Source organism: Bos grunniens, chromosome 4 (assembly GCF_055505025.1).
Source record: "Bos grunniens cultivar Pamir isolate PY7600 chromosome 4, Bosgru_T2T1.0, whole genome shotgun sequence".
Taxonomy (NCBI): domain Eukaryota; kingdom Metazoa; phylum Chordata; class Mammalia; order Artiodactyla; family Bovidae; genus Bos; species Bos grunniens.
Window position 1 is genome coordinate 45,112,976 of NC_141168.1, and position 122,893 is coordinate 45,235,868.

The window sequence follows — 122,893 nt, forward strand, 5'->3', positions numbered from 1 at the left end:
GAGAGGGTACTGAGTATTCTAGACAACCAACCATTCTAGACTCAGAATCAACAAGTACCAGGGGCAGGAGGGGCATGGGCAGTTTCCATGACTTTGGATAGACACTCACATTCTTAAGTTAATACAATATCATTTCTTCCCCAGTCACTTAAGCTCACCATAATTATTTCCTTGCTAAGCCAGAGCAGTGGGCACAGAAGCCAGCCAGGCAACGCGGTGTGCCAGGAAACCTGTAAAACCCGAAAGGGACAGAAGCCACAACCCCAGAAGAAAAGTTATCAGTCCGGCCATTAAAATGGAAGCTATTGGCCAATTTTCAAACACAAAAATTACAGTGTCCTTACAGTGAAGATATTTGCTGAAAACATAACAAAGGAGTACCTTCTAGAAAAGTGGGATTCATCATGAAGTTAATGCAGTGGAGGCTTCAGCACCACTTACTCGTGTGGGTTCATCCCAAGGTCGGGCAAGGAGCTGGAAGTAAGCAGCTACATTCTTCTCTAATTTTATATTATTTTCCTTGCGGATGGTCCTCTAAACTTGATCAGCTTTAGGAACCACAAAACCTAAATCCATCCTAGATTTCCAGAGCAAAAATATCCTATAAACCAATAAGAAAAACAGAAGCATTACAATAGAAAAAGGGGCAAAGGATATGAACAAATAATTCATAGAAGAAATGCAAGGAGCAAATAACCATAAGACATGTGCTCCAAAGCACTTGTAATTAGAAATATGCAGATTAAAACAAAAATGAGGATTTTTCTCCTTCAGATATGCAAAAATTTAGATGGCTGATAATGTTCTTCCATGGTGAGGATGCATACAATCTGACACATGTTGGTTAAAGTAGAAAATATCCAGGTCTTTTAGAAGAGCAAATTGGAAGACCTATCAAAGCATGTGTGACCTTTAATTTTCAGATTCCGTTTCTAGGAGTCTGTCTGATGGACCCACACATTCCATGAGGAAGTGAACAAGAGAATGTCTGCTGCAATACCGCAAAAGTCAACTTAGAAGAAGCCTAAAAGTCCAGCAGCACAGTCAGATGTCCACACACCCTGCCTTAGAAGGAATGAGAAGATACATACACCCTGTTCAGAAAAATAAGCCCACAAAGAAACATTTTACATGTGAAATTCGGAAGTTAAAAAAAGACTAGTGTGTTCTGTATTGGTGTCTTCTGGGAGAAGCACTGAGCCAGACAAAATTACAAGATTTGTTCAAGATTAAAAATTGTCATCAACGAAGGCTAAGTGTCATTCTCTCCCCCAAGAACACCTGCAGTGGAATTTCAGTTTCTTGTGAGCCCTTATTCAAAGTTAGTTCTTTGAACACATTTTTATATTTCTTATCATTTCCTTTGCTTATGGCCCCATTTGCTAATATGATTTCTACTCTTCCAGTCTCCTGCAATTCCTCCCTATCCTGGCATTTAGTATGATCAATGACTTGTTACTCATCATACAACATGATTTCACTTTAAATGTATTTCTATGTGAGGGATCACTGGTTGTATGACTCATTCTCATTGAATGCAACATGGTCTTCATTCAGTGTCAGGTATACCACAAGTCCCTTTATTCTCACCTTGATCCCCTTCTCTGGGAGGAGGTTTTGTGTACAATGGTAGGCGAATCCATACATTCGTCTGAGCTACTATCATAAACGTGAATAATGCCCCAACCACCCTTTGAGACAGAGGCATCCTGATTTCAAACGTCACCTTGTGCCCTGCAGCCCCACCTACCTCTTGGGTTTATGGTAAATAAGTTGATGAACAGAAAGTCCTTAGCCCTGGGAAAAGTGGGAGTGCAAAAGCGGGTGTGCAAAAGCAATAGCTGTTTTAAATGACATTTTCGTTATAATTACCTGCTTTGTCAGATAACAAACACACAGTACATTTTCCAAGATTACTCACATAGTGAGGATGGCTCTGAACTTCAAAACCTCATTACCAGATCCTGTCACTCCCTGCTGGCCAGTGCCAGTCCATCAGGGGTCCCTGATGCCCAAGCCTCCCTGGGAATATGCCTGCCCTGTGAGGCACTGCTCAGGCTGTCACTCATTCAGCACAGGTTACAGTTATTTTACTAGGTCTGCTAAAGAATAGAACTCTGTGCCAAATGGAGCCTGAGATATTTCTTTATTTTTTAAAGATCGTGTGTGTCTGTCCTTTTGCATACAGCTGCCTCCGTAGATAGACGAGTGAGAAATGAATCCCTCCATAGGTCAATTACCACACGAGAAATGCACATTTGGGTATCTCCAGGATCCCCCAGTTCCTGCTCTTGAGAAAGGAACCAGAGGCTGTGCTGGGACTGTCACTTCAGGCCTGCCGGAACCCCCCAATCATCTATGGGCAAGACCTTCTGTGGCCCCCACTCAGAGAGTATGGCCTTCCATTCCTAGAACTCCACTGTCAAGCGCAAGTTGGCCAAAATGTGGGTGCTACTTCACATCACATCGGGTAGGGCTATAATCCAGGGCAAACTAAAACAAAGCAGAGAAAGAGCACACATCTGAGTGGTCTCAGCCCTCAGGTTCTGCAATTTTCATCTCATTACTATTCAGATAATTGATATAAGGTCAAATCAGAATATAAAAGCACCTTATACAGCCTCACAGCTGCCAACTGCCAACAAAGCACCCAAATCAGCACCTATCTATTCAATTTTCTGGTCAATGAATGATTTAAAAGATTTGAATTTCAAGTACAAATGAATACATTTTCTCTTTGAAATGACGTACAAAAGAAAAGGTTATTTGCCAGGTAGAGTATGAGACTCTTTATCAGAAGATATCCACAGAGGAAAGACAAGTAAAGGACACCCTTTACTATCAGATCTAAGCCTCCCAGCCCTAGTGGGCACTGAAGGAACTGGCCAGCCAGTGGACAGAACTTTCCTCTAACCTAACGACCTGACACTTAGAACCAAAGCAGCTACGTGGCTCAATGCCTTCCAAACCTGCAGCCAGATCCTGGAATTTAACCTTGTGGGGACCAAGACCAGTCTGGGAAGGTCACTCTGAACAGTGAATGTCCACATTCTGAGGGCACAGCCAGCTGAAGCTCCTGCCCCAGACCAGAGAGTGCAACCTCCCCTCCCCCTAAGGAGAAGCAACTCGGACCCTCCTGTCAAAGAAGGGGAGCGGGAGGTTAGCCAGAGGGTGCAGTTTCTGGGCTTCCTTGCTCAGAAGGAAACCCTCCATCCTCAGCTAACCACCATGCAGGGAAGTCAGCCTGGGAGGCAGAGGAAACACTGAGGAAGAAGGGGGAGGGGAGCAGTCCCCCAAGCAGGTGATTGCCTGGATGCCCTCCCTTCAAAGACTTTGCAGAGGTCTTGCCCTTTGCCCAAATCCTCCAGACAGAGGGTCATCCCTCCCTCAGCATGCCTCCCTCAAGCTGTAGGTGCTTCTCCTCCAACACACATTCCTGTGGGAATCTCTCTGCCTTTTCCTGTGACCAGACTGTTGGCTTCTGGAAGGCATGAATCAGCCCTTACTCACACAGGCACCACAAGGACGTGGTGCAGTGGTGGGAACTAGGAGGACTCACCGCTAGATAAGTAGCACAATGACCTCTGCAGACCTAGATGTCCTGAAATGCTCCCTTTCCAGGATTCCCTGAGTCAGAGGCAGGAACCTCCTTGGATCCAAAAGCACCAGGTCACTCAGCTGGGCTCCTGGGTCACAGAGCCTGATCACAGACTCCAAGGCTCTGCACATCTGGCCATAGAGCAAAAAGGCCAGAAGAATCCTACAACAGGGCTCTGTGTGCAGCCTAACTGGGAGGAAGGGCAGACAGACGGGCGTAGACTGGATGTGTCTGTGGTGGGCAGGTGACGCAGCAACAAACATTGAAAGCCCCAGCAAAAAAAAAAAAAAAAATGGAGTAGGGCAGCGAAGCCAGTCATGGCCGAGAAGGAGGGCTGGGTCCCCCCCAGGCACAGCGCAGCAGCCGCATCATCACATCCATGTCGGCTGCTCAGATGGACCATGCACACAACACACACGCTGCACGGTATGACTAGGAGACACTGCTGGTTTCCCAAGCACGGGTATAGAGACTGCAGCTAATCTGCGCTTCAGACATGGATACAAATTACCAGGAATTTTCACCTTCCTTGCTTTACTTTACGTGCAGGGAACTTTGCAGACCAATGAACCAGATCCTTCAGCCACCAACCCAGGGACCTTGCTGGAACTGGAGCCCACCGCCCAGGGTTCTGCTCGACGCTCAGACATCGCCATCTAGTGGTGAGGATGTGCAAACAGCACCCACTCTCCCATGCATAAAACATGCGAATTCTTGTAAGAAATAAATAATTTTTTAATAATGCATATTTTAAAATATTTTTCTTCCTTTGAAACAAAACATAATGAAAATGGAACTTTGCTTTGGCCTTTTAGCCTCCTAAATAAAAGCGGATAATGAGAGAAAAACCATGTCAAGGATTTAACCAACCAGAAGTCAAGGAGTTTGCTCAGTGCTTTGTTTCAGATACTTTTCCCCCCATAAATGGCATAATTCTTCTTTAATGAAGCACAAGACAAGTGATAAAGCAGTGAAATTTAAACTTCACATTAGTGTGCAGATTCCTTCTCTGTCATTTTCCAGGGAGAGGACACAAATTCTCTGAGGCTCATACTCTTAATTGCAAAATGGGAAGAGCATCACTCGTTTCACAAGATTGAATGATAAGAAAGTGGGAGTGATCATGTGTGCTCAACCTTGGCCAACGGACTCCACCCAGGAGAGCACTGACCAGCAAACCCCAGGAGCATGCAGCTAGCGTCTGTGCAGTGTCTAAAGTATTCCAAACAAATATCAAACATGGTAGAAAAACCCATCCATTTTCCATGTGCTCAAGTGTCTAGAACACACTTCTAGTCTTCATTCTGGGAGCTCGGGTTCTGTGGCTCCAAGGAGCTGATGAAGATTCACTGTATTATCCTCCTGGCTCCACAACCTTTCTCAGTAATAAGCCTTTGCTCCTAAGACCACCTCTTCAGGATCCCACAGTGATTCTGCTCGTAGACTCACTTCCTGCTCCTGACAGTCTCTCTTCTCTCTCCTCTGTGCGCAGACACCTCCCAAGCCCTCGTCTAAAGCCGATCTTTCAGTGGCCAGGCTGCCCCTCCGGCTGTGGATCTACTTCTGGTGGATCATAACAAGCATCTCTGCTTCCTCCCAGCCACCTCCTGAGAGCCGCCCCACTTCAGGTTGGGTGCAGGAGACAGGAGTATAAAGCTGAGCCACACTCAGGGGTAGTGGAACAGACCCAGGGAGATACCCTCCAGGGTAACACAGGCCAAGTGCTAGTTTTAGTATGAGGGTGAGGAATTGCTGGGTCCCAAGAAAAGGTACAATTCTGCTAGAATCTTCCTAGCAAAGCACACATAGTCTGCAGCAGGACAGGGTCACCGGAACTGCCGCAGGGTCATTGGAACCGCTTCTCTGGACTCTCCTGGCAGCCCTTCAGGCCTGAGCTCTGGCTGACCACCCCAGGGCCACATCTAAGAGGACCCTCTCTGTTCCCCTGATGACCCTCCACCACCACGTCCCTTGCCTGGGTGGACCTCTCTTCGTGCCCCACAGGGCGGCACACATCCCCCAATGCCATGCGCAATCACCTTCCCTGATCTCTTCTCTCCCAGTGCCCACCAACCCAACCCTCCATTCGGGTTCCCACAGCCAGCCACCGGCCGCTGCATTGTCCTGCTTTCCTCTGTTTCTGTCCCTGGCACAACTGCTTCCCGTGGCCCCCCGTCTGCTGGGCATGGTGCATGATGTATTGCATGGAGCCCATGAGTGATGACTTCTGTACAGGACCCTTGCAGGGAAGCCGCGGACCAGGAGAGCTATCCCCACCGCCCCCATCCCACTCCACCCCCAGCTGGTGCACTCCTTCCAGGCCTGGCTGAAGGGCAGTTTTAGCCCTTTACATCACTTTGATGTCCCCGAGGGGAGACACCAGCCTTTCTCAGCTCGAGTGTTGCTACTCACGTTTATGGGGAACAGAGTCATAAGCATGCAAAAGGCTCCCCACTCCCCCATCTGGGATGGCAGCCATGACCCTCTCCAGGGGCACCCAACACCTCCCTATGTCCTTCTGTGCTGTTGCGAGAGAGGGATGTTTGCCAAAGCTCCCCATCACCCCTCTGCTCTTAGAAGCCACTGAGGAGTGGAGCCAGAGTCCTGGCAGTTTCACCAGGAGCCCATCTGCTCAGGCCCCCTGAGTTTCATCACAGCTCCGAGCTCAGGCAGGTCTGCATCTGTGAGCACGTTAGGAGGCTCCATGGCAGTTGCAGCAGCAGCTGGGTAGTCACGAGCCCGCCACGCACCCATGCTCAAACCCAGGGTGTGTCTCCCCAGCTGTGAATGGGGACCCATCACAGTGACACCATCTCAGGGCATCGGCAGGTCAGTGAAGTGCCAGATATCCATTCACACCTAGGGCGCTCATCAAATACCCTCAGGACGAGGGCCGCTAAGGCATCACTGTGTGGAATCACCACTGAGGGTTTCCTGCTCTGTAACCGCCCTTTAGCACATGAAGGACACCTCTGTCTTTCAGAATCTGATTCCTGTCTCTTCCGTTAGTCCTTCAGGGGTGAGCCTGGCCACCTGGGCCGACTGTGATTTACCTGGTGCCTGCGCTCTGTCTCAGCACGATGTTATTCGAGCTGTGTGTTGTCTCTGGTGGATAAAAGGGTGTTCTCACAGTCTATCAGCTGAAAGTCGAGAGCAGGAGCTTTCTGGAAAGAATGCTTTCCATCCAGATCTCATGAATTTGTAGGGCTGGTGTGGAATGAGATAGTAAAATAAAGAGAGCAGGTCCACAATATGAGGGGACCCTTGCCAGAGGCTCAGAAGGAAGTCAGCGATTTGTTTTATTTGAAAACTTTTAGAAACATAAATCCATTAAATATTTGATGATAAGTTGAATGGTGAGACATTTTTAATGGGAAACGCTGAGATTCGCTCTTGAATAATTATCCCTGCTTAATGTCTTCTCCCTCCTCACAGCACTGTAGCATTTTGCTATGCATGAGGTCATTGTACATACACAGTACCTTCAACTCCCACAATATTCCTAAAAATGACTGTGGCGGGCCCCAGGAAACCATTATGACAAAGGAGTAACAGAGATTGGCACAGCTGAGGAACTTGTTCCCAGTTATTCCCCCGGAACTGGTCCTGTGATAAGACTTTCTATCTGGCCATCACTCAGTGACACGCAGGAGATCTTCCCTTTGCTTCATTTTGCATTGTTGTTATCCTTTCTCCCGAGGATCCACTGCCTGATTATTCCAGTCATGTTTCATTGTACACACACCAGGAAGCTCCTTGGAAAGATGAAAGGTTTGAATTGGAATATCTGAGAAAAACTGCCATTAAGGATTAGTTCTAAAAGTGCTGAGCTGATGGAAACCCCGAAGCACGAGCTGTTGCAAATTCATCAGGATGACCACAGGAAGCCTGGGGCCAGCCTGATTTTCAAGAGTGAGTGGGTGTGTGAATGTGTGTTTGAAGGTATGTATGAGTGTGTGCATGCATGAGTGTGTATGCTTGAATTTGCATAAGAATCTGTGAGTGTGAAGTGTGAGGGTGAAGTGTGAAAGTGTGAGTGTGAAGTGTGAAGTGTGAGTGTGAAGTGCATATATGAGTGTGTTCTGATATGTGTGTGAATGTGTCTCTGTGTGTGAGAGAATGTGAGTGTGTGAAAGAGTGTACCTATGGCTGTGAGTGCACACGTGAGTATATTGTGTAGGGATATCTTTAAGAGTGTGTATATATACATATATGTGTGAACATGTGTGTATCTGTGTATGTGTATAGTAGGGTATCTTTAGGGTGTGGGAGTATGTAGGAGCGTATGTGTGAGAGCATGAGTGTATATGAGGTACATGTGTGAGCATGAGCACCTAGGTATGTTGTTTGTGGGCGTATTTAAGTGTGACTGAGTGCCTGTGTTGTATGTGTGTGAATGTGTATGTGTGAAAGCATTTATGTTTATGTGAGCGCCTGAATGTTTCTGTCTCTGAGTTGTGTGTGAATATTTGTATACTTGAACTGTTCCCAACATGTGACAACCGAGATTTTCAATCAGGGATATTCCTGTTGTTTATCAGATGAGTCCATTTCAGAGACAACCAAGATTTCTTGATCACTTTTCTATAGATTGTGTCATGCACCCCAATGATCTAAAGCTACAAAATGAAATGTCATTCTGCCTGGTCACCCTGAGGCAGCAAACTGTATCAAACCCCAAAGAAAGACTAAAATATACTCAGTTCTATGTGAAAAGTACCTGGACAGCTCCATCTCAAAGTATCACTGATTAGCTAACAAACCCAGTCGGCAAGCGTTGTTTATCCTCAGGAGCTCCAGAGTTTTTCATTCATTTCATTCATTCACAAACTTCAGAGTTTTTCAACACATGCACATCAGATTGCTCAGGTTGCTCATCAGATCCTGTACCCTAAGCATCAGTAGGCACTTCCTAATTTGAACAATCTCAGCTCCCCCATCCTCTAGTGCCTGCCTCCTATTCATTCTTCGGTAACATAGTGAACTCCATTTCTCAAAGAGAAAACCACTTCTCCTTTTTAAACAGTCACAGATCTGCTCTTTTAACTCAAGAGACCCCAGAGGATAAGCATGGGTTCCCAGAAGCCTGACGAGGTCTGGGACAATGGTGAGTGGGTTTGTAAGGCACAGGCATTGACAAGGGAGTCCATCGATCTCTCACCTGCATGGGGTCACCCAGCCCTCACCCGCATCCTCACTGGCAGGAAAAATGGGAAATTATTGATTATCCTCGGGAAAGAATTCAGGACCAAATGTTGGGTTTAAGTGGAGCAAACTGCCTCATGAATATCAGAACATGGGTGGCATCTCATTTCTATGCCCTCAAATCCAGTCCAGGGCCAAATAGTACTGAGGAAAGCAGTTGACCAGGGTCAGAAAATCTGGAGGTAAAGATACCCTCACCTACTAAAAATGTGGTGACCTGGCCTGGGAAAGTCACAACTTCTCCAAGCCCTGATCTCTTCATCTTTGAGATAAAAGGATCAATAATACCTGAAGTTATGTGGACCCATAATATTTGGGATTACTCAAGTAAACGTGGACTCCACCGTTAGTTTCAGGGTATACTAAGTTAGAAAGAGGAAACATTCTGTAAATGAGGATTAATATAACTATGAACAGAGGTTGAAATTTTCACAACATTTTGCATTTATATCATTGGTCAGAGAAAAGAAAAAAAGAGACAGCTAAGCAATTATGAAGGGAAGGACTTCCCTGGTGGTCTAGCGGTTAAGAATCCTCCTGCTAATGCAGGGGACACAGATTCGATCCCTGGTCTGGGAAGATCCCACATGCTGTGGAGCAACAAAATCCGAGAGGTACAACTACTGAAGCCTGAGCACCTAGAGCCTGTGCTCAACAAGAGAAGCCACTGCAGTGAGAAGCCCATACACAGCAGCTAGAGAGTAGCCCCCACTTGCTGCAACTGGAGAAAGCCCACGCACGGCAACAAAGACCTAGTGTAGCCAAAAATAAAATTAATCAATTAATGTTTTAAAAATTGTGAAGGGGAGCCCAGAGCCCTGCAGGGTAATGGAGGCCACCTGGCAAGATGACGAAGATGAAGCCCGAACCTTCGGTTTCTAGGGGCACAGGACAAAGGGAGCCCTGTGCAGTGAGCTGCTCTGAGGCCCCTAAGCTAAAGAAGCAGACTTCTGGAAGAGTCTCTGGAGTCTGAGAATCACTTCTGGCACTCTGGCAAAATGCTGACTTTCACCAGAAAGTGCATAAGCACCCCAGGACTTTAAGAAAGCAGATGCTGGAGGGTTTAGTGATTGCAGAGCTGGATCTTGGCAAGAATATGGAATTTAACAGCTAAACAAAGATGCCAATTGTTTAAAATTGGCAAGACCCTCACCTTTGGATTCCCATATTACACACACACACACACACACACACGTACATGTACACATACACACGCATCCACCTCAAAAGGGACTCAAAAGGAGAGATTTCACAGTATGTCTAAATTTACCTCTTGTTACAGAAGCATTTCAGGATAGATAATTTGATCTATTTTTTTGCTTAAGACCAACAAGGCTTCATTCTTCCTCACCCAAGAGCTCTTATGATGAGTTGACACACACGCACAAAGCTGAATATATTACCTTAAAGTCGAAGACTTACATTTTGCACGCAGGTGACCAAATAGTCCCAGTCAGCGTCTAAAACACCTAGGGAAGTGACCTCTGCTCCCTTAGGGCAACCTTCAAACAATCCCAGCTCCTAAGTAGGGGATGAATGGGCTGAGAACAAGTCACACCCATTTCTTTTTTTAATCTTTATTTTTTATTGGAATATATAGTTGATCTATAATATTTCAGGAGTATAATAAGTGATTCAGATAGATATATACATATATATATATATTTGAAGCATATCCAATTCTGCCATTGGTTCAGACATTTTAGGATAGGAATATCCTAAATTGTTAAAACATTTTAAGTCTAAAACATTTTCAATTTGGGTTTTTTCTTCCCGGATGTCTGCTATCCACTTGTCTCCCTTCAAAATGGATACGATTTTCCCTTTCTCTGTGGTTATAAAAACCAAAAAACTTCAACAAAGAGAGTAAGCTAAGAAAAGAGAATAATCCAGGAAAACAGGGATGGTGTGACCCATCCATGTTCTCACAGGTCAAGAGCAACTCTAGTTTCTTGGGTTTCCAGACGCTGCACACAGGCACCTGAGTGGTAAGGGCATCTTCCGTGCCCCAGAAGCAGCCAACAAAGTGGCCTCCTTGTTTGTTTCCTCCCTTAAATGCTGAGTCATTCATCTGTTAATCTTCTACTTCAGAAAGAATGGAAGGAAGAGCTATGGAATCTGTGGAATAGGATTGCTGGTGTGAAATCAGTCTTCAAGTTAAGGTCAAGTGCCTCACACACCCTGCTGAGGTGTGGGGCATGCCCCCACCAGACCCTCAGCTGAAGTGGTGCAGGTGCCTCCAGCGTCACTGCCTCCTGGGGTGGGGACTGGGGGCACACTTATCCCTGAAGCCTGACAACCCCTGAATCCATGACTCCCAAACACTTCCCTCCAGTCCAAAGCTTTCCCCCAGAACTTGTCTCCTCTACCTCTGACTTAGCAAATATTTCCTCCTCAGGCTCTCTTCGGAGAAGGCAATGGCACCCCACTCCAGTACTCTTGCCTGGAGAATCCCATGGACTGAGGAGCCTGGTAGGCTGCAGTTCATGGGGTCCCAAAGAGTCGGACATGACTGAACGGCTTCGCTTTCACTTTTCACTTTCATGCATTGGAGAAGGAAATGGCAACCCACTCCAGTGTTCTTGCCTGGAGAATCCCAGGGATGGGGGAGCCTGGTGGGCTGCCGTCTATGGGGTCGCACAGAGTTGGACACGACTGAAGCGACTTAGCAGCAGGCTCTCTTAGGCACCCCTCTGTCTGCCTCACTTAACAACACTGTTCTTCATCCAGGGGCTCCAGCCTCCATTCCCCAACCCTCCTCTTCCTTCCCTCTTTACGGAATTCCTTGCCATACCTCCCAGTGGGCCCTTCTGAGCTTCTATCACTTGCAACCCTCCCCATCAGCCCCACTCACTGATTCCTGCAGGTACTACTCCTGCTTCTTGCCTGTCTTTGCTTTCCTTCCTCTGCAGCCTGATTGTTAGAAGGATCCTCCTAAGACGCACCCCAGAAATACTGCCCACAGGATCCAAATCTCTAATGGTTTCCTATGGTCAGGTACTGATCCTCCAGCTTGGCTCCAGGTTAGAATCACTTGGGAGAATTTTTTAAGTACTAATGCCTCTACCTGATGCTGGGCAAAAGGACAAGAGGGCAGCAGAGGATGAGATGGTTGGAAGGCATGAACTTGGGCAAACTCCAGGGGATAGTGAGGGACAGAGAGGCTTGCATACTGCAGTCCATGGGGTCACAAAGAGTCAGACACAACTTAGCAACTAAACAACAACAAATACTTCCACCCCTGGAGACTCTGATTGCATTAATACAAAGTGTGGTCTGAGAATCAGTGGTGTAAAAGCCACCCAAGGACATTCTAGTGTGCAGCAAGGTGTGAAGCCCCTTGGGCTCCATTACTCCAAGAGCTCCACAATCTATCTGCTGTTCAGTCTCTCATTCCAGACCACTAGCCTTCAGAGCAGTCAGAATATTCTCTTTTCCAGGCCTCTATCTTGCCCCTATTATTCCCTACTCAATATAGACATAGATATGGATACAGGTGTGGAGATAAACGTAGAGGGAGGTAAGTAGATGGAGATGTAGAAACAGATTTCAATATAGATATACACAATTTTATTTATGATATTGTTTAGAGTAACCAAAAAACTACACAGAAACTAAATCAAGAAGGAAATCCAGCCAGTTGTAGTTATTTGCATCTTGTTGGCAATTCTATCTGCTGGTCACAGTTCAGCTCAGGTGCAAATGCTTCAGGGATGGGGAATCTAAAACACTTGCGGCAGAATTGAATGTTTTTCTCCAACACTCCCAGACTGTATTTATGCATTTCCTATTGAACTTACTGAGTTCTGCCAAAATAATGTTGGCTTTTCCCCTTATGGGAACCATGAGATTTGGGAGACAGAAACCAAGTAAATTTACTAAATTATGTCCCACACTATCAGAATTCCTTCTACAAAGCAGAAGTTCAGTAATTACTTGTGAAAAAACATGAACGAATTAAACAGATCTATTTCTACACATTTCCATGCCAATCTACCAAAAAAAAAATTGTCAAGAAATACCAAGACCTCAGTAATTGCAACAGTAAAGTAATTATGGAAAGATAGAAGTGAAAGGGCATTAAATGTCATATGGTATAATCCCAACAATTTTCAAAGATAGAAACCCAGATAGTAAAGTTCTGAAAGGGGCAGTAAGTCACTTAACAGTGACTTAGAATCAACAAACAGCCAGATTGAAAGCATCATCTTCCGAGCCACGCACAGCCCCCTCCAGCTCTTCCAGCTTTCCTCCCATTCCCAGGGAGACAGGCACCACTCGGCAGTCAAGCTGAAGACACAGAGCAGCGTGCTTGCCATCCACACAGCTGGAATTCATGGGCCATGCAGGAAAGCGACTCCGCCAGAGTCACAGTGAAGGCTATCCCAAATCCTCGTGCTCATCCGAGAAGACCAGCTGTGTTCAGGAAGGTAGACTATATGAAAAGAAAACCCTTCCATAAGAAAGGACTGCTCCATTTTTAAAATGCACTGCTCATTCCCAGCAGTAGGTATAATGAGGCATTGTTCCTAAAACACAGCTGTGTTAAGTATAGCAAACCACTGTCAATTGCAATTGGGTCTGAGCAGTCCAGATTTCTCTCAAAAGAAGTTCTTCAAGAAAAAATAAATTTTGAAGCAAATGCGGTAATGTTTGGAGAACTTCTCCCAGAACACTATTTTTGCACCTTGCTTCTTTTGTTCTAGCTGTAGCATTTCTGATGTGGGTATTTATGTATGTGCTGGATGTAAGAACTAACCATTTCAAAGACCTCTTAAATCAGTTCCAGAAACCCCATACAGTTGTGTTTAAAATGAGATCAAGTTTTTGGTATTACTTCAAGCTGTTTGGGGGAAATTCATTGTTCCTCTCGCTTCTGTGTTCCATGTTTCCATTTATATTTTAGGCTAATGTTTTTTCCCCTAAAACCTCACAAGCAAATCACAATTTTTTAAAAATAGGTTTTGTGTAAAATATGTTGACAGCCACAGTATAATTTGATGTAATAATTAAAGACATGACATAAAAATAACATCTCTAGATTATTTATGGAGGTACGTATTGAGCCCCTTTGATAAGTGGCCAGTAACTGAATTTTAAAACTATTTTTTCATGCAAGCTACTTTTTAATTTCGCCATCAGCAATTTATACTTAGATCACTGACCAAATTAACAAAACATTCTAAAATGGAATACCCACTGCTGACAAGTTTGGTAGAAGAGGCATTTCATAAACTGCTGAGTGGATACAGAACAAAGTGACACAATAAATATTAAGGATGACACCATTTTAGCAGGCATTGCAATTCCTGGAACTCTATCCATAGGTGTGTGAAATGTGGGAAAGGCATATATATGTGTACAAAGATTTTGTGCCTAATATCATGGTTAATGAAGGGAAAACTACAAGCAATCTAAAGGGCCAATAAGTTGCTTACCAAGTGAAAACAAGTTAAGAACAAAATACAAAATTATTTTAAGGGATGATTCTAAAGATTATGTAACTGTAGTCGCATAGTTATTCAACATAAGCTTCAGCCTTATATATAACCAAGATCCTATAAAAAATAATTTTGCTTTTTCAGGAAAGGCTGCTGGGTCATGCTACAGTTCATTGTACTGTGTCTCTCAAGGTCCCTTGATTTCCGAGTACCCCTCGGTGGTACTGGGCAACGGGAAGAGGTGACTGCCTTCCTGCCTTCAAAGCCAGTGAGGGACTGGAGTGAGTGTTTCCTGCTGCCAGCTAACCTCCAGAGAAAGGAAGCGGGGAGCGGGACTGGGGGGCCCACGATATTCCTGGGCCACCACTGCAGAGAGCAGATGGGTCCTGCAGCCCAAGGCTCACTCGGTGTCCAACTCTACCACCCCAGGACTGCTTCCCCGCTATGCCACCCTGGGGATACCCCAGTGCAGGGCACCCCAGGCCGAGGGACAGAGAGAAATAGGAAGAAGCCACTGGCCCCTGCCCCCGCCACACCAGAGGCCCAAATCCAGGAGGAAAGGCAGGGACTGTCGAACTCCACCTTGCCTTTCCCACTCAGGCAAAACTAGTGGAGAAAATGCAGCCATTGAGCCCTGAGAGCCCACCACACCCCTAGGGGCTGCCTGCCCCTCTACCCACTGTATTTCCTCTGCCAGCATCCCTCACTTCAGTGCTGCTGCCTCTAGGGCTCCAAGTTAAAAATGCCAAGTAAACGTCAGAGTCAAACCTAGGTCTGTCTCGCTTCAGTGTCTTCGTTTCCTCCCACTTTCAGGAGTAATGAAGTCTTTTTTTTTTCCTGACTTTCATTATATTTATTGTTGAGCACTGAAGTTTCAATTTAATTCTCTTTTATTGAAGTATAGTTGATTTACAATGTTGTGTTAGTTTCAGGTGTACCTCAAAATGATTCAGATATATTCTATATATATACACATATACATATATACATATTCTTTTCATTCTAATAAATTCTTTTAGATATTCTGTATCTGTAAGCATGTCATCTCAGAATGAAAATTGCTTTGTTTCTCCCTTCTCAATCCATGCACTTATTTCTTTTACTCGCCTTTTTACAGTGTCTTGATACCTAGTAAAATGTTGAGCAGTTCAAGTAGTAGAAGGCAGCCACATCTCCTCCCCAATATTCTTTTCATCAGTAATGATGATGGTTGCTATAAAATTTTTATAAATATCTTCTCTTAAAAAGACAAATCTTTGTTCTTTACCTGGTTTCTAACTTTATCATAAACAGCTATGGAATTGTATCAAAACTTTTCTACATTGATTAAAACAATAATATAAAATGCCTCCTTTATTATGTAAATGTTGTTAATTATTTTCATTTTTAAACATGAAGTCATCTTCCATTCATATAATAAATCAAACTATAATGCATCAACCACATCCACAATCATCAATGTTTCCTTTATTAAAATATCCTTCAGATCACTAAATTTGAAACTATAATCTGTTGCCAGGTACCCAGCAGGAATACAGCTTTTCCCTCTTTTTATTTTCAATTTGAGGAGAAGGCAATGGCACCCCACACCAGTACTCTTGCCTGGAAAATCCCATGGACAGAGGAGCCTGGTAGGCTGCAGTCCATGGGGTCGCTCAGAGTTGGACACGACTGAGCAACTTCACTTTCACTTTTCACTTTCATGCATTGGAGAAGGAAATGGCAACCTTGCCTGGAGAATCCCAGGGATGGGGGAGCCTGGTGGGCTGCCGTCTATGGGGTCGCATAGAGTCGGACACCACTGAAGCGACTTAGCAGCAGCAGCAGCATTTTCAGTTTTACAAGAGAGAAAATAACATATCATTGTCTTTTATTTATTTAAGCTGTTGTTTTGAAGAATGTCACCTGTTTGCAATTAATTTATTTACTGATATGGTAGTTTTTAAACTTTCCATCTTGTTTGTTTTATACTACAATTTTCCACCTATTTTATCTTACTTTCAGTTACTTATCTTGCCTTATTTTGGACTGATTATTTTTTATTCCATTTTCTTCTCTATTATTAAAATAATCAAATATTATTTTGTATTGTTTTACTGGTTATCTTAGAGATTATGACATGAATTTTTAACTTAGTAAAGTCTAATGTTAATTTGTACCATAGCCACTTGCCTGGTAATGCAAGGACCTTTGCACAACTGAACGACATTTGTCCACTCCTGACTTGTATGCCATTGTCGAAGAGTGGTTTACTTATTTCTCTGAATTTTTAAATTTGGAAGTAATTTCAAACTTATTAAAAAGTTAAAGAACAATACAGAGAAAGCTTATACAGGTTCACCATTTTTGTAATATTTTTGCCATTTTAGAGTCTTTATTCTTTCTATCTTTGTAGATTAATATTATTTTTCTGAACCATTTAAGAGTATTTGTGTTCATTTTGCCCCTTAACTCAATACTTCAGCATGTATTTCCTAAAACAAGAATCTTACTTTTTATATGACTATAATACAGTTTATAAATTCAGGAAATTTTTCATGAATGTAATATGTATTCTTCATATTAATGTAATTTTCATAAATAGCCTACAGTCAATATTCCATTTTTTTTCAGTTGTTCTTTATAGTATATTTCTCCTCAGCCCAGGATTCACCCCAAAATGACACACCACATTGTCCATCATGGTTCCTTGGTCTTCTTTAATCTAGAGCACTTCCTATCACAACACTGGTAACAATAGATCAGATATTTCACATAACATTTCTTCATTTGGCTCATTGGATGCATCCTCATGAATTCTCTACCAGAAATAACATGATTTGGGGTCATCCTCAGGGGACAATGATCAACGGCACACATTACCCATCTGCCCTTTGCCAATCTTGACCCTGGGAAAGGTGTTGCCTGGTTTCCCCACTGCAACTAACTTTTCCCCTTTGTAACTGCTGGGAGATTACTTCTAACCAAAGTATTTCCAAGAACTAGAACCTGTTGATGACTTCCCTGCTCAAATCAATTACCTTGTGATGACTGCAAAATCATTATTGTAAAAAAAATTCCACACTCTCTCCACCTGTATCAGTCCATGTTCTACCTGATTACTGTTATAGCATAGTGATGCAGTATTTTTCCAGATAATATTCCATTAAAAGTTATAACAAGATAATGGTGTACAGCAGAAATTAACACTTTGGAAATCAACTAGACTTCAATTTTTTTTAAAAAGAAAAGAAACAAGATAACAGTTATAATTCTCTGCACAGTGTGGAGATTCCTTAAAAAACTGGAAATAGAACTGCCTTATGATCCAGCAATCCCACTGCTGGGCATACACACTGAGGAAACCAGAAGGGAAAGAGACACGTGTACCCCAATGTTCATCGCAGCACTGTTTATAATAGCCAGGACATGGAAGCAACCTAGATGTCCATCAGCAGATGAATGGATAAGAAAGCTATGGTACATATACACAATGGAGTATTACTCAGCCATTAAAAAGAATACATTTGAATCAGTTCTAATGAGGTGGATGAAAATGGAGCCAATTATACAGAGTGAAGTAAGCCAGAAAGAAAAACACCAATACAGTATACTAACACATATATATGGAATTTAGAAAGATGGTAACAATAACCCTGTATACGAGACAGCAAAAGAGACACTGATGTATAGAACAGTCTTTTGGACTCTGTGGGAGAGGCAGAGGGTGGGAAGATTTGGGAGAATGGCATTGAAACATGTATACTATCATGTATGAAACGAGTCGCCAGTCCAGGTTCGATGCATGATACTGGATGCTTGGGGCTGGTGCACTGGGATGACCCAGAGGGATGATATGGGGAGGGAGGAGGGAGGAGGGTTCAGGATGGGGAACACATGTATACCTGTGGCAGATTCATTTCAATATTGGCTAAACTAATACAATATTGTAAAGTTTAAAAATAGAATAAAATTTAAAACGAAAAAAAAATAAAAATTAAATTAAATTAAAAAAAAATTCTCTGTGCTTTGCAATATATATTTGTTGCTTACCTACTTTATGCATACTATTTGTATCCCTTAATCTCATACTCCTAAAAAGCCCCTCCATACTCTTTTCCACAGTGGCTGTACCAACTTAAATCCCCACAGACCTTTCCTTTTCTTCACATCCTCTCCAATATTTGCTATTTATAGACTTTTTGATAATAGTCATTCTGACAGGCGTCAGGTAATATCTTACTTTTTTTTGTTGTTGTTTAGCACTTCTCTAATTATTAACAATGTTGAGGATCTTTTCATGTGCCTGTTGGCCATCTGTATGTCTTCTTTGGAAAAATGTCTATTCAGGTCTTCTGCCCACTTTTTATTAGGCTTTCTTTTAAATACTGAGTTGTCATCTGACTTGTTTATGTATTTTAGATACTAACCCCTTGTAAGTCATATCATTTACAAATCATTTCTCTCACTCTGTAGGTTGGGAGAAATCCTGTCTTTTCACTTTGTTGATGGTTTCTTTTGCTGTGCAACAACAGCAAAAGTTGTTTAATTAAATTACAACTTAAATTAAAAGTTTAAGTTTAATCAGGTTTCATTTTTTTATTTTTGCTTTTATTTCTTTTGCCTTAGGAGACAAATCCAAGGGGTGTCAATGAGTATTCTGTGTTCTCTTCTAGTAGTTTTATGGTTTATATGGTATGAGGAAATGTTATAATCTCATTGTTTCACATTTAGCTGTCCAGTTTTCCCAGCACCACTTATTACAGAGATCCATCTTTTCTCATTTATACATTCTTGCCTCCCTTGTTAGCGCTTAATTGTGAGATTATTTCTGGGCTCTCTGTTCTCTTCCATAGACTGCTGTGTCTGTTTCTGTGTCAGTATTATGCCAAGCTGGAAATAAAACTCTCACTCTTTGCAGATGACATACTTTATATAGAAAACCCTAAAATCTCCACCCAAAAACTATTAGAACTAATAAATAAGTTTAGGATAGGAGATTAATATACACACATCTGTTGCTTTTCTATACACTATCAGAAAGAGAAAGCAAGAAAACAGTCCTGTTGAAAATTGCATCAAAGAGAATAAAATAACTGGAAATAAACTTAACCAGAGAGGCAAAAGAGAACTGTTTAACAGTGATGAAGGAAATTGAAGACGATATAAAGAAAGATATCCTGTGCTCTTGGATTAGAATAATTAATACTGTTAAAATGGCCATACTACCTGAAGGAACCTATAGATTTAATGCAGTCCGTATTAAAATACTCAAGGCATTTTTCATAGAACTAGAACAAATAACCCTAAAATTATATGGAACTACAAAATATCTCAAATTGCCAAAGAAATATTGAGAAAAAGAAAAGAACAAAGCTGAAGATATCATCCCCCCAGACTTCAAACCTATAATCAATCAAAATTGGATTTTTTTTTAATACCAAGATCTGGACTCTTTTGCTCCTGAGATATCTTTGGTTCTTGACATTTTCAGTAGACAAAATTAGTGTGTACATGTGTGTATACATGTGCATATGCATGTGTGTATGGGGTGGGGGGGTAAACAGGTATACATGCACACACATTCCAATACCTCCATTACTATGACTTCTTTCTTTGCCATCACCCTATTCAAATGAAAGCTCTGAATCCCATAATGGTTACCATTGTTTGCCTTCAGTTCAGTTCAGTTCAGTTCATTCGCTCAGTCATGTCTGACTCTTTGCAACCCCATGAATCGCAGCATGCCAGGCCTCCCTGTCCATCACCATCTCCCGGAGTTCACTCAGACTCACATCCATCGAGTCGGTGATGCCATCCAGCCACCTCGTCCTCTGTCGTCCCCTTCTCCTGCTGCCCCCAATCCCTCCCAGCATCAGAGTCTTTTCCAATGAGTCAACTCTTCGCGTGAGGTGGCCAAAGTACTAGAGTTTCAGTTTTAGCATCATTCCTTCCAAAGAAATCCCAGGGCTGATCTCCTTCAGAATGGACTGGTTGGATCTCCTTGCAGTCCAAGGGACTCTCAAGAGTCTTCGCCAACACCACAGTTCAAAAGCATCAATTCTTCCGCGCTCAGCCTTCTTCACAGTCCAAATCTCACATCCATACATGACCACTGGAAAAACCATAGCCTTGACTAGACAGACCTTTGTTGGCAAAGTAACGTCTCTGCTTTTCAATATGCTATCTAGGTTGGTCATAACTTTTCTTCCAAGGAGTGAGCGTCTTTTAATTTCATGGCTGCAGTCACCATCTGCAGTGATTTGGGAGCCCAAAAAAATAAAGTCTGACACTGTTTCCACTGTTTCCCCATCTATTTGTCATGAAGTGATGGGACCAGATGCCATGATCTTTGTTTTCTGAATGTTGACCTTTAAGCCAACTTTTTCACTCTCCTCTTTCACTTTCATCAAGAGGCTTTTGAGTTCTTCTTCACTTTCTGCCATAAGGGTGGTGTCATCTGCATATCTGAGGTTATTGATATTTCTCCTGGCAATCTTGATTCCAGCTGGTGCTTCATCCAGCCCAGCGTTTCTCATGATGCACTCTGCATAGAAGTTAAATAAGCAGGGTGACAATATACAGCCTTGACGAACTCCTTTTCCTATTTGGAACCAGTCTGTTGTTCCATGTCCAGTTCTAACTGTTGCTTCCTGACCTGTATACAGGTTTCTCAAGAGGCAGGTCAGGTGGTCTGGTATTCCCATCTCTTTTAGAATTTTCCATAGTTTATTGTGATCCACACAGTCAAAGGCTTTGGCATAGTCAATAAAGCAGAAATAGATGTTTTTTGGAACTCTCTTGCTTTTTTCATGATCCAGCGGATGTTGGCAATTTGATCTCTGGTTCCTCTGACTTTTCTAAAACCAGCTTGAACATCTGGAAGTTCACGGTTCACATATTGCTGAAGCCTGGCTTATCCTACATTAAGATAGCTTCAGAATTGCTATACACACAACACTACAAACCCAGACTTACTAATGAGAGTGCACAACTAATTGCAGTTAAGACTGCCATTTTACAATCAAATAACCATGTTCAAGCTACTTACATTTGATTTTTTTCCTTCACTGTGTGTATGAAGTAGACTTATATTCATCTGTTACTAATTGTATTCAGTATTAGATTTTCCCCCATAATTGTTTATTTAATGTATTTTTGAATATGTGGAATACCAATGTTTCCAAAAGTCAAAATCCTTTAAGACATAACCAGAAAATTAACTCTGTCCTCTGACCCTTCAACACCATTGGGCTCACCCAGTTTAGAATCAGTTTTCCTGTTTTCTGATTTATCCTTCCAGTGCTTTTCTGTTTTGTTTTTGCCAAAATTGTCAAATACCTGTATATTTTATTATTTCTCCTTCCTTCATCAGAATAGGCAGCATACTATACGTTCTCCTTGATCGTCTTTCCTGTTTTAGTAAACAGAGACTCAGAATTTACTGCAGACTCTTCATATAGATCTTTCTTATTCTTTCATACCGCTGCATATTTCTCATTTGTGTAAGTACCAAATTTTTAAACTCATTCTCCTATAGTTGGGCATTTTGGTAATTTCCAAAATTTTGCAATTACAAACAATGCTAACAAATAATTTTGTACTTGTGTATTTTTGTATTTTAGAGGTGTGTCTTTAGGGAAAATTTCTAGAAGTGAGATTGCTGAGTCAAAGGATAAATGCACATGTATTTTGGAAATTCATCTCCCTGGGACTGTGCCATTTAACTTTCCCAACACAGAAGTATAACAGTATCCATTTCACCAGAGACTCACCAACATATATATCATCAAGGTTTTGAAGTCCTTAAATCTCCTTTAGCCACGTTTATGGGCTTTCCTGTTAGCTCAGTGATAAAGAATACACTTGCTAATGCAGAAGACATGGGTTCAATTCCTGGGTCAGGAAGATCCCCTGGAGAAGGAAATGGAAACCCACTCCAGTATTATTGTCAGGAAAATCCAATGGCCAGAGGAGCCCGGTGGGCTACAGCCCATGGGGCTGCAAACAGTCAGACATGACTGAATGATTGAGCACACACGTGTAGCCACTTTTATAGGATTTTTAGACTTAGTTTAAAGATAATAATAACTTCAAATTATTCTGAATGTCTTGTCCAAACATATGTCCAAAAAGACAAAAGTAGATGAATTTGTGATTGAAAAGCTGTCTTTTGACCAAATTTTGAGCTGATGCATTTGAGAAAGAGCGTTCAAACCATTGTTAACTATTTAAATTCAAAGGCTTAAATTATGTCAATCTTTATACCTGCTTGTGGTCTGGTGGAAGCAGCTAGACAGGCAGGACTAAGCTCTAGCAAGTTCACAACATCTTTGACCTTCAGTAATTCCACCCTAAGGAATAATGTTTTGTATATAACTCATAAGACTCTCATCAAGGACAGGGCTAGTACAGTCATAAATCTGTGTTCTGGACCCTCTTTCAAGTAATAATTGCCAGATCATTAAGAAATATTTTAACATGATAAAAATAGTTCCTGCAAAAAAAAGTTCAGATTCTTTTAAAATGTTCTTTATAAATACGGAATATTAGTTCCCTTATCTGTGACATATGCAGAATATGACATTGCAAATATAGACTCAAGATTATTCTTGATGCTTTCTGCCATGAACACATTTTTCTTTTTAAGTTGTCAAATTAATCAATCCTTCATTACTGCCTCTAAGACACTGTAAGTCTTTCTTTACACTGAGGTTTTGAAGGTATTCACACATATTTTGTTGCATACTTTGTATATTACTATTTCTGAACCATTTGGGTTTTTTTTGTATGTTGGTAATTTTTTATTGGGAATATATATATATTCACCACCTGTATATGAAGGATGGTCTGGGGGCAGGAAAAGCCAGGGCAGTTCTTGTCCAGAGAAGTGCAAAGGAGACAACTGGCTGAACCCCTAGAACGTAGGATTTCAGGAGATAATTCAGGAAGCTCAAGTTAAGACCGTCTCCAAAAGAGGTCAGTTTAGGAAATGTTGAGTTTGGGTACATGGAAAATGCATAGTTAAGAGATCAGCTCCTATAATAGTCAACTGTGAAAATGGATTCTAAGATAGGAAAGAAAAGGCTTCTCACTATTCAAGTTCCTCTGTTAGAAGGTGGAGATAAAGCCAGGAATGTGACACTTTCTAACATGCTTCATTTTCATCTGACCCCAAATGGCAGCTATGACACTGGAGAAAGGGCTGGCAATTTAGAAAGGGCTGGTCACTGCTGGCTGTGACCTGGCAGTCCCCACACCTACCACAATGCTGGTGGGAATTGAGGGGTAGGGTGAAGAAATCACTGAAACTCATTTCAGTGCTGAAGAAGTTACCCAGCATTTCTTATGGGACAAAGTCTTAGCAATTCCCATTTGTGACTCAGCTATTTTCCATGAATAGTACAAGCAACCCTCTCAGGCTGCCTAGTTTTATAACAATAAGTACAGTAGCACAGCCATTCTTTTCCTGGAAATGACCTATTGGGGTTTAGAAAATATATATTCAATTTAAAGGAGTCCAATTGTATTATATTCCCAAGTCTGTTCCCTAAGTTTTCATTAAATGACTTTAAAGTATGATAAAGAAAGAGCAGATTGCCTGCTGTATGATTGACACTTACATGGTTTTAGCCTTGGAAAATCCCTAAAAGTCCCTAAGCAAAATAAATTGCATTTTTAACCCAAATCCAAAGGAACAAAACAACATTAGCAATTGTACACACTGCGACTCCCCCCTCAGGCCAATTAAAGCCTTAATCGCTAAGTAAATCTGTTCATTTCTCTTTTTGTATTTGAGTAGAATGTAAACTGTGAAATGTCTTTGCTTTTCCATCTGCATGTAAAAATGTGCTTTGAAGCTCCTGGTATCTGGTATCCAGTTGTTCACCCTCTGCCCATCCTCGCCCCACATGGCTATCCTAAGTATCCTCCATGATAAGTGCAGGCTGGAGATCACCTCCACAACTCCTACTGACATCCTAGGGGACCTCAGTATCTGTCAGGATGACACAGCCAGCACCCCAGGCCAAGTGTAAGGATCTTCTCACCTGTAATGATCTTCACTGCCCTCCTTTCAGACACTAACCCATCCCACACCTGAGGGCTAGAATCAGTTTCAAACGCCCCAGGCCCAGGCAGGTTGAGGAGCACCTCTTGTCTGGTGAGTTGGTGCCCTAGAGGTTGAGCAAAGGCCAGGAGAAGGGAACCGTGCCCTTGCAAAATGGCCACAAACATGTCAACCCACTGCAGTCCATGCCAAACATAGCCAATCTGATTTACAGAGAAAAGAGAAAAAAAAAAAAAAAATCCAGACTTCTATGTGTAATCTGTTGGTTATTCAATTGGCTCAATTAAAATGCAAAATAAAACAAAAACTACAGCAGAAGCATGATATGAGTCTAACTAAACTCATGGACCCTGATTCCTAATTTTCACCCTCTGCTTTAAACCTCTTCCCATTTCAGAGCTGTCCCATCCGTGAAAATCAGGGTCCTAATGACCCTCTTCAAAGGCTGCTGCTCCTCCTTCTTGCTCCACTGCCCTGTCCAGCCCATGCTTCATCATCCTGAACACAAGATTTAGACTCTCTCCTTCCCTCCCAGGCTCTCCAGCAAATGGGCTTCATCTGGCCACTCCAGAACTTAATCCTGGGCGCATCGCCTCACTGGCTCCCACACCCCTCCTCTTCCCTGGGTCTGCCTCCCTCTGCACCTGTACAGCCTGGGGCAGCATTCTTGGGCCCTATTGTGCTCTTCCAAGGAAGGACATGTTTGTCTTGGTGTGAACCAGACCCATGGCCATATCCTAAGGAATATATGAAGGAAGGAAGGAAGAGAGGGAAGGAGGGAAAGGGAGGAAGGAAGGCATTTTCCAATTATGTTAAAAGCATGGGCTTTAGTATCAGGTCAATCACTCACAAACTTTTTACATTATGGAAAATTACTTAATCCCCAAAGCCTAAGTTTCTCATATATAATACAGCGCTTGGCAATAGGGAAGAGCAAAGGGTTACTGGAGGCCACAGGCCCAGTACTAATGCCCAGAAGGTAGGCGGTCATTTCTTGCTATTGCTGTTGTTATCACTGTACATAAGCAGTCAAGACACCAAAACCCCCTACCTTAAGCACTGAGAACATCAGTTGTTACACTCTCTTCTCTTTGGGGGTGGGCCCTGGATCTGGGCAGCAGTGATACCAGCAGAGAGCAGCATTATTCAGGCTTGATCCTAGAGTTGGCACCAGGATGCAACCCAGATGGCACTCTGACTCCTGAGGGGATCAATAGTCGCACACCTGCTCAGAAAGATGCACGAGGGGCTTGCTGGCCTATCTTCCCCTGGCCCTGCAAATAAGGAGACTGGAGAAACGACCATAAGGAAATTGGAATTTGTTCTCCCTCCCCACATGATGGGATGGGAGGAAAGTCCTCAATGCCTGGGTGTCCATCCAAGTGCATGGAGGGAGATGTTTCTCGCAGCTGCATGGGTATCTGTGCCACTCACATTTGGGAAAGGTGGGGGAGTTCATCCAAAGATGAAGATGATCTGGGTCTTTATGAAAAAGGTCAGGGATAAGTCCCGAGCCAACCCTCAGAGAACTCAGCCTCCCGCAGAGCTGACAAATCAGTGGCCAGGCATTTCACCTCCAGGGCAGATGACTTGGGCTCGAATTTGGGCTCTAATCTTTCCTATATGGGACCTTGGGCAAGTCCACAACTAAGTGTCCATCCCTCCCCTGTGAAAGGATGATATGAGAAGAGCAGCCGCTGAAGGAATTGCTACAAGTAAGTAAAATGATACATGCAACATGCTTGGCGCTGTGGCTGGCACATAGCAGGGTCTGGATCAATGCTGTGTGCTGCGCCGCTGGGCTTAGTTACTCAGTCGTGTCTGACTTTTTGCAACCTTCTGGGCTGTAGTCCACCAGGCTCCTCTGTCCATGGGATTTCCAAGGCAAGAATACTGGAGTGGGTTGCCATTTCATTCTCCAGGGATCTTCTTGACCCAGGGATCAAACCCACATCTCTTGTATCTCCTGCATTGGCAGGTGAATTCTTTACCACCTAGATCAATGTTACCTTTTTTTTTAATTAGAAAAGATACATAAATGCAGAATTATTTAGAGAACCAAATAATGACCTTAGGGTTGTATTAAATGTTATAGGATACAAACTGGGGGACAACCAAGTTGGGGAACACTCTATAAGGATGGCAGAATGTGAGAGCAAGAATTTGCCCAGTGATAAACAAACATAACCTTCCAGTGAGAACAGATAAGAAATGCAAAGTTACAGAAATACAAAATGGGTGCACAATTCCACTTTGGTCTGTGGGTCCTAGCAGAGTAAACAAGAGTCCTGGCAGCTTGGGAGACAGAAAAGTCATGGGTGTCAGCCTTGGAAGTCAGGACTTAACTTTTAAGACGGCTGTGAAGACTTTGTAAGAAGGATCTAAGCCATGGCATTTCTCAAAAAAATCAAGTGTGCAGGAGTTACCTCACAATGCCTTATTGTGATGAGGTTGCTTGAGTTTTCCATCAGCTTAATGTTCTGCCCTGGGTCTCAGGCCCCGTTCTCACTCACCCTTCACTCAGTGACCCACATGCAGGGGCACCCGACTGGCTGAGGATACCGTTCCTGACGCACCAGCCTCTTTCCAAGTTGTAACACCTCAACTCCTCCCCAGTGGCCACTGACAGCCCATTTCACTTGCTGAAAATGCTAGGATGCTGGCCAACACTTTGAGAAAATAAATAACCTTTTAATGACCTTGTTTTCATTCTACCTGCATTCAGACCCCAGCATCCAAATCTGATTTATGAGTTTCTTCCTCACTGTTATGTTTCCATGACCCATACTTACTCACCCACCTTATCGATTCATCCGGCTGGACACATTTCCTTCCCCCAAAATTTTGCAATGAAATCCGGGAAGGGAAAACTCTTCGGGTGCCATGGAAGGTAGAGCACAGGTGACCTCAGCCATGGACCCGGTGGCCTGCCCTGGGGGACTCAGCACCTCTCTCCTGGGAGTCCTGGCCACAGGCAGGGGGAGAGTTCTCCCATCAAGTGGGACCACTGCATGGTTCACTCAGCCCATGCTCAGACAGGGGCCAAGGAGGGCAGGTTTAGGGGCCAGAAAAAATGTTTTCTTTGGCAGAGCCTCTGCATTCCAGATTCCTTCCAGAAGGCTTCCATCATCAAGGAAAGATTCATTATGGGCAATCAGGCAGGCCAGATGGGCTGCAGTCCCCTGGGGCTTTGCAGCTGCTGAGTTGCTTCAGTCGTGTCCGACTCTGTGCAACTCCATAGACGGCAGCCCACCAGGCTCCCCTGTCCCTGGGATTCTCCAGGCAAGAACACGGGAGTGGGGTGCCATTTCCTTCTCCAATGCATGAAAGTGAAAAAGTGAAAGTGAAGTCGCTCAGTCGTGTCCAACTCTTAGCGACTCCATGGACTGTAGCCCTCCATGGGATTTTCCAGGCAAGAGTACTGGACTGGGGTGCCATTGCCTTCTCCACCCCTGGGACTTTATCATCACCATTTATTGCCCAAACTGCCCCTCCAGGGTCACCCTGTCATCCTGTCAAGCCACCAGAAAGTGTAACTGACCTCGGATGAGAAAGTGGCAGGACCAGGCTTTATTCAGCACTAGACATGAATCCAGGATCAGCTAATTCCTGTCTATCTTAGTCTGTGTGGGCAGCTATATCAGAACATCACAGACCAGCTGGCTTATAAACAAGAAACCTATTTCTCACAGTTTCGAAGGCTGGAATTCAGGGATTAAGGAGCCAGCAGATCTAGTGTCTGGTGAGTGAGGCCTCCTTCCTGGTTTCATAGACAACAGCTTCTAACTGTGTCCTCATGTGGTAGAAAGGACAGGAGAGTTAAGAGACGTGGGTTTGATCCCTGAGTCAGAAAGATCCCCTTAAAGGAGAGCATGGCAACCCATTCCTGTATTCTTGCCTGGAGAATCCCATGGAAAGAGGAGCCTGGCGGGTTGCAGCCCATAGGGTCGCAAAGAGTCAGACATGACTGAAGTGACTTAGCACATTCAGACCATAGCAAACCCTGTGGAAAGCAGTTCATCTCTGAGGTTGAAGCCCATTCAACCATTCAGAACACCTTATGACTGTGAGTTTCCTCAGGGTGCTGACCTGACAAGCCCCTCATGAAGTGTAAACTGGGTTTCCAGTCTCTTCTGGGCCCAGAGATGGGCTGGAGGCACAGAGAGAGTGATTGTGGGGACTCCAGGGAGGAAGAGGGAGCAGTGTCCCAGGGGTGAAGGTAAGGGATGGCAGTGCTGACAGTTATCAGGCCCTCCCACAACCCAGGGTGGGGAAATCCTCTCAGAGAATCAAGCCATGGCTGGAGAGGCCCCATCAAAGGAAGGGGACAAAACTGGGCTCCCTGACACCAAAACACTGCTCTTCAAACCACCCCCAGCTACTCACCAGCTCTGCTGTTACATGTGCTGCTCATTCTTTATTTGGCTTATAAAACACCCTTCTGAGCTTTAGCAGGAAAATGAATCAGTCTCACACTTGATCTAATGGAAACAAATTATAAACGCATTTAATTTTTTAAATGTAATAAAACCCTCTGATTCTTGGAACTTTGGGAAATTGCTCCTGGGAATTACAATGTTTTCAGAATAGATGGTAACTCACCTCTTGTTTTGGAGAAGGCAATGGCACCCCACTCCAGTACTTTTGCCTGGAAAATCCCATGGACGGAGGAGCCTGGAAGGCTGCAGTCCATGGGGTCGCTGAGGGTCGGACACGACTGAACGACTTCACTTTCACTTTTCACTTTCATGCATTGGAGAAGGAAAGGGCAACCCACTCCAGTGTTCTTGCCTGGAGAATCCCAGGGACGGGGGAGCCTGGTGGGCTGCCGTCTATGGGGTCGCACAGAGTTGGACACGACTGAAGCGACTTAGCAGCAGCACCTCTTGTTTATTTCACCTGCCAACAACCACCACTTTGACTCACAGACCAGTGTGAGCCTCTGATTACGGAGTACGTGCTATTTTGCTGTTAGGTGACCCATGGACCTTTTTTTTATGGACCTGCTGGAGTCTGCTTCCTGAGCAGAACATTGCTAATGACTTGGAAGGATCACATGGAGAAATTGAATAGAAGCAGTTTTAACCTGTTAGCCTTCACTCCATTTAGTGCACACTGCTTGTTTTGTAGCAAGATTGCAGAGCTGACATTTATTTACTTCTTTCTTGAAGTATAGTTGACTTACGATATTATGTTAATTTCAGGTGTACAGCAAAGTAATTCCATTTTTTGGAGGATAATGGAGATTATTCTCCATCATAGATTATTTTATATGGAATGCAATTCCCTGTGCTATACAGTAAATCCTTATTGCTCATCTATTTTATGTACAGTAGTTTGTACCTGTTAATCCTGTACTTCTAATTTTTTCCTCCCTCCTTCCCTTTCTCCTTTGTTAACCATAAGTTTATTTTCTATGTCTGTGAGTCCATTTTTTACAGATTCACTTGTATTGTCTTTAGATTCTACATATAAGTGACATTATATAAAATTGTCTTTGACTTATTGCACTTAGCATGATATTCTCTAGGTCCACCCACGTTGGTGCAAATGGCAAAATTTCATTATTTTTTACATCTGAGTAATAGTCCATTGTATATATAATATACCATGCCTTCTCAATTGTCTGTTGATGGGCACTTGGATAGTTCCCATGTCTTGGCTATCATAAACAGTGAACATTGGGGTGTCTACATTTATTTATTTATATGAGAAACATGAGCATTTTTTCAAACAAGCCATCAAGTCACAGAAACTTATGCATTAATAGACACCTGCACACTGCTACAGTTGAAAGATTGTAAATAATACTGGAAAAAAACACCTTTTTGTAAATTATTTGGGGATATGCTTATGCTTGAGTAAGCCCCTAAAGAATGGAATAATTAAGTGTGGCTCTTCCTTGTGTTGTCTCTCATTCTGACTGTGGCTTGAGTCAACGTCAAAAATTATGGATGCGTTTACCTCGTGGCACTTAACAATGTAAGAACCATGGGGTATGATTGCAAACCACTGGTGTATGAGTCCTGGATTGTCTTACTAGCTCACCCTGTTTGGCTGACCAGATACACTTAGGGGGACAATGTTGCTGCTCGAGTCCCACTTACTCAATATACCAGGGACTCTGCACTTGATTAGACCACGTTCTAATTTACCAGTGCCTTCTATGCACTGGTGCCATGCTATTCTCTTTAAACCTGTCTTCTTGCTTCTTCTGATAAAGTTGACTCTCAGTGGAGTAGAGATGGACATAATAGCAGAGATATATCTCAGAGACAGAGATAGAGCAGTCAACGCTGTGTCCGGTGGAGACAAGGACTCAAATGTAATGCTCGACCATAAACTTTGCCTAGTAGCAATTTCACCTGGAGAGACAGATACCAGCTAGAAACAGCAGCTTGTTAGCTGAGGCTGGGTGAGCTGAAGCCACCCACCCTTGTACATGCACACACAGTCCTGCTGGGGAAGATGAAATATCTGTACTCTCTTCACACTGTTTTGTGTCCTGGCCACTCCTGCTCAGATAGTCTTTCTAAAAACCAGAGTGGATCAAACCACCTCCTAATTGTCATTATTCAGTTCAGTTCAGTTCAGTCACTCAGTTGTGTCCGACTCTTTGCGACCCCATGAACTGCAGCACGCCAGGCCTCCCTATCCATCACCAATTCCCAGAGTTCACCCAAACTCATGTCCATTGAGTCGATGATGCCATCCAACCATCTCATCTTCTGTCATCCCCTTCTCCTCCTGCCATCAATCTTTCCCAACATCAGGTTCTTTTCAAATGAGTCAGCTCTTCATATCAGGTGGCCAAAGTATTGGAGTTTCAGCTTCAGCTTCAGCTTGTCATTATTCAGTGACTCCTATATCTTTCAGGTTAAGCCTGAGATTCTTAAGTGCACAATCAAGGCCTATTTAAACCTACTCCTCCAACTTTATTGCCCCTCATTCAGGAAATTACTCTCCATCCCCAAGACTTCACTCCCTTTCACCTCTGCACCTTAGGCAGGAGGGTTTCTCCTCTTCTTGCAATCTATCAAACCCCATCTGAAATTTTGCCTCCCCTGATTGTTCCCTCTCTTGCATCCCAACCATTTCTGCTGCCCTTTATGGAGAAGATAGCATTGGTTTGTAGAGAGTGTTGTTGAAGTCTTGAGGTGAGACTGCCAATATCCATCTCTATGCCCTAGAACCAAGCAGATGCTGGACTCCTGGAAAGATATCATGGCCACAAGGCATTGAGTGAAATTCATTGAGGGTCATGCTTGTACTTCCCTTGCCCAGCAACAATTATAAGGTAAATGAAAGGCCCTGGGACAGCCTGTATGCCCAGGGGAAATCTGCTCCTTCTCATGGAGAAAATAAAATATCTGTTCCCTGAACTCCCATCTTCCTCTCTGCAAGATTTTAGAGGGAAGACAAAGGTATTAAGAACAGAGATGTTTTGATGGCTAACAAACACATGAAAAGATGCTCAACATCACTCATTATCAGAGAAATGCAAATCAAAACCACAATGAGGTACCATCTCATGCCAGACAGAATGGCTGCCATCAAAAAGTCTGCAAACAATAAATACTGAGAGGGTGCGGACAAAAGGGAACCCTCTTACACTGTTGGTGGGAATGCAAACTAGTACAGCCACTATGGAGAACAATGTGGAGATTCCTTAAAAAACTGGAAATAGAACTGCCATACGACCCAGCAATCCCACTGCTGGGCATACACACCAAGGAAACCAGAATTGAAAGAGACATGTGTACCCCAATGTTCATCTCAGCACTGTTTACAATAGCCAGGACATGGAAGCAACCTAGATGTCCATCAGCAGATGAATGGATAAGAAAGCATTGGTAAATATACACAATGGAATATTACTCAGCTATGAAAAAGAATGCATTTGAATCAGTTCTAATGAGGTGGATGAAACTGGAGCCTATTATACAGAGTGAAGTAAGTCAGAAAGAGAAACACCAATACAGTATATTAACACATATATATGGAATTTAGAAAGATAGTGACGATGACTCTATATGCGAGAGAGCAAAAGAGACACAGATGTAAAGAACAGACTTTTGGACTCTGTGGGAGAAGGTGAGGGTGGGATGATTCAAGAGAATAGCATTGAAACAGGTATATTATCATATATGAAATAGATCACCAGTCCAGGTTCAATGCATGAGACAGGGTGCTCAGGGCTCATGCACTGGTATGACCCTAAGGGATGGGATGGGGAGGGATGTAGGAGGGGGGTTCAGGATGGGGAACACATGTACACCCATGGCTGATTCATGTTAATGTATGGCAAAAACCACTACAATATTGTAAAGTAATTAGCCTCCAATTAAAATAAATAAATTAAAAAAAAATAAAAAATAAAAGAATGGAGATGTTTTTTAAAATCTGACTTTGAATAAGACACTGAAAAGATAAATCAAAAGCTTATAAAATATTGGCCAGAAATTCTCAGTACTGAGTTCTGGATTTTATTCATTCATTCACACAGCAAAGATTTCTTAAGCACAATCTAGGAAAAGTTTTATATCAGGCATTGGAGTGGATACCTGCCTCCCCACCAGCACACCTCTAAGAAGACAGAAAAATGAGACCAACGTGTAACAGAAGTGTGAGCATGCTCAGGGTATGAAAGGGGCTGTCAGTGCTGTTGAGCAGGACTGAAAAGTGGAAAATGGAAGATGAAGGCATATCTTACAGATTTTATCTGTGAACTATATGAACAGATTATCTATGCTGATATTACTAAGTCTACATAATATTATTATCTAATATTAAGCAAATTGTCAACAACTAAAGCAAAATAGAAAACACGGCCCTGTGACACCACCGGTCAGCATGGAACCATACTCAGCACTGCCCGTCAGAGGAAGATTTCTCCCCACACAGAGGCTTCATCTCTGAGTACCCTTGCGTCTAAAAGCCTCACTTGACCACCTCAGATGCAGATTCCCAGGCCACCTGACCCCTCTGAGCCTGCAGTGCGCCAGAACATCTGCCCTGGAAGACTTCTGCCTGCAGAGCCTATTGGTCCCCTTCTCTGGGGAACAAGCTCTGATGATGACACCCCCGTCCATCTGACCCACTGTCTTATGATGCCCACATCCAATAGAGAAACTACCTGAGGAGTCAGAGGTCTCAGGGTGATGCTGACAAACATCAGAGGGAAAGAGGGTGGTTAGAGCAGGTGGGGAAATACAGGTGTTGACCCAGTGCAGGTGGGCACCAGGCAGGTAAACAGATTGCTCACAACAGGACTAGAGTAAGCCAGAGAGGCAAAACCCATGGATGAGCACAAAACAGCGGGAGAAGCAGTGCTCACCCTGTAAGAACCCAAGGTGCTTCTGTGAGCAGCAGAGTTCATGTCAGGTTCAGGAAGGGGCCTGAATCCTAGAGGAGACCACTGTCACAGCAAGGCAAGTCTAGACTCAGAGGGTAAATGAGGAACCAAATCATGGTCTGAGGAGCAAGGACCGGACTGGACACGAAAGCAAGTCATGTTGGGTGGAGGAGGAAAGACTAGATTAACAAAGTTAGTCCTTTCTTCTCCTTCTCAGCAGGTGACACGGTCATCTTCTTTACAAAGAAAATAGGAACAATGAGAGAAAGAGGTCTTGCCTCCCTTCTCATCCTCTTATTATTCCTTGTGTATAATTTTTCTGTATAAATTTTAGAATCATCAATTTAAAATAAAAACACTAATATTGATAAACTTCTAATCTACATATAAATTTGAGAAGAGGTTAATATATTGGTAACCTTATACATCTTTCTCTAGATTTTTTCCTACATATTTGATATTTTATAAAGCAATTATAAATAATGACTTTTTACCTTTTCTAATTGTTTACCCCAAATATAAAAATACAACTGTTTGGGCTTGTCTTATATGCAGCTGTTTGCTGAACACTCTGTCTTGGAGGGATCCCTCCTTCTACCTGCTCCTCTCTGCCTCCTGCACTGATGTCCTCCGCTGCAGAGACGTCAACTAGCTCTACCTTTTCCACAATACCCATTTGGGAGTTTTCTCTCCCAAATCCTTCTTCAGAAACAGCTGCCTCTACAAGCCTCAAGGGAAATCTCATTGTCAAGTCCAGTTGCCCCATCTCAGCCTTCCCTTCCTCACTTTCTCTGATTGCTCTGATACTCCTGTCTGGTCCCCTTCCTTTGCCTTCTGGGAATCTGCCCTCTCACTTTCTGCCTCTTATCTCCTGATTGCTTCTCACCATCTTTATCCCACATTCCTTAAGCATGGTTCTTCCCAGGAGCTCCCTCTCCCTCCTACTTTCCTGCTCAATGTAGTATCCACCTTTCTAAATGATATGAAGAGAGTTTTCAATTACTTTCACTAGTGGTTCTTTTATAATAATATTTTTGCATTCAATCAAGCGTACACATTGTAGACTGTAAAACGTGAATTTCAAAATAAAACATTATGCTCAAGGCAAACTTGCACTTGGATTGGACATTTACACACAGTATACAAAAAGATTCTCCAGTTCTGCTTGGATATGCCTTGGTGGAAAGTTTTGAGAAGCACTTCCCTAGAGAATCAAATACCCACTTCTCCAGCTGTAACCGGATATACCGTTTTTCCTCCTTTCTATTGCCTCTATTCACCCTATACTCAATCAAACTGAACTTGGATGTATCCACATTGAGCCTGGCTATAATAACAAATCTTGAGGGGGAGCCATTGTTGATTGGTCACTAAGTCATGTCTGACTTTTTGCAACCCTATGGACTGCAGTATGCCAGGCTTTCCTGTCCTTCACTATCCCCTGGAGTTTGCTCAAACTCAAGTCCATTGAGTTGGTAGTGCTACCCAAACATCTCATCCTCTTCCTCCCCCTTCTCCTCCTGCCCTCAGTCTTTCGCAGCATCAGGGTCTTTTCCAATATGTCAGCTCTTTGAATCAGGTGGCCAAAGTATTGGAGCTTCAGCTTAAGCATCAGTCCTTTCAATGAATATTCAGGGTTGATTTCCTCCAGGATTGACTGGTTTGATCTCCTTGCTGTCCAAGTGACTCCTATTAAGAGTCTTCTTCTGCACTACAATTCAAAAGCACCAATCCTTTAGGGCTCAGCCTTCTTTACCGTTCAACTCTCACATCTGTACATGACTACTGGAAAATCCATAGCTTTGACTAGATGGACCTTTGTCAGCAAAGTGATGTCTCTGCTTTTTAATATGCTGTTTAGGTTTGTCCTGGCTTTTCTTCCAAAGAGCAAGTGTCTTTTAATTTCATGACTGCAGTCACCTTCCACAGTGACTTTGGAGAGGGTGCCATAACTCTGTCTAAACCAGGTTTCCTGAACCATAGCATCCATTTGCATGAATACATAGATCTGATTAACTTTTAGCCTATTTTTAAAGCCAAATGGCATGTCAAACAGCAGGGCCTTTCTATGAACTCCCACTGGGCTGGAATAAGAATGAAAGAACCAACCTGGAGCAGAATTGGAGAGACACATTTCAGGTAATTTTTAAACAATAGTTTCACTTGTCTGCTATGTTATAAATAACATATTTAAATTATGATGACAATGTGCCTTCTAATTAATAACTCCAATTTGAAGAGTATTTACCCTTGGAATTAAAATTTTCTCTCCTGGACTATTGCCAAACATAAGAAATTTCAGTCCAAGACATAATTTTTGCATAATGATTTCTTTCTAAAGAAATAAAATAATGCTCAGTATGTCTCCTCCACATGCAATATGGCAGCACCAGTACCATTAGTTCAGAGTGACACTGTCACAGTTCCACTCAAACAAAATAAAATTTTCATGTGGGTTGATCTTTTGGTTCAAATAACAAGCTTACTGACGAGTGCTTGTTTTATATATGCAACCTCTTCCCAGAAATCTGCAAAGGTAATATTATGTTTTAGTGCTTTTGATAAGTAGAGAAAACCCATCATTATTGGCTTTTTGTTTGTTTTGTTATAGTTGTTGTTATTGTTTGAAATGGCATGATTTACTGGACTACTCTTAGCATCCTGTACAATGCCTGGACCAGAAAGTTAATTTCAAAAAAAACAAATGTGATCAATTTCAACCATATGTCAAGCAATTGCTTTAAATGCTATATATAAAAGAGCAAAGAATTGTAAACAAATCCCATGTGGGATTTGTTTTAATCCAATTATGATTCATACAAATATATATAGGATTTGTTTTAATCCTATTACAATTCTTTGCTCATATATATATATATACACACATATATATATAGTTAAAGTAGATAGGCCAAAAATGAAATGATATGAAAACATAAACATAAAATATAGGAAAGACAGAGAAGAACAAAATAAAGATGACGGTAAGCATGATAATCATTGTGAAGTAAGCATAAGTCTAGGGCAAAATTGTTTAAGAATATGAAGAATAACATCTCTTTTGATGAAAATAATGATACAGATTTAAAAGCCATGAAGCTAATGCTCCAAACATTATGCTATCAAAAGCATAATGTGCACTTATATAAGAACTGGACAAAAACACAGCTGTTAGAAATATTAACCTACATTTACCATCCTAATCTATTACTTTCATCAAGTGATCAAAAAATGTCATAAGATATTTAATGCATGCATGCTTGGTAAGTCACTTAAGTCACGCCTGACTCTTTAGACCCTATGGACTGTAACTTACTAGGCTTCTCTGTCCATGGGGATTTTCCAGGCAAGAATACTGGAGTGGGTTGCCATACCCTCCTCCAGGGGATCTTCCTAACCCAGGGATCGAACACTTAGCTCCTGTGGCTCATACATTGCAGTCCAATTTTTTACCGCTGGGCCAACCAGGGTGAAATTACAGTTTCCCCTCACATCTCTAATTTATGGAGTCATCCACAAATGGACCACTCACACCAAACATAGTAACTGCACACACCTCCCCACAGACTCCCACAGACCCACTTGCATCTGGTTGGGCACCATCAGGTATTGCAACCATGGCCCCAGGGACACAATAACCCCACTATGCGCCACTTCCTCGGGATGCAGCCCTAAGTCCACCAGCCAGTCCATCAGTGTAGCTGCCGGAGGGCAGCATGTTTCACTGCAGTAATAGAAAATGCCAGTTACAAGAACTCAAATATTATTTTAAAAGGTGGGCAATACCTGGAGTTGGTCATCTGTTCAGTGATGGTAACAAAGACCCAAGCTCTTCTTATCGTCCCACTTAAAAGTCTTAATATCTTCTCTTCTCCTCACACTTGTCAAGATGGCTTCAACACCTCCAGGCATCATGATCACTTCAGTCTGAAAGAAAAAAGAGGGAACAGCAGCCAAGTCTGTCCTGGCATCAATTAAGATAGATGAGGAAATGCTGTGATAGAGCACAGCCCTAGGGCTTTAGTGTCTGAGAACCACAAAGATCCATATCTTCTTACTGTTATATATTCCTCTGAACTCAGCAGGACCTCAGTTCTATATCCTCCCCGCTCAGAGACCCAAGATGGAGAGTTGTCCACTTCCTGGAACCATATCAACTGCCACAGCAAAAGGAAAGAACTTAGACTCTCGCCTCAACCATTAGAAGCTTCCAGCCAGCATCGCACACATCGATTCTACTCATACTGTATTGACTGAAGCAAACTGCACACCACATATACATTTATGGTAAGGTAGACTTGCAGCTGAACCAGGTTCCAGAATGAGAAGAACCAGAAATACTGTGGAGCAGCACTAATGCCTGTCAGGAAAACTGTTAAATCAAGAATCTGGCCAACAGGAACACGACTGCCATAGCTGGTCATAATTAGTTTCAACCAATCATCATTCATTGCCTGGGAGTGAGCACAGGGGTAGGTGGTGACAAAGGGACCCTTGCCCTCTCTGAAACACCATCTGCATTAAAGATGTCATATAAGTGAGCTACTTGCTTCAAATGCATTACAAAAATTCTTAGTTAAATAGTTCTTATATGTGTTTCTTCATGTTGTACCCACCTTTCACTTCATAGAACTCAGATCTGAGTGTCATGTGGCAGATCCAGGAGGTAAGATCACTTGTTAGTCTTGAGCTCACAGCAATCCACTCCCTTAAAGACCAATGCTTTTCTGCAGCACTAGCTCATTTTGAAGGCTTTTTCTTCCTTTTTAAAGCCCCTTGTACAGTGACATCTAAGCCGGAAACTGGGTTTCAAGCTTGATGTACCAACTTTGGGTTTGGAAAACTGGGTTCTAACCTTCCCTACCTTTCAGCTAGTGAGTGAATGAGTGATAGTTGCTCATTCATGTCCGATTCTTTGCCACCCCATGAACTATAGCCTGCCAGGCTTCTCTGTAGATGGAATTCTCCAGGCAAGAATTCTCCAGGCAAGAATACTGGAGTGGCAGCTAGCGAGCTGATGCAAATAACCCAAACTGTCAGATCTTTGGTTTCCCCACTTATACTTGGAACATGATGTCTGCCCTTCATAACTGCCTGGTGCATAAGAGAAAACACATAAATAGTAGCCATGATTCTCAAAAAGGAAGAATGTGTGCCTGACTCCAGTGCCCAGATTCTGTCCACAGCAGAATGTGGTCTCTCATTGTGCTTCCTAATGCTTATGACTTGTTTCAGAACATATTGAAAGTAGATGCTTCTTTTCTGTATATGTACTTTGAGCCTAAATGGATAGGTGGGGAGGAGGTTTATAAAATTTGTAATGATATCAACAAAAATTTGTCAAGTAGCATTTCAAAATGGAATCTTAATATCTTCATGAAAATCCCAGTGTTCAAAAAAATTATGATAACAATTAGTGTTCAAAACCACCTAGCAATTATACATAGAAATAAATGCTTTCTGATAGAAACAATGCAAACTACATGAAATAAATGAGTGCAAGTTACCACAATCACTAGGGTTTTTTTAAATCCTCCTTTTTCCCCCAAATCTTGTTTGCTTCCTTAAGAATGAATCAAACACACAATGCTATGAGAAGTAAAAAGTATTTAGTATTTTCCCCAGCAATATTTGTTGAGTCATTACCAGTGATAAATAGTTTTTTGCATGAAATTTCTATATAATACCTGGGAAAATTAAGTTCAGATAAGGTTTCAATCAATAATTAAATCAAACAAACTCCTCCTATGCCATTTCTTTGGCTTCCCAGGTGGCACTAATGGTAAAGAACCTGCCTGTCAATGCAGACATAAGAGATGCAGAGTCAGTCCCTACATCTAGAAGATCCCCTGGAGAAGGTCATGACAACTCACTCCAGTATTCTTTCCTGGAGAATTCTACAGAGAGAGGAGCCTGGCAGGCTACAGTCCAGGGCCGCAAAGAGTCAGACACAACTGAAGTGACTTAGTATGCATACACGCATCATACCTGATTAATCTCAGTTTTATGCGACCAAGGTGAAAAATAAAGTTAGTCTATACTTTTGATGGGGAAGTTCAAAGTTATATTCTATACAAGCACACTATTAATATTCCTGGTCTTATCTCAGAAGTTGAACTTAAAACTCCTGTCTAATGTAGGATTGTTGCTCACATTTTGCAGATGTAAGTCTCCAATCTTGGCAGCACCACATAATACACAGCTGATGTGTGGTGTGATTATCTGTGTCGTGAAGATCTTTTTTGTACAGTTCTTCTGGGTATTCTTGCCACCTCTTCTTAATATCTTCTGCTTTTGTTAGGTCCATACTATTTCTGTCCTTTATTTTGGCCATCTTTGCATGAAATGTTCCCTTGGTATCTCTAATTTTCTTGAAGAGATCTCTAGTCTTTCCCATTCTATTGTTTTCCTCTATTTCTTTGCATTGGTCACTGAGGAAGGCTTTCTTATCTCCCCTTGCTATTCTTTGGAACTCTGTATTCAGATCCTTATCTTTCCTTTCCTCCTTTGCTTTTCACTTCTCTTCTTTTCAAAGCTCTTTGTAAGGCCTCCTCAGACAGCCATTTTGCCTCTTTGCATTTCTTTTTCTTGGGGATGGTCTTGATCTCTGTCTCCTGTACAGTGTCATGAACCTCTTCCATAGTTCATCAGGCACTCTGTCTATCAGATCTAGTCCCTTAAATCTATTTCTCACTTCTACTGTATAATCATAAGGGATTTGATTTAGGTCATACCTGAATGATCTAGTGGTTTTCCTCACTTTCTTCAATTTAAGTCTGAATTTGGCAATAAGGAGTTTATGATCTGAGCCACAGTCAGCTCCTGGTCTTGTTTTTGCTGACTGTATAAAAAAGATCTTCACAACCCAGATAATCACGATGGTGTGATCACTCACCTAGAGCCAGACATCCTGGAATGTGAAGTCAAGTGGACCTTAGAAAGCATCACTACAAACAAAGCTAGTGGAGGTGATGGAATTCCAGTGGAGCTATTTCAAATCCTGAAAGATAATGCTGTGAAAGTGCTGCACTCAATATGCCAGCAAATTTGTAAAACTCAGCAGTGGCCACAGGACTGGAAAATGTCAGTTTTCATTCCAATCCCAAAGAAAGGCAATGCTAAAGAATGCTCAAACTACTGCACAATTGCACTCATCTCACACGCTAGTAAAGTAATGCTCAAAATTCTCCAAGCCAGACTTCAGCAATATGTGAACTATGAACTTCCAGATGTTCAAGCTGGTTTTAGAAAAGGTAGAGGAACTAGAGATCAAATTGCCAACATCCACTGGATCATTGAAAAACAAAGAAAGTTCCAGAAAAACATCTATTTCTGCTTTATTGACTATGCCAAAGCCTTTGACTGTGTGGATCACAATAAACTGTGGAAAATTCTGAAAGAGATGGGAATACCAGACCACCTGACCTGCCTCTTGAGAAACCTGTATACAGGTCAGGAAGCAACAGTTAGAACTGGACATGGAACAACAGACTGGTTCCAAATAGGAGACGGAGTACGTCAAGGCTGTATATTGTCACCCTGCTTATTTAACTTCTATGCAGAGTACATCATGAGAAACCCTGGGCTGGATGAAGCACAAGCTGGAATCAAGATTGCCGGGAGAAATATCAATAACCTCAGATATGCAGATAACACCACCCTTATGGCAGAAAGTGAAGAGGAACTAAAAAGCCTCTTGATGAAAGTGAAAGTGGAGAGTGAAAAAGTTGGCGTAAAGCTCAACATTCAGAAAATTAAGATCATGGCATCTGGTCCCATCACTTCAAGGCAAATAGATGGAGAAACAGTGGAAACAGTGGCTGACTTTATTTTGGGAGGCTCCAAAATCACTGCAGATGGTGATTGCAGCCATGAAATTAAAAGATATTTACTCTTTGGAAGGAAAGTTATGACCAACCTAGACAGCACATTAAAAAGCAGAGACATTACTTTGTCACCAAAGGTCCATCTAGTCAAGGCTACAGTTTTTCCAGTAGTCACATATGAATGTGAGAGTTGGACTGTAAAGAAAGCTGAGTGCCGAAGAATTGATGCGTTTGAACTATGGTCTTAGAGAAGACTCTTGAGAGTCCCTTGGACTGTAAGGAGATTCAACCAGTCCATCCTAAAGGAGATCAGTCCTGGGTGTTCATTGGAAGAACTGATGTGAAGCTGAAACTCCAGTGCTTTGGCCACCTAATACAAAGAGCTGACTCACTTGAAAAGAACCTGATACTGGGAAAGATTGAGGTAAGGAGGAGAAGGGGACAACAGAGGATGAGATGGTTAGATGGCATCACCAACTCAATGGACGTGGGTTTGGATGAACTCTGGGAGTTGGTGATGGACAGGAAGGCCTGGCGTGCTGGGGTTCATGGGGTCGCAAAGAGTCAGACACGACTGAGCAACTGAACTGAACTGAACTGAATGTGTGCCAAGTTGCGACCTGTATCCAGGTGTGTTTAATTATTTCACCTCACTGTTCACTAGGAAGTGACTCCCTTTTTTATTGACTCCCTTTATTAGTTATTTCTTCTAATACTGGATTCTAGAGGTTGAATTGTGTCCCCCCAAAATCCATACATTGAATTCCTAACCCCTACGACCTAAGAAGGTGACCTCATTTGGAGACAGGGCCTTTAAGGAGATAATCAAGTTAAAATGCGGTCATATCAATGGGCTTTATCCAGTATGATTGGTGTCTTTCTAAGAAGAGGAGATTAGGTTTGGGACACTCACAGAAGGAGAGTCCTGTGAGGATACAGGGAGAAGATGGCTGTGTGCAAGTTGAGCAGAGAAGCCTCAGAAGGAAGCAGTCCTGCCAACACCTTGATTTCCAGCCTCCTGAACTGTAAGGAATAAATTTTTGTTGTTTAAGCCCTGCAGCATTTGGTACTTTGTTATAGCAGCCCTAGAAGACTAATACTCCGGGCAGTGTCTTTCATCATATTTACTGTTCCTTCAGCATCCAGCCAATGTTATATCTTTATTAAAGTCATTGATTTAAAAAACAAATTGCATGTAACATGTCCCAAGTGAGAGAGCCTGAGGTTCAACCACTAGACCCACAAGTAGATGTCGCCTGAGAATGGTTCCTTACTCACTCATGTTTGCATATGTTAGCTGACTCCTTTCCTGGTTGTGTGTCTGATATATAGCCAATGACAATCCACCTCTATTAGAGAATAGAACTTGTAAGTACCATTCTCCCTCACTAGAGTGTAATTGTCTGAAGGCAAATGACCATGAGTTATTTATGATTAAATCTCAAGCAGAAACTAGTACAGCAGTTAATAGAGACACAACTGCATTGAAATAAGTTAATACTCATGGTATACTAGATTTGCAAGAATACCTAAATATCATTTTTAGATAGCAAAATTGGGACCCAATGGGATCAAATGATGTATTTCTTTAGCTAGTAGAAGAAATCAGTCTTGCTCTCAGCTTACGAACTCTAGTTTCCTCCTGTTCTCCACACACATCTCTCTTCCACTTAGCATCTTACTTTGCAATTATGTTAACTTGTTCTTATGAATGTATTGGATTTGCACTTGTCTGGAGATGATAAACTTCTCCTTTATTCCCCATTGTCCGATTCTGTGAGTTATTTTTAAGCCTTGTGGAGTCATGGAAATTGCTTGAGAAATAACTCTTAGGAAAACTGGTTCTAATTATTTCCATTTAGAAATTTATTGACAGCAAAAATCTCCATGATGGTGCTTAAAAATGCACTGTATAACAAAAGCGATCCCATTTACACGATCATGGTAAGGAATATTGGCAGTGTGTAGAGTTCGGTCATTCCCTGTAATTTCTCTTCTCACATTATTCGGTGCTCTCTGCTCTCCCCCACAAGAGCAGCTGAAAACTGTCATGAGATAGTTTCACTTAGGAAAGTCATTTTGCAATTCTAGGAATCCCCAAATGTCCGTAAATCAGCATAGGAATGGATTCAGACCACTGTCCCCAGGTCCCAGTATTTCTGTGGTCATTAGTTGACTTCGTTAGGTCAAGAAGGGTGACTTGGATTAGGATAAGTAGAAACAGGAGAAGAAAGACATATTTCCAGTAGAGGGAGGATCATGGGCAGCAGGATGGAGAGGCAAAGCTGCCCATAAGTTAGCTGACACTGCAGAGGAGTGTTGCTGGGTCCTCTTGGGAGCAGCCTTGAAGAAGGGTACCATATAGTACAGACAGCAGGGAGCCAGCAAAGTGTTTGAGAAGAGGGATATGATCAAGGCTTGTTTGTGAAAGACATCAGGGCAGCTGAACCAGTCATCTGAAGAGGGAGTATCTAATAGGTTAAAAATGAGACCAAGGGCTTTAGGAGCACTCCAAATGAAGAGAAGGCAGTGGTAATGGGCAAAGAAGTAGGTGAAACAGGACATGTGTCAGAAGTAAAGTGAGCCAAAGTTGGTGAGAAGATGGGGGAGTGAAGGCTGTGTTGAGTTAAAGGGGACCCCTCAGGACAGGATGCTGCTGACGATGAGATCATGGGAAAACCAGCATTGTGGGGAGGTTTGTGGGGAAGGTGATGGGTCCACCTGGAGCTATTGTAAGATGTCCCTGTGGGAATGTCCTGCAGGCACATGAAAGTTTCCACCTGGTACTCACAAGAAACTCTGGAGGACAGAAGTCTGTCAGTCAGGAGATGAAGATGGATGTTGCAGTCAAGAGAAGCTAAGATAGCTTAGTCCGTTCAGCCTGGTACGCAGAAAGTCCACAGACTGGATGGACTAGAAACAACAGACATTGATTCCTCAGTTCCAGAGGCTGAGAGCCCAAGATAGGAGTGCCTGCAGATACGGGGTACAGGGAGAACCCTTTTGTTTATAGGTCCTCACCATGTGTCCTCACATGGTGAAAGAGGCCAGGGAGCTCCCTGGGTTCTCTCCATAAGGGCACTAATCCCACTCACGAAGCTCTGCCCTCATGCCCCAAAGACCCACTTCCTAATACTCTCACCTTGAGGGTTAGGAGTCCAGATGTGATCTGCGGGATCTGAATACACAAGCATTCAGTCCACAGAAATAATAGAGAGAACATACAGTGTGGGAATGCAGGAAGTCCAAAGCAGGAAGTCTGAGAACAGTGACATTTCAGTGGTAGATGGAAGAGGCAGAGAAGAACTGATATAAATAAGAACCAGAGTTTCATGTGCCAAAGCACAGGAGCTTCATGAATGAAGGTATGGTCAGAGCTGTAAAATGATTTAGGGAAGCTGAATGTGATAAGTATGACAAGAAAGGGAATGACCAGAAATTCTTCAACCACTTTCAAAGGAGCCTGTCCAGTCAGATAGCTGTGCAGCTGGGTGAAGAGATCAGACCCAGTTTAGCTGAGGACTCAGGAGGAAGTCAGTCAGTGGAGGCTGTGCTCGCAAGAAGTTTGATGTAAGTTGAGGTAGAAGCCAGTTGGAAAGAAGTGCAATCAGGATAGAGACTGAAGTCAATATGGCTTGTCCCCTCAGAGTTGCAAAAATATCATAAGAAGAGTTACTTTTTGCTTAATTGGAGCTCCTGATAGATTCCAGAGATTTCCCTACTAAAGTGGTTTTGTGTCTTAAGACCCTTTTGGCCATATCTGAATTTTCCTCACCCTGGCCCGAGTCTAAATAGGATCACCAAGCCCTGTGTGTGTAGAAGGGCCCAGCATAGTAAGTGAGGACCAGTCTGGCTCAAACTTAGTTTCTAGGGCAAGTTGCCCCACCAAATGATGAGGTGTTTTTGAGCTGCAGTCAAGTTTTTTATAAACTAGAGCTGGGACCACAATCTATTAAGTGCAACATGTCTGTTAATAATTACTTAATGTCCAGGGCCAAGAAAATATTTCTTACAAAGAGTGTCCTTGAAAAGAGAACCGTGATATTGGCAATGCTAAAAGCTAATGGGCTTTCTTAACTAAGCTATGTGCTGAGTATGTATGTATAGTTCAAACTAAACCAAGGTCATCTCAGTTTAAAATGAAGGCTTTGTCTTTCTTTACTTCTACTACATAGAACTAAAAGCTTTTCTTTTATTTAGCAAGTTGGGGGTGGTGGGGGTGAGGGGTGGGGGTGGAGAATAGATTAACACACTTTGGGAACTTTTCTTCTTTAACATCTGTTAAGAAAAATTATTTCCATATATTTAGTGGTCTTTCTATTTTTATATTACACAGATTTTTAAATTTTAAAATTACACAATACATTATCAGTAATATAATAAGTACATTAAAATTATTCCAAATCCCAACACCAGGAAAACACACTATTAACACTGTATATATTATTTTTCAGATATTGATACAAATGAAAAACAAGTGAAGATATAAAGCAAAGAGATTTCTATTAAAAATTATTTAATAGCTAATAATGTTTCATGGAGAAGGCAATGGCACCCCACTCCGGTACTCTTGCCTGGAAAATCCCATGGACGGAGGAGCCTGGTAGGCTGCAGTCCATGGGGTCGCTAAGAGTCAGACACGACTGAGTGACTTCACTTTCACTTTTCACTTCCATGCATTGGAGAAGGAAATGGCAACCCACTCCAGTGTTCTTGTTTGGAGAATCCCAGGGACGGAGGAGCCAGGTGGACTGCCATCTATGGGGTCGCACAGAGTCAGACATGACTGAAGCGATTTAGCAGCAGCAGCAATGTTTCATTATTTAGATGTGCCATATATTATTTTAACAATCTCTTATTGCTGGGTAATTAGGGTGAATCCAGTTTTTCACTAGTTTCAGCAATATTTAGAACAATTTTACACATAGTTAGTCATACTTTTGCATAATATTTCCTTGGCATACCTCTTATGAGATTGCTCAAAAAATAATAATTGGTGTTTGTGAGCACTTACAAGACATGACTCCTAAATTGTATTTTCAATTTCTAAATGGAGACATTTCCAGCTACCTTCCATCTACAAAACAAAACAGAAAATAGAGTAAGAAATTATTACTGTCAGCATTTGGAGTCTGCTGAGGAGACTGCTGATGTATATTCCTTTCTATTGGACTTATTGTTTCCCTTCCTCAATTGCAAGATGTTTGCAAATTCTGGTGATAGAGCCAAAAAAACTGTGACAGAAACCACTACTCACCCCCTGTAACTGATCTTGGGTCCATTCCCTAACATAAGGAAAGATTAGTTAGTAAAGATTTCTATCCATTACAAAGAATCTCATTTTCACATTAATCCACTCCAATGGAACTTGGAGGAGGAAAAGAAATAAAGGACACATTCACATCAGGATAAATCTGTGAAGTACATGAAATATGTGCATTTCCTTCTTTATTTGGAGGCAGCATCCAGGATTCAGTTACGATGGTGTCCTACAGAGTTCCTGGTACCCAATATTAACTCCATTTGAACTAATCGTTTCATTTGATCACTGGAATAACTTTGTAATATTGGGAAAGGCAGGTACTACTTTTCCCATTCATCAATGAAAATGAAAGTTAAGCAGGGTAGGAATGCAATGAGACTAATTTAACAAGAAACGGGACACATTCTTCTGTAAGGAAGGAATAGAGAATTCCATCAGGTTGGGAAAGAAAAGATATATATATGAGAATCAGCAAACAGTTGCTAATAAGAAGCCAGAAAGTCCAGGAAACTAAATCCAGGTCAAAGCTAAGGTCGCAGGTCAGACCACAAGGAAAAGCATTAATAGGGAAAAGACCATGAGGTCCTGCTCTCACCACTATGTCTTGTCCAGGCAAAGATGAATGTGAGTACATCCTGTTACATGGCTGTGGATGGACCTGGGTAGTCACTACTCATTGCACACTATGAATGTATAGTAAATGACTAAAGTGTTCCAGCGGTACCTGACAACAAGCATTTGATTTCCCTCACATCTATGGGTCAGCTGGGAAGTTCTGCTGGTCTGAGCCAAGTTTGTGAGCCTCACTCAAGTGTCAGCCATGGGCTGACTAAAGATGATCTGTGCGGTTTCCTGATCTTGCCTGGGTTTCCTGATCACACATGTCTGGAAGTCCAGCGAGGGCAGCTGGTAAAAGCAGAGAAGCAAGAGAGAATGCAGAAGTACAGCTGCTTGACTCAGAGGGCCCAGAGGCTGAACACTTCCAATTTCTTGAATTCTATTTTGTAGTCCATTTTTAAGAAGTGGGGAGAGTCACTTGACCTCTAGATGAAAAAGCTTCCACAACAATATGGATAAAAATCCTACTGATGAAACTGTGGGACAGGACATAGAGAACAGACTTATGGACACAGTGGGGAAAGGAGAGGGTAGGACAAATTGAGAGAATAGCACTGAAATATGTACATTACCATGTGTAAAACAGATAGCTGATGAGAAGCAGCTGTACAGTGCAGGGAGCTCAGCCTGGTACTCTGTGACAACCTAGAGCGGTGGAATGGGGTGGGAGGTTGCAGCAGGGAAGGGGGGAGATCAAGAGGGAGGAGGCATGTATACCTATGACTGATTCATGTTGATGTATGGCAGAAACCATCACTACAATGTAAAGCAATTATCCTCCAATTAAAAATAAATAATTAAAAAAAATAAAGTTAATAAAAACAATATGGATACAGGAGAGCATGGAAAACAGAAGCCATTTTTGCAATCAATCTACCACACTATGAAATGTACCTGGGCTGGTCTGCTGGAGGAAAAGCCAGTTGTCTACATTGGGGCCATATTAAATAAGTCCACACCCAACAATCACCAAGTATATGAGAGACCCATGCACCAAGTTTAAGAGATCCACAAAGCAGAACTTCCCTGTCAGCCCAGAGCAGCAGAACCAACAGACTTGTGAGTAACATGTAAGTCACTTGGCAAGTGATTAGATTGGTCCCATAAATCTGTCTTTTGCTTCCCAATCAAATTTTCTTACCCTGAACTATGCTATCCTTAGTAATATGTTTTGAATGAGTAACAAATGAAGAGACACAAATCAATATGAATAATTAAAGTCAAGTTATAATAGAGTAATTGATTATTCTAATTTGCCATAATATCCTCTGGGATGTAGATTTTCTGTCCTCAGTACCTAGGTCAGTGACAGATATACAATAAATATTTGTGTTTATATTACAAGTTTTCATGAGCAAAATTCTCTCAAAACACATTGCCTTTCATTCTTTTCATTCCAAATAGATTCACAATCAATTTCTCCCTTTAGGAGTGAATAAGCATGACGACATCTGTAAGTGACGCACTCACGAGGCCCTCCCAGCCTCGCAACCCGGTAGCGCTGCTGCCTCAAGCACAGTCTCCCCCAAGAAGCATGGAAGGATGCACAGAAACTGACAAAACCCAGGCTGAGCAGACAAAGCTCTCCACTTGGTTGTATGATTGCTCCCTAAAAAATTAGTGAGAATAGCTTGAATTTAGGGGCTCAACCATAAAAGCCAACTGTGATGATAAAAAGATGTGGCAGTCACTACCCCAATACAACAGATGATGAGCTTATTTATTTCAATTTTTATTTACTGAGAAGTGTTCCTTGAATCCATTTTTTTCAAATTGGGTGGGAGTAGGGGGTGCAATCCTGAAGAATGTTTGAGGTACTATTGCTTCTAAGAAAAGTGTTAGTAACTCAGTCACCCTCTGACTCTTTTCAATCCCATGAACTGTAGCCTGCCAGGCTCCTCTGCCATGGAATTCTCCAGGCAAGAATACTGGAGTGGATAGCCATTCACTTCTCCAGGGACTACTACTTCTATACTTGGTATTTATTCAAGGCTTGTAAGTCTTGGATAAAGGAGGACACTGTTAATGGTGTATGCATGATCACAGACATTGGCATCCTGTTATGTTATTCTTACTTATCCCCATGGAGCAGTAACTCTCCATCAGCTGTACTTATTGATAATGTAGAAAAATTTAATGATTTGCTTTTAAATACCAAGAGTTTTTCTAGCTTCTGGTTTTATATAGAGAAAAAAAAACTTGTCTTTGATCCACACCACAAAAATGTCCAAATTTATATTATTGCCAAACACAAACACACACTTGAGAAATGAAAACAGAGTAAAATTCATAAAATTATATAAACCCAGGAATGAACTATGAAAAGAAATGGCATTATTCCTGTATATGAGACTCACATGATTTATCTAGAATTTAAAATGAATTTTCAGAAATACAGCTTACAATAAAGTCCATACCTTTGACAAAGTGATGGAATGCCTGTAGTAGAATGAAGTATTTTGAAAGTTTACAGGGCACCTGGAGACCCCTGAGTCCCCACTCATTCTCTCCATTTTTTTTTTTTGTTGTTGTTGTTGTTAATAAACCTTTTGAGCCCCAGACTAGGATAAATGTGCAAAAAGACACACAGCTCCACGATAACAGACTAGTTCTCAAAATCCAGGATGCCTGTGTTTTCCACTTTCTCCCAATGGATCTTACTTCAGAAAAGTATAGACATTAAAATTAAGAGTTTAATTGGAGGTTATCTAGTTAAGCATTTTTATTTTTACCTGAAAAGAGAATTAACCTGTCCAAAATGAAGAGCACATGCTTAGAACCTGGAAGAGCTTGAATTCAGTGTCTCAATGTTAAACCTCTGTTTTCCCACTTTACTACACACACACACTCTCTTTCTCTCTTTTAATTTTATTAAATTCTGAGTATAATATTGCTTCACATGCTATGGTATGTTTTCATTAAAAGAAAACAGCTATATGGATGTCATGAGAATATGAAGGAGAGGGAAATACCTTTAGGTGTAATAATGAAGCTGTGAAAACACAAATTTGAAATAATAGTGTGACATCAATTTCTCTGCCCCTGGGTGCCATCTTTTATATGTGTACATCTAGTAACAAATGCACGTGGTATTTGGGTATAGGAAGTACATGGCAGCCATAAAAAGCACTTTGAAATCTTCATTAGAGTAGCAGTTAAATTCTAGGAGCCCTGTGATCTTGACCTATCATATAACACACCCTTTGTAAGCAGGAGGGAGATATAGTTGTTGGAAGACTGACATCCGGGACTTCTGGAGGTCCAGTGGTTAAGTCTCGACACTTCCAATGCAAGGGGCATGGGTTCAATCCTTGGTCAAAGAACTAAGATCCCACATCTTTTTTTTTTGGGTGGTGCTGCCCAAAAAATAATTTTAAAAATAAAAAAAAATGTTTAAAAAGACTGACAGCCATGGAAATTATGTCAAGGATGGAAAGAATTTTTCCTTCAGGAATTTAGAAGTCCTTACTCAGTCTTTGTAAAAGGTTAATTAAAAGTAAAATTCATACATGGGAAAAAGAAAAAAAAATCAAAAGAAATAAAAGAAAAAAAAATAATAAAATTCTTGAGGTCAAAGTGTAAATAGCAGTCTCATTTGCTCTCTGGCACAGGACAAATGTTTATGTTTTACCCAGTCCCTGTCTTGGCTAAACATGGTTCCACCTATCATCCCTGCTGTTTAAAATCCCAGACATGCTCTCTGAAGTGACGTGAAGAACCTCTCCCCACATCCAAGCACACAGACACTCCATGGGAGCTGGTGTCCTCCAGAGCCTGGTGCCACACAGGCGACCCATCTGCATCTGCCAATGACAACGAGCAATGCCGCTCGCTGGAGAGTGAGGAACGTGGGCCCACGAGTCAGGCAGACGTGCGCTGAAGTCAGCTCCTCCCTGCTCCGTGATGTTCGACTGTTTGTGTCACTTCTCTCAGGTTGTGAAGAATAAATAGATTAACCCCTGTGAAGAATTCAGCCATGTGCTGTCACACAGTAAAAATCCAATGTGTTTAGTTCTGTAGCTGTTAAGTGAAGGGTCTGGCAGAGCCCCTGGGGCCCCGTGGACCCAGGGGAATGGAATCCATTCTTAGGTGAACTGTGGTTCTGTCTGTAACTAGTTCCTTCTACTTCACAACCCGGAAGGCACCTTTCTCCTTGGTCCAAACTTTCACCACGTCTTTTTTGTGGATGTTTAAATACTTCTGGCCTTTCTGCTGCTCCCTACAAGTAACAGCTTTCCACACGCATCTCAACAACAGAAAAAAATGAATGATGAAAGGAAATTTAAAAACATCCTTGCAAGTTCGAGTCTGATGCATGAAGCAGGGCACTCAAAGCCGGTGCTCTGGGACAACTCAGAGGGATGGAGTGAGGAGGGAGGGGGGAGGGGGGTTCAGGACAGGGGGACGTGTGTGTGCCCATGGCTGGTCCATGTAATTGTGTGGCAGGGGCCACCACAGTGTTGTGAAGTGATTGTCCTCCATTTAAAATTAATTAATAAAAAAAAAATCCTTGTGACAGAAATTGTTTTGCCCATGGCTCCCTGCTCTGGACTTCCAGGCTTCTTATTTGCAGGAACTGAATGGCCACAGGGCATCTGGATGTTCTAATCATCTGTAGAACAGAACAGCAGCCCCTCTTTCGAGGTGTAGCAACCTGCACAACAAATATGCTGGGGTCCTGTTTTGCTATATTCACTGAAGCATATTTTATTCCTGATGTTTCCTTCTGCTCCCCTTTTGACATTTGAATTAGAGGATGATACATTTTTATGTCTAAGAAGTGCTTTTATAGAAGAGCACAAAACACAAAAGAGACAGTACACAAAAGTCAACAAATACGGGATGACTCTCCTTGCCCTCCAGAATGGGAAAAATATTCTCCATGTTGTAGGAGGAAGAAAGAGATGAGAAAGCACAGGAAGCTTGAATATTTTGGCATAATTGATGTGGGGGCTGAGTCTGATTCCACATCAAGGCAGGACAAGGAGGAGACAAGAACAAGCTGGAAAAGTCTGGGGAACCCGAGGGCAGAACCTTGACAATCCCACCCTCCCTGTCCCACTTCCAGCCTCTCAAGGGAGTAGCAGCCTAGAATAGTCTGGGACCACTTCTAGCCACCAATTGTCAGAGAAATGTAAACGGTTTCCTGTCTGCCCCCCAAATAACATAGAAATATAAGGAAGTTCAGCCAGATTCAGAAGTTCAGAACTAGAAACGGGAGAAGGGTCATGAACTTTAAAGAACAGTCATGACAATGTGTGTCCACAATCAAAGAAGAGGCAGAATTAAGAATTCTTCCGTGGCTACCAGCCCAGAAAACCACTACGAAAATCCTCAGTCCTTAAGCCCAGGACATCCTCTGGGAAACAAAGGCAAGGGTGAGGAGACCCTGTGTTGTCAAGCATTAAGTTTCATAAATTGAAGGACTCAAAAAAGAAATGGTGTTCAAGGATGAATAAATAATGTCACATTCATTACACACCAGAATTTGTGGACTGAAACTCTTAAATGCAACATAAGCAGACACATTTCTTTAAATATAGGGATATCAGGCAATTCTCTCCAAGCCCAGTTAAGTTATCCTGCGAGTTCATAAGCATATGCTTTTGAAAAACCAGGGACTAGAGGACAGAGCTCTGTTGGAGTTGGGCAAATTGTGGCTCTCCATTCTTCATCCTAACACTGGTGGGCTCCTTCCCTTTTCCATTTGATGGCATCAGGCAGAGCTAAAGTGATCTCTTTCTTATCCCCAGTTGCCAGGGTTTTGTCTGATATGACATGCCAGGGGCACACAACAGGTCTTCATTAACATCACAGTGGATTACAGCCTGCAGGGGCTCAGCCCCCACAACAATTATGCCAAAATACACAAGTTTCCTGTGTTTCCTCATCCTCCTACGACTTGTGAAAACTGTTTTGAGTAAGGAAAAACACATTCAGCTTTCTTTTTTCTTTTTTTTTTTAATCTTGCTGTCTTAAGAATGGTATCTCAGTTGAAATATTTAAGCCAAAACATACAGAAAGAATAGAATAGACTATAACTGCCTTGAAATTCCTAGTGAGATAGCTATGACAATAATAACCAGTGGCTGTTTACCCTTAGGTAAACAGCTGGTGGGTCATTTTATAAGGCGTAGATCAGGTGACCTCAGCTGTACCTCTGGCCACACTCAATGTTAGGGAGGCGATTCCGCTCCTCCCCATGGCGTTGGGGGAGAACACAGTGACACAGTCAGCAAGGATTCCTTCCAGCAGAGGAAACTGACCTGAACAGATCAGGTCAGGTGGAAACAGACAGGAAGCAGGAATACGGCCAACTTGAACACAAGGATGAAGGCAGTGATGTCCAATAATTGGGAAACCACGAGACAAATGTTCCAGTTTCTTCAACAAATAAATTGCAAGGAAAAAAAAAAAAAAAGATGAGAGGGAAGGTGAACAGGAAAATTAGAATGATGAGAGAAACATGAGTCAGCACAAAGTTTGGACCTTACAAGCCCACTAGATAGAACATTGATGAGACATCTGGGAAGATTTAAACCTTGGCAGACATATGTTAATGGTGGAAACTGCTAATAATCAGTGTAAGTATTAGTTAAAGATCATTTATTCTGTTTAAAAAGACTCTTATCTGTTAGATAAGATTGAAAATGGGGAGAATTCCCTGGCAGTCCAGGGAATTATGACTCTTCACTCTCACTCCTGAGGGCTGGGTTCAATCCCTGGTCAAGGAATTAAAATCTCACAAGCCAAAGTGAAGTGAAAGTCGCTCAGTCATGTCCAGATCTTTGCGACCCCATGGACTATATAGTCCATGGAATTCTCCAGGCCAGAATACTGGAGTGGGTAGCCATTCCCTTCTCCAGGGGATCTTCCCAACCCAGGGATTGAACCAGATCTCCCACATTGCAGGCGGATTCTTTACCAGCTGAGCCACGAGGGAAGCCCCACAAGCCAAGCATCACAGCAAAAAAAAAAAAAAAAAAATTGAAAATAGGTGAAATGAGATGAGGTCTGGGAATTCATTGTACAATAAATGCAGTGGGGGTGGGAGAAGTTGAGGCAGAGATGGGACAAGACTGGTTCTGCAGATAATTGCTAAGTTAGGTAAAGGAAACCAAATTTAATCTGTTAGAATTCTACAACAGTCTCAAAACTTGAAAAGTATCCTGACTATTTAAATGTATGTTAAAAATATTTTACTTAAATAATACATGCTGCAATAAAATGCAATAATCAAATGGATATATAGTGAATAATACACCCATTTCCCTCCGGTGCCTATGAACATTCTCTTGGTAACAGACAGGAGTGTATGCTTTCAGAAATATTTTGTACATACACAGGCAGGTATATCTGGAGAAGGCAATGGCAAGCCACTCCAGTACTCTTGCCTGGAAAATCCCATGGACGCAGGAGCCTGGTAGGCTGCAGTCCATGGGGTCGCTACGAGTTGGACACGACTGAGCGACTTCACTTTCACTTTTCACTTTCACGCATTGGAGAAGGAAATGGCAACCCACTCCAGTGTTCTTGCCTAGAGAATCCCAGGGACGGGGGAGCCTGGTCCGCTGCTGTCTATGGGGTCGCACAGAGTCGGACACGACTGAAGCGACTTAGCAGCAGCAGCAGGCAGGTATATGTACAGGTGGGCTTTCCTGGTGGGTCAGTGGTAAAGAATTCATCTGCCAATGCAGGAGACACAGGTTCTATCCCTGGGTGGGGAAGATCCCCTGAAGAAGGAAATGGCAACCCGCTTCAGTATTCTTGCCTGGGAAATCCCATGGACAGAGATGCCTGGTGGGCTACAGTCCATGGGGTTGCAAAGAGTTGGACACCACTTAGCAACTTAACAACATGTATAGGTAGCTCCATTTTACACAGATCTTTTTCTGTTATCCACTGTTCTGTACCTTGTGTTATTTTTAAATTAATATGTTTGGAGATTACACTATTTCTTTTTTTCCTTCTTTTCTTTTCTTTTCAATAGTTCATAGTATAGGGATGATCCATAAATAATTTACCTTCTCTGCTAGCTATGAAACTCTAAGTTTTCTCCACTCTTCTGCTATTTCCAAAATGTGGTCAACATTTTTGCGAATAAGTACTTGCACATATGATGGTCAGGGAGGCCTGGCGTGCTGCGATTCATGGGGTCACAAAGAGTCAGACACGACTGAGCGACCGAACTGAACTGATATCTGTAGGAAGATTTTAAATAAAGAAATAAAAAAATATATATTTAGATTGTTGTTGTTCAGTTGCTAAGTTGTTTCTGACTCTTTGCAACGCCATGGACTTGTAGCCCACCAGGCTCCTCTGTTCATGGGATTTCCCAGGCAAGAATACTGGAATGGGTTGTCATTTCCTTCTCCAGGGGATCTTCCCAGACCAGGGATCAAATCTACGTCTCCTGCATTGGCAGGTAGATTTTTTATCCCTGAGCCACCAAGGAAGCCCTTTAATTTAGAGTAATACTGTCTAATCACTCTTCAGTGATTCTGTACTAATTTATTATCTCACCAACACAAAGCTCAGATAGCTACGTGTGAGGAAAGTGAATGATGACATGGCCTAGAAAACAGTAGCCCATAGAACAGCTGACTCAATATTTGATATATATGCTAAAAGTCACATTCTAGTAATTAAATTTTATATGTTTTGTGTGTGTGAGAGAGAGAGTGCTTGCCTAATATTTCAGCCATTCTCATGACTTCTGGGAAAGAAGAAAGATCCATAAATCTTCCATGAAAATAACACAGGAAACATTTCAAAAAATACTGCAAAGATTATGATGTGAATAAAAGGACAATCCAAATTTTAAAGTTGGCAAAGGATCTGAATAGAATTTCTCCAAAGAAGATATGTATATGACCAATAAGTACATGATAAGATGTTAAACAATGTTAGCCATTGAGAAGATGAAAATTAAAAACACAAAAGATGCTACTTTGCATTCTCCAAGACGGCCAGCATCAAAAAGTCAGTGTCAGGTTGGCAAGAATGTAGAGCAAGTAGAACCCTCATACACTGCTGGTGGGAATGTAAACTGGTAGAGTCACTTTGGAGAACAGTGCAGAAGTTCGTCAAAAGGTTAAGCATAGAGATATCATGTGAACAAGCATTTCTGCTCCTTGGTATATAGATCCAAGAGAAATGAAAACGTGCCCACCCCAAAATTTGTATATGAATATTATAGCATCATTATTCACAACAGGCAAAAAGTGGGAACAACTCAAATGTTCGTTAAAGCATGAACAGAAGGACAAAAAGTGATATATCCATAAAATAGAATATTACTTGACCATAAAAAGAAACACATTTCTGACCTAGGCTATTACATGGTTGAACCTTGAAAACATACCAAGTGAAAGAAACCAGTCACAGACAACATATACAGTACAATTCCATTTACATAAAATATGCAGAGTTGGCAGTAAAGACAGAATATAAATGAGTGGCTGCCAAAGGCTGAGGACCAGTGAGTCAGAGGTGGAGGGTGGGGATGGGGTCGCTGGGGAGGTGCAATATTGGGATAAAAGTGGACGAACAGCTAAGGGGTACAGGTATCTTTTTGGAGTGACCAAAATGTTGGAAAATTGATCTCCATGGATGTACTACTTTGTGAATACACTAAAAACCTTCAAACTATATGCTTTAAATGGGTGAATGGTACGTATATTGTATCTGAAGATGTTGTCTATAAAAAAGATTAACATGTGACAAGTAAAAAGGTAGGGTTTTATTTTGCTCTTTTAATCATCCAGTCCCATCACTTCATGGGAAATAGATGGGGAAACAGTGGAAACAGTGTCAGACTTTATTTTTGGGGGCTCCAAAATCACTGCAGATGGTGACTGCAGCCATGAAATTAAAAGACGCTTACTCCTTGGAAGGAAAGTTATGACCAACCTAGACGGCATATTCAAAAGCAGAGATATTACTTTGCCAACAAAGGTTCGTCTAGTCAAGGCTATGGTTTTTCCAGTCGTCATGTATGGATGTGAGAGTTGGACTATGAAGAAGGCTGAGTGCCAAAGAATCGATGCTTTTGAACTGTGGTGTTGGAGAAGACTCTTGAGAGTCCCTTGGACTGCAAGGAGACCTAACCAGTCCATTCTGAAGGAGATCAGCCCTGGGATTTCTTTGGAAGGAATGATGCTAAAGCTGGAACTCCAATACTTTGGCCGCCTCATGTGAAGAGTTGACTCATTGGAAAAGACTCTGATGCTGGGAGGGATAGGGGGCAGGAGGAGAAGGGGACAACAGAGGATGAGATGGCTGGATGGCATCACTGACTCGATGGACATGAGTCTGAGTGAACTCCAGGAGTTGGTGATGGACAGGGAGGCCTGGAGTGCTGCGATTCATGGGGTCGCAAAGAGTCAGACAAGACTGAGCGACTGAACTGAACTGAATCTTGTGAAGGTAAATTGTCTAAAAGTTTTCCCCAACTTTAAACTTTATTATAAATAAGGAAAGGAATATTATTTTCTAGATGAACAATGTAAATATACATTCTATGCCAAGTCCCCAGGGTAGAGTCTGAAATGCAAGTGTTTGTCTCTGACAATCAGAAGTTGTAAGTACTTGTCAGAAACAAATTGAATGTAGCAACACATGCCCGAGGCCCATGGTCTTTATCACAGTTTGCACACATCAACCATGGTTCCATGTGCGTGACACCAAAAGCTGCCCACGTCTGTCTCCCAGTAGAAATGCTTTGCAGCACTTACTACCATGGCTCAGGTGTGGAATCCTAACCAGACAAGAGGGACCTGCCTTGGTGGTGTTTCAGTAAATAATCCACTTATTTAGAGCCACTGCAGCAGAACCATGAAATCCAGCCAAGCAGCTGTTGGTGGCTGCTGTGGCCACAGGAGTGGCCCCCACTCTAGCAGAGGAGGTTAACCTGTGTCCAGTATCCGAGACAACAGACGTCATGTCAGTGATTGGCCTCGCAGGGTATTTTTCCCTCTGAATAGGTGGGTCTTCTAGAATGAGGGCAGTGCAGAAACGCACTTTCCTTCTGCCTGACTCTTCCATCTGACTCTTCCATTCTGCCAGAACTTTCCATCTTTCACAGCTAAAAACCCAAAAGACTTTGTTTCACTCTAGTCATATGGACAGTTTTCAGTGCCAGTGACGGACAGTTACACTACCTGCCTTTATAAGGCACTCTTGTGTCCATTTGCCTCTCCCTAGTGGCAAGGGATGGTGTGGACTTGCCCTAGACACACACCCCTAGTAGTTGGTGACTCTCCTGAACATGCCTCTTCTGGTCTCTCCCCCTGAAGAGAGATGGCCTCAGCAGTAAAAAATAAGTTAAATGTATTGTGACATTTAAGGTTACACTGGAACTAATTTATTCTAAAACACAAATACAAATATGCATGAAAACTTAGCCATAATAATGCCTATATCTAAGTTCTTTGTACTTGAAAAAAAAAAAAAGATGAGACTACTTAAAAGAAGACTGCTTAAAATAAAACCATGACATAATAAAACTGGATCTGTGTAGCTGTTTAAAGTCCTCCTGTAAAGGAACATTTAGTAACCTGGGGATCTCACATCCCGTGACAGCACACTAGTGGCATAAACCCTGCCATGTCACCAGGCCAAGGGGACGCTCTTCCTTTGATCTCATTTTATATCCCAGCTCTCTCTTAGTCATCCTCGAGAACGTCACTCAAGGTTGGGCAAGAGAGATAGGAAGGTTTGAAGTCTTCCTATCACTTCCAAGAGCCCCTCTTCCCTGTATCAAAATCTCCTCCACAGGAGGTATCCTTCCAGCACTTACCACCTCGAGCTGTGATTATATCTTATGTAGTCAAATCCCTCGTACACTGAGAACTCACAGTCAAGGTCATTCAGGAAAACACAGCACATTCATCTGCTGGAGCTGCCATAACAAAAGACCACAGACTGGCTGGCTTAAACAGGAGACATATACTGTCTCACTGTTTCAAAGACTAGAAGTCTGAAATCAGGCAGAGTCACACTTCCTCAAACACCAGGGAAGGATCAGTTCCAAGCTTCTCTCCTTGGCTTTCAGAAGGCCAAGTTCTCCCTGTGTCCCTTTATCATTTCCTTTTTATAAGAACACAGTCACATTGGATTAATGACCCACCCTAATGATCTCAATATCAATAACCTCAGATATGCAGATGACACCATCCTTATGGCAGAAAGTGAAGAGGAACTAAAAAGCCTCTTGATGAAAGTGAAAGGGGAAAGTGAAAAAGTTGGCTTAAAGCTCAACATTCAGAAAACAAAGATCATGGCATCTGGTCCCATCACCTCATGGGAAATAGATGGGGAAACAGTGGAAACAGTGTCAGACTTTATTTTCTGGGGCTCCAAAATCACTTCAGATGGTGACTGCAGCCATGAAATTAAAAGACACTTACTCCTTGGAAGAAAACTTATGACTGTCATGGGAGTGTATGCACAGCAATCAAGGTACCAGGACATGACTCCTGGATTCACTACTCACAAGTCAAGCCGTGGAAGAAAACAGAAGAGGACACTCAATACACCTGTGAGCCCCTAGGAGAGCTCAGATACCTATTCAGAACTACAAATGAATGCCATTCTCAGGATAACTCTAAAGAGCTAACACAGCTTGACAGAGCCTGTACTCCAAAACAGACAGGAGATAGATCTTCTGATCCCTGAACAAGGAGGGACTTGAGCGAGCCATCCTGGCCGTGTGAATTTAAAATTGACTAATGCCCCTACTAGTCCTTGTTATGCTATATTGATGATGCTCATGATTACTCCATGTACTGTCAATTGTCTAACCTGTTTTGTCTCTGCCCAGGTCAACAAGCTACAACATGCAGTGCCAGTTCAACAAAGATATAAAACTACAGTCGACCACGGAAAATATCACACACCCTTAGATGGACACCGCTATAAGGACTCTGAGGCTTGAGACTAGAAAGAGGGGGAGGCCCAATACCCCTTGCCATCCCAGTTCAGCAGGAAGTAGCCAGAAAGACCTCGACGCCCCTATTCCCAAAGAATTGGGCCTCCCATCTCTTGAGGGGGGAATGTTAGGTAGGCAGAATAGGGAAACTGCTGCTGCTGCTGCTAAGTCGCTTCAGTCGTGTCCGACTCTGTGCGACCCCATAGACGGCAGCCCACCAGGCTCCCCCATCCCTGGGATTCTCCAGGCAAGAACACTGGAGTGGGTTGCCATTTCCTCCTCCAATACATGAAAGTGAAAAGGGAAAGTGAAGTCACTCAGTTGTGCCCGACTCTTAGCGACCCCATGGACTGCAGCCTACCAGGCTCCTCCGCCCATGGGATTTTCCAAGCAAGAGTATTGGAGTGGGGTGCCATTGCCTTCTCCGAGAATAGGGAAAAGGAGTCCAAAATGGAGGTGGCTAAAAGACAAGAAAGGGAAAAGCCTGTGAAAATAGAACAAAGGAAGGTCAAAGGAAGGTCTGAGGACCAGAGTGAAGACTTCAGGTAAAACAAACAGCACTCCTGGCTAAGCCCAATTTGAATAGGGAAGGCCCAGGTGAAGGAAGAACATATAAAAGGAGGAGCCAAAGCACTTTTTCTCTCTTTTTCTCACCCATGTGCATGCGTTCTTTCTCTCTCTCTCCCTCTCTCTCTCTCTCTCTCCCCCGTGCGCTCCTCCACTCTCTTCTCTTTGAGTCTTTGGGTTGGCATGCCCTGTGCTTTAAGGATGGATTCTCCTGCTATCTTCTAAATAAAATAGAGCTGTTTGCCTAAGAGCTATAACACGGTTGGTCCAAGACCTGAGAGCTGTGACGCACCGAGGGCTTTCATATCTGTCGCTCCAAATTTTTGTTGTGACAAGACAAAGAACCAAGGAACATACACTCACATGACATGACCAACCTAGATAGCATATTGAAAAGCAGAGACATTACTTTGCCAACAAAGGTCCATCTAGTCAAGGCTATGGTTTTTCCAGTCGTCATGTATGGATGTGAGAGTTGGACTGTGAAGAAAGCTGAGCCTGAAGAATTGATGCTTTTGAACTGTGGTGTTGGAGAAGACTCTTGAGAGTCCCTTGGACTGCAAGGAGATTCAACCAGTCCATTCTAAAGGAGATCAGCCCTGGGATTTCTTTGGAAGGAATGATGCTAAAGCTGGAACTCCGTAATTTGGCTGCCTCATGTGAAGAGTTGACTCATTGGAAAAGACTCTGATGCTGGGAGGGATTGGGGGTAGGAGGAGAAGGGGACAACAGAGGATGAGATGGCTGGATGGCATCACTGACTTGATGGATGTGAGTCTGAGTGAACTCCGGGAGTTGGTGATGGACAGGGAGGCCTGGAGTGCTGCGATTCATGGGGTCGCAAAGAGTCGGACACGACTGAGTGACTGAACTGACTGAACTGAACTGAATGACCTCATCTTAACTTGATCCAGAACCCAGTGCCTTTGCATCTGTCTTCTGCTTTCAACAGGAATAATTGGGACCACATTTAAGTTTACACATGCAAACCTACTCAGCCAAGTACCACACAATTGAGATGTGTAATTTTAGTTGTGTGTGTGTGTGTGTGTGTGCACTAAGCCACTTCAGGAGTGTCCAACTCTTTGAGACTTTATGGACTGTAGTCCGCCAGTCTCCTCTGTCCATGGGATTCTCCAGGCAAGAATACTGGAGTGGGTTACCATGCCCTCCTCCAGGGGATCTTCCCAACCCAGGGATCAAACCCACATCTCTTATGTCTCCTGCATTGGCAGGTGGATTTTTTAGCACTAGCACCACTGGGGAAGGCTCAAATCAGATATACCTCAAATCAAAATTTGTGGACCCCTGTATTTCCTATGATTCCTGTTTCATTGTAAGTGCACAGGTGGAAGCCCCACCCTCTAGAGCACCTCCCAGTCAGTCTGACGGGGATGAGGAGCTTCATCCGATGGTGCTGCACAAATTTAAGGAGGGAAGTTGTATGATGTTTTGATGTGTGTTTCTATGTTGCAGACTCAGATGCACTGCTCTGATCCACACATGCCTTTGTAAAATATGCATGATTCTGCCCACTTTATGCGTGAAGCCTGAGGATCCCCAAGGAAGCAGCTTTCCCTCAGGGTAGCCCAATCTCCAAAGCCCGCTCCATGGGGCCGCTATGCAGACTTCCAGGTTCTGGACTGCAGAACCACACACAGCAGTGTCAGGGCAGCCTGGACTCTGTGAGGATGCAGTCAGGTCTGCATGTCAGCTGGACTCTTGTCCAGCGCTCATCTAGACCCAAGCAAGAGCCCCTCATAAACACAGGGAGTGGGGAGGGCAAAGCAGAAGCAGCTTTCTCTTTCATTCCCTATTCCTGCTCAACTTCTCCCCATGGGCTTTGTCTGAGGGTGAGAGGTCTGTGCTTTTTTGCTGATATAGGGTCACTGACAATTTAGGCTATGGCTTTTCCAGTAGTCATGTATGGATATGAGAGTTGGACTATAAAGAAAGCTGAGTGCCGAAAAATTGATACTTTTGAACTGTGGTGCTGGAGAAGACTCTTGAGAGTCCCTTGGACTGCAAGGAGATCCAACCAGTCCATTCTGAAGGAGATCAGACCTGGGTGTTCTTTGGAAGGACTGATGTTGAAGCTGAAACTCCAATACTGTGGCCACTTGATGTGAAGAGCTGACTCATTTGAAAAGACCCTGATGCTGGGAAAGATTAATGGTGGGAGAAGAAGGGGACGACAGAGGATTAGATGGTTGGATGGCATCACCAACTCAATGGACATGAGTTTGAGTGAACTTCAGGAGTTGGTGATGGACAGGAAGGCCTGGCATGCTGTGGTCCATGGGGTCACAAAAAGTCGGACACGACTGAGCAACTGAACTGAACTGAAGGCTCACTGACAGGGACTACAAGAGAGGCAGAGCCAGTGGTCCCCTCCCATCCAGGGAAGCCCAGGCCAAACCAGAGCCACTGCAGTTGGGGATCTCAAAGGCAGAGGCACCCCTGCCCTGAGGAAGTGTTCATCCAGGGAGGGAAACCATTTCAATAGCACAAAACAAAACAGAGACACGCCAGAGACCAAGAAGACAAGGAAAATGTACATAATGTGACAGTAGCTGAGCAGAAGGAAAGCAATGACAAAAGAGAGAGAAATGGGCTGGTTTGGAAGCAGACCTGGTTTTGCATCCTTGCACAAGAAGCAAGGTGCTTGTCGTGAAAATGGAACAGGGACACCAGGGTCCTGCAGGTGAGGAAGACCTCTAGTTGTGTTTCTCATGGGGAATATTTGAAAATCAGGACTGGACAATGGGAGCAGAGTGGGTGCTGAGTGACTGTGCTGCTTGGATCAGACGATTTTAGTTCAGAGTTTTGAGTTGAGTGAGGGGCTAGGAACCAAGACAGAGGGCCTCTTGCCGTTGTTGTTTAGCTGCTAAGTCATGTGCAACTCTTTCATGACGCCATGGACTGTAGCCCACCAGCTTCCTCTGTTCGTGGGATTTCCCAGGCAAGAATACTGGAGTGGGTTGCCATTTGCTTCTCCAGGGGATCTTCCAGACACAGGGATTGAACCGGCATCTCCTGCACTGGCAGGTGGATTCTTTACCGCTAAGCCACCTGAGAAGCCCTGAGGATGTCTTACTGTCTAAAACACTTGACCTATTCCTTTGATGGTGGAGAGAGCCTGTGGAGCTTCTGAGGCTCTCTCTGGGATTTGAGAAATCCTGCTGCTCCATACATTTCCCAGCTTGGAAGGAAGGCAGGCCAGTCATGGTTTCCCTAGACCATGGGTCTCTGGTGAAATAAACAGGCTGTCTCCTTTCCTTTCCTTTAAACAGGTGTTTCCAGGGCTGGTGCCACCACACTCACTTCGTCGGAGGGTGCCCTTCACTCAGCACAGACACCAGGACATTTAAACCCCAGCCATGGGGAGAATGGGCTTCCCAGGTGGCAAGAGTAGTAAAGCACCTACCTGCCAGTGCAGGAGACTTAAGAGATGCAGGTTCAATCCCTGAGTCAGAAAGATCCCCTGGAGGAAGCCATGGCAACCCACTCCAGTATTCTAGCCTGGAAAATCCCATGGACAGAGAAGTCTGGTGGACTATAGTCCATGGGGTCATAAAGAGTCAGACAGGATTGAAGCCATTCAGGATGCACTCACATAGGGAGAATGAATGATGTGAACCCACCATTCTTCCTAAGGAACATCCTCATGCAACCAGTCCTTCCCTGATGCTACTGCAGAATCACAGAGCCTGGCTCCCACTGCAGCCCCAGAGAAAAGTACACATAGAACATGAGCGAGATTGGGGTGGAGAAGGGGATAGAAGGGGAGGGAGAGGGCAGGAGGGGTGAGGAGGGATCTTCCCTAAGATCCACGGAAGAGCCTGGTAGGTGGAGAAAGAAGACCCTTTCTCTCTTCCTTCCTCCCAGCCAAGGAAACCAGTGAAAGCTGGTTCTCACAGCTCCCTCATCCTGTCCCTCCCTCTCCCACCTCTACGCTACCCCTACCCTACTCCCAAGATTCTGAAGCAGCTGAGAACATATTCACTGGAGATCTTTGTTTTCTCTCAGGAAAATAACCCAACCCACTCCCCACCTGGCAGACCCAGTCAGAGCTGTCCCAGTAACCAAAAAGACAGTGGCTTTTTCTATTTTCTTAGAAAATGACAAGATAAAAATCAAGGTGAACTGGGAGAAGCCATGCCTTAGATAATTTTATCACCTAGGTGACTTTGAATAAAATGTTCCTGAGATGATCTTCTTTGAGAGTAGACGTGCGTGCCCTGAGACTCTGCATGAATCAAGGGAATCATGAGGAATTTGACATCAAAGGTCAAATTCAAAAATCATCAAACATGATGATGTTCGTTTGGCAGAAACCAAAGAAAAGTATCCACATTCAATTGTGTGAGAGAAAGTATTTCCTCTTCATTAGACAAGTTGTCCTTAGGGAATAATATAGAATGTTGTCTAATTTGGGTTTTCTTGGACATTCCCAGGAAAACTGCTCTTTAGAGGAAGCAGTTTCCCATGGGGGCTGGTCCATGAGATTCCTGGTCAGAGACCGCCATCTGCTGGACAGAGGGTGGGCCAGAAACTAGCAGGGTTTTTCTGTTTGGGGCTCAAAGAAGCCAGTGATGGGAAACAGCCACAAATGAGTTAATCTGGAGAAGGATTTAGGTAAATGAGGTTCAGACACTCTCTGGCACCCGCTGAGAGTTCCAAAATACCTGAGCTTCCCCAGGGCAATGTTGTAGAGCACAAGCCTTCACGATGTCCCAACCACGAGCAGGTTGTTAAAATGAAGGTTCCCAAGCCCCTTCCTGGACAGTCCATTTCAGGACGTCTGGCAGGCCTGAGACTCAGCATTTTGAGCACACTCCCTGGGTAATTCCATCATTGCCCAAGAAAGGAAAAGGGTTCCTGAAAGGGACGAGGTATGGTGGGACCCATCTGAATTCCTGTCCCTGCTCTGAGATCTTGAACAACCTAACCCCCCCACCCTACCCTGCCTCGCCACCCCACCCCACACTGACCCAGGACAAGGACAGAGATCCAGTCCCATCAGTCCTCTGCTTTTCTGTCCACTGCAGAAGGTCCGAGTTCCTCAGTGGGACAGACAGGCTCATCTGATCCATTCCACCAACTCTGCCCACTCGCCTCTCCAGTTAGCCCCTGTTCCTTCCCCCACATGTCCATTCAGAAGACCAAGCCAGGGTATATATATGCAGCCAAGATGGTGGCATGGATCTTCTCACAAAACTCAAATTAGGGAAACAGGTGGAGGCTGGATACAGCCCAGGGATGCAGGGTGCTGCTGCTGCTAAGTCGCTTCAGTCGTGTCCGACTCTGTACCACCTTATAGGCGGCAGCCCACCAGGCTCCGCCGTCCCTGGGATTCTCCAGGCAAGAACACTGGAGTGGGTTGCCATTTCCTTCTCCAATGCATGAAACTGAAAAGTGAAAGTGAAGTCGCTCAGTCGTGTCCGACTCTTAGCGACCCCATGGACTGCAGCCCACCAGGCTCCTCCGTCAATGGGATTCTCCAGGCAAGAGTACTGGAGTGGGTTGCCATTGCCTTCTCCAGGACACAGGGTGCTGACCCTCAATTCGAGGGAAACTGAGCGCACATTGCCTCCTCCCCACCTCTGTCTCCTTTCATGCCTGCTAGCTGCGTGTGTGCCGTCCTCCTGAGGTGTAGGCTGAATGGAGCAGTGTAGCTGCCTGGAGTGAATGCAGCAGCGTGGCTGGGTGGCCTGGTGCAGACGGGGCATGAGCAGGGGCTCTGGCTACTGCAAAAGGGGATAGTCTTGGCACTGATGGACAAGGACATTGGCATTACCGGCACGACCATGAGGGATCCAGCGTGGAGGTTACTGCCTTCACCTGCGCTCACTCTCCCTCTGGTTAAGTCACACAGGTTGAACCGATGAGGCTTGGAGAGTCTAAGCTACAAAGGACTTGCATGTCTGACTTCACAGTGTGTGTCCCCCTGAGCCCCTCCTCCTGTCTGAATTCTTCCTGAAGGGAGGATACCTGCCCTGGAAAGAGCACTCGGTCCACTCACCCTCCACTCCAGCTCCCCGAGTTCAGCATTCCCATGATTCACGGGGGCCTGTCCACACAGACCTGATTTATAGTTTCCAAATATTGGCCCTGGAGCTGCCTCCAGCCTGCCAGGTACTTTCTGAGGGAGAACACAGCTCAGTGTGCTCTTTCTTCCTCTCTCCCTCTATCTCCTTCGCCCTCTCTGTCTCTCTCTATTTCTCTCCTTGTCCAAAGGCTGTTTCTGAGTCACCAGCCCTTCGCCGAGGGGGAGCTAGGACCACCAAGACCAACGCCAGTAATGTCTTCGGGTTTCCACCATTCTGAATTGAAGGGCACCACCGTCCATGCAGGGTGTGGGATGGTTTGAGAAACTCAACATCTTTAAAAATCTTGCAATCAAGGACTGGCCCTCACGTTCAGGGAGAGCATTTCAGTGCCCTTCATGCAGGTGCTGGGATAGCACCCAAAGGTGAACAGACTTGGTGGGGTCCTTTCTTACTTTTCCATGGGCATGGACAGCCGTCATGTTATACAAGACTCACAGAGCCCAGCCCAGGCATGGACCACAGCCTGGGAGCTGCTGGATCCCTCATCTCCCTACACTAGTGCCCAGCCCAGTGAGAGGCACAGTAGCCTTCAGTGTCCCCACTGCCATTTGGGGTCCACTCAGGGGATGAAAGCAGGACATGGGACAGGAGTGAAGTGTGTGCTGCATCTCTGGCTTCTATCGTATTAGTGGATCTGGGGTGAGGGGCTCAGAGACCCCCATCAAAGCGAGCTGACTGAGACAAAAATGGAGCATTTCCTGCTCTGTGCTGTGGCCCACAGCTGCAGCAGACCAGGGACCCCTGCTGCCCTCCAGTCCCCAGCTTCACCCCACTCCAGGTCTCCAGCACGTAGAGACACAGCACCCGCTCCCCAGAGTGTGAGCACCAGGTCTTGCCACGGTCAGAATGTCTCCTCTCCATACCTGTTCATCACTGGCTGCTCCTTCATATTCTACTCCTTAAAAGAGGTCACTCTCTGCGTAGGTCCTATCACTTCTCCTGGCTTTATTTTCCTTGTTGGGCCAGCCCTGTCTGAAATAATCTTATTTGTTTATGTGTTTAATTGTTTCCTGATTGACACCAGAAAACCCAGTTTCTGGTTCTGCTGTCCACATGCAGTGCTTGCCTTTGGATTAGTGGTCTCCTTCTCTGCCCAGTCAGCTGGTGTGCCCGGTGTGACCCAGGGCCCTTCCCGCACAGTCCTCCGTGACCTGCCTGGTCTTCCCTCCATTTCCATCACTTCTCTTATTTCTTTATTGCATCCCCAAGGCATGGACGCCCTGAGCCAGCAAGTGTCAGCAGGAACCACAATCGAGGTGGCTGGGTTCATCACCTGCAGAGGCCTCTGCCATCCATCAGTCCCTCAGCAGACTCCAGAGAAAAAGAGGAATCATAAAAACTCATAAAGGAACTGGCAGAACTCGTAGAAAATTTGAACCAAAACATCTGTGGGTAGGCTGTACAGTCCAGGACTTTGAATCCCAGAAGCCTTCCTTCCAGGAGCAAAAAGGGTACCAGTTAAAGACTCTATCCAGTTACAGGCTGGGATACAGTTCATGAGAGACGTGGACTGGAGAAAAATTCTGCAGATACAGAGACCGAGACAGAGAGAGACAGAGACAGAGAGAAAGGGGGAAGGGACAGAGAGAAGGAGAGAGAGGTTTAGACCAGAACAGAGATAGAGAGAGAGAACATGGGCTTGGCAGGGATCGTGCTATAGAACTGAACTCTGTACAAACTCATCTTTTCACTCACTCACGTTTCACTCCTGGTTTGTGCTGGAGTGGGCTGCTGCTCCTGGTGAACTGTGCCACTCTCCACTTTTCCTCCCCCCAGTCAGGAACTGTACTAAAAGACATGTTCCCAATGGGCCTGGTTTCCTGCTCGCACACTCATCACTGTGAATCCCCCCGTGCAGTCATTCAGTTAGAATTATCAAGTGAAATCTTAGCTCATTCATAAACCCAGGACCTCATGAGTCCCTCCCTACCTATGTGTGTTCCAAGGCCACCAGCCCATCTCTGGATCCCCTGGAGGGGCCTGTGTGATGACTGGACTCCTGTCCAACCCCAGGGCAGACTCGTGGCCAGCATTTCCAGAACAGCACAGCCCACTATGTGTATAAAGGACTAGCCACTTCTCTCAGGCAATCTTCCAGTCTTTGCGCTCAGCAACAGGGATGCCTCCTAAATAGTAGTATCTTATGTCTAAATTGTATCCTCTCAGTTATGTCTCCATCTCAGAAGTAGTGGCCTAGTCCTTTTCTCCCTGGTTGCCATCCTGCCTTCTCTCAAGTTGGAAACCTGCCTTCTCTCAAGTTGGAAACCTTCAGAGAATTCATTCTCTTACTACCAAAAGTAATATGCTGCTGCCGCTGCTAAGTCGCTTCAGTCATGTCCAACTCTGTGCGACCCCATAGATGGCAGCCCACCAGGCTCCCACATCCCTGGGATTCTCCCAGCAAGAACACTGGAGTGGGTTGCCATTGCCTTCTCCAAAGGTAATATGGTAGAGTAGGAAAACAAAGCCACTAGATGTCAGTGGACTGGTTTTAAATTTCCACGCTGCCACCAAGTGGCCATGTAACATCAGCCAAGTCTAAGTGAATTCATGGACTTCAGGAAATAAATTACAAAATTTGTTCTCAATTTCTTTTACATTCAAGGTGGCTGAATAGCCCCTAAAGACTGCACGTTTCCACTAAACCAGGGAATGTACACCATGTTCCTACAAAAGTTATTGTCCATGAAAGCTAAGTTGCAGTTTCTTTACTCACATATGCTCAAAAAGAAGGAACAGCCCTGGTTTTCAGCTGTCTAGACAAACAGATGTGACCAGGCCCTTAGTCCTCATTTAGACCATATCAGATGGCCTGGAAGCTCCCTGGGAAAGAGAGGAGTCCCATAGTGTCTGATGGATGCAGACACTCAACCAAGCAGCCCTGGGGCAAGGGCCATGCCTTCCAAATGCCTCGGAACCGATTCTGAGCAGAATGGGACTCAGAATGACCCATTCCTCAATGACCCTGTCCTCAGGCCTCCCTCTGACAGTGATATACTGGGGTTGGGAAGAGTGGGAATTAGATTAGCCTTCTTCCTGAAGCGTGAAAGGTTTCCCCTGAATTCAAGGCAGGCAGGAAAGGAAGGTTCACCTCATGTTGGCAGTGCATAAGTCCCTCAAGCAAATCTCTGATGATGAGACAAGAAGGAGATCTCAGCAAGCGAAAATCACGTGTCACACACTCACTGGAAAACAGGTCTGTGGAGTCACTGCCATCTGAGTTTTGCCACTTCTTCTTTCTGAAAATAAATGAAATGCTGCATGCCTGGAAATTACAAATACAGATGCCCAGACACCTCCAAATTTCTTTTTCATTTCTCCAGCCTGGAATTCCACGATCTGCATCACTGATTTGATGGAAACATGATGATGCTGTAAGACAGTAATAGCAGACAGTAGATAGATGTGTCTCCCAGAGGGGAGGTCTTCTAATGTTCCATGGGGGAAGGGCTGCCTGCAAGGGCCACCCATGCAAAGCAGTTAAATTTTATCACAATGTCAGAAGGCAACAAGGAAGCATCGTAGAAAGCTTTCCTCCTGTTTGGACTTTTAGATCACATTTCAGTAGTATTAGAGCTCAGACAATTATTCATATGATTTCTCAAAGCACATGTGTATTATAGAGCTCACTGCATCACATGGTGACTTATTTTCTATGTCAGAGTCGCTGGGTCTGAGACACATGGGTCACCCCCGGCTACTTCCTATTTAGGCAATTAATTTGTAAAAAGTCTTTCAAAAAGAGGAAGTCACTTGCAAAGTTGTCACAGATGAGGGCCATCCACATGAGATAACCTCTCACCCCATCTGACCTCCCTGATCAGGGGTCCTGTTCTCATCCATGCCTTCTCTCCTCTCTTTTCTCCAGGGAAAAAGGACCCTGGTTTCCAATGCCAACCTCACCTGTGTGGTTGGTGTGATTTCCTCCCACGTCATTCAGGATCTTCCTTTCAATCAATCACTTGTTGAGACAATCTACACAAATCAAGTGAATTGGATGGTGTTATGGATTGAATTGTGTCCCTCCGAAATTCATGTTTTGCAGCCTTAGCCCTCAATGTGACAACATGTTGAGATAGGGTTAAATGAAGTCATCAAAGGGTCCAGAACCGATAGGACTCATGTCCTTTAAAAAAGAGGAAGAGACACTAGAGCTCTCTTGATCTCTCTCCACACACCCACAGAGGAAAGAAAGGCCAGGTGAGGACACAGGGAGACAGTGGCCATCTGCAAGCCGGGAAGAGAGGTCTCACCAGAAACCAGCCTAGCTCGCACCTCAGTCAGGGACTCCCAGTCTCCAAAACTGAGGGGAAAATGTCTTGTTTAAACTTCCAAGTCTGTGATGCTTTGCTGCGGCAGCCTGAACTGAGTAGTATAGATGGGGAGCATGAGAAGAGTGTTAAGAGAGAAATGCTATCTAACTGAAGAGGAGGACCATACTGCAGCACGTGAGAGCCTCATGCTGACAGGATCTCCTGCATCCTTCTGATTTCTCCTAAGATTTTCTATCTATCTGTCTATATATTTGTCTGTTTACCTACCTGTCTAGTCACCTATTTGATAAATTATGGTTCTCCATAGTGAAGACTATGAGGAAATACTAGAAAAGATCAGTTTTCATTATAATCCCAAAGAAAGGCAATGCCAAAGAATGTTCAAACTACCACACAGTTGCACTCATCTCACACACTAGCAAAGTAATGCTCAAAATTCTCTAAGCCAGGCTTCCATAGTACATGAACCATGAACTTCCAGATGTTCAAGCTGGATTTGGAAAAGGCAGAGGAACCACAGATCAAATTGTCAACATCCGTTGGATCATTGAAAAAGCAAGAGTTCCAGAAAAACATCTACTGCTGCTTTATTGACTACGCCAAAGCCTTTGACTATATGGATCACAACAAACTGTGGAAAATTCTGAAAGAGATGGGAATACCAGACCACCTGACCTGCCTCCTGAGAAATCTGTATGCAGGTCAAGAAGCAACAGTTAGAGCCAGACATGTAACAACAGACTGGTTCCAAATCAGGAAAGGAGTATGTCAAGGCTGCATATTGTCACCCTGCTTATTTAACTTCTATGCAGAGAACATCATGAGAAACGCTGGGCTGAAAGAAACACAAGCTGGAATCAAAATTGCCGGGAGAAATATCAATAACCTCAGATACGCAGATGATACCACCCTTATGGCAGGAAGCAAAGAAGAACTAAAGAGTCTCTTGATGAAAGTGAAAGAGGAAAGTGAAAAAGTTAGTTTAAAACTCAACATTCAGAAAACGAAGATCACGGCATCCGGTCCCATCACTTCATGGTAAACAGATGGGGAAACAAGGGAAACAGTGAGAGATTTTATTTTGGGGGGCTCCAAAATCACTGCAGATGGTGATTGCAGCCATGAAATTAAAAGATGCTTGCTCCTTGGAAGAAAAGTTATGACCAACCTAGACAGCATATTAAAAAGCACAGACATTGCTTTGTCAACAAAGTCCGTCTAGTCAAAGCTATGGTTTTTCCAGTAAGTCATGTATGGATGTGAGAGTTGGACTATAAAGAAAGCCAAGCACCGAAGAATTGATGCTTTTAAACTGTGGTGTTGGAGAAGACTCAAGAGTCCTTTGGACTGCAAAAAGATCCAACCACTCCATCCTAAAGGAAATCAGTCCTGAATATTCATTGGAAGTACTGATGCTAAAGCTGAAACTCCAATACTTTGGCCACCTGATCCAAAGAACTGACTCATTTGAAAAGACCCTGATGCTGGGAAAGATTGAAGGCAGGAGGAGAAGGGGACAATGGAGGATGAGGTGGTTGGATGGTATCACCGACTCGACGGACATGAGTTTGAATAAGCTCTCGGAGTTGATGATCAACAGGGAGGCCTGGCGTGCTGCAGTCCATGGGGTTGCAAAGAGTTGCACACAACTAAGTGACTGAACTGAACTGATACTCAAGACACTCTCCAGATGGTGAAACTGATTAAAAGTCAGTATATTTATAGCATAAAGGACTAAGTGGTGGGGACTGGTCTTATTGGGCTGAATCTAAGCTTAGAGTTCTGATGATGCACTCAAAATGTCCTTGTGTTTAAGACCATCTTTGAGGATTCATCTGCTTCAATTGTTCCTGTCTCTCTTCTCTCAACCTCTTGGATTGACTGACTAAAGTGGCACAAGCCTCCTTCACTATGGAAGGCGTCGCGCTTTCTTAGGTGTACTGGGCTATGAAGAACAGAACCAGTGATTTCAAAATCTTTGCTGCCTTGGGTTTACTATTGTTCAAAATCATAGTGTTAGAATCTCTAATGCTAAAACTGGATGGTAGCACAGGGCGAGTAGGTGTACTGAGAGTCATGGCACTTGGTTTCTCCCATGGTGTCCATAGACTCTTCTGTTTCCTGGCCACCAGGATAGCCTTAGCTCCACGTGGCTGTCAGGGTTAAAATCAGAGAACTCTGTCAGGATTTGGGGCCAAAGCCTCACAAGTAATAACAAAATGCGTATGTGTCTGACCTTGTCCACAGGGAATATATCAGCTCTGAAAAGCTGAGTGGCAGTAGTTGGAAATTAAAAACACCAAAGTCATTCTGAGTCATGAAATAAAAATCTGGATGACTTCAGAGTAAGAGCTGTAAATCAAAAAGGTCAGCAGTGCATCTTCTGATGGGACTCTGCATGAAATGTGTGGATCAGCCCTGTGCCCAGAGATGGCTCATGACTCAGAGACCAGCAAGCCTGCCATTGCCTGGTCAACCCTAGCTGTGATGAAGCCTCCCGGACTCCTCCCAGCTTCATTTCCTGGTGCCAGTAAGTACATTTTTCTAATTCTTTGCCTTTCTACCAAGCCTGCCTGGCTTGATCCCCTGAAAAGGTTCTCCTTTTGCATTATGTTCTCTGGACTCTTTTTGGTATGAACATGATATATTTCACATTCCATTCAGCCAAATAAAATGTAGCTGAGTGACACAGAGAAAATCCCTCACATTCCCTAGTCTAGATCAATTCGATAAATGTATGCATTGAAGTGTGCCCAGAATTTTTTTTTTTTGCCTGTGTCTGGCCTTAGTTGTGGCATGCAGGCTTCAGGAGTTGCGGTGCATGGGCTTAGTTGCCCCACGGCATGTAGGGTTTGGTTCCCTGACCAGGGATCGAGCCCATGTCCCCTTCGTTGGAGGGCAGATTCTTAACCACTGGACCACCAAGGAAGCCTGCACACAATTTTTAAAATAAAAAATAGTATAACATTAAAAAAAAAAAAACAGAGAAAGTAGGTGGGTGAGAAACAAAAATAAAAATTTTTGTTGATGTATTGATTTACAATATTGTGATAGTTTCGTGTGTACAGCATGGTTGCTGTTGTTCAGTCACTCAGTTGTGTCTGACTCTTTGAGACCCCACGGACTGAGGTATGCCAGGCTTCCCTGTCCTTCACCGTCTCTCCAGAGCTTGCTCAAACCCATGTCCATTGAGTCAGTGATGCCATCCAACCATCTCATCCTCTTCTCCTGGTGCCTTCAATCTTTCCCAGCACAGGGTCTTTTCGATACATGGTAATTCAGTAATTTTGCAGGTTACATTTCATTATAGGTTATTATAATGAATATAGGCATTATGTTTCCCTGAGCTATACAGTAAATCCTTGTTGCTTATCTATTTTACATGTAGTAGTGTGTATCTGTTACCCATACCCCTAATTTGTCCCTCTCCCACTTCCTTTGGTACAAGTTTGTTTCTATATCTGTGAATCTATTTTTTTTTTGACATATATATTCCTTTGTATTACTTTTAAAATTCTATGTGTGAAATCATACAGTATTTGTCTTTGTCTCATTTATTTCACTAAGCATAATATTTCCTAGGTTCATCCACATTGTTGCAAATGACAGACTTTAATTCTTTTCAATGACTGAATACTATTCCATTATATGGAAAGACCCTGATGCTGGGAAAGATTGAAGGCAGGAGGAGAAGGGGATGACAGAGGATGAGATGGTTGGATGGCATCACCAACTCAATGGAGATGAGTTTGAGTAAATTCCGGGAGTTGGAGATGGAAAGGGAGGCCTGGCATGCTGTGGTCCATGGGGTCACAAAGAGTCAGACACGACTGAGCGACTGAACTGAACTGATATATATTGATGGGCATACATTGTTTTCTTGTTTTTGCTATTGTAAATAATGTTGCTATGAACATTGGAGCGCATGTATCTTTTCAAATTAAATTTTTAACTTTTCCAAATATATACCCAAAACGGGGGTTCCTGGGTCATATGATAGCTCTATTTTTAGATTTTTAAGGAAGGAACCCTCATACAGTTCTCCACAGTGGCTGCCTCAATTTACATTCCCACCAACAGCAGAAAAGGTTCCCTTTTCTCTACATCCTTGCCAACATTTGCCATTTGTAGACTTGATGAAATACTGTACTTACTTTGAAAGCATTGTTGAATTATTTTCACTGTGTATGTAGTACTTCAGTTTGACAGAGAAACTGGTTTCAGAGAATGTGTCACAGTGTCTTGTGACAATGCCCTAATTATACAACAAGAAAGCAATCTGTATGAGATGCCTGGTGAGAGCACAGCATTTCTGGAAGCGTCGCGGGACTTTTTCAGAGACAGGCTTCCCCGTGGGTGGGTTTGGGTTTTCAACCACAGCATAGCCAACACTGAAGTCTATCTTAGCAGAATAGATTATCACTCCTGTGCTGGTTCCAGATTAAATTTTGTGACAGAAAGGATATCAATACATGGAAAAGTGGAAAACAGCAGCTCTAATCCTGGGCAGGGTGTGTGGTAAAGAAATCAGCAACTTCCAGCAATTGTACAGCATTCTATCTTTCCACACAGACCTAAGTCCCCAGTTTCTTTTTCAGATTAAGATAGGGTTAAGGATCACAGGATTAAGATAATTTGTCTAATATAGATGGCCAATAGGCACAGGAAAATATGCTCTCCATTGTTAATTATTGGAGAAATGCAAATCAAAACTACAATGAGGTACCACCTTACTCTGGTCAGAATGGCCATCACCAAAAAGTCTACAAATAAATACTGGAGCAGGTGTGGAGAAAAGGAAAACTTCTTACGGGTGGTAGGAATGTAAGTTGGTGCAGCCATTTTGGAAAATGGTATGGAGGTTCTTCAAAAAACTAAAGATCGAGTTACCATATGATCTAGCAATTCCACTTCTATGCATATATCCAGACAAAATTTTGATTAGAAAAGATACATGCATCCCTGTGTTCATAGCAGCATTACTTAGAGTAGCCAAGATATAGAAACAATCTTAATGTTCATTAACAGATGAATCGATAAAGATGTGGTACATATATATATAATAAAATACTACTCAGTTATTAAAGAAAAAGAATGAAATAATGCTATTTGTAACTACATGGATGGACTTGGAGATTATTGTACTGTGAAGTAAATCAGAAAGAGAAAGACAAATACCATATGACATCATATATTTATATACATGTATATATACATCATATATATGATATATACATGTATATTTATATATCATACATATATATACATGTATATATGGAATCTAATACATGTCACACAAATGAACTTATCTATGAAACAGAAACAAACTCAGACATAAAGAACAGACTTGTGGTTACCCAGGGGAAGGAGACTTGGGGAGGGATGCGTCAGTAGTGGGATTAGCAGATGCAAATTATTATATATAGAATGGATAAACAAGGTCCTACTGTATAACACTGGGAATTATATTCAATATCCTATGATAAATCATGATGGAAAAGAATATGGATATATATATATTTGAATCACTCTGCTGTATACCAGAAACTAACACATTGTAAATTAAAAAAAAAAAAAAAAACTTCATTTTTTTTTTAAAAAAGGGTGATTTGTCTGGTTACTTCCATTTAATGACAAGGTAAAAAAGTTAGTATTCATTTTCTCCAATTTTTCTCCTCTTAGTCTTTTCCTCTCTCCCTCTTTTTCTCCCTCCCTTCTTATCTCCCCTCTCCCTTCCTCCCTATTTCACTCTTTCATTTTATTTTTTATGGAGACTTAACATGAAGTAAACTAATCTTAGTGTAGCTCTGTGAAATTTTAGATATATCAATGTATGCAACTGTGGGTACATCCACCCAGATCAAAATTAACAGAACACCCATAAATTTTCTGTATGCATCATCCCAGTCAGTAATTAACCTTCCCCTACCCTACCAATGGGTAACTATTTTTCTAACATCTATCACCATGTCTTTTAAATATTGAAATCATGGAATATTTTTTCTGCCTTTCATTTTTTTCACTCAACATAAAGACTGCAAGATTCATTCATGTGTGAGACATATTATCACTGGTATATACCATGAGGATATCAGTACTTACTTCTCCATTCTTGGTGACCATATAAGTTGTCTTCAGTTTTTGGTTATTATGAATAAAGCACATATGAACATTTATGTTTATGACTTTTGGAGGAAATATTTATCATCTTTCTTGGGTAAGAAGAAGTGAACTTTCAAGGCAATAACTTTCCACTTTTTCTAAGAAAGTAAACAAGAAGCAATGGCCAAAAGCAGCACTATATCCAGGGAGCCCGCAGACACTCATGCGTATATGCAGTGCTGGAAGGAACCAGGAGAAGAGCTTCCTATCAGCCCCGCCATCCCCGGTTTCACTCACCAGTTAGACCTTGCAGATTCCCAAGGACCCTGGAGGATGTGCATCAGCAAAACGTAACCAGGTGGTGACTCCAGCTGCAGCTGCCCAGGTGTGTTTTGGAAGAATCTACTGAGACCATGATCCTCTTGTCTTTCCACAAAACAACACTCAGATCCCTTTCCAAGATGAAATTCAGGTCACTGCATCTCATTCCCCTACCGTGAAAAGAGAGGCACAGTCTGAGGAAGCAAACTTGCTTTAATATTGCAGTCAAAGATCAGTTCAGTTCAGTTCAGACGCTCAGTGGTGTCCGACTGTTCATGACCCCATGGACCACAGCACATCAGGCCTCCCTGTCTATCACCAACTCCCGGATTTCACTCAAACTCATGTCCATTGAGTGGGTGATGCCATCCAACCATCTCATCCTCTGTCCTCCCCTTCTCCTCCTGCCTTCAATCTTTCCCAGCATCAGGGTCTTTTCCAATGAGTCAGTTCTTCGCATGAGGTGGCCAAAGTATTGGAGTTTCAGCTTCATCATCAGTCCTTCCAATGAACATTCAGGACTGATCTCCTTTAGGATGGACTGGTTGGATCTCCTTGCAGTCCAAGGGACTCTCAAGAGTCTTCTCCAACACCACAGTTCAAAAGCATCAATTCTTCGGCGCTCGGCTTTCTTTATAGTCCAACTCTCACATCCATACATGACTTACTGGAAAAATCATAGCCTTGACTAGACAGACCTTTGTTGACAAAGTAATGTCTCTGCTTTTTAATATGTCGTCTAGGTTGGTCATAACTTTCCTTCCAAGGAGTAAGCATCTTGTAATTTCATGGCTGCAGTCACCATCTGCAGTGATTTTGGAGCCCTCAAAAATAAAGTCTGACACTGTTTCCACTGTTTCCCGATCTATTTGCCATGAAGTAATGGGACCGGATGCCACGATCTTAGTTTTCTGAATGTTGAGTTTTAAGCCAACTTTTTCACTCTCCTTCACTTTCATCAAGAGGTTCTTTAGTTTTTCTTCACTTTCTGCCATAAGCGTGGTGTCATCTGCATATCTGAGGTTGTTGATATTTCTCCCAGCAATCTTGATTCCAGCTTGTGCTTCATCAAAGATGCTAGTCACAATTACCATTCAGTAAATCTATGCCTTGCCAGACCTTGTGTTAGAGATAGGACAGCATTTATTTTTACAATGACAACATTATTTGCCCCATTTACCCCATTTTGAGGGGCTAAAACCGTGTTCATATAAAGCCATCAAGGTCTCATAGCTAAACACTGTTTTGATTGACTCACCCTGAACTCCGAACACTGACTTGAGATCTTTAAGGGGCAGAAGGATGTCTAACAATAATTATAACAACTGTGACTATCACATTTCTACAAAGAAGAAAAGAAAAGAAAAACTTTAAACCTAATGATCTTTCAATATCTCATGGGTCAAGCATGAGATTATACTTCTCTGCATTCCTATTTTATTTGCAAAATTCAGAGTAGAGTTGAAAAGACAGAGGCCACTAGCCAACCACCATGGATCATGATTAACCCCAGAATGGAAGTGTAACTCAATAGCTCAGAGGGTGTAAAAGAATCAGCCCTCAGTCCCTGAGAGCCATGTGGCTTCAAAAGAGAAATCTTTGAACTTGGCTTTGAAGGGGACTATTCTTTCAGTAAACACAGCAAAGAACGTAGCATGTATTGACAAATTCAAAGGTTCAACGTGAGCAAGAATGTAGAGGTGCAGGAGAAAGCCTACAGAGATAATATTCAAAGACTAGCAAGAACAGCTTTCATAGGAAGTGAGAGAGGTAGTAAAAATAATGCAGAAACTAAAGCCAGGTGAAAACTGCTGGCTTGTTAACCTCTATGTGTTCTGCTTTTAAAAATATTCCATAATACAATATCCCATATTACAGCTGACCTGAATTTTTATTTTAAAATTTCACATCAATTATTCTCTTTAAGAATATTATTTAAATGTAAGTGAATTTTTGGAAGCATTGGATATGTTTATTGTTGGGATGCACAATACTATAGAGAGAAGACATGCTATGTAATTTACAAATAAGGGCTTGTTTTTTAATAAGTGACTGATAATGGGAAATTTTACATTTATTAATTTAAAAAAAACTTTTTTTTAAAGCCTGGCAAGTAGAGCATGTGTGGCCAAGTGGAATTGGGATGTATTTGTGTTGGGAGTGACAAAAGAAAAAGCAGGCTGGGAAGAAACTACAAAGTATCCTGAGTGTCTTGCTAAGTAGTGAGTTTATTCAATAAAGAGATGAAGAATAAGGCATGCAAACAGAGAGTTTCAGTTAAGGGGTTATAGAGTTGCTTACACATAACCCTGACATTCCAACAAACACTGGATTAGTCAAGATAGGCTAATTTGTAATTGATAACAATGAAGCCAAAAATGTCTATGGCTTTACAGATCATGGATCTGAGCAGCCACCTTCTAAGCAGTGGCTCTGAACTCCAAGCAGCTTCCAAAATGTGGGTCTGTCACCCCGGCAGGGACTTCCACAGGTGACACAGCCAGCAAGAGCTCTCGACTGCCACAGGTAGGAAGAAACACCTGGTAATTCTGCTTGCAGCCTGTGGGCGAGAAGCAGGAGCGGGGCAGCTGAGAGGTAGCGTCTTCCTGTGCCCAGCAAGGAGTGGAGAATGGGATGTATGTAAGTGGGCACTAGCAATCTCTACAGCAAACACTGAGGAGTTAAACTTTTGTTTGACTTGGTCAACTGCTGACACGAATATCAATGTCAAACATTTCTCTAACACTTCTTGCCTCATAATTTTAATTTGTGGTTTTGGTTTCAGAACAAATCTTGCCTTTCACATATTTTGTAATTTAGTTATTTGGGTTAAAGAGTGACCTTCATTTACTGTTCACTTGGAAGGAAAGAAGCATTTTTGAACTGTAATTATGTTGATTTAGTAGTCACACTGTTAAATTAAAAAAAAATTAAAACATTCTAAAAAAGATCTGGCCATGGGGTGCAGAGTGCAGATTCCAGCTGGCTTTGCACAATCTCAACACACAGAATCCAGCTCCCATGCATCTACAGCCTCTACCTTTAATTCAGCCCATGTGGCCCTGTACCATATACTCACCTGTCTCTAAGGTGAGCAACGAACTCTCCTGATGTGTTCTTCCTCCTCCAGCTGATGTTTCTGTCCCTTGGTGCCCAACTCAACTGCCACCCGGAAGTTCTCTTAGTTGCTGAGTCCACCCCAGCTTCCATGGCTGCCTCTCCAAGCCTTCAGCTTGGCTTTGCTCAACCTTGATACCAAATTTTGGAAGGATCTTCCAATAACCCCTAGGATTCTACCCCAGCTGGTCACCTGATCCCTAAAACAAGTATGTTTGGAAGCCAGATTTACTTGCATTCATCAATAGATTCCAGGTCACTGTGGGAGTTCAGAGTAACAGTCAATACTCCTGGGAGCCTGGAGGAGAAGGAACTGGAGGAGAATGTGGACTTCCACGTTCATGACCAAGGCTGGGAGGGCTCCCAGTGCATGACTCATCCCTGTTGTTCTAAAGAAACCCAGCCCTGAGCTCCCCTTTAAGAAAATCGGCCAGAACACCCATGTTATTCATTCCATCTCCCTTGAGATTCCCACAGGGTGGCTGAAAAATCAAGCCCAGAGCTCATATGCTTCTGAATGGGTGTGGTTCTTTGCTCTTGATCACGTATCTTTAAAGGCCACATGACCTTGTTCAAAGTCAGCCTTTCCTCCTGCCCAGTTGAGAGGAGACCCAATGGGATGCAGCACCACCATCCCAGAGTCCCTCTGCTCAGTGACAGATGCCACAAGCATTCTCTACAAAGCCCAGGACTGGGAGGTGGATGACAGGAATGTGGAACCCACTTTGTCATTTCCTTTCCTGCCCAGGAGAGTCCACATGCCAAATGTCTGGCTATGCCCTCTTATTTGAAAACCACCAAAGCCTCCTCTGATTGGATCTTTCTTAATTCTTCAATTCTTAAAGGATCTGATACCCCAGAAAACAAATGAGTGGAGGAGTAGTTTTAACTTCCACCAAGGGCTGCTTCTAAATGGATGGACCATGAGAAGAAGAGTTGAGTTTGTGCATTCTGCTTTTTTTTTTTTTAAGATTTATTTATTAATTTTGGCTATACTAGATCTTCATTGCTTTGCATGGGCTTCCTCTAGTTGCAGCGAATGGGGCTACTCTTGGTTGCAGCATGAGGGCTTTTCACTGCAGTGGCTTTTCTTATTTTGGATCACAAGCTCTAGGCTTGCAGACTTCAGTGGTTGCAGCCTGTGGGTTCAGTAGCTATGGTTCAAGGGCTCTAGAATGCTGGCTCAATAGTTGTGGCACACGGGCTTCATTGCCTCACAACATGTGGGATCTTCCTGGACCAGGGATCAAACCGGTGTCCCTTACATTGCTGGGAGGATTCTTAACCACTGGACCACCAGGGAAGCCCCTCCCTGCTTCTTTAGTTCCTGCCCATCTCATCTCATTACTCTGCACCAGGAAATAACTCTCAATGACAAGACTCAGCACCTTTTCCTAAGTGTCTTTGATGTATCCAGCATATTCATCAGCATAGTATCTGGAATCATCACAAATGCCCTACAAGCATTCTCAACTCACAGATAGGAAAAAAGCTGCTGAACCAGTCCTCAGTCAGGGCCCACAGTCAGATGTTCCCACTACACAAAGTCTCAGGGCCTGGGACACTGGGACCCACTGCCTGTCTGCACCTACAAGAAACAAGGGGCCTTAGCACTTCTCATGTGTGGAGAGTCTCAGCTACTATAGAGATAAGATGCAGACAATAATTCTTATATTAGTTGGTTCTCCAGAGAAACAGAACCAATAGAAGAAAGAGAGATTGTAAGGAATTGGTTCATACGACTGTGGGGTCTGGAAAGTCTAAAATCTGCAGGGCAAGCCTTAGGTTGCAAATTCAGAGTTGAAGTTGCAGCAATGAATCTGAGAAACTGAAGCAGGGTTTTTCTCTCACAGTCTTGAAGTAGAACTCCTTCTTTGGGAAACTTTGCTCTGATGATCTTCAAACTGATTGATGAGGCCTACTCACATTATGGGGGCTTCCCAGGTGGTGCTAGTGGTAAAGAACTTGCCTGCCAATGCAGGAGATGTAGGAGATGTAAGATACGTGGGTTTGATCCCTGGGTCGGGAAGATGCCCAGGAGGAGGACATGGCAACCCACTCCAGTATTCTTGCCTGGAGAATCCCATGGACAGAAGAGCCAAGTGGGCTACAGTCCATAGGGTCTCCACCACAGTCTGACACAACTGAAGTGACTCACACACACACACACGCACGCACCCACTTTATGAAGGGTTATTTGCTTTACTTTAATGTCAATGGATTGGAAATATCAATCACATCTAGAAATATCTTTCCAGCAACATCTAGACAGAATTCTGAGCAAATTATTGGGCACTGTGGCCTGGCCAAGGTGACATGTAAACTGTCACCATCCCTATACAGTGCAATACAGTTGAAAGTGTTTTTCTGCTCCAGGTGGCTTCCCCCTGACAAATGCAGGAACTGCCTGGAGTGTCACTGAGGCCCAGGTGCCAGGTGAAGTCTGAGGCAAGGACCATCTAGGCAGCTCCAGCCCCATGCCGGGCCCAGCCAGCTGTCCCCGCTCAAGGACAAGCTGTGGACACCTTCCACTTGCTGGCTTTCAACTCTGGGATATTTTTTTTCAGTGTGTTTGTTTTTGTTTACTAATCTTTGAGGATGTATTTATTCTGTTTTAAAAACTCTTTAACCCTTGTAACTCTGCCATGTTTCACAAATTCCGTGTTTCTTATTTATGCTGTTTTTGCTTTCCTTTTGCATTCTTATCCATCTTTTACCATCCATCTTTGTAACTGTCAAGTTTGCTGATTTTACTTTTCTCCATTTTTCCCCCTATCTCAAAAAGAGAGTAAAAGAAGCAGTCTTTTCATGTTTATCTGTTTTTCTTTGTAATTATTTTGTATTCATTTAGGTCTTTTTTAGCCCCCACCATGCCCCATGTATTTTTCCTTCCCTCAGTCTCCTAATACTTTTTCTTTCATAATGGACTTCTAGGCTAATTTTCCATTTCACTAGTTTTAGTAATATTTCTTTGCTTTTGTTATTTAGCTGATTCTTATTATACTTTTGCTAACTATTCCTCTTTTTCATCATTTGTTTTAGAGTTATCATTTTACCCACTCAAGTTTTAAAACGTTTCCTTCAATGATTCTTCACTTTTCATTGCCTTGTTGGCATTTCTTTTCACTATTTTCACATGTCTATCGTCTGTCTCTGTCCCATGAGCATTGGGACTGGAGGCTGACAAACCCCTGGGGCTGGTAAGAGTCAGGGCACAGGCACCGATACAACTTGCATTTCTTCATCTGTATTTTTCAACTTAAATCTGCTCTGTATTTTGTTTTTATTTATTTACTTCATTTATTCATTTTACTTTTGGCTACACTGGGTCCTTGTTGCTGCACGCCGGTTTTCTCTAGTTGCAAAGCACAGGCTTCTCATTGTAGTGCCTTCCCTTGTTGCTGAGCATGTGTGCTAGGCATGCAGGCTTCAGTAGTTATGGCACGTGGGTTCAGCCACCCCGAGGCATGTTAGATCCTCTTGGACAAGGGATCAAACCCATGTGCCCTGCATCACAAGAAGGATTCCCAACCATTGGACCACCAGGGAAGTCCTGCTCTGTATTTTATACTTCATATTCTCCTTAAGTCACAAATAGATATCCTCATGCAAATAAGCAAAGAGTGGTCGTGAAGACTCTGCCCATGAAGAAATCACAACAGTGGACTAGCTTGGGCAATGTTTCTCAAAAGGGATTTGGGGAGCTCCTGCCTCAGGACTGCTTGGGGAGGATGCCGACATGGGTATTCCTGCACCAGAACCTTTTTCAGAAACTCCTCAGATGATTTGCATGCAGATAGAACTTGAGCCGCAGACTCAAGGTCCCTAGTTTAAAGGCCTCTTCTTCCCTCCAGCTGGCATTCGGTCTTCCCATCTTCCTGCACCCAGAGGCCCCCAACCCACTTGGCCCCACTTCAGCAAGGGTATCTCTTTTCCAGGATATTCAGGTCCTGGCCAAGCAGAGAGATCCCTGGACCATGAAACTGCACTGTTTGCTGATAGGGTGTCCTTTGGTCTGGTGGCTCAGACAGTTAAGAATCTGTCTGCAATGCAGGAGACCCAGGTTTGATCCCTGGGTCAGGAAGATCCCATGGAGAAGGGAATGGCAATCCCCTCCAGTATTCTTGGATGGAGAATTCCATGGACAGAGGAGCCTGGTGGGCTATAGTCCATGGGGTCACAAACAGTCTGGCATGACTGAGCAACTTTCACTCACCACCCCCAGAAGGAGCTGACACCTGAACTCCCATCCATCTGAGTCCATGGCCCAGGATGATGGGCAGGCAGAAGTAGCAGAGAACCCCACAGAGCAGAGAATCTGAGGGCAATTACAGAGGTAGGGGGAGGGGCCAGCTACTTGCCAAAAGCTGTACCATGTTATCAAGTTCCAGTGAACAAGGAGGGCAAGTAAAAGTGTGGCCAGGATGACCCAGAACTTAGGCAGATACAGGGGCCCCCCAAACCCTGACCCAGGCTGAAGAGCTTCCAGAGCTGTGAACAGACTCTGCTCCAACTGCAGAGGCACCTGGGCCTGGGAAAAAGCAGCATCTTGGAGCTTTCAACACAACCTGGGTCAGGATCCATACTAGGGGGCCTTATGGGGAGCCAAATGGTATAAAATACATGCCTAGAATGTACTATTCAGTAAAAAGGGAGAGGAGGTGAGACAAACTTCCCAGAAAGAGATCTTTCTTCCTCAAATTCAAACCTTTCTCAGCAACCATGAAGTGAGGAATCTCCCTAATTCCCCTAATCTTGTCACTTCCCAGCCCCAACAACAGTAGACCTCTCTCAATGGTTATTAGCAGTCTTATATCCCTTATAAGATATGGCTACCATGGCCATAACAAACACCACAGAGAAACGTGCTCTCTCACAGTCCTGGAGGCTAAAAGTTCGAGATCAAGGTGTAGGCTACACTGGTTCCTCAAGAGGTCTCTTCTCTTGGCAGATAGATGGCTGTCTTCTCCCCGTATCCTCACATGGTCATCCTGCTCTGCATGTCTGGATCTTGATCTCCCTTTTAAAAAAAAAAAAAAGTCTTTATTGATTATGTTACAGTATTGTTTCTGTTTTGCACCTTGGTCCTTTGACCATGAGGCAAGGGATCTTAGCTCCCTGATCAGAGATCAAACCTGCACCCCCTGCATTGAAAAGTGCCGTTTTAACCACCACACCACCACGAAGGTCCCCTGATCTCCTCTTCTTATAAGGACACCAGTCCTATGGGGTTAGGACTCCACTTCATCTTAATCACCCCTTCAATGACCCTGTCCCCAAACACAGTCACATTCTGAGGTCCTAGAGATTATGACTTCAACATACAAATTTGGAGGTAACATGATTTGGCCCATGCTGCTTCTGCTGTTAAGTCGCTTCGGTCGTGTCCAACTCTGTGTGACCCCATAGACGGCAGCCCACGAGGCTCCCCCATCCCTGGGATTCTCCAGGCAAGAACACTGGAGTGGGTTGCCATTTCCTTCTCCAATGCATGAAACTGAAAAGTGAAAGTGAAGTCACTGAGTCTTGTCCGACTCTTAGCGACCCCATGGACTGTGGCCCACCAGGCTCCTCCGTCCATGGGAATTTCCAGGCAAGAGTGCTGGAGTGGGGTGCCATTGCCTTCTCCAGATTTGGCCCATAACAATTGCCAAATGCAAACTCATGGTGTTCATTCTGTGCCAGCTCAGGCTGATTGCAGGTCCATGAGAGTCTGGAGCACTGCTCTGAGTGGGCACTACACTCAGTCCGGGACCTCTGTGAGGGGTCACTTGGACCCTGCCCACCTGTCCTGCAGGCGCTCTGCTTCCTTTTCCATCTCCCTTTCCTCTGCTGCTCCACACATGGCCTTCTCTGCAGAACTGGTCTTGCCTCTCCTTATCTCAAAAGTGTGCTTATCTTAAAAGTGTTTCTGCTTTCATGCTTTCTTCAGTCTTTTACTATAAAATTCCAGGCCAAGAATCTACAGGGAAAAAAATGATCGCTAACCAGAAACCCTGTAGAAACAGCATATAGTATTCAGTTGTCCTGGGAATGAGTGATCATTACATGAAAAGTAACTTTCAAGTAAAACTCAGGTTGAGTTTCTCACTCAGTTTAGTTCCGTCACTCAGTCATGTCCAACTCTTTGAGACCTTATGGATTGCAGCATGCCAGGCTTCCTTGTCCATCACCAACACCTGGAGCTTGCTCAAACTCATGTCCATCAAGTCAGTGATGCCATCCAACCATCTCATCCTCTGTTGTCCCCTTCTCCTCCCGCCTTCAATCTTTCCTGGAATCAGGGTCTTTTCCAATGAGTCAGTTCTTCTCATTAGGTGGCCAAAATATTGGGGTTTCAGCTTCAGCATCAGTCCTCCCAATGAATATTCTGGACTGATTGCCTTTAGGATGGACTGGTTGTATCTCCTTGCTGTCCAAGGGACTCTCAAGAATCTTCTCCAACACCACAGTTCAAAAGCATCAATTCTTCTGCACTCAGCTTTCTTTATAATCCAACTCTCATATCCATATGTGATTACTGGAAAAACCAAAGCTTTGACTAGATGGACCTTTGCTGGCAAAGCAATGTCTCTGCTTTTTAATATGCTGTCTAGGTTGGTCATAGCTTTTCTTTCAAGTACCAAGGGTTTTTTAATTTCATGGCTGCAGTCACCATCTGCAGTGATTTTGGAGCCAAAAAAAAATAAAAGTCTGACACTGTTCCAGTTATTTGCCATGAAGTGATGGGACCAGGTGCCTGATCTTTGTTTTCTGAATGTTGAGTTTTAAGCAAACATTTTCACTCTCCTCTTTCACTTTCATCAAGAGGCTCTTTAGTTCTTCACTTTCTGCCATAGGGTGGTATCATCTGCATATCTGAGGTTATTGATATTTCTCCTGGAAATCTTGATTACAGCTTGTGTTTCATCCAGCCCGGCATTTCGCATGATGTACTCTGCATATAAGTTATATAAGCAGGGTGACAATATACAGACTTGACGTACTCTTTTCCCAATTTGGAACCAGTCTGTTGTTCTACGTCTGGTTCTAACTGTTGCTTCCTGACCTCCATACAGATTTCTCAGGAGGCACGTAAGGTGGTCTGGTATTCCCATCTCTTTAAGAATTTTCCAGTTTGTTGTGATCCATACAGCCAAAAACTTTGGTATAATCAGTAAACCAGAAGTAGATGTTTTTCTGGAACTCTCTTGCTTTTTCAGTGATCCAACAGATGTTGGCAATTTGATCTCTGGTTCCTCTGCCTTTTCTAAATCCAGCTTGAACATCTGGAAGTTCATGGTTCATGTACTGTTGAAGCTTGGCTTGGAGAATTTTGAGCATTACTTTGCTAGTGTGTGAGATGAGTGCAACTGTGTGGTAGTTTGAACATACTTTGGCATTGCCTTTCTTTGGGATTGGATGCAAGCTAATCTTTTCCAGTCCTGTGGCCACTGTTGAGTTTTCCAAATTTGCTGGCATATTGAGTGCAGCACTTTCACAGCATCATCTTTTAGGATTTGAAATAGCTCCACTGGAATTCCATTACCTCCACTAGCTTTGTTCATAGTGATGCTTCCTAAGGCCCACTTGACTTTGCATTCCAGGATGTCTGGCTCTAGGTGAGTGATCACACCATCATGATTATCTGGGTCATGAAGATCACTTTTTTATAGTTCTTCTGTGTATTCTTGCCACTTTTTCTTAATATCTTCTGCTTCTGTTAGGTCCATACAATTTCCTTCCTTTATTGTGCCCATCTTTGCATGAAATGTTCCCTTGGTATCTATAATTTTCTTGAAGAGATCACTAGTCTTTCCCATTCTATTGTTTTCCTCTGTTTCTTTGCATTGATCAATAAGGAAGGCTTTCTTATCTCTCCTTGCTATGCTTTGGAACTTTGTGTTCAAATGGGTATATCTTTCCTTTTCTCCTTTGCTTTTCCCTTCTCTTCTTTTCTCAGCTATTTGTAAGGCCTCCTCAGACAATCACTTTGCCTTTTTGCATTTCTTTTTCTTGGGGATGGTCTTGATCCCTGTCTCCTGTACAATGTCACAAACCTCCATCCGTAGTTCTTCAGGCACTCTGTCTATTAGATCTAATCCCTTGAATCTATTTGTCACTTTCACTGTAAATCATAAGGGATTTGGTTTAGGTCATACCTGAATGGTCTAGTGGTTTTCCCTACTTTCTTCAATTTCAGTCTGAATTTGGCAATAAGGAGTTCATGATCTAAGCTACAGTCAGCTCTCGGTCTTGTTTTTGCTGACTGCATAGAGCTTCTCCATCTTTGGCTGCAAAGAATATAATCAACCTGATTTCAGTATTGACCATCTAGTGATGTCCATGTGTAGAGTTTTCTCCTGTGTTGTTGGAAAAGGGTGTTTGCTATGACCAGTGCATTCTCTTGGCAAAACTCTATTAGCCTTTATCTGGCTTCATTCTGTACTCCAAGGCCAAATTTGCCTATTACTCCAGGTGTTTCTTGGCTTCCTATTTTTGCATTCCAGTCCCCTGTAATGAAAAGGACATCTTTTTTGGGGTGTTAGTTCTAAAAGGTCTTGTAAGTCTTCACAGAACCGTTCTACTTCAGCTTCTTCAGCATTACTGGTTGGGGCATAGACTTGGATTACCATGATATTGAATGGTTTGTCTTGGAAATGAACAGAGATCATCCTGTCATTTCTGAGACTGCATCCAAGTACTACCTTTCAAACTCTTTTGTTGACTATGATGGCTACTCCATTTCTTCTAAGGGATTCCCACAGTAGTAGATATAATGGTCATCTGAGTTAAATTCACTCATTCCTGTGCATTTTAGTTCACCGATTCCTACAATGTCAATGTTCATTCTTGTCATCTCCTCTTTGACCACTTCCAATTTGCCTTGATTCATGGACATAACAATCCAGGTTCCTATGCAATATTGTTCTTTGCAGCTTCGGACTTTACTTCCATCACCAGTCACATCCACAGCTGGATGTTGTTTTTGCTTTGGCTCTATTTCTTCAGTCTTTCTGGAGTTATTTCTCCACTGATCTCCAGTAGCATATTGGATACCTACTGACCTGGGGAATTCATCTTTCAGTGTCCTATCTTTTTGCCTTTTCATACTGTTCATGGGGTTCTCAAGGCAAGAATACTGAAGTGCTTTGTCATTTCCTTCTCCAGTGGACCACATCTTATCAGAACTCTCCACTATGACCCGTCCGTCTTGGGTGACCCTACAAGGCATGACTCATAGTTTCACTGAGTTAGACAAGGCTGTGGTCCATGTGATCAGTTTGATTAGTTTTCTGTAATTGTGGTTTTCATTCTGTCTGCCTTCTGATGGAGAACGATAAAGACTTTTGGAAGCTTCCTGATGGGAGAGAGTGAGGGGGAAACTGGGTCGTTTTCTGATGGGTGGGGCCATGCTCAGTAAATGTTTAATCCAATTCTCTGTTCATGGACTGTGTTCCTTCCCTGTTATTTGATCTGAGGCCAAACTATGATGGAGGTAATGAAGATAATGGTGACCTCCTTCAAAAGGTCCTGTGCATGCACTGCTGCACTCAGTGCCCCCTACCCTGAAGCAGGCCACCGCCGACCCATGCCTCTGCCAGAGACTCCTGGACACTCACAGACAAGTCTGGGTCAGTCTCTTGTGGAGTCACTGCTCCTCTCTCCTGGATCCTGGTGCGAACAAGGTTTTGTTTGTGCCGTCCAAGAGTCTGTTTTCCCAGTCCTGTGTAAGTTCTAGTGGCTCTTTGGTGGGGTTAATGGCGACCTCCTCCAAGAGGGCTTATGCCATACCTAGGTCTGCTGCACCCAGAGCCCCTGCCCTTGCGGCAGGCCACTGCTGACCCATATCTCCACAGGAGACATTCAAACACTCAAAGACAGGTCTGGCTCAGTCTCTGTGGAGTCTCCTGGGGCACACAAGGTTTCGTTTGAGCCCTCCAAGTGTCTCTGGTGAGTATGGGGTTTGATTCTAAATGCAATTTTGCCCCTCCTATTGTCTTGCTGGGGCTTCTCCTTTGCCCTTGGACATAGGGTCTTTTTCTGGTAGGATCCAACATTCTCCTGTCGATGGTTGTTCAGAAGTGAGTTGTAAATTTAGAGTTCTCTCAGGAGAAGATGAGCGCACATCCTTCTATGCCACCATCTTGAGTTTCTCACTAGTTGAACATAAATGAAAATAAGACAAAAAGGACAGGGTCACATTTCCCAAATGAACAGAATAAGTTTGCATCAGGAAGCATTTGAACATATGCAACTGAAACTGACAGCAGTTTGAAGGCCAGCACCAGGTTAACATAGGCAGTAACTGAGAATGTCACATCTAGCCTGTGGTCCCAAGACAGTTTTGCTTAGTTGTGGAAATTAATTCTCTCCAGCCTTTTCTACAGACATCAAAAATAATGTTGCTATTTCAGAAATTCTGTATTAGTGCTTATCTTCAGAAGTTCCTTATTTCTGGACAAGTGGGCAATGTCTTCCATTTTTGTCTTCCCTCTCCTCTCCCACTTCCCACCCCATGGTTCCCCAGAAACCCTGTGATTTCACTGGTTTTCAGTACTTGTCCTGAGGCTTCCCAGGTGGTGCTAGTGGTAAAGAACCCAAAGAACATTTCCTGCCAATGAAGGAGATGTAAGAGACGCAGGTTCGATCCCTGGATCAGGAAGATCTCCTGGAAGAGGGCATGGCAACCCACTCCAGTTTTCTTACCTGGAGAATCCCACAGACAGAGAAGCCTAGCAGGCTACACTCCATAGGGTGGCAAAGAGTCAGACATGACTGAAGCGACATAGCTTGCAGTACTTTTCCTAACCCCTGTGTTAGTCATGATTCAAACACCTCAGATCAAACATTTTATTCTTACAGTACACATGTAACATTGAGGTACATGTGGCAAAGAAAAGTAACTACTTGCTCAGATCAAATATTTTGTAAACGTGGGGAGGGAAGTTGCAAGGCAGTCGTGATCAGGAACTGGAGTGGTAGATATGACATGGTCCAGATAACATGGCCTTCCAGATCTGGTAACAGCTGCCCAGGAGGAGCGTCCTTCCCTCCCTCTCTGCTGTGTTACTAGTGGAATACCACTCAACCTTCCAAAAGAAGCTAATTCTGCCATATACAACCACGGACACACATATGAACCTGGAGGACATGACACTAAGAGAAATAAACCAGCTACAGAAAGACAAATACTGCATGATTCACTGCTCTGAGGAAGCTAAAATAGTCAAAGTCATAGGTTGGAAGAGGAGGGTAGTTACTGCCAGGAACAAGGGGGAGATGGGGAGCTATTAGTCATTAGGGATAAAGTTTCAGTCAAGTAAGATAACTACATATTGGCTGCAGAGCATCATGCCTATAGTCTACTGGACCATACTACTCACACAAATGTTTGTTAAAGGGGAAAATCTCAGGTTGAGTTCTTACCACAATAAATTAAAGTTTGAGAGAGAGAGAGAGGAAAATGGCCATGTGCTTCCAGGTTATGGGCTTGCTTCTCCCAGGGGCTTTCTCTCTAACTAGGTCAGTCTCCCTGCTTCTTCCCACTCCTATTCCCTGTTCCACCAGGGTTGCCAATATCCCAGCCTGCTTAACTACCATGCCTGACCCAGTTACAGCACGTAGCCATCAAGGCCAGCCTTGGCTCTAGGGGCTTACACTGCATGAGCCACCATTCTTGGTCCGCAGCCCCTCAGCTCCTTACATGACAGTGCAGAGTCCCAGTGTGGCACTCTGGGCCACTCATCTCCACCCCTGCCCCTCAACCCTGACATCCATGAGGCAACTTGACCACAGGCAGCTGTAACACATCATGGTTATTTGCAGCAAAACGGAAGCCTGCCCCAAACCACTGATTTCTAGGAACCTCCGTTTAGATTCCAAGAATAATATTTATGGCAGACATTGTGACGATGCCATGATTGCTGGAAGCTGCAAGGCTTTGCAGCTCACAAGGCAGTGATGTGATTTCTTCCTGCTGTCCCTAATTAGGTTCAGCCCCTTCTAACATTTAGTAAATGATTTTTACGGTGAGTGTCAGAGCTAACTGTACTCTGGAAAAGCATTGCTTCTCTAAGTCTAGCTCTCCCTCCAGCATAAGCCAGGAGCTCAGCTGAGATCTCCCAGCCTTCACCTTCTATGAACCACTTTAGGAAAGACAGATGGTCCAGGAATGAGAAAGTAAATCTGCTTCTGTTCATGATGGGTCATTTCTGTAGGACTGGAGCAAAGGAGAACATATCCATGGACTTACTATCTTAGAATCACAGAACAGGCTCCATTATTTGAGCCTTCTTTGTGAAGTCTTGTCATCAAGAACAAGCACATTAACACATTATTCAATGAATACGTCTTATGTACCTCCTATGCTCCAGGTTTCATGCTGGCTCTTCAGACTTAAAGACCCTTCCCTTGCTCTAGCAGATTTTAATAGAATAAAATAATGAGCAGAGTAGACTTTAATGTATATAAGAATTTAGTATATGTTAAAGGATCCATTAGAAAAAAAAATGGGATATGGGCTATTTTACGTTAGGAAAATGACTTGCAGTTTGTAACCAAAAAGATAATAAGTTCTTATCCCATATACCTATCAAAATAAATTCCTAACAGAGTTAAGAATTAAATCAAAATATAAAAGATTTCTGTTGGGCAAAGGACTTGCTAATATAAAACATTAAAATAAAGTGGAAATGAAATGATAGATTAGACATTGAGTTTTAAGCATCTTTATATGCTACACATGAAATACAAAAATCTTTTTTGAAAAATATGTATTCTATTGATAGATCATATAGAAAAATCTCAAATAAAGTTTATCACAGGCTTATATCCCAAAAAATATCCATCAGGGATTGGATATGAAGCAACAGTCAGCAGGAGAGAAAACATAGAAAGTAATAAAAATATGGATAAACTATCCTGCAATTATTTTCTCTGCATGTGACACCACCCTATCTTTCTCCATTGAGCTTCTACTCACCTTCAAGGTCTCTATGATCACTATCTTCCCTGTGAGGATTTCTCTGCCTCCCTCTGGGCCCCATCTTATGAGTTGAATGGTTAAAATTCGATGGGGCAACTCTTCAGTCCTCAGCATGGGGCTTTTGTTTGGGTCCATTTATCACCCTTTTCCACTTAATGAGAAAAATAGGAAAAAAAAAGATTGAAATAAAAATAGTTGTCTTATCAAAAAAATTAAGCTAAAATTGTCAGTATCTGAATATGATACAACCATTTACATAGAATTACTCAATAAATTATTGAAAAAAGTAAGCAAGTTTAACAAGGTTTCTGGATACAAGATTAATACACAAAATGTAGCAACATTTCTCCACATTCTAATTTTTAATGCATAAAATATAATGGAAAATACAGCACAGACTCAGAACACCAACTAAAATGTATTAAAGTGGATTATTTTAATTCAATCAAGTGCTTTCTCATCAAGTTTTATCAATGTAATGATAGAACTCAAACTTTGAAGACACTCTGCTGCCAGCCTGAAAACTACTGCAAAACGGTGTCAGCTGTGAACAGAAGTGTCTGCTCCAGGTGGAGACAGATTGCAGGTTGCTGTCTTGAACTACTCCCATGGGATCCCTTCTAGGCTTTCCCAGACCTCACAGGAAGCTGCACGTCTGCTTCTTGGGCAGCAGTGAAACACTGGGTGTGTTTGCAACTGGCAGTTGCAAAGCTTAGCCTGATGTAGTGGAGCAGCTAGTGCTAGGGGCCCTCATGTTGCCCATGACCTACAGAGACCATGAATGAGCACACCACATAAACCAGCCTCTTACCCTCCTTCTGAGCAGCCAAAGATGGGGCTGCCTGGGGCCAGAGGCTAGGAGTCCTGGGATTCCAGCCACACCAATCTCCGCTCTGCTCTGCCATTCTGAGGACAGATGGACACCCCCCCCAACCCATGTGCTGTGATACCCATAAGGACACTGCTGAACCTCAACTTTACCCTTCTCACCAGTTCCCACATTGGCTCTGAACACCCTTCTAGGCACTATGCAGATAGAACAAGTTTTTTTAAAATCTGATCAGGTGACTGTTCTAAACACTTGAGCAGTTTCAAATCTCTGTTGAGTAAACACAAACATCCATGAAGTAGATGGCACTGCGTGAATGAAGCCAACCTTACAGCATCCTCTGGGGCTGACCCCCAGTCACTGTCTGCATTCAGGCTGCACTGCTCTTGTCCAGGCCCTTGAACACACTTCTCTCCTTCCCATCACTGAACTTGCCCAAGAGGGTCTTTCCATGGGCACCACCCCATACCACCACCTTGGGCAAGGAAACCTCCTCTTCTTTCTGAGCTCAGCCCAGTCTCAATTCCCCAGGGCCACTTCCCTGATCTCTCCACAGAGACATCCTTTGTAGTTACTTGTTGCAGTTATAACTTGAAACTCATATTGTGACTCCAAGAGTGACATTCATTCTCCTTGCTAGAATATGGTCCCATGCCTTAGCCAGCCAGGATTGTCATAAGAAACTACAAAAGACCGGGTGGCTTAAATTATAAACATTTGTTTCACCCAGTGCTGGAGGCTGGAAGATGAGGGTGCCAGCAGGGCTAGTGTCTGATGACTGCTCTTTTCATGGCTTGCAGACAATCTCCTTCTAGCTATGTCCTCACAAGACACATACACACACAGAGAGAAAGCACACTTTGGTGTCTCTTCTTATGAGGACACTAATTATATCAGATCAGGGCACCATCCTCATTACTTTATTTAATCTTAAATACTTCCTTAAAGGCCCACCTCCAAATCCAGCCATAGTGGATTTGGACCTCATAATCCACTATGAGGTCCTCATAATCCTATTGAGAGAGTCATTTCCTAGGCAGGTTGATAAGAAGTCTAGGGGTCCCCAGGGAGAGAGGCATCTGGAATTCTCATGGAGGAAGAAAGGACAAAAATTTTTTTTTCACTCTACATTCCTTAGGATTATACAACAATAATGTATCCTGCTCGAGGACAGTCTCTGGAAAAAACCTTCTGGCTAATCCTATTATCTTAAAATGTAAATTATGGGAGTAGGTCTAGTGAGGGACAACCTCCAGACATTCTTTTGATTCACTGTAATAACTAATTAGAGAGTATATAACTCCATTGCTAACACTAGCAAGGGGGTACTCTTTCTGCCCCCTTCTGATGCCTATGTCAGAAGCTTTCTCTATCTCCTTTATACTTTAATAAAACTTTATTACACAAAAGATCTTAGCGATCAGCCTCGTCTCTGGCCCTGGATTGAATTCTTCTCCTCCAGAGGCCAAGAATCCCAGCATCTTTTCATGATTCAGCAACAACTTTCCACTATGAGTTCCTCATAGATTAGGACCTCAGTGTTACAAATATGAAAGCTGAGGGGACACTAACATTCATTTCAGAGAGTCCATGGGAACAGAAATGATGTCTTGTCTTCTTTTGCTCATCATTTTGTCCTCAGCACCTAGCAGAGAATCTGGCATTAAGTAATCAGTAAACATGTTGAATAAATACACAAATTAAGCAATAATTTTTCTAGATGACCCATAGATTATGTAATTTCTGTATTTGGCTCATCTGTTAAACCTGACATGGGGAAAGACCTAAGAAATAGCTTAGATATTTATAGTTTCTGAAGGCAACCACCTAAATTTAAAGCAAATGTCACAAGGGCAGACTTGCAGCTTCCTATAATGTCTCCATGTTTTGTTATGGGCTGTGAGTTATCATGAGGTTGATGAGAAAAGAATTGAATTAGAAAGATGGTATAGAGCCTTGCAATGAGGGAAAGGAATTTTCTCTTACAAAAGCTTTAGTCAAATAAATATATTCTTTTAAATTATGATTAAGTTTCACATATGCTGCTCCATTGGTGTTTTCATTATAATATGAAAAACTTTCCCAATATTACATTGGGAATATTGAAGCAGAAAAATCTCCCACAGTTACTGCTCACACAGCTACTTATTACAACAGGTAGCATGGGGTGAAGGGAGAGGGCAGAGGATTGTTCTGATGGCTCTAACTTTAATGTATAAAATATCTAAGAATTTGAACTGAACTGAGAGACAAAAAAAGGGTCTGGTCTTGACTCATCCACAAACAAGCTTTGCAACTTTGAACAAAACACTTTGCCTTTCAATCCAGCTTCAATGTTTTATAAATTTATGATTTTGTTTCTCTATAACATTCGTAATGGTAAGCCAAAGCACACATTTGCTTTCCTGAGAAAGCTCCAAATAGCAAAACAATGACATTCTGAGAGGAGGCCATTGAGAGAATGAGAGATTACTTAAAGTCACACTCTACGATGAGTGATGATCAAACTGCTAAATACTGAAACTCTGTCTTCTCACTCTGCCCAATCTGCTCAATAAAGTCAGAGTCAGTTGTAGCAGAAGGGACCCTAAGCGGCAAGAAAAGATCAGCATGATCATTTGACCTTTGTTCTCTGTTCATCCACTCATCCAAGAATCCAAAGAACAAAGTAAGAGGTGTCAAGGGAATTAGGGGAGTTTATTTTTCTGTAAACCAAGAAATTATTGTGATGTGAGGTGTTGAAATTTTAAGGGAGGCTATATTTTTAGTATTTTCTTCCAGAATAACAAGTGCCAACTCTTGAGAAAGAGAGAAATCTGTACAAATTCCGAGCCTATTCTGATATACTCAAAACTGAGATTACCATGGGCAGATTATCTAGGTAGAACATGTGTTCTGGGGCAGTCAGATGTTCATAGGACTGCTGTCCTAATGTGGTGAACAAAAATTCCCCTGGAAGGCTCTCTATCATCCCTTCAGATATATCTATATCCAAGAGTCAATGGCCTGAAAACAAGAACTGAATGTACTGATTACAACAGAAGTGAATCTGCTCACTTAGGAATAAACAAGACTACCAGGTGCCTTGAAGAAACAAAAGCAAATACATTGTTTAGTCCACACCAGGTGCCAAGCAAATGGTACTAGGTGCTTCATACATGTTATCTAATTTAACACTCATAAGAATCCAGGGAGCTAAGAATATAACTTTTATTTGATACGAGAAGAAGGGAAGACTCAGAACATCCCATTGGCTCAGATGGCACATCTATTATTAGCCCCACTGTGAATGTGTGACTTTGGCTGCTGGACGACCTGAGAGAGCATAGATGAGATCAACCTGAAACTGACTGGTGTCATTTCAGGAAGTCTCCAAAGATCTCCGGTACCATAGCCCTTTATGTCAGCACCGAGGAGAATTCAGCAAGAGCAAAGTGGTAGATAAGAAGTGATTTATTAGAACAGGACGCTGATGAGGCTTACAAGCAGGTGGGTGAGAAATGCTGCTCCCCAAGAACTTAGTGGGCTTTTGTTTTATAAGCAAAGTAAAAGCAGGGTGCAGGAGGACTTTCTTTGTCTTTCTTGAGTAGACGTCATTTCTCCATCATCAGTTCCTCCCCCAGATAGGGTAGGGAAGTTTACTTGTCCCTCCCTATATGGTTAGGCCAGGACTGTCAAAGCATTTTGGAAAAATATTTTCAGGTCTCAGTACAATGAGGGTTTTTCGTTTTGAAAAGTCATCTTCCCATCAATGATTGTTTATTGTGTGCACAGAGCCTGTTTTGAGGGTCATTAACTTACTGAGTCACTGGGCAGGATGTGGGTCTTATGCCGCCATTGTTTTACTGTTTGGGGGCATGTCCCATGCTTCTGTTGCATGTTCTGTTGCTAAGCAAGCCTGCTTGGTTGTGTGGTTAAATAAACCTGCTTTCTCGAGTAATCATTAACTTACCAGAGTTTCCCATATTTCGCTACTTATAATCCCCTAGTGGGATTAACTATTTAATCACCTATTTTGCCCCTTCATCTTGTCCCTTTCAAACCCAATTGCATTACTTGGGAGAAGAAAAGCTAGCTGCCATCACTTATTTATTAACTCATTGAGCACAAAGTTAGTGAAGCATTGATAGCATCAGCAGTTCCCAAAGGGTGGTTTCCATGTGAATTGCCTGGGCAAGTAACTACAGCAACCACCCCAGGGCAGCCAGCCTGGGTAGGGCCTAATGATTTTCATTCAGTGAACTTCTGTGGGGGTGTATGTGTGTGTGTGTGTGTGTGTTAGTCACTCAGTCATGTCCAACTCTTTGTGACCCCATGGACTGTAGCGTGCCAGGCTCCCCCATCCATGGGATTCCCCAGGCAAGAATACTGGAGTGGGGTGCCATTTCCTTTTCCAAATGAACTTCTAGATGATGCCAATGTTTAGGGTCCATGGGTCACATTTTGAGTAGTAAGTGCTAGTTGGCCAGTCTTTGGAAGGCCAGAGAAGAACATAAAAATCAATAAGACATAGTTCTTAACCTTGAGGTACTCACAAGTCTAACAGAGAAAGACACACATGACAAATAGGCTGAATTTTGTCAGACTCTGAAATGCCAGACTCTTCAGGAAACCCCTAGCCTTCTGGAGTGAGAAGTAGAGAAAACCTCATCAAGGAGGCTTTGGGGCTGAGCTTGAGACAAGAGGAGCAGTCTTCTCAGAGAGAAGCTGGGGTGAAGTTCATTCTGGCAAAGCAGCCGGATTAGGGACAGCAAGTTTATAAGTTAAGGGACAGCAAGTTTCACAGAAACCCATTTCAAATGCAGTGTTAAAAACAGCACAAATCACAAGAAGGTCTGAATCCATGATCCAGATTAACAATGAGAAAAATATCAGACAAATTCAAAATTCAGGGACAGTCTACAAAACATCTAACCAGGGTTCCTCAAACTATCAGGATCTTGGAAAAGAAGAAGAGACTGAGATGCTGTCACAGACCAGGGCAGACCAGGGAAGGAGCATGACCGAAGGCAATGTGGTATCTTGGACTAGATTCTGGAGCAATAAAAAAGGATATTAGTAGTAAAACTAGTGAGTGCCAAGTAATCAACTTTTCCATTGGTCTAAAATTATTTGAAAACTAAATGTTTAGTTTAAAAAATGTAACACTGCATGAACCATATTAATATCAGGAAAAGCAGACTCAGAACAAAGAAAAGGACCAGAAATGAATATGGATCCAATTCAATGATAATAATGAATTCACCAAGAAGATATAATAATCCTAAATACAGAGATGTACCTAAAAACATACTCCAGGTACATAAGAGTGAAAATTGATATCAGTGAAAAGAGAAATAAACAAATTCACAATTATACTTGGAAATTTCCACACTCTAGCCTTAGTTCTCACTACAAAAAGGAAACAGAAATTCACCAAGGATATAAAAGATTTAAAAATACTGTGACAACCTGGGTGGGGTGAGGTGGGAGGTGGGAAGGAGGTTCAAGAAGGAGGGGACATATGTTATAACTATGGCTGATTCACATTGATGTATGGCAGAAACCAACACAATATTGTAAAGCAATTATCTTCCAACTAGGAATAAATCATTAAAAAAAATAATTTTAAAAAACACTATAAAATAAAACTTGACTTAATTGAAATATATAAAACAATTCATTCCACAAAGCAGAAGACGCCTTTTAAAGCACAAGACACATGCACCAAGATGAGGTATATGCAGTCTCATAAAATTAACACTAACAAATGTAAAAGATTTGAATCATACATATTATGTTTTCTAACAAAGACAGAATTAACCTAATGTCGACTTTAAAAATATTTACAACCTAAAAGTTGAGAGTTGTTTTTTATTCAGCGGGAATTTCAGGACTCCAAGCCTGGGAGGCAACATTTCAAGGAACCCTGAGAGAAAAACTCTGAGGAGGTGAGGGGAGGAGCCAGCGTACATAGTAGTTTTGCAATAATAAGGGGCAGATAGTCTGAACATCAAAAGATGTTTGTTAATTAAAGAAAACCAGATATCCCAAGTAAAGGAATTTAGTGGGTGTTTATTTATGGGAAGAGGCAAGAGTCTGGGCTCACTGAAAGCATTCCTTTCATATGCATCTCACCTATCTGAGACCAGTATCTTATTTTCAGGTCCTGAGCTTCCTTTCCTCAGGGCTTACTGTAGGGAGTGGCTGTAGTCTGATGGCTGTTAGATGGCAGGTGTCCTTCTTCCCGCATTCCTGTAGGACTCACCAGCTTAAATTGGTGGTGGTAGTCACTAAGTTGTGACCGACTCTTATGACCCCCATGGACTGTAGCCTGCCAGGCTCCTCTGTCCATGGGGTTCTCCAGGCAAGAACACTGGAGTAGGTTGCCATTTCCTTCTCCAAGGATCTTCCTAACCCAGGAATTGAACCCAGGTCTCCTACATTGTAGGCAGATTCTTTAAGCTACCAGGGAAGCTCCGCAATCACTGACAACTGTAACATCCTGCCGGGAGCCACCACGGGAGATCCCACCCATGACAAAGGTCTTGCGGAGAGAGCCATCACAGGCAAAGGCAGATCATGGCTCAAGGGACCCCTGAATCTGCTCGAGCATCTACCCCAAAACTAGAATCTGTCTGTCTTACTATATTATGCCTTTCACCAACTCTTCTGACATTAACAAGGGGCTATCCCCGACCACCTTTCTTTGGAAAAAATCAACTTAGGGCTTTAGTTAATAAGTCTCCTGGGCATGAAAGGAATATTTCTATTTTAACCCCTCTGTTGGCATTCTAGCTTGCCTGACAGGTTTATCCATATGCTTGCAATTAACACACATGATTGTTCACATCTCCCTAACCTTGAACGGGACGGGAAGCCAAAATATTCTAAAAGTCCTAATGAGCATAGAGTCCTTTAAGGGATGACAAATTATTAGAATAGATAGTACTGGTAAAGGGCTTCATCATTGGGCAAATGCTTGCTGCCAAGTGCCCATATCCCTTATCCATTGTGTACCTGGGAGTGCATTGGTTAACATAGTTGGAATGTAAGAAAAACAAGTAGCAGCCTTGGAATTCACCACATCAGACCTTTGAGCTAATTGGTTCTTTCTTTGTTGTGACCCACTGCACCTTTGCTCCCTGAGAATGTAACTCTGTTTAGTACTTTCTGAGGCTGGGAGAAATAAAGAAGAAACACTTTAAGGGAAAATAAGTTTTCTGGTTGAGCAGCCTTTATCAAAAAAGGGTCATAAAATGTCCACAGGCCTCCAAGTCCAGAAGATAATGTACACAACATTGTTTATGGGAAAGGTATGCAGAAAAAATCCTGGTTTTGATAAAGACAAAACAGATGTAATGTTTGGGCTGACTCTGTATGACTGCATCTTTCATTTCCCTCTATGTACAAGTCAAGGTATAAAAGTTCCTTTTGAAAATAAAGTTATGGGCCTTGCTCACCGAAGCTTGGTCTCCCCGTATCGTTCTTTTTTTCCTTTTCCCTCCTTTTCTCTCTCTGTTCTTCTTTCAGGATGACTCCTTGGAACACAGGAGCTTTATTGGCTATCTGTGTAAACCAAGGAAGATCAAGCCCTGCTCTCTGCTTTGCTATCTTTATCACCTAGGCCGTCATCCTGAGGGTACCCCTGGATCCTGCTGGGGCTGGACCCATCCTTCTTTACTGATAGTAATTTCTCACTAGAAATCAAAAACAAAAAGAAGTCTGGAAAAATTTCCCAAATACATAGCAACTAAATTACACACTTCTAAATAGTACATGACCAACCTAGACAGCATATTAAAAAGCAGAGACATTACTTTGCCAACAAAGGTCAGTCTAGTCAAAGCTATGGTTTTTCCAGTAGTCATGTATGGATGTGACAGTTGGCCCATAAAGAAAGTTGAGCGCTGAAGAATTGATTCTTTGGAACTGTAATGTTGGAGAAAACTCTTGAGAGTTCCTTGGACTGCAAGGAGATCAAACAAGTCAATCCTAAAAGAAATCAGTCCTAAATATTCATTGGAAGGACTGATGCTGAAGCTCCAATACTTTGGCCACCTGATGTGAAGAACTGACTCATTGGAAAAGACCCTGATGATGGGAAAGACTGAAGGTAGGAGGAGAAGGGGATGACAGAGGATGAGATTGTTGGATGGCATCACTGACTCGATAGACATGAGTTTGAGCAAGCTCCAGGAACTGGTGATGGACAGGGAAGCCTGACATACTGCAGTCCAAGGGGTCGCAAAGAGTTGGACACGACTGAGCAACTGAACTGAACTGAGCTGAGCCAAGGGGAGAACACAGCAGACTACTGCCTCAAGAACTGTGTGCTGCCCTGCAAGGGGAACTGAGAGACTTTATAGATAGGGCTCTCAGTGGGGAAGAGGAGATGATAAGGAGCAAAGTAATAAGAATCTTGAATATTCTTCTTCTTGCATTGTTTCCAAACAGTCATTGCTGGCATCAGGTAGCCCAGTAATTGGGTCCATTCATCTCTGGTTTATTACACTGCGGCCTTATTTCTGAGATGCAAAAAGCTACAAGGAGTGGTCTGAAGAGATTGGTGAAGGACAGGACGTAATTAACAGAGTTAAAGGGTAATCTCTGGTGGCTCAGACAGTAAAGAATCTACTTGCAACGCAGGAGACCTGGGTTTGACCCCAGAGTTTGGACGATCCCATGGAGAAGAGCATGGCAACCCACTCCATATTCTTGCCTGGGAAATCCCATGGACAAAGGAGCTTGGCAGGCTATAGTCCATGGGGTTGCAAAGAGTCAGACACAACTGGATGACCAACACTTTCACTTTCACACTTTAAAGGATAGGTGTGGATGTAACTTACACAGTGTCAGGTTAGTTTTGAGGACTATAAACTTAAGTTACAGACTACAGATTAGGAAGAGTTGAAGTAAAAACAAGGAGTGATCAGGCCTGTTCACTGTTCTTTTTATTTTCTTTGTTCTCAGGAAAGTGAAAGAAAATAAAGAAAAGCTCATTCCTGAAAGAAAAACTCATTCCTCTTTTTCCAGTTTCACTGCAACAGTCCAGGGTCCAATTAATCTGTGCTCAGAGCATGGTGTCGAAACAGAGGCCCGATGGGACAGTCTTAAACTGGACACTGTCCATGCTGACTGCTCTGATCATTCCTCTGAGGTCCTAAGCCCAAAGCTTTTAAATATACAAGAGAAAAATGTTTTAAATTTAGGAATGAAAGCATTGTCTACCCACACATAAACGGGCACACACAGGTATACGTGTGTGGGGGGTGTGTGTGGGCATGTGTGTGTGTATAGTAGGATTTAAAGAATTTGCTAGGTCTCAGGTGATTCTGGGATTACCTTGGTCAAAGTCTTAGGTAAGAACCCAAAATTGCTGTGTAGAGTGGCCTCAGAGAAAAAAGATGTTGCAAGAAAGCAAAGCCATGGGCCCAGTGAAGGGAGAGTGCAGTACGGAGCCAGCCGGCCCTCCTGCCTGAGTTGCTGTGGAGTGTGTTGCAGACAGGTTTATGTATTCTGCACTGTTTTCATTTTTTTTGTGTGTGTGTTTTTTTTTTTTTTTTTGCTTTGGCTCTAAGGCCATCAGATTTTATTACAAGGGTTGCATGCCCCTCCAAAAAAACATTTTTTCCTGGGTAGCAGTGAAGCTGATCCTTCCTAAATCTGAATTATGTACACAGTAGATGAGATTTCAGTTTTTATTTCTTATTTATAATCCCGCAGGCATCAGTTAACTGTATTTCTCCAAATCCCCAGAGAAGGAAATGGCAACCCACTCTAGTACTCTTGCTTGGGAAATCCCACGGACAGAGGATCCTGGTGGGCTACAGTCCATGGAGTCAGAGAGTCAAACATGACTTAGAGACTAAAACACCACCACCATCCCTGTAGGGTCTCACTCCTTGAGCACTGAAGTGCAAATGACTCAATGTCCTGTATCCCGTCTTCATTGGGAAACTCCGTCTGCCCCTTCCCCACCACCCACCTTCAGACCTGGGGTCACACCCTGCCCCTGATATCCTCTGCTCTGCTCCTGTCAACTCACACCCTTTAGTTCTACAATAGCCACCAGCATGAGACTGTGATCTGGGACATGAGTTTCCTGAACGGAGTGGCCTCGTGGAAGAGAACTACCCTAGAGCATCATAGACAACGCCAGCTGAACTTCAGCAAGGTGCTGCCAGGAGCTACTCCCAGGACACTTTTCCTGCAGGACCTCCCTCCCAGCCAGCTCCAGCTTTCTCTGTCCCAGAACCTGGCCATTTCACAAGAATAACTCACACCCCAGCCTCTCCAGGGCTCAAGCTGTGCAGCCTTCCAAAGCCTCCTGTTATTGCCTCCAACTTCCCAGCACTCTTTTCTACATAAAAGTGAAAGTTGCTCAGTCGTGTCCGACTCTTTGTGACCCCATGAACTATATAGTCTGTTGAATTCTCTAGGCCAGACCCGTACAGTCCATGGAATTCTCCAGGCCAGAATACTGGAGGACAGTAGCCTTTTCCTTCTCCAGGGGATCTTCCCAACCCAGGGATCAAACCCAGGTCTCCTGCATTGCAGGCAGATTCTTTACCATCTGAGCCACAAGGGAAGCCCATTAAGGTGGGATACAATTGACATTCACCTTTGCCAAGCCATTTACATTTTACAGAGAATAAAGAATCCACCTGCAATGAAGGAGACACAGTTCATCTCTGGGTGGGGAAGGGCCCCTGGAGAAGGGAATGGCAACCCACTCCAGTATTCCAGATAATTCCATGGACAGAGGAGCCAGGTGGGCTACACCCCATGGGGTTGCAAAGAGTCGAACACAACTGAATGACTAACACTTAAACACTTTTATTTTACTTCCATCAGAAAATGTGTATCCCCTTTGATAAAAACATGTTCTGGTGTTTTGATGATGCTGTAAAGAGTTGAATTGCCATTCCTCACCTCTCCGAGAAAAGCTAATATTCTAAAACAGTATGTACCTAGAGAAATGCATTAAGAGGAACAACTACAGGAAATATGCATCACACCTGTAATCTCATTTAGACATTCCCCATCACAACAGATAGCCCCAGGGGCAGAGCAGTGGGTCCCTACCTTGGACTGAACTCCAGATAGTCCCTGCCTTGGACTGAACTCCACTTCTGAGCAAGCCTACAGGGAGGAGCAGCACCAGGCCAAAAGCATCCCCTTTCTCAAGTCAGTTCAGTTCAGTTCAGTCCCTCAGTCATGTCTGACTCTGCAACCCCATGGACTGCAGCATGCCAGGCCTCCCTGTCCATCACCAACTCCTGGAGTTTACTCAAACTCATGTCCATTGAGTCAGTGATACCATCCAACCATCTCATCCTCTGTCATCCCCTTCTCCTCCTGCCTTCAATCTTTCCCAACATCAGGGTCTTTTCAAATGAGTCAGCTCTTCGCATCAGGTAGCCAAAGTATTGGAGTTTCAGTTTCAACATCAGTCCTTCCAATGAATATTCAGGACTAATTTCCTTTAGGATGGACTGGTTGGATCTCCTTGTAGTCCAAGGGATTCTCAAGAGTCTTCTCCAACACCACAGTTCAAAAGCACCAATTCTTCGGTGCTCAGCTTTCTTCATAGAAAGGTGAAGCTTTCTTTCTTTACCTCCACCATAGTTTGCTGCTGCTGCTAAGTTGCTTCAGTCATGTCCGACTCTGTGGGACCCCATAGATGGCAGCCCAACAGGCTCCCCAGTCCCTGGGATTCTCCAGGCAAGAATACTGGAGTGGGTCGCCATTTCCTTCTCCAATGCATTAAAGTGAAAAGTGAAAGTGAAGTCGCTCAGTTGACTCTTAGCGACCCCATGGACTGCAGCCTACCAGGCTCCTCCACCCATGGGATTTTCCAGGCAAGAGTACTGGAGTGGGGTGCCATCGCCTTCTCGGCCATTTTGGTCTCAGGTAAATAGCAGGGAAGGGACACAGCCCCACCCATCAACAGGAAATTGGATTAAAGATTTACTGAGCATAGCCCCGCCCATCAGAACAAGACCTAGTTTCCCCCTCAGTCAGTCTCTCCTATCTGGAAGCTTCCATAAGCCTCTTATCCTTCTCCATCAGAGGGCAGACAGACTGAAAACCACAATCACAGAAAACTAACCACACTTATCACATGGACCACAGCCTTGTCTAACTCAAGGAAACTATGAACCATACCTTGTAGGGCCACCCAAGACAGATGGGTCATAGTGGAGAGTTCTGACAAGATGTGGTCCACTGGAGAAGGAAATGGCAAACCACTTCAGTATTCTTGCCTTGAGAACCCCATGAACAGTATGAAAAAGCAAAAAGATAGGACACTGAAAGATGAACTCCCCAGGTCAGTAGGTGCCCAATATGCTACTGGAGATCAGTGGAGAAATAACTTCAGAGAGTTATTAAAATTCTTAATATTCTGTAATATTCTGTTTTAAAATTCTGTAATTTGGCACAAATGAGTAAACAGGATAGTTTGTGACTGAATTTTTGTATTTACTCATCAGTCACTTCTATAAAATGATCCTCATGCAGATTCTTATATCCTCTTATTCATCATCTCCAGATGTTTTCCTTTGTTTGGTTTCTAATGGTTATTCTGAAATTGCTATTACAATTGACCTCTTTCAGCTGATTTTCAGATCAGCGATTTTTAAAAAGTCTAGGCAAGTTGCAAGTGTCCCAAACTGAGATGATCTGTTATTTCCAAATGTGTTATTTGTAAATGTGGTTTTTTCTTCCTTTCCTAAACTTTTCTCAAGGGGTTACATTGTTCCAGATCGTTCTAGCACTTGGAATAGAGTTGAGTTACACACTTAACATTCTTCTTTAATTATGAAGTTGAAATAAACATCAGTAGATGCCAGATCCAGTTGTTGATGGGGACAAAAGTGCATGGGCCAATGGGAAAAGGAGTGTTGATCTTTTTGAAATAAAAATGATGAATAGTTCACGTTATCGGCCTTTGAAGGAAGGACAAGGGGGAAAGCATTTCCATTTTGGCAGTTTCTTTGTTTACAAAAAAGGGAAGGTAGGAGAGGCTTGGGTTCCCACAAGCCCTCACAGTGTTTTGCAACGTCTTTGAAAGGCCACTAGGGAACCAAGGCCTGTGCTCCCCACTGACAACTGATGAGGAGATAGCACCCTCATGCCACAAGAAGACCCCAGAGCTGGCTCTGGGCTCCCTCTGGGGTGCTTCTTGGCAGAAGCACATTGGTGGCTAGGCACCAGAGAAACCTCAGTGGTCATCAGACTGACTTTCTTCAACCATCAATCTTACCAAGTCTCTTCTTCAGGACTCTGGAGAGTCCCCACACTCCACAGGTGAGATTCCAGGCCCTCCTATTTCTCCAGTTTCATCCCATCTCAGCCACTGCCCTGCAACCTTGACTTTTGTGTTTTAACAGCCATGCCTGTTCTATTGAAATAATCTCCCCTCCCTTGGTCTTCCCTTTGGTCACCTCCCCGAGGGCCCATGGAGCTCTACGGCCCTGCCTTCTGGCAGTCTCCCCACTGCTGGATAATCATTATGGGTAGAATTGTGTCTCCTCCAAAATTCATAGGCAAACCCTAAATTTCAATGTAACTATATTTGGATAGAAGACTTTAAGAAAGTAATTAGGGTACAATGAGGTCATTACACAATAGGACTGGTGTCCTTATAAAAAGAGAGAGCGCAGAAAAATGAAACCACAGAATGCATTTTGGGTCTTAGCAGAGCACAAATTCTTCTGTCTTGGTGCAGAGAGAATTCAGCAAAAGGCAGAGAGATGGGTAAGGAAAGAGTTTATTAATACAGGACATTTGTGAGAGATACAAGTTAGCAGGTAAGGGAGTGCCATCCCCCGAAAGCTGGGTGGGCTACATTTTTATAATCAAATAAAATTAGGGAGGGGAAGAAGACCACCTTCTTCCTCATATTTGATGTCAAGTTTTTGTCATCAGCTCTTCCTCTGCCTCATGCAGTGGAGTTTTCTTGTCCCTACGTGGTCAAACCAGGACTGTCATGAAGCTATGGAAATGAGCAAAAAGGCGATAACATATACTAAAATATGGTAAACCATCTCAGGTTTCAGTAAAATGTCACCTTTCCCTATATTTCTGCTCTTAGTACAAGCAGAAAAAGCCCCTTCTCAAGGATCATTCATTTGTTGACTTCAGTGAACAGGATGTAGGCCTCATTCCACCATTGTTTATGCTCTGGGGCACGTCTCATGCTTCCTTTGCATGGTTTCATTGCCAAGCAAGTCTGCATGGTTTGTTTTTAAGCAAGCCTGCTTTCTTGATAGATCATTAATCTACAGGAGTCTCCATACTTTTTCTCTATTTATGAACCCCTAGTGAGAATAATTATTTAATCTCCTAAGTTGTCCCTTTACTCTGTCCCTATCACAAACACACAGAGAGAAAAGGTCTCAAGAGAACTCAGCAAGAGGACAGCCATCTGCAAGAAAAGAAGCTGCGGGAGAAACCAACCCTCTCAGTACCCTGGTCTCAGACTTCCAGCTCTGTGACCCACGAGAAGACCAACGTCTGTTGTTTAAGCCCCTCAGCCTGTGGTGGTCTGTGATGGCAGCTAGCACAAAACCGTCTGCCTCTCACATCCATGGTGGCCCTTCCTGACCATCATTACAAATAATTAATAGAGCATTTGATCTTCCATAAGTACTTCTTCCCCAAGGTTTCCCAGGTGGCACTAGTGGTAAAGAATCCACCTGCCAATGCAGGAAATATAAGAGACCAGGTTCAACCCCTGGATTGGGAAGATTCCCTGGAGGAGAGCATGGCAACCCACTCCAGTACTCTTGCCTGGAAAAGCCCAAGGAGAGAGGAGCCTCATGGGCTACAGTCCCTGGGGTCACAAAGAGTTACACGAGTAAGCGACTGAGCACTAGAACTAATCACCTCCTCCCTAGTGACAGAATATACTTGCTATCTTTCTTATAAGTGCCATCAAGCAAGAAAATAAGATCTTCCTTTCCCCAGTAAGAAATGAGCTTCCCTTAACCCCTGACATCTTAGCTCAGTGCCACATAAGAACAGAAGTGGATTAAATGAAACGAATGGGTTAGAGGAAACCAGGTTGGTGTGAGGATTCAATAACCATGATGATGTCAAAAAGCACACAGTTGGTCATAGAGTGGGTGCTCCATGAATGTAAATGCTACCCCTCAAGAACACACAAGCCACCATGCCCACTGAGAGGACATCTACAGAGGGAGGACACATTTCTCACTTTGTCCATTTGGTCAACAGATACTAACGAAAACCCAGTGTGAGCCAGCCTTGTGCAAACTGGAGGGAAACCAGTAAGAAGCAAAGCCAACTCCACCCTCAGGAGTTTACTCTCTTCTGGAGAAAACAGATGACAAACAAGGAGTATAATCGGGGTCTTTGACGGACAAGCACTAGACAGGGAAAGAGGTGGAGTTGGGGTTGGGCTGATACAGGCGCTGGATTAGTAACATTGATTCCAACATTTGCCCGACACCCACTCTGTACCAGGGATCATACCGGGTGTTGGGAAAATAAAGACGAGCAAACAGCTTCTCTCAGAGAATGGCCGTCGAGGGCGGGGGAACCCCTGCCTGCCTTCCTCAGGGGCTCCAGAAGCTCTGGTGGTAACCACCAGGGGCTGTCTGAGACTCCTGTTGGTACTCACAGACCTTGGTTACACTGACAGCACTGTTGTGTATGGTTTTTTATTTTCCTTTCCCTTTCTTCCTCCACAATTAAATCTTGTTATTCGAGTGGCCTCAGACCTCTGTTCTCCACCGACAATATTCAAGATTAGGACTAGAGAAACTGTGGAAGACCTGTCAATTTCCCCATGAGACTTTAGAAGTCTAAAATAAAGAATTCTCTATAACCTCGTGGACACTTCTTTTATTCTTTTAAAAGGGACAAAACTAACTTAAGAAAATATCCTTTGCTTATGGTCAAAGGAAGAAAACAAAAGCATTTCCAGTGTACAATCATCTGACTTAATTTTCAAAGCACCAGTATCTTTATGGGGTCCCAGATGGTGGGTGAGCACTGGGCAGTGCTCAGGAGGACATCAGAAGGGACGGCTGGGATGACTGATGGACATGAGCGGTGGTCACATGGAACCGCGCTCCATGAGGATTGCACAATTCAAAATAAAATTGGAGGGAAAATATTGACTCTGAGCCTTTTAGTCACCAGTGCAAATATATACTATTTATATTGGCCATAAAATCCACCAGGAGTGATCTGCCTGGTCTCAAAGTGGTCACAGACTCCAGCGACTAAGAAGAAAGTTTGGGTTCTGGACTCATCCTCCCCTCTTCCTGTCCCTCTGATTCTAACAGTGCGGCCTAAGACCTGGCTAATCAGAACAATCCTCTGACCCCAGGGGGAATGCAGGAAGGGTGACCCTGATTTGACTCAACATGAAGCAAAAAGACTTTGGGCTCCTGGGGAAAGCGATTCTGATTTGGAGCAAGCTTGATTCTGAGAAGATGCGGGCTGGGCTGGTGGCCATCGGCTCGAGAGGGGACAGAGTCAGTGCAGTGAAGGTGAGACTGCCTTTAGACACCCAGTGTGGAGGCTGGGTCATTAACTCTTGGTCAGACCTGCAGAAGCAGAGCGACTTTGGAGTGCGGTGACCCTCTGCTTTTCTTTCTGTACCTCTGGCTTCCTTTGTGTTCCTTTTTCAGCCTGGTTGAGGTTGGGTTTTTGCCATCAGCACCTAAAAGACCACATGGGAGCCTGTATCCTGGTCCCAGTTAGTTGGCCCTGCTTGTGCAAGGAAACTGTGACCCACGGCCCACGGCAACGCATGGGTCAGTGTCTCGCCTCTTAGATGCCGTGTGCTTCCAGGCCCAGCGGTGCTCTCCTCCTGGGATTTGCCAGGAATGCTGGGATGGGAGCAGGTGCGGTAGGGGACCAGATTCAAGCTGATGTTGTCGGAAGCATTCAACTTGATGTTTGGTGCCTTCTTTTCCCTCTGCTATGAGAAGAGGATGTTCCAGATCCGAGTAAAGAGGGAGGCCCTGTCCCTGACCGAGGATGCAGAAGAGTCACGGGCGGGGGCCAGGAGGATCAAGCCACGTCACGGCTGACCTGCAGCTGGCAGGACAGAGCGGCAGTCCCCCGGGAACATGGAATGTGAGAAGTCAGCTTCTGTTGAGCAGCAGTCTCCCTGGCTTCTATTACATCACTGGTGGTGGTGGAGGAACACAGCATCCTAACCCGATCCCAGTGAACCCCGACTCCGAGCAGCCCTCGTGATGTGGTCCGCTTGGGCACCCCTCACAGCTGCTTAGAAAGCCAGGCAGCCTGGCTGTCCCTGGAAGGTGCCTTGTCTTGGCAGGCTCCCCCCACCCTGGAAGAAGTGATTGTAACTGACTCCATGGACTGTATCACCAGCCACAGAAACAGCTTGTAAAAAACAGATCCCAAAACAGGTCAAACATTTTCCCTCGCTATGGCCAATTCTAGGTTTTTATCCCATGATAGAAAGTTCTACCATCTTATAACAGGCACTTGTTTAGGAAAATACCACAGCGTGGTGGCTTTTAAGAAATATCTGTTTTCTGAGTAAGAGAAGAGAGGGCAGAAAACATGAAAAAAATGTCTGTACGGTAAGAAAAAGTAGGATTTATCTTTTTTGATGGTTCACTGGGGAGTGACATGATTTTCTAGAAATGTCAAGTTCCACAGAGCCAAGCAATCATATTTTACAGAATTTGGTTCAGTATGAGAAACATGCACAAAAGAGAGAAACAATTTACCCTAAAATGGAATTGAATACATGGAGAAACTCAGAGATTTGTGGACAATCCACTCCAGGACTTCTCCACTCATGGCCCTGGAGTTGTGTGACACTGTGATTATATATTATACATATATATATGTATATTTATTATTATATATGTATAATCATATATATATATATATATATATATATATATATATATATATGCCTGGGCTTCCCTAGTAGGTCAACTGGTAAAGAATCTACCTGCCATGCAGGAGACCCCAGTTCGATTCCTGGGTCAGGAAGATCCTTTGGAGAAGGGATAGGCTACCCACTCCAATATTCTTGGGCTCCCCTGGTGGCTCAGATGGTAAAGAATCAGCTTGCAATGAGAGAGACCTGGGTTTGATCCCTGGGCTGGGAAGATACCCTGGAGGAGGGCATGACAATCGACTCTAGTATTCTTGCCTGAAGAATCCCCATGGATAGCCTAGTGGGCTACCGTCCATGGGGTCCCAAAGAGTCAGACACTACTGAGTGACTGAGCACAGCACACAGCACATATATATACAAGCATGCTAAGTCACTTCAGTCATGTCTGACCCTTTGCGGCCCTATGGACTATAGCCTGCCAGGCTTCTCGGTCCATGGGATTCTCCAGGCAAGTATACTGGAGTGGGCTGCCATGCCCTCTTCATATATATATATATATATATATATATATATATATATATATTTGGGTTTTGTCTCCATCTCTGGCACTAGAAACTTTGAGATTTCCTAAGTGAAGAAAGCAATAGGTGTCTCTTTTTATGTTAATGGAGTGACTTTGGAAAGCTTCTGGGGATGGAAGATGGTTGCCAATGGAGCCAGTCCTGTGATTAGAAGGTTAGAATTTTCAGTTCCATCTCCCTTGACCTCTGGGGAATCAATCAATTGGCAGTAGCCAATGATTTAATCAATCCTGCGTATGTAATGAACCCTCCAGAAAAATCCAGAAAGGCAGGGTTCAGGGAGCTCCCCAGTAGATGACCACAGGGAGATTTGGGGAGAGTAGGGTATTTGGAGAGAATATGGAAGTTCCATGTCCTTCCCCATGTCTTGCCCCCTGCATCTCTCCATTCTGGTTGTTCCTGAGTTATATCCTCTTACAATAAACTGGTTATCTAGTGGGTAAAATGTTTTGCTGAGCCCTCTGAGCCACTTTAGCAAGTTAATCAAACCTGAGGAGGGGGTCATGGGGACCTCCTTGGATTAGACTGGTCAGAAGCAGCACAGGTGACAACCTGAAGTTCCCACTGGAGTCTGAGCTGGGGGAGGGGGCAGTCTTCTGGGGTCTGATGCTGTCTGTGGGGACAGGGTGATGGAACTGAATTGCTTGTTGGTGTGTATCCCTTCAACTCTACCTGCTCCCCCCCCCCACACACACACAGCAACTGGGGGCAAAGCTTTAAATTGCTGCACACACCTTCACATCAGTTCTCCCTATACGTCGAGGGGTATGAGAACACACAGCCCAGATCAGATAGTCCAGACTCATCTTCTACAGACAAGGACTGAGGGAACCCACGCCGAAGCCTCCAGGGCAGGTCAGCAGTCCAACTGAGGTGTGATACTTCACAGGCAACAACACTCAAAACCCCACTGTTCCCGCCGAGACGGCCAGTGAGCAGCGCTCCCCAGCACTGACGCTGCGCCCACAGAGGAGGTGAGCAACTTGCTCAGTTTTGGGGATTTGAGTCCCAGGTGCAACCTCTGGGTAGAGAATGCACAGGGGGAGCCACTGAGAATATGCAGCAGCCCCAAAGGAGGGACTTTGCTACTAAAAGTACTAGCTTACTTCAGAAACAGTTGGTGAAATAAAATTCATGTTTTATGGCAAGATGAAAAAAATTTAAACAAATTTTTCTTTGCCCCTTTGGGCCTCCTCCCTCACCTCTGGTGTGTGTTGTGCATCTGCGTTGATCAAACCCCTTAGGAGAGAACCTTCCTTCTTAACCTTGTAAGGGGCCATGGTGACCCATGACCCACCATCACTTTGTTCAAGGAGATCTGGACGGTGCAAATTGTCAATAATGCATCATGTAGTACACAGCCCTCTGTCTCAAAAACTTACATAACTGTGTTTTGACTTCTAACAGGCAGAAGAGTTCTTGGAGCTTTCTGAGAGCCTGTTCCCGTGTTATAATCCTCAGTCTGGCTCAAATAAAATTTTCCATTTCTTTCTTAGATCTACTGATTTTTTCCACTGACACAAGAAAGGACAATGTCCTATGAAAGTAATGAAGAGAAAACCCTGGCAGCCAGCAGGGCCCAGGCCCCAGGGCCAGGGGACAAGGGGGCATACCTGGTGCAGGACGGGTGGCCCAGCCCAGGAGCTGGGAGGACCTGCCATCTGGACGTCACCCAACTCAGTCCATGGGGGAGAGACACCCTCCCAAGGCCTGGACGCAGTTGGTTGGCACCGGGGGCAGGGCCCAAATTCTCACCTTCGACACAGCACACCACTCCCTCCCCCAAAATACCAAAGGAAAATCTGATTTGGAGTCAATGAGTGGCACACCACCCCAATAGAGGCCCCATGGCATGGCCCCACAGGGAGATGGCCAAGCCCAGACACAGCTGGAGGGGCCTCCACCAGAAGAAGGACTCTGAGACAGCATTCAGGTTATCAGAGGCCATGAAACAGCCTGGGCTCCGGGGGCTGGGAGACATGACACTCAGGGAAGCAGAGGTTATAGAACCATGGAGCTAGAGCGTTTGAAAAGAGCCAGGATTTTAGAGGAAAGAACAGCATCCATAGAATGGGGCTGCAGAATCCAGAGGAATTGCAGGTTGTCAGACACAGTCATTGGAAAAAAACAGAGCAGACAGTGTGAAATACTGACATGGACCAGGCACAGGAGAAGGTGGGAGGGTGGTAGAGTGAGAAGCCCAGCTCTAAGTCACAATTGATCTAGAAGACGAGAACAGCTCATCTCATGGAGTTGCTGGTGTCTGGAAAGAAGGAACATGATTTATTTCTCCCCTAACGCTGAGTGGCCCATCTTATCCTGCCGGCCGGGCCTCGTTGGAGCTGGAAAGGATGCCACTAACCCTCAGCTGGGACCAGAGGCGTGAAGCAGGCAGCCCTGGGCTGGCTGACCGAGAGGGCAGCCATGCCCTGGGATCCATGCCCTTTGTTTCAAGGGTGCCCGGGTGCCTATGTGGGCTCTTCACATGCCTTCCCGGCAGCCTCTTCACATCTGTTAACAGCCAAGTGCACCTGCCTCTACTGTCCCACAGCTAGATTAAATTCCAGATTCTCTATCTGAAGAAGACCCCTCTTAACTTTCTTCCAGGTGACAGTATCAGGCTTCAGACACCCCAGTACCACCTCCTCTCGGAGCAAGGAAGCCATGAGGCGGGCAGTGGGGCAGTTGGTGCCAACAGGGTGCTTGGCTCTGGGGCCAACATGGGCAGCACAAATAGAAGCAGCAGGAACCCCACTTAGGGGACTTTGCTGGTGCTTAGGACTCCATGCTTCCACAGCTTGGGCCTGGGTTCAGTCCCTGGTTGGGGAACTGAGATCTTGTAAGCCATGCAGTGCAACCAAAACAGAAAAAAAAAAAAAACACTTAGGAAACACTGCCTTCCTCAAAGCCTTGCTCCTTCCACGGCCACCCACAGAAGGCACCTGGCTCACCAGGACAGCTGGCAGGGTCTCAGGATCCCCCAGCTCCATGTTCACAAACGAGCATTTCAGTCCCACATCCCACCAGGAATCAAATGCCTGCTTCCTGTGAGTTCAGCAAGCCTCTACAAAGGTGACCTGCCGTGTGGTTCCTTTTCTCGGATGCCAACTTTCTCACTAGCATTCTCTCAACGATGGTCCCCAAAGGACATGAGTCTGGAACCTGTGACCTTGTCTCCCAGCTAATGGATGCTCTGAAAGGGCAGAAGGGTCTGTTCTCTCCCTCCCACTTCCCTTCTTTCTTCCCTTGCTTGCTCCCCTCCTCCCTTCCTTCCTTCCTCTTTCCTCCATTCTCCTGTCCTCCTCTTTTTTTGGTCTCGACACTCTAAATGCCAGGGGCTCTGCTGGTTCTTCAACATTTAGTTTGCATCAAGCCATGGCCCCTGGGCTCAGGAAATTCAGAGGTGGGAAGGCCAAGTCAGCCTGCGCCCCTAGGAGTTCCTGTGTGTGGACCTGGAATTGGGCCCAAAACAGCAGCTGCCTTTTAACCTAGGCACACCCATGCCAACCTCAGCTCTAGCCCATTAGGGTCACCAGAGTCAGCAAGGGAGAGTTCAGGAGGGCCCATTAAACTTGAATTTAAATGAGCCATAGGAGGTGCGGTCCTAGGCATTTGTCTCTTGCTTCAGCAGTGCTTGGATGGAACAGGCCCAGGGATGCCCCTTTCTCCAGCCTCTGACCATCCCCCAACCTTTATTCCAGTGGCAACTTTTGGCATCAGCTACTCTGCTGTCCATGATTACCGGGACCAGCCACAATTTTTTGAGCTTAACTCCTGATTAATGATCAACCACTAGTCCCAGATTCCTCAGAATTATTCCACTGAGGTGGAGGCCGCCATCAACCACCTGGTCAACAAGCATCTGGGGACTCCTACACCTACCTGTCTCTGGGCTTCTATTTCGACCAAGACGATGTGACTCAGGAAGGGTGTGGGCCACTTTTTTCCACAAATTGGCCAAGGAGAAGTGCAAGGGCGGCAAGCATCTCTTGCAAATGCAAAGCCAGTGCAGCAGCCATGCCCTCTTCCTGAACGTGTAGAAGCCATCTCAAGATGAGTGGGGTAAAACCCCGGATGCTATGGATGTTGCCCTTCTCATAGAGAAGAATCTGAACCAGGCCTTTTTGGATCTGCGTGGCCTGGGTTTTGCCAGTGCAGACCCCCACCTCTGTGACTTCCTGGAGAACCACTTCCTAGGTGAGGAGATGAAACTCATCAAGAAGCTTGGTGACCACTTGACCAACCTCTGCAGTCTGGCTGGTCCCCAGGCTGGGTTGGGTGCATATCTCTTCAAATGGTTCACCCTCAAGCATGACTAGGAGCCTCTGAGGCCAGTGGCCTTTGAGGAGCCCCCCGCTAATGTCAGGGCTTCCTGAAGTCCATCTCTGCAGCCACTAGGCAGCTTTTTAACACCCCCAAGACCTCTCTCAAGCCTTGGACAAAATGGAAACAATAAAGGTTTTTGCAGCAAAAAAATAAGTAAATAAACGAGCAACAAATACTGTTTGGTATAAGTACGTCCCATACACTGCATGGGACATTCTTACTCCACCCTAGTACAATGCCATGGCAGCCTGCCAAGAATCTCCTCCTTTACTTGGAGGATCTGAGGTCTAAAAGTGGTGGAGCCCAAACTTGTAATCTGCAGATTAATGTTCTGTGCTCCCTTCCAGGTCTGTGTCAGACAGTCACTGAGACCACAGTCTGGGTGAATCCTCACGACACCATTCTGAGGGCAGGTGGCTCTTTAATGGGGTCCAAAAGGGCTCTGTGAGCTCTGAGCTCTTCCAAAGAGATCAGTGACCACCAACCAGAGTATAATTCTAAATGTTACAGAAAAGTTTAATCACAGTTTGAAAAATGAAAAGGAAAAAAAAAAAAAAACCACCCCCAGAGATTATCAAGTTTATAACCATGTTCCTTCTTTCCTTATTGAAGACAAGCACACCAGGAACCAGCAACAACCAGCACTGCCTAGCCAGTCCTCATTCATCATTACAACTTTAGTCTTTAGAAAACTCAGACAGAGAAATTAAGCAACTTGTCCAAAGTAACACAGCTGGGGATGAGGGTGATGGAAGTGAGGGGCAGGCCCAGCACTTGGTGGCTGTGAGATACATAATCACTGAGAACACCTATCTGTCTTGCTCTTTTCATTGTACACTCTTCATGGTCCTTCTTTCTTCTCCTCCTTTCCCTCTCCTCCTCCAAAAAACCAGTCTTACTCATCATCTCAAAGTAAGCCAAGCATCTGTGCTTACATTTCATCCACCCAGAAACACTGACTTACCATATATTTCAGGTAAGGAAACCAGTTCCAAGAGGTTTGCCCAAGTCACAGAGAGACAAAGTGGCAGAGTGGTAATCAAATTATCCTACATCTAAAATCTTAGCTCTTTCCACTGTATCACTCTACTTCTCAAAAGGCTACCAAAAGCCATTCATTTATGGCTATTGTTTTTTATTGTGGTAAAATTAACATGGCTAACCATTTTTAAGTGTACAGTTCAGTGGCATTTAGCACCTTTACAACACTATGTAACAAGAGCCCCTCTCTAGTTTCAGAACTCTTTATATCACCGAGAAAGGAAAGCTTGTGCCCGTAAGCAGTGACTTCCTGTTTCCCCCTTCCTCAGCCCTCAGCAGCACAGACCCCATTTCTGTCTCTGTGGATTTGCCCATTGTGCATACTTCCTATGAATACAGTTCTATAACATGTGATTTCTTACATCTGGCTTCTTTTATCAACATAATGTTCTGAAGCTCAGGCACATTGCTTCACGTGCTGGTACTTCATACATTTTTAGGGCTGAATGATATTCCACTGTGTGAACATACAACAGTTTTCACCCATTCTTCAGCTGATGGACAGCTGAGTTATTTCCACATCTTCCCTGTTGTAAACAGTGCTGCTGTGGCCCTTCACGAACAAGTTTTTTCTTCAGTACCTGTTCTCGTTTCCTTGGGGTATAGACTCAGGAGAGGAACAGTTGGGTCATGAGGGAATTTGAGGGCAATGGGAACCCACACTGGACTGTCATGTTTGCACAACTGTTATGCATGTGTTAGAAGTTAACTCTGCACGTTTAGGGCTTCCCCAGTGGTCTAGTGGCTGGGAACCTTCCTGACAATGCAGGGAACATGGGTTTGATCCCTGTTCAGGGAAGATTCCACATGCTACACAGCACCTAAGCCCGTGCATCACGATTGCTGAGCCCACATGCTCTAGAGCTCATGTTCCCCAACAAGGAGCCCCTACTCACTGCAGGGAGTAGCCCCCACTCACCACAACCAGAAAAAGCCCACATGCAGCAACGAAGACCCAGCTCAGCCATAAATAAACAAATATATCTTTTAAAAAAAGTTAACTGAATACATTTAAATTGGGTGACTATTGTATGTATATTATGTATTTCCGTAAAGGTTCTGTTATGCAGTTTTAAGAATGACCATTTTAATCAGAGTACAATATTTCATCAAATGGATGTGCCCCATTTTACTAAATAACTATTGAACTACAGAATGAGAATATTTTCAATCTTCCATTTTTTAAAAATACTTCAACCAACATCTTTGTTCATAAAGCTTTTACTCAAACCTGTTTTTTAATGATTTCGTGAGAGCTGAATTCCAGAAACGGAACATGGGACAACTGGAATGCCCACTGTCATGGCCCTTGTTGTGTATTAGGGCTTCCCTGGGAGCTCAGCTGGTTAAGAATCTGCCTGCAATGCAGGAGACCCCGGTTTGATTCCTAGGTCAGGAAGATCCCCTAGAGAAAGGAACAGTTCCCCACTCCAGTGGGGCCTGGAGAATTAGTCTGGCCTGGAGAATTCCATGGACTATACAGTCCATGGGGTTGCAAAGAGTCAGACACAAGTGAGTGACTTTCACTTTCACTTTGCTGTGTATTCACACTTCTTGTTCTTTAACATTAAAGGCAAAAAGCAGTCACAGAGGTGGATGGAAATATATCACATGTGTTAAAAACTGAGGAATTCAGAAAGGTACTAAAACAAACAAAACTCTACTTGTTCACCATGGGAGGATTCTAAGAAATAAACGCATCCTGAAAACTGTAAGTAAAAAGGGAGGGAGGAATCAAGTATTTATCCTGATTTTCCTGTAAAAACTGTACTTTAGAGTCATAATGTGATTGCAGTGAGTAAATGCCTAAGGTAAATACAGTCCTTGTAGGCAATACACACAGAAGAGACAAATAGAATATTTCCATTGTGTGACCATTTTGGTCACTGTAATGCAAGGTCTTTACTTGTCATAAAAGGAATGATCCCAAGTGTTCCTTTTTAACACCAGAGACAGAAGACAGGAGGAAGGGCAACACCTGGAGGACTCTGGGTGGGAGTCTTGGCAAACAGAGGCAGCTCAGAGGAGCCTTCAGAACTCAGCTGGATGACTCAAGACAAGCCATCTGGTTTAGAAGTCCTCGTTGGGGCCTGTCAGACCCCCAGAGACTACAGCACAGGTATCATCTCACAGACAAAGCCATCCACCATGAGATGGGGGAAGGAATGGGTGATGTCCCAAAGGAGAGCCACGCCAGGACCAGGTCACAGGGCTCCTGTGCCCCACGGGAAATAGAATCTTTACTCAAGTTGCTGTTGTTTAGTCGCTCAGTACTATCCAGCTCTTTGGAACCCCAAGGACTGTAGCCCACCAGGTTCCTCTGTCCATGGGATCTCCCAAGCAAGAATGCAAGAATACTGGAGTGGGTTGCCATTTCCTTCTCCAGGGGGTCTTGGCAACCCAGGGATCCAACCTGCGTCTCCTGCATTGGTAGGCAGATTCTTTTAACTGAGCCACCAGGGAAGCCAAATTACTCACAAGAAGGGGAATCAAGGAGCTGAGCCCTGCTACCTGGGACCATTGCCCTCTGCCCTCCGGACTTGTAAAGCAGCTGGGCCGGACCGGCGCCCTCTGGGGTTCATTCTTACAAAGGACCTTACAGAGAAAAGAAGACTTAGATGCTCAGCAAACCCTACAGCTTCACAGCCACAGTCATTGCATACAGAACGCCCCCCTTCTGTTTCTATGCTTAAAACTCACGACACGCCTAGGAAATCGCTTTTCTTCCTCGTTTCTGCGGAGCTGAGGAGGATGAGGGAGGCGGAGAATGTATGCCGCCCCGCCCCACAGCCCGGCCCCGGGACGGCGCAGGGCCCCCAGCTGCCGGGCCTCCCCTGTGGAATGGAGACGCCATGTGCAATCCCGCGAGATAAACCTGCAAAGCACCGACACGTGCCCGGCCCGAGAAGGCTCTGAGAGGACCTGCCACCTTCTCTCCTCGCTGAGCGGGTCCCTGCGGGGTTCGGGCGACGAGGAGGACTCCTTAGGGCTCCCGATTATTCTGAATGCCGATCTCCTTGCCACACCAAGCATCCCGTTTCCCCAGCCCTGAGGTCTCAGCTGGAGCCTCCTCTCCTCCCCAGAAGGCTCTTCACAAGGCTGGGCTACTACCGATACAGTGCTCAGGACCGAGTGGGCTGTCCACAGATTCCCCCCGCCCCCCACCCCGCTCGAGATCCTCGCTCCCTAACCCTAGACCTGGTCCAGGTCTTGCGCGCGAACCTCCCCGTAGCCTCACTGCCCCTCTCGAGTCCCCGATGGCGCGCGCCCCCTGCCGGCCACTCCGGGACCCTACGCAGCATAGAGGATTTTCCTTAATAGAAAGCAGTTTATCGTTGTGTTTAGTCGTTCACTTGTGTCTGACTCTGCGATCCAATGGACTGTAGCCCACAAGGTTCTTCTGTCCATGGGATTTCCCAGGCAAGAATACTGGAGTGGGTACCTATTCCCTTCTCCAGGGGATCTTCCCGACCCAGGGATCAGACCCAGGTCTCGTGCATTGAAGGCAGAATGCTGATCGACCATTCTGAAAATACTCCCCCCTACACACACACACACACACACACACACACACACACACACACACACACCAAAGAAAGAACAGAAAAGAAGGGGAACCTTCCCACTCTAGCACAACTACAGCTACCATTTTGTGTTTTTTTCCGAAGCTTTCTTCCACGGTGTTTGTGCTTCCACGTCCGCCAGCAATGACAGGAAAGCCCACATAGCCAGCCAGCCCGCAGGTGTAGACGGTGGACAGCAGTTTGCCAACTCCCAGGAGCCTGCAAAGGTGCTGCGCACTTTCTCTAAATCAATGTTAGTATGTCTTCAACCCCCAGCCTCCTCCTGGCGGTTGTGAAGTGCAAGCTGTGTGAGCATTTCCTCACCCGCTGCCAGCAGCAGGGAATGTCCTGGGGTCCCAGGTGACCCTCCCAGCCTGGTCCCTGCTGACCGCTGAGGAGCAGGAGGCCCTGCAACTCTGTAGTCAGTGTTGCTCCTGGCCCACATTGGTCACTCACCTGTAGGTTTGAGGGTGATAAGGAAGACCTCAGATGCACAAGCACAAAGAACCACACACACAAGCAAACACGCACACATTCACAGCTGCTCTATAGAGCAGAACCCCTCCTCCAGAATCCTTGGACCCGGTGGTGGCCAGGGGAGCATGAGGGGCCAGGATGCAGCCCTCTGAGCTGGGGGCACGGTCCCCTCCAGGAGCAGAAGCTCCCACAAAGCCAGGAAGAGAAGGGTCTTCCCACAGCAGTGCTTGCAGCCTTGCCCAGCCTCACTTCTGGGAGCACAAAAGACCCTCCAAGTCACAGAGAGCTAAGATCAGCAATCGCCTTGACTTCCTTCCTCCTTCTCGCCCTAGTAAATTGTCTGTGCTTGTACAAAGTATATGCAGCCCTTGTCCGATACCCTGGCCTGGAGAGGTGCACCTCTGTGACCTCCCAGGTGAGGGGGCCCCATAAAGCTGGAGGGAGAGGAGGGGAGGGAGGGTGCAGACAGCAGCATGGGGAGCACT

General features: G+C 43.8%; 3 long non-coding RNA genes across 7 annotated transcripts in view; all 3 read right to left on the bottom strand.

Moving 5' to 3' along the window:
• LOC147374032 (uncharacterized) overlaps positions 1-601 on the bottom strand; it is a 7,804-nt gene extending 7,203 nt beyond the window's left edge. The window contains exon 1 of the long non-coding RNA XR_015162344.1: positions 382-601. This is a non-coding gene — a long non-coding RNA (uncharacterized LOC147374032). The remainder of the gene's footprint in view (positions 1-381) is intronic.
• Positions 602-43,318: 42,717 nt separating this feature from the next.
• LOC147374033 (uncharacterized) lies at positions 43,319-81,291 on the bottom strand. Its single transcript, XR_015162345.1, has 3 exons — positions 80,742-81,291; positions 77,639-78,781; positions 43,319-46,550 (listed from the first exon to the last, which is right to left on the bottom strand). It is a non-coding gene; the product is annotated as an uncharacterized LOC147374033 (long non-coding RNA).
• Positions 81,292-82,967: 1,676 nt separating this feature from the next.
• On the bottom strand, positions 82,968-121,536 carry LOC147374034 (uncharacterized). 5 transcript variants are annotated; one of them, XR_015162341.1, is made up of 5 exons: positions 121,069-121,195; positions 96,148-96,220; positions 93,744-93,897; positions 90,382-90,918; positions 83,802-85,799 (listed from the first exon to the last, which is right to left on the bottom strand). It is a non-coding gene; the product is annotated as an uncharacterized LOC147374034 (long non-coding RNA). The 5 variants fall into 5 exon arrangements; XR_015162339.1 differs by lacking the exon at positions 90,382-90,918 and having other exon boundaries at positions 82,968-85,799; positions 121,069-121,182; XR_015162343.1 differs by lacking the exons at positions 96,148-96,220; positions 121,069-121,195 and adding an exon at positions 121,298-121,521.
• Positions 121,537-122,893: the final 1,357 nt, after the last annotated feature.